Here is a 144,179-nt window from a genome sequence, read left to right as displayed (position 1 = left end):
ATATCTCTATCCGGAGGCATACCAGACAAATCATTAGGAAACACGTCACTAAATTCAGACACCACAAGAATAGACTCAATGGATGGAGCCTCAATCTCAACATCTCTAATATGATCCAAATAAGCCAAACAACCCTGCTCTACTAGTTTACTAGCCCGAATGGAGGATATAATCTTAGCTTGCTTAGGCTTGTACACCCCTTCCCACTCTAATTTTTCTATTCCCAAAATTTCTAGAGTTACATACTTAGTATTACAATTAACCACAACATAATAGGGGGACAACCAAGTCATGCCTAAGATTATGTCAAAGTCAATCATATCCAAAATCACTAAATAAGCCCAAGTATGAAATCCCATAAACAAAATAGAACAAGCACGATAGATATGGTAATTATGACTAACTTTCCAACTGGGGTAGAAACATGGATATGGGCATCAAGTATATCACAAATCATATCAAACTTTGAAGTAAATCACACAGATACACAAGAATAAGTAGAACCCGGATCAAATAACACATTAGCCATTCGGTTACAGATAAAAATAGTACATGTGATCACCGCGTCAGACGCCTCTGCATCATTCTTGCTCGGAAAGGCATAACACTGAGCCCTATCATCTTGACGAACCACTTCGCTACCTGGTTGCACATTACCTCTGCCTACATTACCATTTCCTCTACCTCCACGACCTCGTTGATTACCTCCTCACCCACCTTGTTAACGTCCTCTACCATTATTACCATTCCCTGCGGGTATACCGCTCTAGATTGCTACTGCGCAGACTCTAACACACGTGGGTGGGGACAATCTCTCCTCATATGCCCAGGTTCACCATAGTTGTAACAAGTACGATTAAAAGATGGTCTGTCGTCCGTCGAAGGCGCGATTCCCTAGCTATCCTAAAAATTATAAGATGGAGTTTTCGAGTAACAACATGCAGAGGCGGGCATAGCAGACTAAATTGGCTTGGCTGCAAGCGTTGGCCTTCCGGACCCCTTGGAATAAGAACCTTGAAAGTTACATGAGTTCTTGGCCCTTTTTGTCCATGCCTTAGCTTGACCGTCTCGCCTCACCCCCTCCACTTTCTTAACATAGTCTGTCACATCATTAAAGTTTCTCCCTGTAGAGGTCATATGAACAAATAATACTTGCAACTCAGAATTTAATCCCCTAATAAATAACCCGATTCTCTCTTCCTCAGTAGTCACCAATTGAGTAGCATATCTAGACAAAGCATGGAACTTGACCTCATAAGCAGCCATAGTCATACCACCTTGCTCCAAAGCCATGAACTCATCCCTCTTGCGATCCGTCAAATAACTAGTCAAATATTTCTCTAAAAACAGAGCATGAAATTGGGTCCAAGTAAGTGGAGGTAAAGTAGAAGATTCACATTCTATATAAGCTCTCCACCACTGCTTTGCCTCACCTTGAAATTGGAAAGACGCAAACTCAACCCCATACTGATGAACAATACCCAATTTCTGAAGCCTCTCATAGCAATCCAGAATGAACTCATAAGCATCTTCAGTCTCAGAACCAAGAAACACAGGAGGCTTTAGCTTCAGAAACTTAGTTAATATTTCATGCTCATTACCAGTCATAACAGAACCCAACAAAGGACGGAAGAAGGCATCATTACCTCTAGTCCCACCCACCTTGGGTGCAGTGCTAGCGACAGGAGGATTAGTAGGAGCTTGAGTTGCTTGAGTAGAAGGAAGCACTCCAGGACCAAACAATCCCTTTAAGAACGACATTATTTGTTGAGCTAACACTGGATCCAAAGAAGGAACACATGTAGTCCCAGCCTGCACCTCTTCATCGTGACCCACATCTTCAACATCTTCAACATCAACGTTCTCCTCTTCAATCTCTTCATGATGCGCATGAGGGTTCTCATTCAAATGAGCATTCGCAACAGGAGCTCCATTTCCAGAAGGTGCTACTCTTCTACAGCCTCTACCCCTAGCTCTTCCTCTACCCCTGACTCTACCACGACCTCTCGCTGCATATTCCTCAGCTGGAGCATTGACGGGAGCTACGGGCCTAACGCCATTGAATCTAGTATTAACCATCTGCGGACATAAAAGTGAACGAGGTTAGATACTAATTTGAATCGCCAGATACCAATTGGAATCTAGTCATAGCACGAAAGGAGACAAGAGAAAACAGAGAGATTTCCTAAAGTCCTATAGCCTCTCGAAGAAAAGTAAAGACGTCCATGTACCGTTTCGCGAGACTCTACTAGACTCGTTTTGGTACATCAAGATCAACGAACCTAGGCTCTGATACCAACTTTGTCACGACCCAGACCTTCGTGATTGGCACCCATACTAACCCTCCGGTGGGAGAACCACTACTACAACTCAAACCAAGTAACTAAAACAAAACTAAGGCATTTAAGTATATGAAAGCAGAAATAATAGCTAAAACTGAAATTCCCATAAACTTCAACCTAAGATCTAATAACTAACAATGCGTAAGAATTAACCTAGAACCTGAAAGTCAATGTACCAAAATATTTAAAAATGAACCAAGTCTAAACGAGAAGGGATGCAACCCCATTCTAATGAACTAATCAACAAAATAGAACAAATATCTAAGTCCAAAAATGGTAGACATAGACGAAAGAGAATTCCATGGCAGCTCAGAATAATTGGCTCACACTTGAATTCGAAGATACGATCATTGATCTCCTAAACAAGGTCTGTCAGTAGCCACTCAAAAATGCCTTGTACTCAACAAAATAAGAGCAAGTGCAGTATCAGTACATAACCACAGTGTACTGGTAGGATCACGCAGCTATCACACTAAGTGCAACATAAGCAAGTCAAGACAACATTATATCACATGCATATATATTAACATCTACAATACTATCAATATTTACGAACAATGAACAACTGCACATTTATATCAAATCATTGGTCCTCTCATGAAACCCAAACCCAAACAGTTAGCATACCGGAACGTGGTATCCGATCCCATAATTATGCCGAAACGTGGCAACCGATCCCATAGTTATGCCGGAACGTGGCAACCGATCCAAGTTAGTTATGTCAGAACATGGCAACCGATCCATTCAACACACTACAATCACAATCACAAGTAGATCATCAAGATCATACATTTAAGTCATGATTTCATGGCAATCATCATTCATCTATCTCATTTAAAAACAAGTGTGATCAATATTGCATCATTCATACATATACAAGTATCACAATAAAGCAAGAACAAACATACATCACACAATCATAGAATCACAACCATAACCTACCTCGAAACAAGCTTGAAACCCTAATAAACTTGATCCTTCCCTTTCCGGATTCGTTCCGCTTTTTCTTGGTCTACAAACAATCAATCTAATATGGAAATCAATAAACAATCACTAATTACCCAAATCTATAACAATTCTATGAATCCTAGATCATACCCATGATCCCAATTATCCAATTTAGGGTTTTTTTCACCATAGAATCTATAACAAAACCCTCATTCATCAATATTCACCCATTCTATTACACTCTACGGATCGAAAAAAGGATTCAGGGAGTGAAAAACTTACTTTTTGCCTCAAGAACGATGAAAAATGAGTAGGAGTCGCTTGGGGTTCGTTCCTTAGCTATAAAAGTCAAAATGTGCATAATGAGGTCGTTTGGGGGTTTATTAACGACTTTAATTCGCGTCTAGTCTGCCACAACGACCATCACCCCGCTGTAGCGGCAAAAAGCGGCGCCAATGCGGGTTACGCGAGACAGAGAGCTAATTCAAGAATTCCAAAATTTCCATTTCACAACACACCTCTGACCAACGACGCTCAGAAAATACCCTTTACGCCAAGATCTATTTTGGGAGTTCTACTCACTCAAATTCAATTTCGTAAAGTCGTATAGATTCTTTAAGGAGTTACCTAACCACTCATGTAATCAAAATCATAAATGATTCACCCGATTGTTACCAGATTTCCCACACCTCAAAGACTCCGATTTCGTCCAAATCTGGACAAGGTTGGGAAAATCCCAATACTACGAAAAAAGTTTTTCGGCCCCAAATTTTTTCCCCGTTGGCATTTTTATAACGACGGAAACAAGTCATTACACTACTAGATGAAAGAGATCTCATTGATAGATAAAATGGCTAGAAATAAGACTAAAAATATGTTAATCGCAATATCAAACCACCATGAAGTGTCCAAATTAACTTGACAAGTCTTCAACATCTCAAATAGCATGTTTGACAGTTTCCAATGTAAACACACCTATAAAAAGGCTAATCATGTTGCAACCGTATTATCCAAATATAATCATACATTACACTCTACTTGGCATTTCGACCATCAATATCATTGTTGACCCAGTCGGTCAATTTTTGAAAAATTTCGTGAATTCACTATTTTTCCCCTCCTGATATTGACCCCAAGTCTTTTATGATTGAGTTTTGAAATGTTGGTTTTGAACTTTGAGTTAGAAGTTGAGAATTTGGTGAGTTTGTGCTTTTATAAGGCTAAGTTGCTTAAAAGTGGTTTTTGGAGTCTTTTGAACTTTCGAGTGTCGGAATGGAATTTCGTTGATTCCATCCGTCTCAAAATGTGAAATCTAAGTTGTGATAGTAGTTGATTTCCGATTCTGAATCTTTTTGAGGATTTGAGGTCCTAAGTTGTGAAATGGTGGAAATTTATCCTTTGGTTGACTTTGGTCAACATTTGAAGTTCGGATGCATCAGAATTTTGAGAGTTCAATTGGATTTCGGGGATGATTTTAGGCCTAGGTGAGATCTTGGTTGATTTTTGAGAGGTCCCGAGCTTGTTTTAGCCTTTTTTTTTGTGTGAGTTAGTTTCTCATGATTTTCATGGATGACAGGTCAGGGAGACCTCAAATTCATGTTTTGATGTTTCCATTGAGTCTACAACATCGAGTATAATTGATTTGCATATGTGGTTTGTTTGTACGGATTTCCGAACGAATCCCGAGAGTCTCTTCAATGTTTTGAGAGTTGATTGAGTTGCTGGTGTCTGCAAGCCTCGCTTTTGTGAAGGCCAATTGCTTAAGCGACCTTCGCAGAAGAGAGAGTCTCTTCTCTTAACCGAGCTTCGCAAAAGTGAAACCACTTCGCTTTCGCAAACCCAAAGTCGCTTTTGAGATATAAGAGGAGGTTTTTGTCTGCCATTTTCGAAGTTTAATCTCCATTTTCCATTTTGAGTTTGGGAAACCCTTGGTGGAGATTTTTGAAAGGATTTCTTGTGCTAAATCATTTGGGTAATCTTTTATGATCCTAAAATTTCATTTCCCTTTAATTATTTATGGATATCAACATTATAACTTGGGATTTGATTTGAAAAATGGCAAGATTTTGCAAGAACTTGAGTTTTGATCTAAAATGGTGATTTTAAAGTTATTTTTATCCATTTTTCGAAATGATTTTAATTAATGAGTTCCTAAAGCCTTGAGTAATATTTTCAAGTATAAAATTTTGGATTCAAACATTATTTTCAGAATTGAGTTTTGTGTTGATTGACCCACTTTTCAAGAGAATTAATGTGGGCATTGTTGTTTCGAGAAAGTGATTGTGAATACTTGATTATTATAGATTGTATGGCTTTGAACGTGATTCGGAAGGGGAAGACTCAACTCTTGGAGTGATTATTGATTGATTTAAGACAAGTGGTCGCTTAATCTTTGTAATCTAGTAGAATTGTCTACTTCTCTTCATTGTATGTGTGTTGGGGAGTAATCGGGAATGAGTTGAAGGGTCTTATTGCTCCACTTTATTAATGTTAATAAACAAAGAAGGGGTAAATGAAAAGGCTTCACGATGATAGCGACAATTTGTGAATTGCCTTATTGTGACCCTATTTGATTGATTTGATGAAATGTCTTAATGGCTTGAATGTGGAGTTGAATTACATAACTTGTTGTCTCTTCGTGTGGTGTGATATAGCTTGTGTGCATTGATTGTTGAATAGTGTGATGAGACATATGATTATTATAATGCCGAGGTCTTTGCCGGTAATTGTTATAACTCCGATGATAAATGGTTCCAACTAGTAATTTGATATAAAGTCAATCGGAAATGGTTTCGGCTAGTGATTTGAATAAAGACGATGGGAAATGATTTCGGCTAGTGATTTTATATAAAGCCAATGCTAAATGATTCCGGCTAGTGATAGTGTGCCGATGGAAAAAGGTTCCGGCGAGATTGATTCTTGTGATTTGATGCATTTCTATACTTATGTATGACTTACTTGTTACTTGTGAATGATGCACTTGTTTTGTGTAATCGATCTACTTGACATTGAGTTTGACTGAGGTGATACGTGTTGGTTATTGACTTGTGACTTTGAATTGTGAATATTGAGCCTTGTGAACTGTTTATTATAGAACTGCTAGGTCGTGCTGGTTTCTGTGTAGGTTGTAGTTTGAGGAGGTTCGGTTGGGATGGAAAGGAGTAGTCAAATTCTAGCTAGATTTCGTTGTTTATTAGGTTGTTGGGTACCGTGTTGTTGGGTACCGTGTTGTTGGTACTCACTTCTTGCTTCACACTTGTGTAGGTCCGAGCCCGGATCCGTGTGATCTCCTCCGCTTCTTCTTTTATTTTGAGACTCGTTGAAGGACTTGAGAGGTAGTTGCTTGTCATCTCGCCGGATCCTCTTTTTCTTTTATTATGCTTTATTCTATTTGAGAAGCAAAGACATTTGAGACTTGTATTTGTCTTTCGAATTATGTATGTACTTTAGTGGTTTGACAATCATATTTTGTTGTATTGTTTAGAATGAATAAGTTTTTCACTTTTGTTTTGTTCTTGCTTTACATTTCTGCATTTCTTTCGTTTTCGTTGGGTTGAGGATGACTTGTGTTGGTGGAAATAGACAAGTACCATTAGGTCATTTTTGAATCGTAATAATCATCTCCTGAAACAAGCAAGAGGACACTACACAATGGACAAGCTAGGTATGCCTAATTTCAGAAGGAAGAAATTGAAAATGATTAAAAAGCCACATAGATTTATAATGAGCCTTTCTTAGGTTGTGTACAGGCTACCACATGTACTTCTTTTTTGCTAATCATCTTCAGTTAGGTTATCTTTTATTCTAATTACAGCTTAATTGAAGATGCTCTTAGTTAGTTTATTATTATTTTTTACCATCTAATGGGAGAGCCTCCTTTATTTTTGCATTCCCTAAATGCTATGTATTTGAGAGGAGTTCTCTTTTCTTAGGTATTTAGTACCCTTCATTTCTAGTATTGGGATGAGTGAGTCGTCCTTAGTAGGATAATCGATTTATGAACCATTATAAGAGCACAGTTATGATTTATGTCACCGTTTATATATTTTATTATTTTCCTTATATATGTTAAGGTCTGCGGGTGTTGCTCAGCCCATGACTCACTTAAGCATCGTTAAAATAAAGAAAAAAAATATGTTAATTAAAAAATACACTTTTAAATTGGAAAAATAGCTAATAAATGAATAGTGCAGTAGCTAATTATATAATTATTTAAATTATAGCCACTTATAGTACATATTTTTCATACTATATAATTTTCCTAATATATGTGCTCTATTTTTTCAACAACGACAAAAAAAAAGGTTTTGACTAAATGTTTCTAAGCTTTGAATACTATGAACATAACGTAGTAAGTATCATTTGACCTAGTACTAGTACTCAACTTCTTTACAACTACTAGTCTACTAATTCGAAAGAAATAGAAGTTCTTCTATTATATTGCAACTTAAAATTCAAATACTTTACGGTTAGTTAAGTTTTGGATTACCTATGAGTCTTTCTATCCTTTTATTTATATTTTCGTTTACAATAATACCAATACCAAAATTAGATAAATTCCTAACTTAATTTGAAAAGTCAAAATTAGATAAATGTCTCTAGTTAAGAAGAATCTAAGTAAATAAACTAAAATCCCAAGTATTTTGTGTCTTCTGCAATTAAAATAAATATTGACATTTTGAAAATTTTCCCTAAAATAAAATAAATAAATAAATATATAGAGAGAGAGAAATCGAAACCTCATAACGCTTCAAAGTGAATCTTCAAGAAAATCTTTTGCAACAAATCCATCCTCACCCCTTACCTACTACACTCCATTTGTGAAATCAAAAAATATATCTATACAATTTTTAGTTTATGAGTTTTAAATCATGATTTATTTACTTACTAGATTTTGAAAGATTATTTCTATATTTAAATAATTTTTTAACACAATATACATGATTTGAATCAAAGATATTCTGCTGAATTTGTTATCACAACTCTGTCCCTATATTTATCCGAAACTAACAATAATAATTATATTTCAGGCCTAAACAAATTAGGTTCAATTATATAATAATAGTTTCTTCTCATAGGTATTTTTACCGTTATGTCACATTTAGATTGTCATTATAATGTGAAGAGACAAGACTTTAAATTTAGGGAAAGAAGAGGAAAATTATTGAAGAAATTAAAGACGTAGTAGAAGAATTCAAATAAAATAAGGCAAGGAGTTTTAGCCATTCAAGGTGAGCATCTCTGTCTTAGAAATTTTCTTTCAGACTTTTAAGTGTAGCTTTTAATGATATCCAATGGTTGTCATATTTTATTGATGATATATAGACACAAGGAAGAGATAGAGCCAATTGGAATTTCCTTTAACTCAATGGTCCTCCACTACGCACCCCCCCATGAACAAGTAGGCCAAAAGAGACATGAAAAATAAAACAATGAGAAAGAGCCAAAATAAATGGAATGTTTAAATAAGAATTAATAAGCTCAGTGAATTTCAAATATCAGATAATTTTAAATCTTATGTTTTTTCTAATGTAACATATTTTTAAAGTTTGAAAAAGTGTTTCAAATTTTTTTGTGGGTCCCATTTGATTAAAGTGTAATATTTTTTGAGGTTTGGAACATCCCATATGTTGAGATGACTAATCTAGTAATTAATTAATATAAATTATGGACCCCAATGAAATTGTGGGTAGGTTGTAATTGGTATATTATCACATGAACATTTTTATTCAACAATTGGGAGGGGTAGTTTGATCATTTCCTATGTTATGGTGAGCTATACTGGTGTAACAGTGCCCTAGTGGAGGAGTATGCCCCATGTATTATTGTTGCACAATTCATATAACTCAAGTGGCCATACATTCTTATTAATTATTTTTCACTTAATTTTCATTGTAACATTTTACATATTACTCAAATTATATATTTTATAAATACTATCAAGGCGGATCCTAAAAGGACCAAGGAAATTCAGGTAAACCTCTTGGCAATATATATATATATATATATATATATATATATATACGGCAGATTCAGAGAGGATCAAGGAAATTCAGGTGAACCTCCTAGGCAAAATGTTAGTATATATATAGAGAGGGAGTGGGGGGGGGGGGGGGGGTTGAATCTCTGAATACAAGAATAGAGATTGTCTTAGTAATTTAGAAGTTCAAAAATCATTTTGAGGTTCAAGTTAAAATTTCAAAACATATATTATCCTTATTTATAAAACATTCTTAATGAAAATTTTAAATAACTTTTTTTTGCTGTATTTCAGAGTAATTGTAACATGTGATGTGATGTTCATACTTTTCTATGGTAGAAGCTACATAATAGACTAGTAGTGTAGGTATAAAACAATTATTAATTATGTAAATAATCATTGAATGTGGAGAATAATTGGCGCCATAGAGAGTGGGAAACTTGTCTCCAATAATTTAGGGCTAAGATGAATGTGAAACAAAATTCAATCCCAAGTTTCTTATCCTTAGTTAATCACCTCTCTAATCCATTTCTTAATTTTCCTTTTAACCAATAGGAATGTTTGTTGAACAATATATAATTAACCTTGACCCTCTTAATTCCAACATCTCTATCTTAACCAATTATTAAGGCCTCATTAGCTCCGGACCAAAATCGCACACTTCAAATATTTGAAGGTTAAATGTGCATGGTCATAACACAAGGATTAAAACTGAAGTTATGCAATAATATAGAGACAAAAATTGTTGTTTCCCCTATTAAAAATTATAATCTGTGTGTTTTTAACAGATAAAATCAAGGGATAATTTCAGAAATCTCCCTCCAGGTTTAGCTCTATAACACTCTCCTCCCTTGTGGTTTACAATATTACGTCTACCTCCCTTATTTTCATTTTCTTGTAACCATTCTTTAAACCTATTTACAATAAATATAAATTAATTTAAATTTGACATTTTTACCCATCTTTATATTAATTTCTTCATATTAATAAATATTACTATATAAAAAAAAAAACTCATTTAACAAATACTTTAAAATGTAAATCAGCACAAATACATTAATACTATATATATATATATATATACACACATGTATTTTTTTTTAATCAAACAAAGATCAAAGTCTTCATTCAAGCTGACCCACCATTTTCACCAAATATTAACTCTTCATCTTCATTTCACCTTTACCAATTCACTGATGATTTTTTCCCCACAATAACCCATCATTTTCTGGCAACAATTTCTTCAAATCGAAGATAACCCCAAGAGAGAAATCCGATAAGAACGATCAGATTTTGTTCTAGATAAACATTTCCACAAGCTAAGAAGAAAAATGATCCAAGAAATAGAGATCGTTGAAAATTAGATCTAAGCTTGCATGAGTGGTCAATAATGGAGGAAGTTGTTAGTTTCTCAAAGCAATTGAATTTGTAATTTCTAAAGTGACGACATAATCGTTGATTGCAACAGTGATGATATGAGATTTGCAGAAGAATACCTAATTTGCTTGCTTTTGCAGGGAAGATAGCTGAAAATTTGAACAAGACTGATAAAGTGGAAGTTGAAAAAGAAGAGGACTTTTAATTCTTAAGAAAATTTATTTGTGATGATTTATTTTTTAAAGTATTTGTTAAATGAGTATTTTTTATATAATATTTATTAATATGAAGAAATTAATACATTGAAGGGTAGTAATGTCAAATCTAAATTAATTTATATTTATTTTAAATAGGTTTAAAGAAAATGAAAATAAGGGAGGTAGACGTAATATCGTAAACCACAGGGGAGGTGAGTGTTATAGAGCGAAACCTGGAGGGAGGTCTCTGAAATTATCCCTAAAATCATTTTTTACTCCAACTTTACTTTTAAAAACCAAACACTTCTATCAATTTTGAACGACATTTTCACCGCTTTATTTCAATAGAACATTTTAAGTATCTATTTTACCCTCTAATTATCAATCATTAATATTATAATTGTTTTACTCTATATTATGGACTTACCTATAGAATATACTAAGTTTATATATAAAGTGAAATAATTTCAAATATATATAGTGTTGAAATAATAATAAAAATATTAGAATAATTGTTCATATAAATATTTTGGATTATTACTACCAAAATTCAAAAAGTTATTTATACAATTGAGGATGAAAGAGAACAAAAAAAAAAGATTTAAAATACATTCAACGCACAAAATATATTTATTTTATTATATTTTTTTAAAGAAAGACAATTGTTGAATATATTTATAATAAACTCCTTCTAGATAATATATTGAATAATTATGTGTGAATATTTGTGTGTATTGTAGACATTGAAATTTTGTGGACTCTACAAGACGTGTTCAATTCGAATTGGGACTCTAGAAGGAGTCTTCAGTTTCAATTAGAATTCTTGGAGGCTACTCAACCCTAAACCCTAGTTTATGCCCATATAAAGGGTACTAAATTCCCTTAAAAGACATCTCAAAATATCCCATAAACTCTTGGGTATTTTTAAAGATCAAGATCTCGAATATTCCACAAAAGTCATGGAATATTCATATAGAGGTCATATATAAATCATCATAGTTCGAGAAATACATCAATAACGGCCCTCGAATCATGGATAAATCTTAAGAAAGTAGAATCAAGGGAGGAACATAATTGTACCCACAATCTTTATCAATAAAGTTCTGTTTTTTCTTATTTTATTGTGGTTGCAATTTATTTTCTGTCACTTTAAAATTTGTTGCAAACAAATTACAATTTGTAGACAATAAAATTCGCGTCAACATAACAATAATCAAGAACGAAAAATTATGCAACATCGTTTTACAAATTTAAAGTGCGAGTGTTACAATCTCTATGATTCCTCTGAATTTGCCTTTTTGGATATAATTCAAGGGCTCTTGAGCTTGATCTTGAATTTATCTTGAACTTGATCTTGATCTTTGATCTTGAACTTGAACTTTATCTTGATCTTGAACTTAAACTTTATCTTGATCTTGACTTCTAGTTGATTTCAAGGGATTTGAGCTTGATCTTGAAGTTGGTGGTCTTGATCTTGATCGTTCTTGAACTTGAACTTTATCTTGATCTTGACTTTAGTTGAATCCAAAGGATTCGAGCTTGATCTTGAATATGGCGGTCTTGATCTTGATTGTTCTTGAATTGAACGTTCTTGAACTTGAACTTTATCTTGATCTTGACTTCTAGTTGAATCCAAGGGCTTCGAGCTTGATATTGAATCCAGTGGTCTTGAACTTGAACTTTATCTTGATCTTGACTTCTAGTTGAATCCAAGGGCTTCGAGCTTGATCTTGAATCTGGCGGTCTTGATCTTGATCGTTCTTGAAACTTGAACGCTTCAATTCTTGAACTCTTGAACTTGTAGAGAAATTTGCAACTTTTGATCCACAAAATTTCTCTAGCTTCTTGTTAGAAGTCTTGGTTTGTAGAGAAATCTATGGCTTTTAATCCACGAGCTTTCTCTAGCTTTTTGTTAGAATTCTTGATTTTCTATTCTGAAATATGAGGACCCTTATTTATAGTTTTAGAATAGAGGAGTTGTGATAGGAATAGGATTCCCTTCGACCAATCAGATTTTAAGTGATATGACATATGGGTTTTATGGAACGGGCTTTAATTAAATCCATATTTATTGAATTTAAATAATTAACTCAATTATATTAATTCATAATATTTATTTAGACTAATATATTCATAAATTTAATATAATCTGAATCATTTAATAAATTTATATTTAATAAATTTTAAATGATTACAATTGCCCCCTTCTTCAAGTCTTGTCGATGTATTTTATCTTTCAAAGACTAGGCTTGAAGAATTTGAAGACTTCAACTTGAAGACATGGAATACTTGAAGACTTCAACTTGCATAATTAGAGATTTTGGAGAACTCAAGTTTTCATATGGGTTTGCCCCCATCAAGTCACCATCATTTGGTGCAAGTCTGAAGTTTGATGAAAGATTACTCATAGTTTTAACTTTCATGAGACAGATCAAGCGGGAATATTGGTTTTTTGACACTCATGCAATTTAACTTAGAATATGGTTCTAAGTGCCTACGTACCTCAATGAAGAGGATCAAGTCACAACATTGTTCTGGGAGAATGATTGATTTTTTTTTGTTTTTTTTGTTGTGGTTGTGCCATACACAATTTATACTCTTGCGGGTCAGGAGTGACATGCAGTTTAGGCTCATACCTTAAGGATCATTTTAACTTGGAGGTTTATCTCAAATTTGAAGAGTTTTACAACTTATAGATTTAGCTCAAATTTGAAGATCTTTGCGACATACAGTTTAAGTTCGTGTTTCAAGGAGCATTTCAATGTGAAGATTTAATTCAAATTTGAAGAGCTTTCAAACTTAAAGATTTAGCTCAAATTTGAAGAGATTTAAAAAACTTAGATATTTAGCTCAAATTTGAAGAGCTTTGTGATATACAGTTTAGGCTCGTGTGTCTAAGAGCATTATAACTTGCAGTTTAGGCTCATGCGATGAGGAGCATTGTAACTTGCAGTTTAACCTCATGCATTAAGGAGCATTTATATATATATATATATATATATATATATATATTGACTTTTCAAAGTCATCTTGAGATACAGACTTGCCCCCACTTTGGAGTTCTTCTATATATTCATCTTCATGAGGTCCATAGACAGGAGATCGTGCATCTTCTCTTAAAGTCATTCTTAATTCCATGTCATGTGTGCGAGTTGCCACTTTTCAAATGTATTTGTCTTTATTCCTTGCAAGATGTAGTGAAGACCCCAATTCATGCCTTGGATGCACATTTCAATGCTAGAAGTTTCACTAAGGCGATCTTTGCAGTTGAGGTTCAAATTTCTCCATCGATGATAAAGTCAACAAGAGATCATCTTCACCTTGACGAGCCTTTGTAAGTTCAATCATACAAACGCCACATCTTGTGCTATAGAAATGATTAAAGAACTTTTGCTCTAACTTCTCCCAACAATCTATAGAATTAGGTTCGAGATATGTGTACCAATCAAAGGCATTTTCTTTGAGGGATCGAACAAACTCTTTAACGAGATAATCACAATATGTCCCAGCATCATTGCAAGTCTCGATAAATTAAAATGTGCTATATGTTGTTTGGAATTTCCCTTGCCATCAAATTGTTAAAGCTTAGGAGGTTGATAGCCCTCAGACATTTTCAAGTTATCAATTCTTTGTGTATATGGATTTGCATATGTGGAAGAAAATTTGGATGAAGACTCAGATTTATCTTCAATTGCCTCTATGATAAAGTCTTTCAATTGATCAATGGGAATCAAACCTCCAGTGGGAAGATGAATCTCTTTGATCTTTGTTTGCTTTATGCAGGACTCTCTTTCGTCTCTAATTCTAGGAAGCTTCAATGATTCTCGACTCAATCTTCTTTCGATCATATTATCCATCTTATTTGTTAGCTTGGAAAGTTTAGTATCTTGTTCGTCAGCACACTTTGTCAAGTCTTCAATTGCTTTAGTCAAGCTTGCTAGTTGTTCTTCTATAGTGCAAGTCATTTTGATATTCTTTGATGCTTGAAAAATTGAGATAAGAGGTAGAGATTGTCCCACTAGGCGTGCCAAAATTTGTAGACAATAAAATTCACGTCGAGATAACAATAATCAAGAACAAAAAATTATGCAACAATCATTTTACTGATTAAAAGTGTGAGTGTTACAATCTCTATGATTCCTCTGAATTCGCCTTTTCAGGCTTGATCTTGAATTTATCTTGAACTTGAACTTTATCTTGATCTTGAACTTAAACTTTATCTTGATCTTGACTTCTAGTTGATTTAAAGGCCTTTGAGCTTGATCTTGAACCTGGTGGTCTTAATCTTGATCGTTCTTGAACTTGAACTTTATCTTGATCTTGACTTTTAGTTGAATCCAAGGGATTCGAGCTTGATCTTGAATATGGCGGTCTTGATCTTGATCGTTCTTGAACTTGAACTTTATCTTGATCTTGACTTCTAGTTGAATCCAAGGGCTTCGAGCTTGATCTTAAATCTGGCGGTCTTGATCTTGATCGTTCTTGAACTTGAACTCTATCTTGATCTTGACTTCTAGTTGAATCCAAGGGCTTCGAGCTTTATCTTGAATCCGGCGGTCTTGATCTTGATCGTTCTTGAAACTTGAACGCTTCAATTCTTGAACTTGTAGAGAAATCTGTGGCTTTTGATCCACGAGCTTTCTCTAGCTTCTTGTTAGAAGTCTTGGTTTGTAGAGAAATCTATGGCTTTTAATCCACGAGATTTCTCTAGCTTCTTGTTAGAATTCTTGATTTTCTATTCTGAATTATGAGGACCCTATTTATAGTTTTAGAATAGAGGAGTTGTGATAGGAATAGGATATCCTTCGGCCAATCAGATTTAAGTGACATGATATATGAGTTTTATGGAGCGGGCTTTAATTAAATCCATATTTATTGGATTTAAATAATTAACTCAATTATATTAATTCATAATATTTATTTGGAATAATATATTCATGAATTTAATATAATCCGAATCATTTAATAAATTTATATTTAATAAATTTTAAATGATTACATGTATATATAATAGTAATATAGTATAATATATATATATATATATATATATATATATATATATATAGTAAATGGGACTGAAAATACAAGATTAAAATAAATATTGCATAAAATAAAAGGAGAAGAATACATATTCCTAAAGTTGGGAGAGATGATTGATCTTTAGAGCATATGTGCCTATCTTACTTGCATTTAGAACCCGTTTGTCTTTTAACTCTTAGTAGTTTTTAAAAAGTCAAATTTTAGTAACTTTTAAGTTAAAAATGAAAAGTAGAGGAGTATCTATTGTTAACTTTTTTAAAGTAATTTTAAACTTGTTTTAAGTTATATTTAATTTTGTCAAACACTCCCAAAAATTAAAAATGTCTTATAACAGGTTTAACCAACTTTTGAGTCAATCCAAACAGGTTCTTAGTAGTGCAACATATCCCACCTTACCTAGCAATCTCAACACCGCGTGACTTGCCTCTAATTCGACTATCACGCTTCAAGCTTACACTCTAAATGTGTTCGACACTCAGAATTACTTTTAGTCCTAAATGATTTTTTTACCTAGCTTACTGTTATATTGAAAACTGCAACAATTATGCGGAAACTTAAAACATGAGCATGCAAATGATTTAGGGAATGAGTCATAATTTTATGGATAAGAAGTCATAATGATAATAAAGAAGATTTGTGCAAGTAATTGAAACTGTAACTCCACTGACTCGTCTATGAATCCTTTAATGTACTGAAGATAGGTGTCGCAACACGATCCACAACTATCTAAATACCTTACTAGTAATGTCTAATAATTACTAATTAAACTAGATAAACTGAAGCCCTCCGAACGAAAGAAGGTCTCACAATGCTGAAGGGAAGAGATCATAATGAAGCATCTGATGTCGAATATCTGAATCTACAATATTTAAAAATACAGCGACAAATGGCGTCAGTATATGAAATAAGTGGTATATAAAATAGCTAAATGAAATAACTGTCTACAACTTAAAATACTGAGTTGAAAGAGTCAAATCAATTAATAGACTTTAGGTTAGTCAGCTAAATAGTAAAGCATGCAGATGAAATTTAAAATCACAACTTTACAACTAAATATATGCATGTCGCGCCCATTTTTCTCAAAAATGGATTGCAATAACATAACTCTTTTTAAGATTTTTAAATGAGAGGAGTCACCACCTAACTAAGTAAAAGCGCGTTAGAGCATCATCTTATATTAACATACCAAATAAAATTAATTAGAAGAGTCTGTGAAACCAAAAATCAGATAAGGGTTCGAGTTACCTCAAAAAGAAGATGTTAGACACATTTAGAAGTTCACAAATATGGGTCCGAGATGAATCTTATAAATAATGTGGGCGAAGATGTGACAAATAAATTCTCTAATTTATTTATTAATTAAAAAAAGAATTAATGATAGGAAATATGAAATATTAAATTAAATTTTACTTCAAAATAAGTAACAAGTAAAAAGTTAAATATTAACTAACATGAAACATGAATATAATAGACAAGCGAGAAGATAGAATTGACACAAATAGATATAGAAGAAATAATTTTTTGGTTGATTAAGCTACCCCAAAACAATTGAAAAAAAAGATTATAAGGAGAATTAAAAGTTCAAAAATGAATTGAGATAAAATTAAATTTGTCATTTTCTGTTCGGGTCAACTTTCATCATCTTTAATTTTCTAACCCTTCTAGGTTCATTTATTATTAACCTAAAAACGATCTAAAAAAAAAACTAACGCCCTAAAAGATGTCTATTTGTACCAACTCAATGCCCAAGAGGCATTGAACTTACTATTAGGATAAGTCTAGACTAAAAGAAATTCTAAAGTTTAATTAAACGCATCATCAAACAAAACAAATAGAAAAAATAATTAGTACATAAAGATCTTAAATATGCCTCTAAATTAATTATTGGCATGCTTAAAAGCATATACAAATTGTGAAGGTCAATGAAGCATCATAGATGTTATGCACATATATAATGAGATTTGCGCACAAAAGAAATAGACATATTGATCCAGAAGCTGAAATACATATTGAAAAAATAATTGCAAACTTACAGATTTTTCCTAGCATGCTTATGTTTAAATGTCATATAGACCTGGTATCTGTACAAAATGCTTAAACAAATTATTATAGGCAGGATATCTACGTGAAACAAATATGCTGAAATTAGTATACCTTAGACTTGATTTTCTAAGATATATGTTCTCATGAAAAATGATAACACTAATATTCTAATAGGCATATGTAACGACTTAAATCATCGTTACTTAAAGGCATCTCATGCCGAATCAAAAGTTCAAAAATACAGTGTCAAATTCGTAGTATTACTTGTGCAATGTATATGAATTAGAAACTAAAGGCTAATGTGAAATGACCTATGTTGATAACCTCATACAATGAACATGTTATTTACTGGCTGGTGTGTTCAAGTGTGATTATTCTTTGTAATTGTGGTTGTGTATGCTATTTGTGACTTATTTACTGGCTAGTGTGTTCAAGTGTGATTATTCTTTGTAATTGTGGTTGTGTATGCTATTTGTGACTGATGATTGACTCGGATACCATGTCGATACGAAATCTTAACAGTTGCCTCAAATACCACACCTGATATTAATCATGGTTGACTTGGATATCCCATTGATACACTGACAGTTTGTGTATGGATTCCATGAGAGGACCGAATTTACATGTTGGTTCCATGAGTGAATCGAATTTATGTTTAAATATTGGGTTGATTTTTGTGTGGACCAGATTTGCATGTTAAATATTGTGGATAATGTTTTACCGATTCTTGATGGTCCGAGTTACTTAAAAAGTGTGATGAATTAGGTACGACTTGTTGTGCTGAGGTAGTTCATAATTTCATATTTAGGTGTGTATTAACTCAAGGTAAGGACTGAGAGACTGGACTATATTCTACTTGTGATTATAATTGTATGTTATTTATTTTCTTGAGTTGTGGTTTCTAGGTCAGGCTGATGAACCGATGTATGGTGCATAGTTTAAATGCTGAAAATGATTATGTTTATTCAGGGTTTAGAACAAATCCGATAAGAAAAAATTTGAGTCAAAATGATTTAATAAGAGTTTTGTAGGTGTTTTACTAAACGGAATCAAGGGCCAAGGTGTTGACATGAGAGTTTAAGGGAGAGTAGTAGATTGCTTAGTAGACTTAGTAGTGGTCTTGTATTCGAAAAATCTCAATGTGATAATAGGACTAGATTATGATCTAATATGAGAGTGGTATAATAGATAGGCTTGAGAAGCCTTCAAGTGGTAAGAGGGTCGATTGAATATCAGAGTTGGCAGCAAAATGAGGTAGAAAGTTTGGACCAAATGTACTAGTTCATGAGCGTTAGACATGAGATGGTAAAAGCAGGTGAATAAAGACTTGAGATAGAATATATGTGTTTCAAGGAGGGTTGTCATTTTACGCCTCGTAAATGGGTGGTTTGGGCTCTTTTATATTTAAGTTTCATGTTTCCTAATCATTTGCATAATATTATATGGTAGGTTCGGGTCAATCAATGATGCCTACTAGTACGTGTTGTTTGTAATAATACTACTTTTGCTATGCCACTTTACATAGAGTGACTACAGGATTCAGTGATGTTTCGTAGGTGAAGACGATGATGATCTGTCACGACCCAAGAGCATCCCCAAGTCGTAACATGCGTATTCGACCTCTCGAAGGTCTCATACAAGCCCTAAGCATTCATCACATTAGATATGTAAATAGTGCGGAATTAAAAACTCTTTAAATAAAATCCCATAAGACTCAAAGGTCACTTTTAAAAACATCATTCAAAAGTACACAAGCGGAATACTAAGTCTCTTAGCCATCTTAGACGTAAACTTGAAAACATACTAGGGACACGGCCCTTTACAATCAAAAGAAGTCTATTAAGTCTATTACAAGAACCTTATCATAAAACTAGAATAGAAAAGTCTTGTCCTCGACATATGAGGACATACCACAAGATCTTGGAAGAACTTCAAGTTCCAAGCTTACTATAGAACCCGCTCACTTTCCGGAACCTACACTTGTAGAAAATAGAGAAATATGGAATTAGCACAATTAAGTACCAAGTATGATGACCATGCAAGAAAACGTGCACCACAGACATTTACAAGGAATAAAAATGTTTTTAACACCTTCTTTAACAAACCTTTACAACCACAAGCATAAACCCCCATTTCAAGTCTCCATTCACAAATAAGACCATATTCACATCACTTACAACTCAATTAACACAAGCGTATAATACTTAAACAAGATAGCAAAGTAATTCCTTCCTTACCATCTAAGTCTCTATCTCAAGTCACCCTAAGCCACACTTAAGTGAATAATGAAGTGACCGCCCATGCAACCTCTTCATATACACCTAAGTGTTCCTAAGAGTTACCATAGACAAGGTTTTTTTTTTTTTCATTACATTATAACATACTAAGTCAACATTCTTTATAAAACCATTTAAGAGACACACAAGCATATAGGGGACAATCACATAATAGCCCTAAGACTTAGGGAACTCACTTTAGCATCTTTTAAGCCTACTCGTGCCATGTGTAGATAGCATCGCATACTACTACCTACACGTTGTAGAACCTATCCAATAATAGAGTGCACATCCCATATGATGGAAATAGGCCTTAACCGACATAGACCACACTAGCAAGGTATGGAATCCGGAGTCTATCCTACTCCGTGGAGGTTGTTCTACTTGCCAAGGGTAGAACTAAAAGCAACCCATGTTGGCACATGGTTTAAGAGATGTCCAAGGATGTTCATTGTGCCTAATCTCATGCTCAACTAGGCCACCATCCTAACAACATCCACTCGGTGCTTAGCCTTGGTTTCCATAGAGTATTCAATCACATATGTACTAGAGAGGGTTCCTTTTCTAGTTCAACCAACTCATAGTATCTCTTCCCAAGAAAGACCCCATTTCTTAGTCATAGCCAATCTAGGTTCATAGGGATAGCTCATTTGACTTTCTTAAATAAGGATTCTCATGCCATTCCGGCTCCATCCATCTCTAAGTCTATCATTTCACTCAAGAAGGAAACATCACCCTAAGGCCCATCTTTCAAGGTTATACATTTACTTAGGAAAACTAGACTCATGAAAAGGCACTATGCTTAAGTCTACCAATTCAAGTCTTTGCCTAGAATTCCTCTTTTAGCATTTATAGGAAGAGCTCCATTACTAAGTCATAGCCCAACCAAACATTCATATATAAAATCAAGCTTTCATGACACAAGACAAGATACTCAAGTCTAGCATATGAGCTACAACATCATCTTACAAAGACTCATCATAGTCCATCATCACCACATATCATTATTTCAAGAGAAACATGCTTTCTCATTAGCATATAACACTTTATACAATATCACATTAATACCATTAGAACATCTTCACATTATAGCTTCACACAAACTTTACATATAGCTTCATATGTGTATAATAATACAACACTACAATAGCACTCATATAATGCCCTTCATGGCCTCAATTTACAATACGATATTCCAATATTATACAACAACTTCATCAATGCCTTCATGGCTACAATTCACAATAATACCACACAAGAATACGATATAACACTTCCACCAAAGGTGGATTCAACCTACCTACAACAATCAATTTAATAAAGAGAGTTCAAGCTTTCTTACCATAATCCAAAGCCATAGCCAAAATCACCAAAATCCAAACAATCACCAATATTTCACCCATAAGGCTTACCACCCTTAATAAAAATTAATCATGAATAAACATTAAACAACCCAAGATATATCAATACAATTCACTTTACACCTAATTCCATCAAATTTGAATTTATAGAAAAAGACCCACTTCATAAGCAAATTTAGGAGTTTAGGGAAATCATGGGTTCTTCAAGGAATTCCATATGAAATCATCTTAAAAACATTAATCAAACATTAATTCATCAATATAATGGCTTAGAAAACGTTTTGCCAATGAACCCATGCTTAGATTAGAATTTGAGATTTTTGTTCTTTGAAACATTTTTTTTTTTTTTGAAACTCTTTTGATTGGACTCCTTGAAAGAAAGATTGATCAAGGATCAAGGGTCACCATACCTCTAAGTTGAAAACCCACGAAAATTGAAGAAGAAAGAACTCGAAATCTTCAACCCTAACTCCAACTTGACCTTGACCTTCAATGGTTTCTAGAGAGAACCCTTTTTTTTTTAAAGATGAATTAGAACAATACCTTTTTAAAAGTTTTAATACCATATATAGTTATTAGAAATAAAATAAAATATACCCACTTCTTAATTTAACTAAAATTAATTTTACGAAAACGCCCCTTGCCTACATGGACCTACCAAATATAACTAAGGCAAAGTCCAATTTTTTTTTTGGAAAATTTCATAACTCCAATTTATGCTTAAACTTTAAAAATTCATACGTTAGGCTCTAGTTTCACCTATCTATTTTTAGGGTCGCTACATGATCTCCAAAAACTTTTACTCTTCTTTCCTTATGGTGGGATATGTGTCGTGTTTTATTTTATGGCTTGTATGTTCTTAGTAGCTCTTCTACATGTTTAGACTAGTTTCTTGAGAGGATTTTTCAATAAATTGTAAAAGATGATTCTTGTTCTTGAGTTTTCATGTTTATTCCAACGCATTAAAGAATTTGTTTTATATTTTATCATATCTGCATAGTCCATTTTAAAATTGGGTGTTAAGGATTCTCCTATCTAAGTGTTAGAGTAGGAGCCTACACGACCCGACGGATTGAATCGCGATAGCATGCTCTATATTATTGATTAACAAGATGAATGTAAATAACCTATAGTCATGATTTTTTAGCAGAGAACATATTAAAAATACTATTAAATTATATAAACATGGTTTCTATATAAATTAACATGTTGTAATAATTATTTAATTCTATAGACATGATTTTTATAAAAAAAAATAGCAAGTCAATATCCTTAGAGGTAGTCCAACTACATAAGAATTGAAATACACAAGAATTTTAACATAGTTTCTCAGACTGCATGGTTTAATTTTTTACCCAAGCAAAGGGTCTGTCAAGAAGCTAATACATGCTTTTATTGAGCCCATGTGTCTGATAGTTCTAACCGGGTATGAGGCGCCCTACTTATCAAACTCAATTTCGTGCTAAAAACCACGGCTCATCAAACGGAATCACAAAGACAAAGCCAATAAAAGTAGTACTAGATCCGACTATACCTCAATCTCAGAACCAAGTCGAGAAGTCATACTAAAATTCTTCTATATTTAAATAAAGCTTAGATCCGTTCATGGTCTATATAAAAGAGAAGTTAGTTATCCAGCATAGATATAATATTTTAACCGGACATAGTCACAGCCTCTAGATCGGAGATATAAAAAGATTTACAAATAAAAGTAGAGAATTAAATTACCTTGTATCAACAAATTTATTTACTTCCGGCGAACCTCTGGCAAACCGAGAGCTTTACAAACTAAGAGAAACAAACAACTTAAAAAAAAAACTTTTGAAGAAAGACTGTTTTTCGACGACCCTCCTTCAAACTACAAAAGACCTTATTTATAGAAGAAAAAAGGATCTATCTACAGTGATCTACAATGACCGATCTACAGTGATCTACAGTGATCGATCTACAGTGATTTACAGTGACCACGAGTCCCTTATCAATGGGTCCCAAATGTACAGTAACAATTTTTCTACTGTGGTTTAACAGTATATCTACTGTTAATCAATAGTGATCTTCTTGTCTTTCTTTTTCAACTCCCTAAGTAAACCTTCTGCTTTAGACAGCATATCTTCTGTCACGGGTTTCGCCGATTCACAAGGCTGGGCCTCTTAAGCATCATCTGCGATATCATCACTTGTTTCACTTCTCATTGAAGTGTCTGATTTTTCATAGTGAGTGATATTGAGGAGTAGATTCCTCCTAATTTCATCCAAATACTCCTTTATCATTTATTCTTTATTTCCATCTTGAATGGAAATTCTTCTGGCAATATGTTTGACGGAGTTGTCAGCAATTATTCCTTTGTGAGGAATAGTACCATAATCTTGGATTCTTTGAGAAATAGAGTCTAATAATTATTGGCCATATAATAATTTAGTCATGGGATCTTTCTTCATTAATTTATCCCAAAAATTATTATAATAAATCTGATATAAGCATGGAATTTGTTCTTCAGTAAAACCTACTTTCGGGGTCCATTTATGGATCCATGAAATCGAGAATTCTATGAAGAAATAAATTTGTTCAATTTGTTCTATATAACAAACATGATCTGAGCGGTATAAATCATTAAGGTCTGGTGAAATCTTAACCAAGTTTTTGTATAACTTTAAAAAGGGATCAGGTAAAATCTGTATCGTCGGTCCGTGGTATGACCACCAGTTCAAGAACCAGTTAGGAATTGGGTCAACAAATATCTTTGCACACACCTTTATAAACCAAGTATGTTTATGCCTTTCATTGTTATAGTAAAGGACTTTGCTGAAAGCGTTAATATAATCCCAATAAGTGAAATTGGTAGGGATTTTATTGAGGCTGATCTGCCTTTCTTTCATCGAGGATATACCCCAATCTTCAATTGATATAATATGCTTTATGATCATTTTGGAGAAGTTATAAACGTTCTCGCTGGTGTTATAACCTGAGAAGTGCTGAAATTCAACACTACTTGTATTCGTTAAAATGGTCTCGTAATACAAGCGGGTTTTGTATGACTCTCCTGGGAAGTATAATCCGTTAAGTAAATATCGCTGGAATATCTTCGAAGGTTCTTCTTTTCTCTGTATCTCAGAGTTTTCGATAAGAAATATCATTTCTTTCTTTACTACCCTTTCATAGGATCTAATATCATCAACCTCTTCTTTCGCCACTGATGCAAAAGTATCACTTTGCTTTTGAGATAAATATGCTCTCAGTTGGGCGTATAATGGATTATTTTCTGGAATATCATCCAGTTGTATCGAAGAAATAGCTTTTTTTTGAAGAGCTTGTTAGTTTTACCAAGCTCATTCCTCCCCTTTGTATAATTGGAAAGCTGAATAAGGATCCGTATGACGATCCTGATGTTTTTGAGGAGGATGATCTTCCCCTTCCGCGAGTATAACTGCCCCTTCCTCTAGCCTTGGTTACCCAAGGAGGATCCATCCTGCAAACATAACATTTAGTTTTAATCATCTAAAAGGTCATAAACTTCAAAACAATAAAATCTTTCATAAAGTTCTTGTTCAATCATGTAATTAGCGACGATATCCATCACCATTCCGTCTATAATTCTCCAATAAATACGTTCCCGTAAATCTCTATTAAGAGGAACTGCCTTTAAAATTGTAACCAAAGTAATATCAGTAAAGAAGTCAAGAAAACCCATTTTTTTAAGAAAAAAGATATTATCTAGATAAGAAGTCTGGGAGGGAATTATCACTTCCCTTTTTATAATGAATTTCAAAATCAAAAGGGGCAAATTGTGCCTGCCACCTAGCAAATATTAATTTTGATGCATCATGTTTAAAATCTTTATCAAACATATATTTGAATGATTGAGCATATGTTTTTATCACAAATTTCTGATTGTAAAGATCATCCTGAAATTGTAAAACACATTTAACGATAGTTAACATTTCATGAGCTACCGTTGCATATTTTGTTTGAGCATCGCTCCATTTTCCTGAATGAAATCGAATAAGGTATTCATTTTTATCATGCTGGTTAATCTGTTTTAATATTCCACCATAACCCATATTGGACGCATCTGTCTCAACAATCTTTGGCCAAGCAGGATTAGCAAGGGCTAAACAAGGCAAAGATTGAACTCTTTCTTTAATAGTCTTTACAAGATTTGTGAGACTATTAGTCCAAGGTTTGTTATGATCTGTTTTTAGCCTGTCGTATAACGGAGTTAAATCTCGAGACAATTTTTTGAAAAAGGGGGAAATGTAATTTAAACTTCCCAAAAATCGTTGCAATTGCGTCCTATCTGTAATAATATCAGGAAATTTTGATGCGAATTCAATAGATCGCTGAATAGGAGTCATTTTTCCTTGACAAATCAAATGACCCAAAAATCTAACTTTTGTTTGAAAAAGACTCATTTTAGGTTTAGATATGACCAAACCATTTTGAATAACTATTTTCTTAAAAATGTCTAGATGCTTAATATGCATTTCAAGAGTCTTTGAGTATACCAAAATATCATCAATATAAACTATGATGAAATCCAAATAAGGATTAAAAATACCATTCATAATCTTTTGAAATTTCGAGGGAGCATTTTTTAAACCAAAGGGCATTACATTCCATTCGTATTGTCCAAACGGAACATTAAATGCCGTTTTATAAGAATGGTCTTTAAATATTTGGATTTGCCAATATCCAGATTTTAGATCAAATTTTGAAAAGATATTAGCATCATATAATCTTGATAATAAATCCCTTTTGTTTGGAATAGGATACCTAATCCATTTTAAAAATTTATTTAAAGGTTTATAGTACACGACCATGGTGATTTGGAAGGCTTTATCAAACCTTTTTGTAATAAATTATCAATTTCTTTTTTGCAGAATTCAACCAATTTGGTATTCATCTGACAAGGATGTGATTTGGTAGGGATATTTTCCTCAGAGAAATCATCTTCATATGGAAGAGTTACAATATGCTTTTTCCGATTCCAAAAGGCACTAGGATGATCAGCACAAATATCAATGGCCATTTTTTCAGAAATGAGTTTAATCTTTTCATGTACTTTAGCAGATTTTAAAGTATCGAATATATTCATACTAAATATCTCAAGTTATAAATAATCAACATGTTTTTGTTTCATTTCAATTAGAGCATTAATATCTCTAGAAATAGGCTCGGTGATAAAAGTATAACTAATATCTTGATTTTTATAAGTAGCAGAAAATCCTTTAGCATTTATATTAGTAAAAGGATAAATTGCATTTATAAAAGGAGTTCCTAGAATAATAGGAGGGTATAACTGATTTTTTACTAAGAAAAAGAAGTGAGGAATACAAACTTTATTCTGGCAAATACGAATATTAGATAATTTATACTTTATATCTAAAGCATGACCAGATGCAGATTTAACCATGTGAGTTGTTTTTTTCAAAATATTTAGTAGGTACTAGACCTTCTTGAATGCAACTCACATCAGCACCACTATCAATCATAGCAATGTTAGTTATAGAAAAAGTATTATCAATTAATATAGTACATTTAACATACCATTTATGAGCTGTAACAATTTGCATCATTCCTAAAAACATATTTTGTTTCGGTTCAATATTCAAAGTGTTGGCAAGAGTATTTTCTTCAGCAGTAGAATCATCAACCTTATTTTTTTCTTTGCTATTAGCAGACTCAATCTGAGTAAGACGGTGATCACAAATAATATAATTTTGTTTAAGAAATTTAATTTCTTCCTTCAAATGTTCAATTTCTCCTTTTAAATCATCAAAAGAGGTATCGCGAATAATCATGGTTTGTTTAGAAGAAAGTCTATTATGAACTTCAGACAAGGAGTAAGGAGCAGAATAATTAAACTCATCTTTAACCTTTTTATCATTAGGAATATTAGATGAAGAGCTAGTTTTACCAACAGCCAATTGAATGATCTTTTCATGAAAAGTATTATCGGTAACTTTTTTTAAAAGTTCTATCACATTGTCTGCAGTGATAGTGAATGTATTCATGTCTTCGAACTGAGATTGTAGCTTGTAGAATTCATCGTGTTCGCAGTGACAACTATCACCATGACATTTGCAAGCATCATTCGAATCTTGTTGAACCTTACTAGATGACTCAAGTTGCTCATCCTCTGTTGCATAACTTGCTTCAGAATCATCATAATCTGATTCGGAACCAGAAGTATATAGAAAACTATAAATCTTCTCTTGAATATCATCATCAAGTTCTAGAGTCTTAAGCTTTCTAGCTTACAATTTGGATCTATATGCCCAAATTTTCCACATTTATAACACTTAATCTTATCAAGATTTCACCTTGACCTATTCCTAGTAAATCTATGAGATTTACGATGAGCCTTACGCTCATCTCTTTCTTCTCTAGTCCTTCTTCTAGATCTTCTTTTCTTATGATGAGATCTATGAGATTCTGATTTAGAAGTTTCTCGGTTGGTGCTTTTTGAAGCATCCGCTAAACCGAATTGAGTACAAAAATCTCCTAATTGATACTTTTCTCTAAGCTTATCCATTTTAAGTTGTCTTGAGAGTTTTAACTCATTGCACAAATTTATGTCTTCTTGCGTACAAGCCCCAATAAGCTTTCCATAAGTAAAATCATTATAGGGAATAATTCCTTGTGGATTTCTAAGAGTCTTCTTTACTCTTTCTGCAAATAAAGAAGGTAAGCCATCAATAAATTTGGCTTTCCAGAATTCTAAACCATTTTCAGGAAGTTCCATTACCCGACATAAATAAGTGTCTTTATACCATCTAAATTCACCTAAATGTCTACATCTAAGACCATTTAGTAGAGATCTAATGGTTTCATATTGATTGGTAAATCTACCACTAAAATGTTCAAGAATAGTCAAAATAAGTGTATACACAGCGTTTTCTCTATTTTGAACAAGGGCAAAGCCTAAATTATCAACTCCTTCATTTACTGCCTTAGCATTAATTATTGCTGCTCTCGCATCAGAGGGCATATAATTATCCCACCATCCTCTTAGTTGACCGGTAAATCCTGCAATAATCATCTTGCAAATGGTCTTGTCAGTGTTACTAACACTTTTGCAAATAATAGCATACATAAGCATCCTATGAACCATAATCGTCAACTGCCTATCAGTTAGCCCATCGAGATTCCATTCATAAATCTCACTTCCACTATAAGAAGTGTTAGTTTGATTCCAATCTCTTTCTTCTATTAAAACATCTTGAGGAGTAGGCCTGGGATAGTAATATGTTTGCATGCTAGGTTTTCTAGCATAAGCAGTATTACCACTATTCTTCTTTGGATACCCATGAAGTTTATTAACTTCCATTTCCATTTGAGTTTTGAAATCAAAAGTGGCTTCCATCTCATCTGTAAAATTTTCAGCGAGACTTATCGGTTTCGCACTTGCACCAAATTGAGAAAACTTTTTATCAAGAAGATTTTCAAGGTTGTGTAAAGGTCTAAGAATAAAATCTTGAATCTCAGGAGGCCTTTGAATATGAACATCAGGCTGTTTTGATGAAGAAGCCTGTTCCGAAACTTGTTTCACAGATTTTAGCTTATTATCAATTTAAACAATCATATTAGACAGGCTATCTAATTTTTTGTCTAGAGAACAAATATGTTCACCAATAACTTTAACATATAGACCCAAATAATTATTTTGAGAAATAAGACGATTAATTTCATTTATACTTACTACGGCGACTTCATTATCAATAAATTTATGAAAAGCAATAAAAGTAATACCAGTATTATTTGGTAAAATAAACGGAGCTTGAGGAGGATAAATGGATTGAATAATATTACCTGATTCATCTTTGTAAGATCGTTTAAGAATGTTGATGAATAAAGGCAAATAAGAAGTTATAAACGTTCTCGCTGGTGTTATAACCTGAGAAGTGCTGAAATTCAACACTACCTGTATTCGTTAAAATGGTCTCGTAATACAAGCGGGTTTTGTATGACTCTCCTGGAAAGTATAATCCGTTAAGTAAATATCGTTGGAATATCTTCCAGGATTCTTCTTTTCTCTGTATCTCAGAGTTTTCAATAAGAAATATAATTTCTTTCTTTTATTTTAGTAAATCCAATAACATGCTGAAAATATTTAATAGGCCTATGAATATATATCTACATGGTTAAAATACTGAAATTATTACATAGTACTTATACACATTATTTCTAAATGATGAACATGTTCGAGTATAAAATTTATTATTAAAACATTATTTTTATTAATATAGGTTGGTGATTTGATTTAAACAAGACAAAATATAAATGTATAAAAATTAGGCAGATTATTTGATATATATATATATATATATATATATATATATATATATATATATATATACTAATAAGTGTTTAGAATGTTAAAGTTAGATGATATATTTTAAATGCATAATGATGATAGACGATTAGGACAATACTTAGATTAGGTTATTAACATACTAACATTAGGTCATTTTCTGTTTAATTAGGCAAATATCTACCAAGGACATATTTGAATCATAATTAAAATTAAGTTTAAGCATGATGTATAGCATAAATTTTGATGGAAATGATTAAATAAACAAATACTATATGCATGATTTCTAACAAATAACACATGATAATAATAACTCAAATAACATATAAATTCCCCCTCCTCCTCCCTCCTTAGACGATTTCTCAAAGTTATTTTAATTATCTGAATAGTGTTAAAATACAGTGTTATTACAAATCACATAAAAAGAGAATCATAAATATAATAATACATATTTAAATAAAATCTTAAATGAACTAGCCTTTGCCTAAATATTATCTCAGACAATTCATCTCGTCTCAAACTTTTGTTCAAAACCTGTTAAAACAGTAAAGGAAATACAGAACAAGATGCAAAGTGCAATATGGTATGTAAAAATATAATTTTCAGTAGGCAATACAATATAGTAGGCCAAATACAAATTTCAGTAGTCAATGCAACTTAGTAGATAACGCAATATAGTAGGTCAAATACAATTTAGTAGACAATACAAATTTCAGTTGGCAATGCAACATAGTAGACAAAAATGTAATTTTCAGTAGGAAATACAATATAGTAGGCGATTCAAATGCAATTTAGTAGGCCAAATATAATTTCAGTAGGCAATGCAATATAGTAGGTAAAAAATAATTTAGTAGGCAATGCTATATAGTAGTCCAAATGCAATTAGTAGACAATGCAATTTTCGACATGCAATGCAACTTTAGTAGGCCAAATGCAGTTAAGTAGGTAATTCAAATGCAATTTACAGGTCATGCAATTTCAGTAGGCAAATGCAAAATTTGGTTAGACATTGCAACTTTAGTAGGCAAAATGCAATTTTTTTTATAAGCAGATGCAAAATAGTAAGAAACGCAATATAGTAAACAAGAATGTAAATTGTCTCTCTTCAGCGGGGGAGAGAGACAAGGAAACCACGACGATCTTGGTTTTTACTTACCGGAGCTGGTGAAAAGAGGATGAGGGGTGAAGGAGATAAGAAGTGAAGGGAAGAAAGGAAATAAGGAAGAGGGAGAGGTGGTTTTCGGAGGTTCCCTTGTTGGAACAAATATGCGGGGAGAGAGGAAAGGGAAGAGGAGAGGACGGCGATGGAGAGAGGAAAAGGGAGAAGTGTGGTAGTCTTTTTGTCATGCCCCAAGACTATCTCCAACACGCGACATGGTGCTTAAAGCCACAAGTGATCCCAATCTAACCTCATGACATAGCATGATACTAAGATTAACATAAATCAATAGAAACTGAAATGAAAATGCGAAAGTGTCACGACTCGAGCCTACATCCTAGACATGGCCGACACTCGAGAACCATTGTTGGTCCCCAAGTGAACCTTCATCCTGACTGACTACAAGCGGAAGACTAACTCAAGCATATATAAGCTTAAAACTGAATTAAATCTGTTAAACTCAATTACTCAACTCATAAGGTCTGGAAAATACTCAATAGAAATACTTATAGTTTGTAAAACAACTTTTAAGAAAGTAAATACTAAAAGACTCCTCAACTATAACTATTTATGAAGCCTCTACTATTAAAGAGGGATATCGGGAAAAGACCCACGACATCTCAAAGATACTAAACTGAAAGTAAATGTGAAGTCCTCCAGAATACAAAGAGGCTCACCAAAAGCCAACTAAAGTGTAAAGTGATCTCAACGAAGCGTCTGTTGATAATCCTGAACACCTGTATCTGCATCATAAAAGGATGCAAGTCGAATGACATCAGTACATTGAATGTACAAGTATGCAAGGAGAACTGAAAACGTAAATAACTGAACTGACAAGACTGGAAAAGTACTCACATTAACTCAACTCATTACAAAAGCAGTAACAAAAGATTTACATGTTTAAAGCTTATTAAATGACAAAATATCAACTCAAGAATGTATATAAAAACACAATATAGTACTTTTTACTACTCTTATTAGGGAGATTTTCTAACCGATAATCATCATTATGAGCAATGTGATGATATAGCGTCTCGCCCAAGCTGCCAGAACTGTCATATACCTTGTCGAGGTATAGAACACCTCAATTAAGTGGATCCACTAAGCTCTGAACGAAGGCACTAAGGATTCATCTAAAAAGTATGATATTTTACCCATGTTGGCATGCATGGTTTATGACGATTTTGAGTTGTCTAAACTCATCCCCATATCGGTGCTCCATACTACTCCCAATAATATATATACTCATGCTCAAATGTATAAAATATACTCTTTCTCTGGTTTGAGATAATTTCTCAAACTATCCTCTTAAAAGAGGTAATTGCTCTGAAATATCTCTGAACTCATAAACTCGTTTAGAAATCAAAGTTTCTATGTTCTCAAAATAATACTCTTTCTTTATATAAAAATGAAACATTTGGGAATACTTAGTTCCCTTAAAGTCTTAAACTTTACTAAACTTTCCTCAAAACTCGGTTTAAAATGCAAATATTGGCTTTAAAAGATTCTCAAGATTTATAACTCGAAATAGGATTCATGCTGAAATATAGACATAAATAAATTAACTCAAGGATCTCAATAACAATATAGGAACTCAATACTCAGAACTCAAGGACTCAAGAACTCAGAACTTAGAACTCAGCGGCACTACTCATCTCAAGAATACTCAACTCATAGGTTTCATGTTGAAATGTAGACATGATTGAATCAATTCAAGAACCTCAATGCATAATATGTAGCAATTCAAAAATTAGGAATAAAGTTTCAAAAAGGATCAGTAACTCAAGAACTAAAAATCAACTCGATAAAAGCTCTTGAACTTTTCTCTTAAACTCACTTTAATTCATAACGTAAATTAAGACATGTGATTAGGACATGTAGGATCTCTCAAGAATTAATGGAGCCTTTAGGAGCTAATACAAAGAGGAGAATGTAGTCACAATTCAAAGGATCACCTTCGGAAAGAAAAAGGACCAGGTGACCCTGGCGTACTAAGTATTGCGTTGTCCCAGGGCCTGAACTTCAGAAGTCAGGCCTTGGCGTACTGCTGGCACATCGCGCCAGGGCATGAACTATTGAAGTCAGGTTTTGGCGCTATGGCGCGCTGCCCCAGGCTTCTACCCAGAAAATCCGATGATTTTTTCTACTCAATTTTGGGTCCTAACCCATCTATAATTGAGTGATTTCTTCTAAACTCTTTTTGATTCACAAGCCCAACAAGAATTCATCGAAATTTCATATAAACCCTATCAAGATTCGCAACTCATACTCAAGATCCTCAACTCAAGAAACTCAAAATTCCCATTGTTAAAGAATGAAGTTAAACTCAAGAACTACTCAAGAATCATCTTAATAAACGATTTCATGGATGAATTGTAGATGATAGGCGTGCAGACGAATGAGTCCATCACTATGAGAAACCTCACATATCTGGAAAGAAGATTTTTCTTGGCGAATCCCACAAATCTTGAAGAACGCTTGAACTTAGCCCTTTTTTCTCTTCTTGAATCTTCGCTCTAAAATCCTAAGTGTTTAGGAACGTGAATAGGTGATTTAGAATCCGATTAAAACCTTCATTGGGTTAGTAAAAACGTGCTAAGACAAGTGGGGAAAAATAAAAGACCAAAATACCCTTTCCTAAAACGGATATAATGCCTTAAATGGAGAGGCTTCACTCAAATGGCCATAACTTCTTACTCAGAGCTCGAAATTTAGCAAACTTTGTGGCGTTGGAGAGGGGACTCAAACACCTTCGATATGATAGCTCATGGGTCACCTAATTATCTGTGTGGTAAAAGAAATGGTCGTTTGAAGTTGATCCAAGAAAAATATCATAGTGAAACTCAATTGGAAAGAAAGCTTTCAACTCAACTTTATGCTAGGAACTCTAGTGATCTTAACACCTAATAAAATTTAGAATCACTTGGTACAATCTTACTCACAATGAAGAATGGTTCAAGTCTTCACTTAGAAATTTTTGGGATGTTATAGAAAACTAAATGTAAAATGTCTTAATAAAGCCCATAATATTGAAATAAGCCAATATCTGAAAGAGACAAATATCTGAGTACACAAGGGCGAAAAGTAAATGATTGTTTGAAAAGCCTCTATTAATATAAGTTGCTAGGACAAACCCCTAGATAACTTTAATTATCTAAAACTAAAGGTGAAATACTAAAATCAAAGTTAAAGGGGTCGTTCTCAGATAATGAGGACTCACCAAAATTGTTTCAACATTAAGTGGATCTGTACTAACCATGGACTAGATATTGAGCGTCGGAACCTATATTATCAAATAATATAGACAGAAAGTATGCGTTCAGTACTTTGAATGTACTGAGTATGAGAAATATTTATAATAAACATGATATTTGAACATACTGAATCTGCAAAACATGTTGATGCAATGACCAAGTAAAATAACATGAAGGTGAAATATACTGATCTGAAATACATAAATACAAGGTCATGCAATAACTGAAAAATTGATTATGGGAGATACTAAAACTGACATGAACCATGTGATACATGAACTTCAGTGTACTACCCCCACACCAAAAATAGGGGTGTCAAATTCTTGCTATCGTAAGAGACCTTATAACTGAGCTAAAGTGGATCCACTAGGTAATGTCTATTTGAGACAAAATCCTACGGTGACACGTAGTTCTTGGACTTAAAAATTGATACTAAAGGTCCATGAACGTTGATCGGAAACCTTCATCCCTTAGAAAGCTCAATGTTAAGTATACTCCCAACAAAAATATGCATAATCTGGAAAAAGTAATATCTTCCATGTATATCCATCTATTTCTTGTATATTCATATAAAAATGTGTTTGTGATGTAATTTTTTTTTATTTCCATCAAGTGTTCAGTATCCACATTGGAGCTTGATTAAATTTGAATTCACGTCTGAAAGTTCCATATTGGAGTGGGGGGTGTTAAGGTGTTATGAAATAAAGGTGACTCTATATTTAGGGAAATTTGAACCCGATACTTCTAATTAACGACGAAAGGATGATAAATTAATTTCAACTTTGACTTTTATTCCAAACAAATTCAAATCACCACTCTTCTTAAAAAATTGTGTATAGCTTATCCAAGTTAAAAAAAAAAAACAACTTAAAATATCTAGATTTCAAATAATTCTTTAATTGCAATGTTAGTGAGTGGAAACCATGGGAAAGATTATGAAGAAGGAAGAGGATGGTGGTGCTGAAAAAGGTGTCAATTTCTTGGTAGTTTTTGCAGTGAAAATGTGTAGCAGTGGTGCTGTATTATTTGTTCTTTACTGCCAATTGTCAAATTGAATTGTTACCTAACCCTTGTTTTGTTTTGTAACGTAATAGTCACTCAGTTTTATTTTGTAACAGAACAGAAAAATCACTTATTTGTTATTTTGTTGATGTGATTAATTTATCTATTGCATCGTTTATAATATGTTTTGTTAAATATTTAAAATTGTATTTTAAAGAAGAGTGATATGTGCATAATTTAAAACAATATATAGTTAGATCGTAAATACTTTAAATAGAAGAAAATTACTATTCGATTGAAAGAACAATTTAAATCTAAACTTATATAATAATAAGCGCTACTTGAATTCTACAAATGTTTCACAATTATTTTTATTGAATGAACAAAGAGGATGTTAAATTTTTTATGTTTCGAGCTCTCTAAATATATAGTAATATATATGTGTATTTTTTTTATTTAAAAGAATGATAGAAATTAAATAATATATTTAAAAATAGAGGAGATCCAAAAAAGTTGTACAAAATTATAAGAGCAAGTACATTAGTTGATACACTTTATCGACATGTGACTTTTATATACTAAAAAATAGCACATAAATCATAAAAAATATTTTTGAAAAGTTAATTAAATATATTATTTTTTTGGATTTATGCAAAAAGAATTACTAAAAGGAGAAAACCAAACTAGCTTAAATTAATTTAAGGAAGGGTAATGATAATTACTGATATTATTTTTGGAGGGATTGAATTGAATAAACAAAAGTAAATAAATGAACAAATGAATAGGTAAAGGGAAGTAAAAATATAATTTTAGGATCAATATAAATATAAACAAGGATAAAATTACATAAGAAAATTTTTAAAATAGAAAATAATACAAAAAAGAAAAGAAAAAAGATAATAGATAATCAATAAAACTAAAAACTAAAAACAAAAAGAAATCAAAAAGATTTTAAAAAATGTTAAGAAGGTAACGAGAATATGATCAAATATAAATATTTTATCATGTTTTTGCCTTTTCTTATTAAATTAAAAATAATAAATCTTTCAATTTATGAGAGGATTAAAATTTTGTGCACTTACCATATAAGGCATGATTCTTTTGAATTTTGATATATGAGATGGGAGAGTCAAAATTGAGGTAATTAGTTTGTTATTATATTTTCATTTGCTATTTGTTATCAAACATGAAAATATAATTTAAAAAACAGCGGTGTTACAATTTTTTTTTAAAAATACATAAAAAACAAAATTAATTGATGAGTAAAAGTTGATGTTTTAATTAAAAAAATAATTATTTAATTTTATTTTGTGAACAAATTCATTAGTTTGATTATAATCGATATGACTCTCCAGTCTCCCCTTCTTGGATAAAAACACAAAACCTAATAATATGAGATTTTGAATTCAACTATTACTATACAGAAAAGGAAATTGAATTATCCTCAAAGATGAATAAATAAATTACTTATAATATTACGATCGATAAAAATGAATAAATTAATGCAACAAATAATATTCCATTAGAGAAGTCAATAATCAAATCTCTCTATCAATATTTTTTCAATCGAGTTTACCACATTGAACTAGTGTAATATAAATTATATCTCCTATATAATCTATGAGTTTATTTAGTATATACCCAAAAAAATAGCGAATTGAGAATCTTTATGGGGTAATTGGTAATAAAAAAAAAAGGAAAATAATAATATAAATATAAGCAAGATAAGAGGCTAAATAAGTGCCCCAAAATGATGCAATTCTTGGACAGAGCTAACAGTCAGTCATCCATAAATAACGCAAACGGAAGTTGACAGGTTGAGTAAACTATCCGGAGGGGTATTTTAGTCCACTACTTTATTATATGGCCCACCACACTAGCTACCCAAATTGGACGACGTTTCAGGGCAGTTAACACAACTATCATACTTGAGATGAAGAAAAATAAATAAATATATTATATGCGTGTTTACTATATGGTACCATCAAGTATATATATATTAAACATATGGAAACTAAATAAACCACACAAATAAAATTGAAAGAAACATAAATATTTTATTGATAATCAATGTGTATAATTCTATTCCTCCCTTAATTCTTCTCTAATAAGATGTATACATGATTCGAGTGTCGTTAGTGACATATTTTTTGAACTTGGATGATTTGGATTTGATTTCTATAATTTGAGGGCCGTTAGTGGCGTATGATGATTTGGACTTGATCGTTATAACACGAGGGCCGTTAGTAGCTATTTCTCAAATTAGGCCGATTTGAATTTAATCTCTTTATGAATATTCCATGAATTTGTGGTAGAATTGTTTAGATTTCGATCTATTTAGGGTTGAGTAGCCTCCAAGAATCCTAATTGGAATTGAACACACCTTGTAAAGTCTCAACTCGAATTGAACGCTTCTTGTAGAGTCCACAAAATTTAATTGTCTACAAGTACATACTCTAATGGTATCAAAGAGGAAGACACATTGTTTCAGTGAAAACATTATTCAATTGCTCGTTGATACCATTAAAGTACATATATACTCTGATGACATTAAAAAGGAACATGTAGTGTTTCGGTGAAAACACAATTCAATAACTGTTTGATATCATCAAAGTATATATATATATATATATAAATAAAGAAATAGATAGTCGCATTGGGCCGTGGATCCAATAAGGATAAATATATGGAAAAATTACTTAAATACACAACACCTTTTTTTTTACCTATTCTCAATATTTCCCTACTCTTTTACTAAAATACAAAAATCCTTTATTTTTCCCCAATTCAACTTAACCGGATACTTTATTAGTTTAAGTATTCGCCCGTTATTAATTAAAGTATTTGTGTTGCTATATTATGCATCCGCCCGTTAATTAAGTATCCGTGCTACTAACAACTTAATAATTTAAGTATTCGCCCGTTATTAATTAAAGTATTTGCGCTGCTATATTATGCATCCGTCCGTTAATTAAGTATCCATGTTGCTAACAACTTAATAATTTAAGTATCCGCGCTGCTATATTAAGTATCCACACTGCTATATTATGTATCCGAAAAACACTAAAAAAAGGGATTTTTGGTAATTAATGAAAGAGTAGGGAAATGAAGTAATTTCTTTCTTATACTATGTCATTTGAATATATTAGTTTGGGTCAAATTTGAATAATATTTATGTAATTTTCCTTAAAATCATTTCATTTGAATCACATTGTCGTTCGGATGATTAACCTATCACATTCTTATTTCAATTTTAGTTCCAATCTATAACATAGTTTAACTTGCTAATAACAAATTAATTTATTTATTTATAAATAAAAAATTTATACTTGTATACATTCAGAGTATACTAATAAATGTATTTGGCTAAAGTTTGTAAATTAATATAAAGTATTTGTAGTTAAAGTTAAAAATGAGAAAGACCCGTATTGGTATGAAATAAAAAGGCATAGTCAGCCCAATAATTTTAAAAGAAAACCCTAATTTAATCCAGACTGGGACAATTCACAATACTTTACTAAAAAAAAAAGAAAATACTCATTTAATCCAACCATAACTCTTTTTCCTTTTCCTTTTTTTTTTTTTTATAAATAAAATGAAAAGTCAGAGAAAGCAAAGGCAAATAGAAATAGCTGAGGGGGGTGGCTTACACTGTCTCAGTATAAAAAGAGGGCAATCCCCCAAAATCTTATACCTCACAATTTCTCTCATCACAAAGAGGGCTAAAAAAACCTCTGTTCATTCCCTTCCGCCGTTCTCAATTTTGGGATCTCTCTGTTCGATGAGTCTCATCATTCATTATACTTACTGAAATCAACCTTTTTTCTGCTTAGTTTTTGACTTGTTACTGCTGGTTTTCGTTTGATTTTACCGAGATGGCGAAAGCTATAAGCCTCGAAGAGATAAAAAATGAGACTGTTGATCTGGTGAGACTCTCTTCTGACTTCATCCTATTTTTTATTTGATTCAATCTGGTTAATTGCTAGAGATCTCAATTCTCCATTGAAATCGAGGTTTTCTCTCTGATTTGTTTGTGTGATTAGAGTCCTGTTTTAGTTTGATTTTCTGGATTTTTTAAAATACAAATTGAATAGTATGAGAAACGAGATGCTTTGCTTTCAAGTATAGCATGCTTGTTTTGAAATTTGCTAAACTTTTTCACTTTTTTACTTTGTTATTTTTCATGAATTTGGTATTCCGTTGAGTTTATATACTGTATGTCTTTTGTGTGTATTCTATATGAATTTACAGAATATAATTTGTCATATGTGTAGACACACTTTCACATGTCGATGATTCAAAATTAGCAAATATGAACTGTACAATAAGAAGACGAGGAAATTCAATATTTTATTATTTATAGAAAAAATATCAATTTTAATTTTGTATCTAGCTTTTTCCCTCCTAACTTCTACCTGTGTTTATGGATCTGTGTATTTCATCAGCATATGTATCATCTGCTTTGTTTGCATGTTGTTTGTATGTACCAGTTTTTTTTTTTCTAAAAAAAATTTATATAGTAATAACTTTTCATATAATGCTAATTATCGAATATTATTATTTATTTTAAGTCACAAATGCTAGTTTTTATGATTTTGCTTTTTATTCTGAATTTAAACATATGGATAGTTGAATTTTAGATATTGAGAATAAAGTATTTGATTTTGGCTTAATTAATTTATATAAACTTAAAAGCGAAAAAGGTAACGAAAAATACAAAATATTTAAATGTATTCGGGAAGATTGTTAATTAATTTATATAAACTTAAAAGCGAAAAAAGTGGAAAAAAAAAATACAAAATATTTAAATGTATTCGGGAAGATTGTTAATTTGCCTTTTTCCTTGTTTATTAATTAGGTTCACAAAAAGAGTCTTGTTCCTTCAAAAAAAATAAAAAATTCACGTGTTTGTTGGTTAAGATGATCTGTCATAGCACGATAAAGACAGAAGAAATATACTCAGTCCAATAATAGTTTTTTACTATATTATTTTGAAATATCTACAATACTTTACTCTTAGTTCCTAATTTATCCTCATCATTAATTATTATCATTTTCCTATTTCTAGACGTTATATTTATTATATTCAAAATTTGGTATAGTAAAATAAAGTGTATAAAATAAAATAGTAGATAACTATGGTTGGACAGAGAATACTAAGCAAGAAGTAATACCCAAATAAGTTGAGAAATCAGATTCGGTTTTTATGCCCAAAAAAGTCGTAATCATTCAATTCGAGCATCTGATTCTACAACTTCATTTTTCCTCAAAGGAGGCTGGCTAAACAGTCATTATCATACTCTGTTAATGGAACACTTTTGCAAGTAAATGGACAAAATCAATTTTAATACACTTTTCTCAACATTTGAAAATGATTTCCAATTTTTTTTTAACTATTATTACTTTTGAAAATCTGTTTTTGTTTTTTATATGTAAAATCAATTCAACTGAAAGCATGAGATTTGTGTATTTTATTTTTTCTAGATTCTATTTGATGAAATTTCACTAAATATTCTAATTTATAGAAGTTAAATCATGTCTTTTAGTGAAAGGTTCTGTGTGATTAATATTCGCTGGAATTTTATTGTACTTTTTCCGTGGTACCCTGCACTTGGTATGGTGTGGATTATAGTGATTTGGGAATTTTAACCTTATTAACGGCTCTGACTCATTTGTCCAATTTTTTCTGCCTAACCTTTTCCCTTAAATAATGGCTCTGACTATTGACTGCTCACACCTTTTCTTGGATTCCACAATTAGTTACTATTCAAATTAAATTAACCCCCAAGTTGGTCTAAATTTCAAAGATGCCCTCCTTTAGAGTAGGCGGAGACAACGGTGTGAGCGCGTACGCACGCGAAGATGCTCCATGTGAATTGGCGAGTTGACCCTTATCCCTTGTTTTTGTGCTTCTGTGATTGGTTGTCAATTCAAGGCCATTGTTTGAGGGTTGGAAACTCCACTTTTTGGGGTCCACTTTTGTATGGGACCCATAAAGTAGAAAGTCAACTTAAATGACTCACACTTCCATATGACTTTTTTGTTTATTCATGTGAATTACAGGTATAGAAAAGGATACTTTAACAATTTTATAAAATAAAATAAATATGAACCATTGAATCTATCTACACAATAATTATTGTCAATACCTACTTGAGTAATGACTTTGTGTTCTTAGGATTAATGATGATAATGGTGTATAGTTTTTATGGAAGTGTTTAGACCTGTCCCCATTTCCTATATTATAAAGATAGAACCTTCCACTTTTATTTTTGTAACATATACAACACATACCCACACTGATGGGCTCTAGGGAGGGTAAAATGTACGCAGACCTTTCCCCTACCTTGTGGAGATGAAAACATGTTTTTAAAAGAACTCGGCTCAAGTAACTCATAAAAAAATTAGGTCATATCACATCATGAAATGGACCTAGTTCAGGACTTGATCACTTGAAGTACACGAATTTCAATAATGCTCTTGAATGTGTTCTAGCCCACTCTGCTTCATTCAGTTTAACTTTCAAAACTAAGTTACAGATGAAGTTGTCTAGCTAATGTTTGCACAAACAGTGTAATAGTTGTAACATATTGGCCTTTTTCATTTTATATGGGTTGAACTTAAAATATGGACTAGGTTTATAATTGTGGTGTAAAAACAATTTGAAGATGAATGATTAGGCTAATTTAGCTATTCCGCTGTTGAAATTGCAGGAGAAAATCCCCATTGAAGAAGTGTTTGAACAACTGAAATGTTCGCGAGAGGGTCTGACTTCGGACGAAGGAGCCAACAGGCTTCAAATCTTTGGACCGAACAAGTTGGAAGAGAAAAAAGAAAGCAAAATACTGAAGTTCCTGGGGTTTATGTGGAATCCTTTGTCATGGGTTATGGAGGCTGCAGCTATCATGGCCATTGCACTGGCTAATGGAAATGGAAAGCCCCCAGATTGGCAAGATTTTGTTGGTATTGTTTGCTTGCTGGTGATCAATTCAACTATCAGTTTTATTGAAGAAAACAATGCTGGAAATGCTGCCGCAGCTCTTATGGCTGGGCTTGCTCCCAAAACCAAGGTTCTTAGAGATGGGCGCTGGAGTGAACAGGAAGCTGCTATTCTGGTGCCTGGTGATATTATAAGTGTCAAGTTGGGAGACATTGTTCCTGCTGATGCTCGTCTTCTTGAAGGTGATCCTTTAAAGATTGATCAATCTGCCCTTACAGGAGAATCTCTTCCCGTGACAAAGAATCCTGGAGATGAAGTTTTCTCTGGATCAACCTGCAAACAAGGTGAACTTGAAGCTGTAGTCATTGCCACTGGAGTTCACACTTTCTTTGGCAAGGCAGCACACCTTGTTGACAGCACAAACAATGTTGGTCATTTCCAGAAAGTGCTAACAGCCATAGGAAACTTCTGTATCTGCTCCATTGCTATTGGTATGCTGGTTGAGATTATTGTCATGTATCCAATCCAGCACAGGAAGTACAGGGATGGAATTGACAATCTCTTGGTGCTCCTTATTGGTGGTATTCCCATTGCTATGCCTACTGTGTTGTCAGTCACTATGGCTATTGGATCCCATAGGCTCTCCCAACAGGGTGCCATCACCAAGAGAATGACTGCTATTGAAGAAATGGCTGGAATGGATGTGCTGTGCAGTGACAAGACAGGTACCTTGACTCTTAACAAGTTGAGTGTCGACAAAACCTTGGTCGAGGTGTTCGTTAAGGGAGTAGATAAAGAATACGTGCTCCTCCTTGCCGCAAGGGCCTCTAGAGTTGAAAATCAGGATGCAATTGATGCTTGCATGGTTGGCATGCTTGCCGATCCAAAAGAGGCACGAGCTGGTATCAGGGAGGTGCATTTCTTGCCCTTCAATCCAGTGGACAAGAGAACTGCTTTAACATATATTGACAACAATGGCAACTGGCACCGTGCCAGCAAGGGAGCTCCTGAGCAGGTACCTAGGTTTTCAGTTACAATTACATTTGCTTCCTTTATATTACAATGTCTGCAACTTGTTACTAATATTACAATTTGCATCAGATTTTGGACCTATGTAACTGTAAGGAAGATGTCAGGAGAAAGGTTCATGCAATGATTGATAAATATGCTGAGCGTGGGTTGAGGTCACTGGCTGTAGCTAGACAGGTCTGTAATACTGAATTTAAGGTTGCAGATTTTGGTCTGGAATACATGTACAGCTGTCTCATCGTTATTTAACTTGTTTGCAGGAAGTGCCAGAGAAATCAAAGGAGAGCGCTGGAGGTCCATGGCAATTTGTTGGATTGCTACCCCTCTTTGATCCCCCCAGACATGATAGTGCTGAGACCATCCGTAGAGCTCTCAACCTTGGTGTAAATGTTAAGATGATCACTGGGGATCAATTGGCTATTGCCAAGGAGACTGGCCGTAGGCTTGGAATGGGAACAAACATGTACCCGTCAGCATCTTTACTTGGTCAAGACAAGGATTCATCTATTGCTTCACTTCCTGTAGAAGAGTTGATTGAGAAGGCAGATGGATTTGCTGGAGTATTTCCTGGTCAGTGTCAATTTATCTTGTTGGAAGTATTTACAATTACCAAACCTTAATCTAGATGATGACCGTTTTCTTTTCTTGTTTCACAGAGCACAAATATGAGATTGTGAAGAAGTTGCAGGAGAGAAAGCACATTGTGGGAATGACTGGTGATGGTGTGAACGATGCTCCTGCTTTGAAGAAGGCAGATATCGGAATCGCTGTTGCAGATGCTACTGATGCAGCACGAGGTGCTTCTGATATCGTGCTCACTGAGCCAGGTCTAAGTGTTATCATCAGTGCTGTGTTGACCAGTAGAGCTATTTTCCAGAGGATGAAGAATTACACAGTTAGTAAATCTTAGATTAATATATTCCAGTTGAGACCCCTAATTTTTTTAAATATCAAGCCCCATTAATTTCGTTCAACTCTTGTTTTGGCAGATATATGCAGTTTCCATCACAATCCGTATTGTGGTATGTCCCAAGTTGATATTAAATGTGATTAGCCAAATATCTCATTATATTATTTGAAGCTTGAGTTTCATTGCTCGTGTTTTCCTCTCTGCAGTTTGGTTTCATGCTTATTGCTCTGATATGGAAGTACGACTTCTCTGCATTTATGGTTTTGATCATTGCCATCCTAAATGACGGTAATGCCATTTATACGAATCACAAAATCATGCAATCAAATTGTACCTCATTTGAAAGAGACTAACACACTTTTCTGGTCCAGGAACCATTATGACAATCTCAAAGGATAGAGTGAAACCATCTCCAATGCCTGATAGCTGGAAGTTGAATGAAATCTTTGCAACTGGTGTTGTTCTTGGAGGTTACCAAGCATTGATGACTGTTCTTTTCTTCTGGGCGATGCATGACACTAATTTCTTCTCGGTAAGTTTCTTGATGCAGAGAGTATGATTCTTTTACTTCCAAATATTTTGTATAATCATTTCTAATGGTGTTGTTCCATTATAGGACAAATTTGGTGTGAAGGATATTAGGGGAAGTGATGAAGAAATGATGTCTGCCTTGTACCTGCAAGTGAGTATTATCAGCCAGGCTTTGATTTTCGTGACCCGTTCACGAAGCTGGTCCTTCGTTGAACGCCCAGGAGCTCTGTTAATGATTGCTTTCTTGATCGCCCAACTGGTAAGTTGTTGTACTTGCTTCTTCTTGGACTAATATTATAGATATGTTCTTCACTAAACTTATGAATGGATTGTGCAGGTTGCCACTTTAATTGCTGTCTATGCCGACTGGACTTTTGCAAGAGTCAAAGGATGTGGGTGGGGATGGGCTGGTGTCATCTGGATTTTCAGCATTGTTACCTACTTCCCACTCGACATAATGAAATTTGCCATCCGCTACATCTTAAGTGGAAAGGCTTGGAATAACTTGCTTGACAACAAGGTAAACTTTACTCGCCACATCAACTTATATTCAATTATTTCCTTGGAACACTAACTAACTAACTAATGACTTGGCCTAAAAACAGACTGCTTTCACCACCAAGAAAGACTACGGAAAAGAAGAGAGGGAAGCTCAATGGGCCCTTGCTCAGAGAACTTTACATGGACTTCAACCACCAGAAGCCTCAAACCTGTTCAACGAAAAGAACAGCTACCGAGAACTGTCTGAAATTGCTGAACAAGCAAAGAGGAGAGCAGAGATGGCCAGGCTTCGTGAGCTGCACACACTCAAGGGTCATGTTGAATCAGTGGTGAAGCTGAAAGGTCTGGATATCGAAACGATCCAGCAGCATTATACAGTTTAAGAAACATAATCATCATATCTACACAAGAAAGGGCTGAGATATCTCATGTTAATTACTGTATTAATTAGAGAAGAAGAGACACACAAGCTTTTGGCCTTTAACCACCACATATTAAAAAAAAAAATTGTCTTAAGATAAAAGGGGGAAAACTTTCGTCTTCTGTGATCTTTCCCCCCTCCTCTCATCTATTTTCTTTAACTTCGTTATGTATTTTGAAGCACCACCCATTGAAAGGGATCGTGTCCATGTTTTTTCCAAATTTTTAATGGTGAAGTGACATTTCCTTGTAACAACAGTTTTTCCTTCTTCTTCATTTGATGTTGACGATAACGTCTCTCTCTCTGCTTTTTTGCACATTCACTGTTGTATGAAAATAATATTTACTCCTACACTGGATTTTCTTTTACTCTCTTCTAACTTGTTTGTTGTTAAAACATTGAGAAATACAACTGTTTGGAAATTTCATATATCTGATGCATTTCATCCTTTAACATCTTCAGAATTTATTCAAGCTAAGCAATTCTTCTATCTTTTATATTCACAGTATCCTTCCTAAATTTCATCACTTTGCATAGTTGTTATTATTTCTTTGAAACAACTATTATTCAGGCTAAGCAATTCAAAAGTTTAAGATTTCAATGTCGCCCTAAATATTATTACTACATTTGTATTGTTTGAAAACAAATAATTTAAAACCACTATTATTCAGACTCAGCAATCCACAAGTTATGATATCATAGCATCATAATATTCATACTACCCTAATATCATCCTTTCGAGCGGTTATTAATTATTACATATGTATTTGTTTGAAATATTCTTTGAAACGATTATTATTCAAATGGAGCAATCTAAAAGTTACGATTTCAACTTATTCTAGTATTTACAGTATCCTAAATTTCATTCCTTTGCATGGTTATTATTATATTTAATTACTAGTAAAATTATCCGTGTTTCGCGCGGTAATTTAATTTCATGGAATTTTTAAATAATACTTAAAATCTATTAGTCATTAAAACTAAAACATTATATTATCTTACATACAAGATTACGTAGTAACAAACATTAATAATGTAAAGGAAAATGAAAATTATTACATCTTATCATTTATTCTTAATAACATAAGCATAAATTAATAACTGTAAAAACACATATCAGGATCTGTAACATAAGCAATGGTGTTAGTGAGCCACTCAACAGGAGCAAAATACACAAATATTTAATTGTGAAGAAGAAGAAGAAGTTCAGAATTTTCGTTGTTTTAAAATGAGAAGAAATTCATCTATTTATAGACAATAAAGGGTAGTGTGAACAAATGTTTATTGTGTCTTATCGGAAATGTTACAACTATTTGAAAAAGTTGCAACCCTTCGGAAATGTTACAACCTTTCATAAAAGTCACAACTTTTCATAAAAGTCACAACTCTTCATTAAAGTCGCAACTTTTCATAAAAATCACAACCTTTCATAAATGTTACAACCTTTCATAGAAGTCGTAAATCTTCATAAAAGTTGCAACTTTTCATAAAAGACAAAAATTTTCATAAATGTCGCAACTTTTAATGAAAGGAAAAGACTAGTTTTGAAAATAAATAAATTAAAAAGGAATTCTTATTTGTGGTGGCGCCACATAGCGGGCCTAAGGTTCTCTTTTATATATATATATATATATGATTTATTCTGTTTTATATGATATTATTTATTTATTTTAGATTATTCCAGAATGATGATAACCACCTTTTTATATTCCACAATCACAAGTTCCAAACTGACTTTTTTCTTTTCTTTCTTAAATTTATTGATGGATTAATTTAAGGAAAAATTCTTTTGGCTAGAAAATTTGATTAGAATGGTATTTTATCTATATTATTTTTATTTTTTTTTGAATATTTTTACCATTTTAACTTTAATACCTTTTAACTAAAAAAAAAAAAAGATCAATTTATTTTAAAATAAAAAAGATATTATCGATTTTTTAAATTTTTTGGCCAAATTCTGGCTAAATATTTTGGTCATTTAACATTACCTTTAATTTAAATTATAAAGCAAAAAGCGGAGTCTTACCAAATGAGCAAATCATTGTTAATAAATGAGATATTAAAACATTCTAATGTGTCGTAGTGCTAAATCAAATATCTCCTTATTTCTTTTACAAATAAATGTTTGTTTTTACAATTTATTTATTTTAAACCACATAATAGTACTAACTAGTTATTCTTTGATATAATCCTTTCACATGATACAAATAATCTCTTCATGCTGAACATGCAATTTTATTTTTTAATAAAATTTAAAACAATGAGTCCTTTTTATAAGATATAAACTTACAGTCAAATTTTACATTTGAAAAACTTAGAAATCACGATTTGAAATTTCAAATCATAATTTTTGAAGAATTTAAAATTAAAAATTTACATATTCAAACGTTTGATTTGAAATTATGACTCCATATATATCATAGGTTCTAATACAAACTTAATTGGAGTTGTAATTGGCTCTTGGTCAGTTAATGGGTTTACACAATAAGTTTGTGATTTCACTTTTGGCCTACAATAACATGACCAAGTTGAGTAATTGACTCCTTGGTCTGGACAAGAGACAATTATTTTTTAATAGTAAAGTAGGTGCACAAATATATAACTTTATCAAACCTAAATTGTTATTTTGAATGAAATCATGAACAAGTAGATAGGAAATAATCCATAGAAATAATTTTTTAAAATTAATAAAATTTAAAGGCTCTTTTCTATTTTATCTTCATATCCTTTTCAGATATCCTAAAATCCCGAAGGCCAATGTAATTCTGCCAACTATATTATATAATATATAAGTGCTACATGATCTCATTTTTTTCAGAATTCACTTTTCCTACATTTCATTTACTTAAAAAATGCACGCCCATAATAATTATTACTCTTTTTTTTTTTCATTTTTTATCAATATCCTCTTCTTCTTTTTTTAAATATGGTAAACATCAGATGACAAATAAAAACTGAAAAATCGTAAATTCTTTGCATGAAGTTCTATGTGCAGACAAAATTTAATTTTGTTGGACTCTACAAGATATGTTCAATTCAAGTTGGGACTCTGTAAGACGTGTTCAATTTCAATTAGGATTCTTGCACGCTACTCTACCCTAAATCCTAGTTCATGTCTATATAAAGGATACTATATTCCCTTAAAGGCATCTCGAATATTTTGCAAATTATGAAATATACAGAGATCAAAATCATTCATGTTTGAGATTGTAATTTATTTTTTAGCCATTTTAAAATTTGTTGCAAACACTATGGTATTGGAACTAGGAGAGTGTTCATGGTTCAGTTTGAGACAATTTTCTCAATTAAGTTGGTTTTTTTAATATTAGAATCAAATCAAATTAATTAAATTGGTTTTTTATTGCATTGATCTTTCTGTATTTTCTCGAGGGGTAAGGGGGTGGGGGTGGGGGGGTTCAATTAACTCATTTTGGAATTTATTTTTAAATATGTATAATCAAATACTTTCAAGCACATATTAAATTGACTAATCTAGCAAAATACTACAAATTTAATTATCGAGTTATATATGTAGCTTCTTAAAAAAAATGTATGCATTAGCAAACACTTTACCTATCTTCTAGAAACATAATAAAATTTCTTACAATGAAATTAATTTTGTGCAAAATATTAAAGATTTATTAGTTGTGATGTATATCAAAACATTTTGACAATAATTAATTACAATGATGATAATTAAAGGACTCAAAGATAAGTTAAATAATGTGAAGAGGAGACGAGCGATGTCCTTGTGTGGAGGTGTGAGAAGTTGGACTTTTTGAGTTGTAAGAGAGGTAGAGATAGGTCAAAGAAGTATTGAGAAGATGTGATTAGACAAGACAAGTCATAACTTCAGCTTAGAAGGCTATGGAGGGCACAAGTTATAGTAGAAGGTTAATAGATAGATGTGTGTCGCCTAACTTCTCCTTTCATACAGTAGTAGTAGTATGTTTTCTCGCATGCTCTTGTCCTTTAGTTTTTGTTACTGGTTGTTTTTTATTTTGTACTTTGATTATCTTACTATTTATTGTAATTATTTTTAGTTTCTTTTCAACATACTTTGCCATTTTTTAAAAATTTGTTGCCATCGCTTATTTGCTTTGCGTTTATTTTTCTGAGTTGCTTTTCTTTTAAATTCGGGTGTCTATTGAAAACCTCTCTATCTTTCAAAGTAGGATAAGGGCTGCATATACTTTATCTTTTTCATATCTGTAATGAACTCATATTGTATTGAAATGAATAATTGGAATTACACGTACAATTAGAAGAGTTCATCATTCTCAAACTAGTAACCAATCCTTCCAAAGGAAGAAGTAGAAATAAAAAGGAAGAATGGGGAGGTTCCAGATTAACCTAACAAATTAAGAAATAAGAGACAAGTTCACGGCATAACCCTAATTGAGTATTTCCCTCTTATTTATATAGGAATCTTCCTAGGGTCCCAAATGTAATTTGACATCTTCTCACATAGGTCCTCCAGCTAAGTTATATTCATAACAATTCTCCCCTCCTCAATAATAACCTTGTCCTCAAGGTTTGAGTATAGTCGTAATGAGACCACAGTGTTGTCATGTTCCTCTTTATAAGTGTTAACAACCCATAGGAATTCTTTAAACACTTCATTATCCAAAGCAACTTGCAACAACGATCCATCATTTTACTTTTTTAAACCAGAGGATGCATCCATGTCTAACAAGATTAACATCAAAGAGTTGCTTGAGAGATGAAGATGGCAGAACTAAAGGACCTACATTGAACACTTTATGGAGCATTGAGAATTGTTGGATCCAACTCCACTAAAATATTATGAAATGATGGCACTGGCACTTGTAAGATCTCTGTAGTCTGAAAAGCACTCCTAGGGACAACCACTTTCTCAACCAACTTGAACCAAATCCTTCCAGCACCCACAAAACCAACTTCCAGTAGCTTACATTCATTAAGGGATAACTTTTCTAAAAATGTAACCAACACTATATATCTCTTCCCAATTTCAAAAACATCCAATAAACACTTGATCTTGTATTGAGCTATTGGGAGCCACACCAACTAGCAACAGATCCAACATTATAGAACAAGATGTCAGTAATAAACTCGTGAACAAGAGCATTGGCAGACTGTGGTGGTGTAAGAGCACGACAATGGTGAGGTGACTCAAAGCATTTGGTACACATCCCAATTTTGTCATGTCTCTAAGTAGTGAACTAGCAGAGTCTACCTCATTGACTACATATTTTGCTTGTATCACTTGAGCAAAAGTGAATGCACAAGGAGAATTACCTTTACCTAGCAATTCATAGAAGCCAACATAATTTTCAATATGTTATGTGTGCCTTCCTTTTTGTTATTTGATGCCCGCAACTCACTATCGACAAAATCAGCAGCCGCACAATCATGCGAAGAGAATGCTTTGTGTAGCATTTTCATAATTTCCATCAGCTCACTGATTGCAACAATTATTTTGTCAATATCCTCAATAGGTAGTGACTTCCCTCGCAGCTGTTGTAGTTCCCAAAGCATCAATAATTGTGTTTGCCCCTTCTAACAGTAACATTTGATCACGAAGAGGCAAATGGAAATTTTCAAGCTGGTCGACTTGCTTTGCTTGCGCAAATATGGTATTGGAGCTTTTTTGTTTTGTTCACCAAGAAAATCTTTCGCTCTTTCAACCTCAGGAGCAATATTTTTAAATAAAACTGCCATTTTTACGAGCACCTCAAGCATCATTCCATCTTGGATCCAACAGTGATCAAACTTGCGAATTTGAAGTTTGAGATTAAATTGCTCAAACCGATCAGGTGTCTAGCTAAACTTGGCATCAGAAAAGATGTGGCTGCTCATTTTTAAAATGGTTGTAACGGAATATCCTAATGACATAAAAGAGTCGAATACAACTCGCAAAGATGATCCATAAGATTACAACTGAGCAGTCATCACCCCATTCAACAATTGAGTGACCATTAGACAACTGAAGGTGGTTAAGACCAGTAGGTGGAGCTGGTCCAAAGACACTGATGTACCATTTCTCAGATTGGGGGTCATCATTTAGAACATCACAGACAAATATTACACCAGCTCTCTGATTTATATCATTGCTGCAAGACCATTCGGGGTTCCCCAAACGTCCAAATACTGTTCTTGCATATTGGTTTGTCACAAAAATATGCAATACTTGGTCAGCAGAGAAGAGTAAAAGGCCAGGCCAATTGCCACTTTGCAAAACACCTGTTGTTTGAATGATTGCGACATCAGATTTATACCACAAATCAACAGGCACGTCACCTATGGTATTTAGCTGCTCCAACAACCCAAGCACAATACAATTATTGTCTCCATGGTTGCCAGGACAAGTTGAAGTTGCAAACATAGAAGTACTGGATGAAGTCATATGCATCAATATACTTGTCTAATGCACCGGAAGAAACAACCCGGTTAGCAGTTATGGAAGGATATTCAATATGCATAAGACTTTGAAGATCATTACACATGTCACAGAGGAAAATGTCACGTATACACCGGAGATCAAATGGAAGTTGTAAGCATTTAATCATATGGACCAATGTGATTCAGAATGTCACTCTCAGATTCAATGTACGGTCTAGTTGAGTCAAGATTAAAAGAGTAAGCATATTCATACCTGTCCACTTGTGTGCAGTGGTAAGTGAGGATACTTCACCTACATCTGAAGTATCGTCAACACTCAGAAGTGCGAACAACCAAAAAGCAGAACTCGGTTGAGTGAATGTTTACCTTATCAAAGCAAGGGCCAAAAGCGTGCCCAGTATCAAACCAATCGCAAATGTGTAAACGTATGAGGGCCAAGAAATTCTGCAAAAATATCTCTCTTCCGCATTATATCGAAAATTCAAGGTCGGTAGTGTCAATAGAAGCACTAAACAGAAGAGAGGGAGAAATGGTCTTTTGTATCGTATATCCAACATCATGAATAGGAAGTTGAGAATCCAAATGTGATTTCACGGTATCGCAAGCTAAATCTAGCACAGAGGTGATAGTTTTATCATCTGAAATCTCTGGGGTATCAGTGAAAGTGGAGTCCAATCGCATCTCCTCCTGCAGCACATGACAAATAGAAGAGAGCATACACTTGTTGTTTGCCTGTAGCTCCTTCAACGATTCAGTTAGGGTGTTGAATTGATCATCATGAATGGAAGAAGGGTAAAGAGGCATGGAGTACCAACAACATATTTTATTGAAATGGATACGTACAATTACAATTAGAAGAAGAGTTCATCATTCTCAAACTAGTAACCAATCCTTCCAAAGGAACAAGTAGAAATAAAAAGGAAGAATGGGGGAGGTTCCACAGAGAAAAGTTCACGGCATAACTCTAATTGAGTATTTCCCTCTTATATATATAGGAATCTTTTTATGATCTCAAATGTAATTTGACATCTTCTCACATAGGTCCTCCAGCTAAGTTATATTCATAACAATATCCCATTTATGAAATTACACTTAGTATGTTATTGCGATTCTTTTTCTGAGTTACTTTTTTTCTAGTCGAGTGTCTATCGAAAACCTCTCTATCTCTCAAAGTAGGGGTAAGTGTTGCATATACTCTACCTTCTCCATATCTCATTTATAGAATTACACTCACTATGTTATTCTTGTTATGAAGACAAGTTATTTTGAACATAAAAATGATTATCAAAATAAAAAGTACAAATCAAACTTAAAAGTAATAAATGCAAGAAAATAAATTACTATAAATTCAAGCACCTAAATACGAATTAAAGAGTGTGAAGAATAAATATATATATCATACGTGTGCAATTATAACTTTTAAAAATAGATATTTATATAGTCAATTTAATTAGGTTATTTTTTTTTACTTAAATCAAATCAAATTTCGTCAGTTTCTATAACTAAATACCAAAGCCAAAACCAAACTATACAAACAAGTCATTTTTCTCTTCTACTTGGAGTCAATTTTTCTTGAACACCTCCAAATGAAAGTCCGTAAGAATAGTACTAAATATTTCTCATAAAAAAGTATCATAGTAATTAGAGAAAAATGTAGCAATTTAATAATTAACTAACTATAAATCATAAAGGCCATTTGGGACCACCACAATATTAGGCATGTTGATAGATATGTATAATGTCATTCTGCAAACACACGTCTAACTATTAATAAAGACGTTAAGAACTTTAATATGTTGTTTGGTTCAAGAATAAAAGTTGAACATGTCCAATGCCACTAGAGTATACTCCCTCCATTCCATATTACTGAGGGAGGGAAAATCACATCACATTTAAATTTAAGAGATAATTGTTTAAAAGTATAATTGATCCGAATATATTACTAAAATGGGTGAAAGTTGAAAGTTAAGAAGGAGGGGGGGGGGGGGTGGGGGGGTGGGGGGGGGACTCTTCCTGCATGTTAGTTTCACAGAATGTCAAAGATACAAAATATAAAAGAAGACACAATGTTTTTATAATGGTTCGGATCACCGATATTGTACCTAATCTAGTTTCCTTGGATTTCAAGGGTTTCCTTAGAGCTTGATATATGAGAACTTTTAGTTTGAACAATAGTGTAATCCTAGAATCCCGTCGATGTGCAAATCAAAGTTTACTATCTTGACACAATCTCTACCTATATAATCTACGCTCAGAGGCGTATCTAAGGGGGGGTCACCGGGTTCACGTGAACCCATGGTCCCCTCCCAAGATTATATATAGCAGTGTTATATTTTTAAAAAATATTGAAATATAGATGTGTGAACCTACACTCGGAGTATCACATAACGCGATTATGACTGGGTGCACCTCTCTCCGAGAGGTTAGAAATTTGAATTTTATATTTATCTTGTTTTATTTTTCTTTCTAAAATTAGATAACACTTCTCTAAGTGGTTATTGATAGCATTTTTGGCATTTTAATTAATTTAATATATATATATATATATATATATATATATATATATATATTAATTTTAGACCTATAATTTTAAAATTTTAACAATTTTCAGTAGTAAGAACCTAAATGTCGAACCGATCAAATTTATATCATAGATCAACTTTTTTATAATAGTGCACCCATCATCTCAAAATCCTGGATAAGCCTCTGTGACTACGCTCAGATTTTTTTTTTCAATTGTACACTCAAGGGAATACAAAGCTTTATGAAAGATGAAAGAAGACAACAGTACAAGTTCAAGTGAAGTGCGCAAGTAAAATTAATGAAGTAGGACTGATTTAATATGTTGTTTGGTTCAAGAAAGTTTGTAAAGTTTCAATGTGAACCATATGACAAATTATCATGGTAATATAACTACTAATTTATATGATATAATTTGACTTAATACGAAATTTAAGAAATATAAAAAGATTTTGATTAAACAAACACTATATTTCCAATAATATATTATTATTTTGGCGGACCAATTTGATTAAACAAGCACTAATTAAAAATAATCGCCAAATATAATTTCAAAAGTTGAAACAAAACTAAATCTCTGAATAAACGAGTAGCTTCATTAATTCAAATTAACAGTGTTGACACCAAATGGGATGTCAACAAACAATATTATTTTATTCGAAAATTGAATTCTCTATTTGACTAGTTTTGAAATAGTTAAGGGATAAGGAGATTGCTATTAAAAACCCGGTCTCTACTAACGGGAGAGCTTCCATCTCAATATCCTCGCAGTGCTAAGAGAATCCCACTGAATGGTCATTATTACATACTTGTCTTTATTATCCATGGAAGGGCACGTCATATTTCCAATCCAAGCTAAGTCATATATATATCATCCATGGAAAGGTACAATTAAGCAACCAATTCAAGCTAGGTTTCATTAGAATAGCTCCTTAAATCTTGATTCAAAATTTAGTTGAGAAAACCTTTCAACCCTAAGAATCCTTTATGTGAGAAAGTCCTTTCACAATCATGTTTTCATGTATATATGAGAATTCTTTTCACAACACAACAACAACAACATTGATACTTCACTCTCAAAGCATCCTTAAAACATTTACATCAATTTCATAAGAACACGCATAATTTCATAAACTCATCTTTCATAGTTCAAAACTCACATTATATCATCATAGCTTGAAAAATATGGGGTATGCATGGGTTCATAGGGATTCATCTTAAAATCATGGAATACAACTCAATTCATGCATAATAGTTCATAAAACAATCAAATAAATCAACATTGAAAGGAACTCATGACATGGAAGAAAACCCTTATTCAATTAGGGATTTCTAACTTTGTAAATTGAAGAATTTAGAAACTCCATGGAGGGAAGGGCTCCATGGATGAAGACTATCATACCTTAATGTCAAAAACTTGGAAGCAATGGAGGATTAGGAGGCTTGATCTTGAAACCCTAGATTTCTTTTTCAACTTCTAGAGAGAGAAATATTTGGAAAGGAAGATTTATTCTTCTTTTGAGAATTTGAGAGAATGAATTGATTTTTGGGGGTTAAAGCGTTTATATAGGGTTCCTAATAGAGGGTAAAACAACATAGTATTAGGCTAGAATAATTAGGAAAAGACCTAAAAGTCCTCATAAAAATAACTGTCGACTCCCGTTGACGGCACGACCTACGGTCCGTTGGTCAAACCAGGACCGTATTGGTTGGTCATCAATGGAGTTCAAAGATCATGACTTTGGGACCCCCAACGATGGATCCATGTACGGTCCGTGGGTCCACCTACGGTTCATACATACCCCGTCGTGGGTCTCAATTTTGACTTATAAAATTTCTCGAAGTCTGGGACTCACCTACGAAACCTACCTACGATTCGTACATAGGTCGACAGACCATCCTGGTATACCGTCGAAAAAGTATTGGAACTTGACATTTTAGAAAACCTTTGGACTGCCACCCACGAAGCAACTCATGGACCATATGTCAAACCACGGGCCGTGGGTGGCTTCGTCGTGACTAGCACCAGATCCTTCAAAAAGCTACAATAATACCCTTTTTGGAATCCGAGGTGTTACACGTTTGAACTTGAAAATGCGGACATTTGCCCCTCGGTACCAACTCACGCCATAAATCATGTCTTAATGGACGCCTACAAAATATTTCGGCCAAAAACCCATCGAGATCGCGTATCAACAAAAATTCATGGACTATAGCATATGTAAAAGGGTAAATTTCGTCATGCCCGCTTTGGACCTCATTTGAACTTGAAAATACGGACGTTTGCCCCTCAGGACTAACTCACGCCATTAATAAGGTCTTAACAAACTCCCACAAACAATTTCAGCCAAAAACCTATCGGGATCACGTATCACCAAAAATCAATGGACTATAGCACACATAAAATGGTAAATTTGATCACTCCCACTCTAGGCCTCGTTTGAATTTGAAAATGCAGACATTTACCCCTCGGCACTAACTCACACCATGAATAAGGTCGTAACGGACGCCCATAAAAAAATTCGGTGAAAAACCCATCTGAATCACGTATTACCAAAAATCCATGGACTATAGCACACGTAAAATGATAAATTTGGTCATTCCCGCTCTGGGCCTCGTTTGAACTTGAAAATGCAGACGTTTTCCCCTCTGGACCAACTCACGCCATTAATAAGGTTTGAACGGACGCCCACAAAAAATTCGGCCAAAAACCCGTGGGGATCACGTATCACCAAAAATCCATGGAATATAGCACACATAAAATAATAAATTTGGTTATTCCCGCTCTGAGCCTCGTTTGAACTTGAAAATGCAGAAGTTTGCCCCTCGTGACCAATTCACGCCATTAATAAGGTCTTAACGGACACAAAAAAAAATTCAGTCAAAAACCCATCAGGATCATATATCACCAAAAATCCATAGACTATTGCACACATAGAACGGTTAATTTGATCTCTCCGCTCTGGGGCTCGTTTAAACCTGAAAATGTAGATGTTTGCCCCTCGGGAACAACTCACGCAATTAATAAGGTATTAACGGACACCAACAAAATGTTTTGGCCAAAAACCCGTCGAGATCACATATCACCAAAAATTCATGGACTATAGCACAAATAAAATGCTAAATTTGGTCATTCCCGCTCTGGGCCTTGTTTGAACTTGAAAATGTGGATGTTTGCCTCTCAGGACCAACTCATACCATTAATAAGGTCTTAATGAACGCTTACACATAATTTCAGCCATAAATCCATCGGGATCACGTGTCACCAAAAATACATCAACTATTGCACACGTAAAATGGTTAATTTGGTCATTCCCTCTCTGGGTCTCGTTTGAACTTGAAAATATGTATGTTTACCCTCGGGACCAACTCACACCATTAATCAGGTCTAAAATTTTTGGCTAAAAACCCGTCGGGATCAGGTATCACCAAATATCCATGGACTATAGCACACGTAGAATGGTAAATTTGGTCATTCCCGTTCTCGGCCTTGTTTGAACTTGAAAAAGCGGACACTACTAAAAAAACAGTGAATACCGACCTAAAAATTTCTGACCTCAAATGGAGGTCGGTAATTTTCGACCTCCGGAGGTCGGTATTTACAAGTAGTCGGTTTTTATGCAAAATAAAGCGGGAAAACCAAATTCTGACCTCTGGAGGTCGGAATTTTTCCCGAAAAAATGAATTACAATAAAAACCGATGATTTCCCGAAAAAAATGAATTACAATACAAAATGAAACTCCTTCAATTGAGGTGTTTAAGTGAAAGATTGTACCAAGTTTAGGGGTCAGCGATGACTTCTACCTTTTATGTTTGCTATGGAGCATCAAATCTGTATAAAAATCGCAGACAACTTTGATTTGTATAAAATTGCAGGCATCTGATTTGTATAAATCACAGTGATTTGTATAAATCAAGCGTCTGTGTCTATGAAAATTGTGTTTCTATATGTATATGTTCTTTGTGTTTGTATATCTACATAAAGTTTGAATTCATATACAATTGAATATAGTTAAAATAGTTGTATTTGTATATCAAATCTCTCTCTCGCTTTATACAAACACAAATTATACATTGTATTTTGTATAATCTGTGTTTGAATAAAGCGAGAAAGAAAGAAAGGCAAAAGAGAACTGGGAAGGGAAAGATTTGTAATGTATAATTATAAGTGTATAGTAAGAAGATATATGTATTTGTATATACAGTTTTCTCTCGCTTTATACAAACACAAACACAATTTATACATTTGTGTTTGTATAAAGTGAGAGAGGCGAGCGAGATATCTGGGAGAGAAACGAATGGCAAAGTGTTTGCTACAGATTAGAATTAAATGAAACTATGGTTATAGCATTTTAATTTAAATTAATAGTTTGCTATTTTATATAATTTTCCCTTAAAATATTGCTAGTGTAAACTTCTTCCATGAATCTATTGATTGGTGAATGGTGATAAGTTGACACCCAAAGAACAACATCCATTCTTTGAAACTGAAAATATAGCAAGTCCTATCCGTGAAATTATACTATTCGAGTAGAAGAAACATGATATTGTACTAAATTGAGATCGAGGTTAAATGGGTGAGTTTCTAACTAATTGGGTGTTTAAAATTGAGGACTGATTATTTGATTCTAAACTTAATATGTGTTACTTCGTTAAAATTAAGGACAAATTTGTATCAATTTATAATGCGAGGGTTATATTTGAAACTAAAGTACAACTGCGAGATATATTTAACCCGAAAATATAACAAGGGGTATATTAAACTATTTCTAATAATACATGGGTATATTTGGCCCTTTTCCATTTTGTATGATACTGTAATATCAAGTTTCAAAACATTTTTGTAAGAAATAAAATAAAGAAAATTGTATATTACTGTATATCAAATGTATAATATTGTATAACGAATTGTGTCATGGGCTAAAAGTTTGTAATGCAAGTTCTGGGCTATATTTTTACAAAAAATGTAAATTAAGTAATTGTATATTTCTAAAATTTTCTCTATATTTAAGGCCTCATATTACAATATATAAATAATATTAGGACAAATTACTTAAGTACACAACATTACTTTACCTATTCTCAATATTTCCCTACTTTTTTGTTAAAATACAAAAATCCATTATTTTCCCCCAATTCAATTTAACCGGATACTTTATTTTTTGGAAGCCAAATTGACCTTTCCCATTCCCTAATTTTCGCCCTCAATCTCTCCTCAGATTTTCCCACAACCCACGATTCCATCTCCAAATTTTCTCCCCCATTATTCTCAACAGATTCATTATTCCAATTTTGAATTTCAAACTAATTTTCTCTCCATTCAATCAATTTCAGAGTTTGAAATAGGTAGTCTCTTCATCTTCAACTTTTTTTAAAAAAAAAAATATTTTCTTATACTTTATGGATCATCCTTCTTTTAGTATTGGGATTATCCAAATAGTCACAACCAACACTAATCGAATCTTTGATTATGAAGATCCTATAACAATGACTAAGCAAAGTTCTAAGAAGTCAAAAGCTAAAATGGAGGCACATGCAAAAACACCCAAGAAAAGTGGTAGAAAGGTTGCCCCGGCCATATCCAGATCTGCAATACCAACAATATGTATTTTTTTTTCCTGTAATTTTATGTATTCACATAGTAACATTCGTTTGAGGTGGAATTTGTTCAAGATATTATGCAACAAGAAAGCGACAGTCTGTAACTATTGAATCATTTTTTCTTTACTTACACATTTGATCTTTTTTTATAATGTATCTTCTTCTTTTTTATAGTAACTGCGGAATGTTTTTTGTTGTTTTTGTTGAATTTCTGAGCAGTGAAATCAACACCCATCTAATGATTTTCAAAGTGACTATCTTCACACAAGATATGCAACATTGTTATGAAAGTATGGTCTCAACAAGGACAAGACGGAATATGTTAGCGAGAATGATGATCTACAATGCCGAAGTGACTACACTCCACCAACAGAAGATGATCTTGTTAATGTAGAATAGATTTTTATATATCGATTCACCGACAATTGTTGATGATCTATTGTTTTAAGATACATTACGTGTTTTTATACAATTATCAAGTACATAATACAAAATTGTTTTCACAAATAACAAAATTTTATTCTTCACACAACATGATACAAATTATATCTTATAAGATTGGTACAAATCACAACAGATGATACTAAATCATTATCATTTACATAATATTATGTATATCATACTTAGGTGCTTTAAACATCTCAAATTGATACGCTTTTATTATTTCATGCCAAAGTTACAAAGATATTAAGTTTCAAATACACGAAATTGATACCAAAACTACTCTAACTTTTTTTAAGCCGATATTAAATTTTCAAAAAATTATTATGTACATGAAACACAATTGCGTCCACAAATATCAAAATTGTATGTATATGATATATAATATTGGTAAAAAATACAACATCCGATACCTTATTAGTAGTAGATACAAAATTTAGAAGAAGATATTATGTATATGATATGTCATTGCTTCAAATGATACCTTTTTTACATGTTGTCTCTTTTAACTTTGGCACACATCGTTACAAAGATATTAAGTATCAAATACACAAAATTGATACTAAAATAACTCTAACTTTTTTTAAGCTGATATTAAATTTTCAGAAAATTATTATGTACATGAAATACAATTGCGTCCATAAATATCAAAATTGTATGTATATGATTAGGGGTGTTCATGGTTTGGATAAAAACCGATCCAAACCAAAAAATCAAACCAAACCGATTAAATGAACCGATTTAATTTGGGTTTTGGTTTGGTTTGGTTTTAGATTATTAAGAACCGATAGTCATTGGTTTGGTTATGGTTTTGTTCGAAAAAAATCGAAGAAATAACCGAACTGAACCAACAAGTTATATACATAAATTTTATTATTATACATACATAATATATTATATTCATAAACAATTTTAAAGATTTTATATATGTTTCATCAAAATTTATTTATAATTTACTTATGAAAGAAAAAATGTCCAAGGTGAGAACATTTTTCTTATTGGTTTCATGTATATGAGTGTCTATGAAAATTCATTGTGGAACTGAAAATGTCATTGTCTCTTCTTTCTATGCCAAAATAGTGAATTTTGAAGTTTTATTCAGTAAATTCAATGATCCAAAGTTCTGTAATGCCAGTCATTCTAACTATTTTTTCGTTGATTGTTGTCACTTTTTCACGTTTTGAATGAATTGTTTCTTTTATTTTTATGTATGGTTAATAACCGAATCACCGAACCAAACCAAACCAAAATCGAAAACAACCAAACCGATAAATGTATATTATATTTGGTTTGGTTTGATTTTGATAATTTTAAAACCGATTAAGTTGGTTTGGTTTTGGTTTAGACCAATAACCGACCAAAACCAACTCGTGAACACCCTAGTATATGATATATAATATTGGTAAAAAATACAACTTTCGATACTCTATTATTAGTAGATACAAAATTTAGAAGATGATCTTATATATATGATATATCATTGATTCAAATGATACCTTTTTTACATGTTGTCTCTTTTAACTTTGGCACACATCGTTACAAAGATATTAAGTATCAGATACACAAAATTAGTTCTAAAATTACTCTAACATTTTTTAAGCTGATATCAAATTTTCAGAAAATTATTATGTACATGAAACACAATTGCATCCACAAATATTAAAATTGTATGTATATGATATATAATATTGGTAAAAAAAAAAAAAACTTTTGATACTCTATTATTAGTAGATACAAAATTTAGAAGAAGATATTTTGTATATGATATATAATTGATTCAATTGATACCTTTTTTATATGTTGTCTCTTTTAACTTTGGCACACATCACAACTATTGATACTATTATTCTATCCCATACAAAATTTACAAACAATTAAGTATGAGAAACACATCAGTGTATACCAAACTAACTCTATCAGAAATTAACAATCAAAAAATGTTGCCAGAATTCAAAACATAACATTTTTTCATTTATTGCTTCACAAAATAGTAACCTAAAAGTACTTAATTAAGTATTAAATTTGAGAATTATTAGACATGAAGCATAAAAGTACTTCTAAAAAGTAAGTATCAAGAATCTTTCCACCCTCAACACACATTATTGCACCTGTTGTTGCATCGAAGTTTTGTATCTCTTCATCACTTTTTTTCGACGTATCAATGCATAGAGGATACATACTAAATCTCACCTCATGTTTCTTAATTTCTATGTACAATTTCACCCCATATCATTCCGAATACACTATGGAGACGAATTACCTTCAATAATGTATCTGATCTCGATGTTTTTTTTCAATTCATCGATATCCAATTCAGCTGCAATTGCTGAAATAAGATTAATGAACGAAATATTTTCAGATACCACTATCACATCACTTCTGTATCGCTCGTATCTAACATCACTTTTCCATAATCCAGAATATATTAACAAGATCGAAATGTTCATTACGAAACTTCACAAAATTGCGTTCCAAAATTTTTTGAATCAAACTTCTACTGAATTTTCGAAGAACAGGGAGAAGGTTTCACAATTTGAAATTTAAAATTCACAAAATTGAGTTCCAAATTTTTTTTTGAATCAAACTTCTACTGAATTTTCAAAGAACATGGAGAAAGTTTCACAATTTGAAATTGAAAATTTCTAATTCAGTTAGAGGTTTATGAACGACTAATTGGTTGAAGGAAGAAACGTACGCGTTAATAGTGGGAGTCAATTATAATTTCTGTTTTTAATCCCTTATTTAACGCATTAAACTGATAAGAACAACTTATTAATTTAAGTATCCACCTGTTATTAATTAAAGTATCCGCCTGCAATATTATGTATCCGAAAGACACTAAAAATAGGAAATTTTTGGTAATTTATGAAAGAGTAGGGATAGGAAGTAATTTCTTTCTTATACTATGTGATTTGCATAATTTTTACTAAATATTAAGTATAACGCATATACAACTCCTTTAACTTGTCTTAAAATTTCATTTTGACACTTCAACTCAGTCTTGTTTCATTTTAAATCTCCAACTTCATTTTTTCATGTACCATATAAACATATGGTAAAATAAGTAGAGTTCCAATATCACTTGGACAGTTTCAAATAATAGATAATTTTAATTTTGGTAAGCACGAACATAAGGTTAATTATATACTCTATGGCTAGATGACACTGCCAGTCACTTGTATAAAACTATATTGGGATGAACATGTACTAGTACTCATCTTCATCTCTTGATTTCCCAAGCACCCTCCTAAGAAAAGAAGCAACAGCACCAAGAACCAAGAAGAGCACCAGTGTATCGAATCCACCTCCAATGCCAACGGCAACACCAGGCCCTGGTGCGAAGAACGAGAAAGGTGACCATCCCCATCCACCATAGAATGGAATACCATAGCCATATCCATATCCACCAACTAGAGGAGGAGCAACTGGTGGATTGACATATATATTTGTTCTGCAAAAACAATGTCATCATCTAAATTAGTCTATTTAAGCATCCATCGGGATATCAAATACATGTAAGTAGAAAAACAAGCTGAACCAAGTGGTCTTTAAACTGGAGGAAGTATGATAATTCAGTATTTTATTATGGCACTACAACTCTAAGCATACTCAACAAAATTACGTCTCCGTCAGCAAGATTTTGTTCACATCATTTGGCTATGTGTTACGTAAGTATATTGGGGTTTCAGTTAACTCCCTCAACTTTGGAGCCACACAAGAAGTAGAAATAAATAAATACATGAAAGGAACAAGCGGCTGAACAGATACATGAATCTATCAAATACAACCACAATTCAGAAAGCTGTCCACATCCACTTACCGGCTTTCATACACACCGATACAAAGATATTGACTACAAGAAAACTTTTCCATTCTACCAAACTAAGAGGAAAGAGGAAGGGTGAAATTAAGACAGTAGTGTTCGACTACTGCAGTGTGCAGTTAAAGCTGTTCTACAATAACAAAAACTACATGAGGAACTTTCTCAATGACAAATCAACTATTGGAGAACTTCAGAGCTTCTGGTACTATAATTATGATTTCAATAATAAGGAAAAAGGAAACTAGAAGCAACATGCTTCACTGTGCAATAGAACAAAGCTGGATTAGGGGCCATTCAACAGGCTTAAAGGGTCAAGATGGACTTGCAAGTTCTCACATCCTTTATGCAGAAGGATCACTGCTTTTAAGTGAAGCTGAAGAAGAATAGATGCATTATCTTTAGACTTATTCTGTTACTTTTCGGGGCAGTCACTGGACTCCACATAAATATGCACAAGAGCCAGCTCTTTCCAGTAAATGAGGTTCACAATCTTCAACTGTTAGCAGGTATTCTGGGGTGCACTATTGGGACGCTATCTTCTACTTATTTGGGACTACCTTTCGTGCATAAATACACATCAATTTCCATATGGGATGGTATTTTTGAATAATGTGAAAGGAAGTTGTCTAAAAGGAAAAGGCAACATCTCTCCATTGGTGGAATATTAGTCCTCATAAACAGCGTGCTACACTTGCACTTAACACTATGTTATTCCCTATACCTGCTTCTATTTCAAAGAGTATTGACAACATTCAAAGACACTTCCAATACAAGGAATTAGAGACAAGAAATTTTTCATTCTTGTTAATTTAGATACAGTGTTGAAGGGGAAAAGATATGGAGGCCTTGGGGTTAGGGATTTGAAATGGTACATTGTGGAGAAATGTCATTGAAAGCAAAGATGGCAAGCACGATTAATGGAATAACAAAGTTGCTTTGCTTCCCTACAGATTCTCTATATGGAAAAGCATCAGGACTTTTTGGGATGACTATAGGCAAATCATATTTCAAGCTGGGAGATGGAAGGAAGATTAGCTTTTGGCATGACTCTTGGCTGGGCCACACACCTCTCAAATGGAGTCATCCCATTCTTTTTACTTTGGCCGCCAACGAGGAAGCCTGTGTATCATATTACTACTCAAGTTACAGCTAGCACATAATTATAAGAAGAAACTGCAATGATTGAGAATTGGAAAGAACCTGCAGTTTGATTCAACAATTAGGAGCCTACCATACATGCTTAGATAAGAAGGACATCCTATGTTAGAAGGGAAAAACGGATGGAATCTTTACAGTAAACTCGTGTTACACTCTATAGTATAATACACAGAACAACACACTTAAGTGGCCTTGGAAACAAATTTAGCAAAGCAATACCCCCTATAAGTTTTGGTGTTTCACTTGGTTAGTCAGCAAGGCTGCTTGGAAATTATCTAAATGTTGTTGTCCTTCAGTCAAACTTAAACTTTCGGGTCACTAATGAGCACTACCACTTGGAAGGGTGAAACTTCAGGAATGGCTAAGTAAATACAATACAAGGCGTAACCGCTAGTTGTAAAGCATGAGTTTGATAACTGACTAGTGTCAGTGAAACACACTTGAGGAATAATCTGACACACATATTTCTAGTTCTGTTAAGATTGGAAATGGAGACTATCAGATTCCTACAATTTGATTCCTTTTATAGGGTACATTGTATCACAAATAACAAGAGCACGAACTCATCTTTGTAGTTCTTATGAGAACCCACAAATACAGGATACTATTTGGATTTTGAAAGTTAATGAAAAGTGATCTTCAGTAGCTAGTTTGTTTTTTAATTTATCTTTTTGCAGTCAACCCCCCCCCCCCCTCCCCCCCTATTTTCTAATCAAGTAACTACGGAAAGCAGTCGGTGTCTGGTGAGACTCAACCTCCCTGTCTGACTCTGTTAACTGTTAAGGCCTCCTTTACCCCTTTCTAAAGATTAAGTAGATTCTACTTATTCAAACATATTTGAGTTTGATACTTTCATGATTTCTGTTTTCCACCAATTAGTAGGAACTAGGATTAATATTGAATTGAGCTTAATAACAAATGTTACCGCTTGATAGGTTCGATCTTTTAAGTTCTTAGCATTTAACTCATTGTTTTCTTAAAACAAAATTATGGGTGTAGATCTAATATCTGTTGAAAATTGGGTGGTTTTCATACAAAAAGCTTTACTCCTTGTTGGTGGCGAAGCACTGATATGCTTCTAGTAATTGCCACATCAAAGTTAAAGATAATGATGTCCCCGCCACTTCCAAATCCTAGGTCCGCCTCTACATGCACATGAGTCGTGAATCCATATATAATACTGGTGTCTCCATATTTGACTATATTCCATTAATATATTAACTTTTTGACCTGTCTAGAATGTTGATGTTGTCACCACTTTAAACTCACAGTTAGTCTTAGCCCAACTCTGCCTGGGGGTTGGCCTTTTAAGGCTTATTTCACTTCTTTTTTTCTATTTCTCTTATTGCTAATTGGAACTCCAGCTCCGGTAACCTCCTGAACCTTATCCATTACCCTGCTTCAACAAGGGGAAGATATGAGGTAATTCCCTTTTTCAAGGCCCCTAACCTAGTCCTAGTTTGGTTCTCCAGTGGAAAGATTTGAGATACCTTCTCCTACCCTATAAAGTACTGTCCTATTTCGATAATAAGAACAAAATTATGGCCATAAAGATTTTTGCAAAGTAGTTTCGTAGCCAATAGAAAGAACATATGAATCACATTCAATGGGAAATTTAACCATGTCTTGTCGTGTAGAACGAAGGTTTTAGGTTCAACATGAATATTTGCTTTAGTATTGCTTGCACTATATACTGAAGTAATGTATGTGCGACCAATTACTAACAGTGCCTATTTCAATTACTTCCCCAACCATGCTACATTCATGAGAGCTTACTGCATTTGATAAGTTAATTATCTATAGGAGGCAAGGAACTTGAAATGCCTGAGAGGAAATCATAACCTTAAGATGATGGAATTGTTTCCACTAGAACCTGATCGTTCCATAGTAATATAAAACACATAGTTATCCTTATGGCTATGAATCCAAATAATATAGGCTCTATCTGGAGATTTTGTTTTAGGAATATAAGATATACCTTGTTCTGCTCCTCCTAGTTTAATTAGGTACTCACAAAATAACAGGAGCTAAAGTGCTAAAAGGTATAGTGAGTAAATAAATATATAAGACAAGAATCTGAACATTAAAATGAAGGCATAAATATGAGATTAGCTAATTTAGAACAAGCATAAAGAGAAGGAAGATTATAGTGCTTTCATTATCCATCCAAGGTGACTTCTAATACGGCGAACTCCAGTTAATTTTCAAGTTCAGTAAGGTAATATCCAAAAATATTTCCCCATATAAAATGAATAGCTTGCTAAGGTCTCAAATAATAGCATTAAAAAGTTAGAAATCAGCTCAAAACATACTTTTGCAATACCTATGTTCCTCAGTGGCTCAAAGCAAAATTTGCTGCCTTAAATTGTCTCGCCCCCAGTGACTGAAATCTCTAGCATCATTTTCCAGTCACTGTTTGTCCTTGCATTATGGGAAACATTCTAGTTGTAACAGATTTACACTGCCGTTTTCTTTTACCCTGCCAAGCTATCATTTCTATTCAAACATCTTTACATGTACGAAACATTGAAACCTTCTCTCCACGTCCAAATTTCAGCAAAACTAGAAGCATTCACCATATCTAGATACAATCATTCAACAGAAAGCCAAGGCAAATACAACTATTGGTGTTGTACCTTTTGGCGTCGAGAGTACTATACTTGTAACTACTACTACTACTACTACTAAATTAACATGTTCCCTTACTACAAAGTTCAAAATTCTGATCACATATTGTATGTCTGAGACGATCAAATTACTCTCCTTTGCAATAATAAGATTCAATAACAAACTATTCATCATTTTCAAATGGGCTTATATATTTGCAGCTTGTAAACAGTTCTATAAACTTTTATAACCAATACAACTTTGATCAATCTTCAACAATCAGTCAAATCAATCCTCGATGAACAAAGTAGGACCTCCATTCGAAACGAAGTAAAGCATTAAAAACTCTTAAGTTATTTCTACATAAACAGTAAATTTACATGTTTCAAGGCTGTTGATTATTAAATTGTATGACAATATCATTTAAAAGCATCATCTAGTTTAGTGAATGTCTTTTATTTACTTAAGTATGTTTTCAACAAACTCCCATTAGGTGTTGGGCATGATTATCTTTCTTAGGACAAGACGTGGAAATTTATTTGGTAATCGGTGGAGGCAAGGGGCTAAACACAGGAAAAAAAACAAAAGGAGTTCAACATCTACAATATAAACATGTATAAATAGTATAATTCTTAGCCGAAGGGGGTTAGCATGAACCCCTTGACCGCTACCTGGCTCCGCCCCTACGTGGAGGTGAGACTTGAACCTAGGATCTCTAAGGACCATATTTAATTTTGTGACCATCTCATCTAACAGCCTAGTAAATTGTTAGTCAGGATACACTTTTATTTACTTAAACATATCTTCAACATAAACAAATACATCTTTTGCTCAAAAAAGTGTGGAATTAACCTTGAATTATTGATCCTTGGTGAGGAAGAGCGAGGAGCTGACGGTCGAAAAGCCTGACCACCAATTCTACCACCAGTCTTAGCAGCTGATGCTGAATCCACTGAGCCCAGTGTCAAAAACCCAGCTGCCACTGCAACTAACGCTAACTTTTCAAATTTATTTTCACTTTTCCTGGAAAAAAAAAACGAGAACTCCATCAAGAACCCAGAAAATGAGAGATAAAGAATGAAACTTTTTCCCCATTATATTCAACTTTTACCTCAAAGAGTCTTGTGGGTCATCTGGGCTGTGCTTGCACAAGATTTTAGTGCTATGTACAGGGAAGAAAGTGAAGTATTTTCTGGGTTTGTATGTTGAAGAAAGAGGACTAATTAAGAAACTTTGCTGTAGAATAGCTACTGACATTTTTATTTTTTGCACTTCAAGTGGAAGCTCAAGAGTAGAGAAATTAAGTTTTGTGCGATTTGTAAGTGAGTCAATGCTGTGATGATATTTGCCAAAGGTTCATCCAGTTGATGACTGTCAAGTCTCCACGTGGGGATGCAATAGTGGCTGATTTTGGAACATTCAAGAATATCAGGACATAACATGTGATTGGAAGAAACATGGTCGTTTGGAAGAATGTATTACTGATAAGATCTGTATACACTTTATCCTTTACAGATTAGTGGCGGAGCTAGGACTTTTAACAAGGGGTTCAAAATCTAAAGAACTAAACAAACGAACTCACTGAAGGGGTTCAACATTTACTATATATACATAAAAAATAATTTTAACCATGTATAAATAGTACTCCTTCCGTCCATTTTGATGTGGCACTTTTTAGATTTCGAGATTCAAACAAGTCTAACTTTGACCGTAAATTTTTCATAAATCTTTTAAACATTTTGAATTATCAATTGTTGTGACTTATAGTACTTTTTACGTAGTTTACAAATATATAAATTTCATTTAAAATAATTGAAGATTTCATGCGCAAATTTTCGATCAAACTTTAACTGTTTGACTCTCGAAAAATGAAAAGTGCCACATAAATTGGGACAGAGGGAGTCATATTTTCCGCCGAAGGGGGTTCGGATGAATCCCCTAATAGAAGGCTGGCTCCACCTCTGCTTCAGACCTCATTTATTGAATTTTACGGGGTATGTTGTTGTTGTTATTGATAGAGTATATTAGCAAAATTAATGCATGCATTATCTATGTGTATTAGTAATACTTTATTTGATACACTTTTTTATGTTCATGTATAATTAACATTAGTTATACATTCTATTGTGTATTAATGTGTATATTACTAATACCATGAATTTCTAGGTATTAGTAATGCATGCATTAGCATGATTAAAGTCTCGATTATTCTTCAAAAACCTTTTTTACATCTCCACATCTTTCCACCATAATTGTAAAGAATATTTTTGTAAACAAATCTTTTTTATGCAATGCATGTTGTTTTTATTAAACCAAATCAAATAATATATGTATAATTAATACAAGCATAACTAATACAAATATTACTAATGTAAGAATTACTAATACACTCTATTTTGCATTATTTTTATAAAATTTACCAAATGACCTCTAACATAATCAAACGATTCTACAAGTTGCAACCATTGATCTCTAGGTATGCAATATTGATCAGCTTAAAAAAAATAGGGTTAAAATGGTCTAAAATGCAAATCATGATTCAGTTTGCTTAATTCTTATTAAATCTACCCCTAGACATGACAAGGCGAATAGAGTCTTGAGAGACCCGAAACAATCCACTTAACATAAGAATAACACTATGATAACAACCAAACGAAAATAAAGCACGAAGCGGAATATAAGTCTCAATCAACAATCTTAAATGATACCAAATTAGAGTATAAGACTTCCTAAAGCCGAAACAATATTATGTCTGACATAAGCCTCTACTAATATATGTGGCTAGGATAGGCCCTAGCTCACGAAAAAATTGGAAACTGAAATGACATAAAGCGATAAAGACATATATGGTACGGTCCCCAAGACATACATGTTTCGGGGACTCACCAAAATTTTAAATACAATTGATCAATCCAACTAGCCACTAATGGCTAGAAGAACGTCAGAACCTATATTATGAAAATAATATAGGCACAAGAGAATGTATGCATCAATATATGAAACGTACCGAGTATGAGAGAAGATGCATAAGTAATTATATGATACGTAATAAGTTTGAAACATGATAATACATGACCAAGTAAAACATATCAATCGGATAAGCTTATTTCATAAATCATAACGAGGCCAATGCAATACGCTAAATATTATATCTAGGTAGAAGTCATGAAATATGTATCAACATAAGCTAATTGAGGAAAACATGTTCTTTTGTGGGAGATTTACCATTAACCGACATAAATCATGTGAGTTATAACATGGAGTTTTGTGTACTGCTCCCACAATGAGAAGAGAGTGTCCTACTTGTCAAGGTACGAACCATATTTTTAAGTTTAAGTGGATCCACTAGCTAATGTTTATTATGAAAAATCCTATGGGGGCACATAGTTCTGGGATTTGGGTAATCCCCACTAGTCCAACTTGGTGCTAAGTAAACTCCCAACAAAAATCATATAAAATCATATCAATTAATAGTCATACATTTTTGTAATGGTAATAATCTAATAATACTGAGTCAATCGCATATTCATATCAAAGCAAAAGAAGAGTTCCTTTTAAAATATCACGATTCACGAATTTCATAACGTAATCAATGCATAAGAGATCCTTAATCGAAAGCATCAATATTATGATAATCTTTCATAGTGAGAATACTTCAATCGAAAGTAACCTAATTTCATAAAAACATGAGATACTTTATTCGAAAGCACCTTAGAATCATAGTCTCATAATTCTTCGTACATGCATAACTCAAAACTTTATTTAGTTCATGATCATGAAGTATTCATATAGCATGGGTTCATATGAAATTCGTTGAAAACATGCAATAAAGATCAAATCATTCTTAATAAGATCAAATAGAATGATATCGGCCCCAAGTCATTTTTTATTGAGTTTGAAAAATTGGTTTTGAAATTTGAGTTACAAGTTGAGATTTTTGATAAGTTTTGAGTTTGAAAGGCTAAGTTGTTAATAAAGTAGCTTTTGGTGTCGTTTGGAGTTTTGAGCATCAAAATGGGATTTCGTCGATTCCATCAGTCCCAAAATGTGAAATCAAATACGTGAGAGTCGTCGGTTTCAGTTTCTAAGTCATTTTGAGGATTTGAGGTCCTAAGTTATGAAATTGTGGAATTAGCCTTTGGGTTGACTTTGGTCAATATTTGGGGTTTGGATGCTAGAATCGAAATTTTGAGAGTTCTATTGGATTCGAGGATGATTTTAGGCCTAGGTGAGGTCTTGATTGATTTTTGAGAGGTCCCAAGTTTGTTTTAGCCTTTTTAGGTGTTGAGTTAGTTTCGTGTGGTTTTCACGGATGTCGGGTCAAGGAGACCTCAGATTCATGTTTTGACGATTCTATTGAGTTGAACGTCGAGTGTAATCGATTTGCATATGTGGTTTGTGTTTACGAGGTTCCAAACAAATCTCGAGAGTCATTTTGATGATTTTGAGCTGGCTAGTTTTTCTGTGTTCTGGTGCAACCCTTTGCGTTCGCAGAGCTTTCAGTGCGTTCGCAAAGGGCAGGGGGTGAGAACCCAATGTTTGTGGAGTCTCGATCGCGTTCGCGGGAGACCTGTTGCATTCGCGGAGGTCCAATCATTAAAAACTTGTGTTTGTAGGTATGGGTCCGCGTTCGCGAGGAGGTCCCTGCAGTGTTAAGCCCAAATTTTGGGGTTTCTTTTCCATTTTCATTTTTGGAGCTTTGAGAACTCGGTAGAGGCGATTTGAAGTGGTTTTTTCAAGATAAAATTGTTGGGTAACATTTCTTAACTCTAAAACTTCGATTATCCAATATTATTATTATTATTGAATTTATGAGTTTAAATCAAGATTTTGGGTTGATAAATTGGGAGTTCTTCATGAACTTGAGTTTTGAAGTAAAAGTGAGTTATGAACTGATTTTCAAGTCCATTTTCCAAATAATTTTTTCCTAATGAGTTCCTAAAGTCTTGAGTAATGTTTTAAAAGTATTATTTTTTTGGATTCAAACCTTATTTTTAGAATTGGGTTTTGTGTTGATTGACCCACTTTTCAAGAGAAATTGATGTCGGTATTATTATTTCAACGAATTTATTGTGAATACTCTCTTGTGCATAGATTGTGTGTCTTTGGGAGTGATCCGGAGGGGGAGACTTAACTATTTGAGTGATTGTTGATTGATTTTAGGCAAGTGACTTCCTAAACCTTGTATTCTAGTTGAATTTGTATGCTTCCTTCTTTGCTTGGGTGTACTGGGGATGAGGTGAAGGTTAAATTGTACACTTGCTATATCTAAATGAATAAAAAAAGGTTGAAATGAAAAAGACTATGTGTTGAACATGATGATGTGAATTACCTTAATAAAACCCTTATTGATTGGTTGATGAAATGCTTGAAAACATGATTGTGGACTTGAATTGTGCAAATTGTTGTCTCTTCTATTTGGTATGATATTGCTTGTGTGCTTTGATCGTTGAACATTGTGATGATTATTATACTGAGGTCTTTGTCGGTGAGTGTTAAGATGATGACTCTTTACCGGCGAGTGTTATGATGTCAAGGTCTTTGCCAACGAGTGTTATGATGCTAAGGTCTTTGTCGGCGAGTGTTATGATGTCAAGGTCTTTGCCAACGAGTGTTATGATGCTAAGGTCTTTGTCGGCGAGTGTTATGATGTCGAGGTCTTTGTCGGCGAGTATTATAAGCCGATGAGAAATGGTTTCGATTAGTGATGATCATTCTGACTTGATACATTTCATGTTTATGCGTGACTTACTTGTGAATTGTAAATGATGTACTTGTTATGTGTTATTAAACTACTTGTCATTCAGATTGACTTATTTGATTTGTTTGATTATTAATTGTGAAGATTGAACTGCAAATATTGGGCTTGTGAGCCATTTATTGTAAAAGTGCAAGGTTGAGTTGATTTCTGTGCAAGTTGTAGTTTGAGGAGGTTTAGTTGGAGTGTAAGGGGTATTCGATTTCTATCTAGTTGCTTTGTTTAGTAGGTTGGTAGTTGGGTACCATGTTGTTGGTACTCACCCTTGCTTCTACACTTGTATAGGTTTCGAGTCCAGACTCGTGTGATCTGTTTCTCCTTCTATTGATCTCGAGACTCGTCAAGGACTTGAAGAGGTAGCTGATTGTCATTCGATAGACCCTCTTTTTTCTTTTCTTATACTTTGTTCTATTTGAGAAACAAAGATTGAGACTTGTATTTATTTCTTAATTCTACACTTATGTATTTAGTGGTTTGTACACGTGACAACTAGATTTTGGGGGCTTTAATAGAAGAATTAGTTTTTCGCTTTATCTTGTTCTTGTTTTTACTGCTTTCCGCTTTTTCTTTCGTTTTCGTTTGGGTTGAGGCTGACTTGTCTTGGTGGAAAAAGACAGGGGCCATCACATCCAATTTTTTATCGTGACACGATCTTATTTATTACGAGTCAACAACTTTGAATAAGTTGTAGATAAGTATACAATTGTTGAATCTATTACAAAAAGGGAAGTCATTGAAGCACCATTATCTCCTCTAATGAAGTTGAATACACTTCCTTTTTCGCATCTTGAACACCAACTTCAAGATATTGAATTTGGTGAGTCTTCTTATTATATCTTTAATACTACCTGAAACATTTTAGATTTTTTGAGGGTGATCAATAACACTAAATCGTTGAGAACGTTAAGTGTAGATTTTTCGAGAGTGATCAATAACACCAAAATCGTTGAGAAAGTTAAATGAAAAAATAAATGGACAATGAAAAAATACCATGGAGTTCTCATTATATTTTAATGCATCCAGTTAAAATGATATTTTTCTATTAATGCGTATATATAAAGTGATATTTAGGAAAGAGGTGTATTAGATATTTCAAGTCCAACTGAATAACGACTTTTCACTGCTCGTACCAACAGATTTGCTAGCAGTAGTAGCAAATTACAGTGCAATGCAATATATTGCTGACCAAACCAAGCGATATCGAGAGACCGTTATTATGGATAACAAGTAAGTCCTTCAATTTTCGACGAAAATGAGAACAACAATTACGTTCTACCTTTTACTCGCTTTGCCATTTTGTGAAGCTAAAATTGTTCTCAATTCCTCTCATATTATTTAGAAAGAAACCTTTCATGTTTACTATGTGGGACGATTTAGTGGGCAATGAAGGAATTAAACTATTACAATAGCTGCACGAGCACCCTGTTATTCTTGCAAAATCGATAGCTACTACAAAATACTATCGCAATAAGATCATCTTCCTTTTCTTTATTTGATCCGCCTAAGAATAATTTATTCACTTTACTTGTCAATATATTTTGTGCCCACAGATCTAAGGTTGACAATCAGATACAACTCAATAATTTTAATTAATCTTCTATATGTGCAAGCTACTACATTAATGAATTGGTACGAGTCATTCTGTGTTAGGGTTTTGCCCTGATTTTTTACCTTATTTGAAATTTATTTTTTCTTAAAAGAAAAGACAAAACATTACCATAAATGTTTTTACTTTTAATGAAAGGAAAATATATTTTTCTTCTATATTTGGTTTATTATTTCCTTAGAGGAAAACTTAGGAGATCTATAAATTGAAGACCCCTCTTCTCATATAAAAAACACAATAAAATCCACAATGTAGTTGTTTAGAGAGTTTTGTTTATGGGAGATTTTCTCTCTACAGTTTTTATACTTTTTATTAGTTTTTAATTATGTAGACCAATGGTCATATCAAATAATAATATTATATCCTTTAGTATAGTTTTATGTGTCGTCTAATTTATCAACCATATTATTTGCAATTGTAAGCTTCCGCATGACGCCCTAATCACCCTTCATAACCCAACAAGTGGTATCAGAGCACATGGTTCAATGATTCAATGGTTCAACAAGATTGAAGAAATGTTCAAGTGGTTTCAAATCAATTTGCAACAAATTTGATGATAATGAAGATTTGTTTTTGCTACTACATGTGGAGAAAAAAAATTTCAAATATATTTTCAACAATATCCTGCTGCTCAATCCTTTAAAACAAAATCAATTTTCAACTCATGCATATTTTATAGCATGAGCTCCAACTTTCAACCCCTGCAAACTTTAATGCTCGGGCTCCACTTTTAACTCATGTATCTTTACTTTTAACGCATGAGCTCCACTTTTAACTCATGCATCTTACTTTTAACGCATGAGCTCCACTTTCAACTCATGCATCTTACTTTTAACGCATGAGCTCCACTGTCAACCCTGTTCATCACTTTTAACACAGGACTCCAATTTTTAACTCATATAAATTTTTAAATCATGGTAAGCAGCAGTGATACATGAAAAATTTGTGAAGAACAAGATTATCAAGCATATGAAGAAGGCGAATCAAGTTTTGTCAAGAAAATCTAGCCAAAATGGGAGATTTGTTAGGGTTTTACCCTGATTTTTTTACCTTATTTGAAATTTATTTTTTCTTAAAAGAAAAAAACAAAACATTACCATAAATGTTTTTACTTTTCATGAAAGGAAAATATATTTTTCTTCTATATTTGGTTTATTATTTCTTTAGAGGAAAACTTAGGAGATCTATAAATTGAAGACCCCTCTTCTCATATCAAAAACACAATAGAATCCACAATGTAGTTGTTTAGAGAGTTTTGTTTATGGAGAGATTTTCTCTCTACAGTTTTTATGTTTTTTATTAGTTTTTAATTATGTAGACCAATGGTCATATCAAATAATAATATTATATCCTTTAGTATAGTTTTATGTGTAGTCTAATTTATCAATTATATTATTTGCAATTGTAAGCTTCCGCATGACGCCCTAATCATCCTTCACAACCCAACATTCTGATCCATTGTCCTTCAAGTTATATATTAGGGGAAAAAAGACGAAAAGTTAGTAATATTTATTGTGGCCTTTTGCAGGTCAAAAGACAACGAACAAATTCTCTTAGCTTATACTTTAAAAAGCTCATGTTAGTAATCTTCATCCCTCAATCTTGCATCTGTTAACGATGAAATAGTATCTATCTTGGTCATTCCCTCATTGTGTCTACAATGAGTTTAAAACATGGCTTCACTCTCTTTGTCAATACTGATTAACTGCTCCATAGTGAGATTTTTCAACCAAGAAAATCGACTAATATTACTTTGTACGACTGTCGCAGGTGCAAACTTTTCATGTTGAAGGTCAAATATAATTGCCCAATTATTTTCAGACATTTTACATGCTTGAGTGCTTGAACTACAATCATTTACTCTTCCTAGCGAAGGAACTAAGAAGCAAAAATTGGGATCACCCACTCCGACGAAATAACAGTAATAAGCACTCCACATTTTAAAATAAAATATTCGCCTAATTTATTTATTCCTTTACAATATATAGTTTCTCTGTGTAAGTAGCAGGAGAAGAAAATTTGAGTGTAGTGAAGCTCAATCATGTGACTTATAGCTGGATTTTGATTGCCTTCACATCACTAGGCATGTATAGATGAATTTTGATTGCCTATACTAACGTCAAAAAATCAGTTGCCTCAACAAAGTTTCTCCCTTTTGGATGCATATAACAGCTTACATCAACCACATCTAGCTATTTATAATTTTTGTGTACATAGAGGTAAAATTGTGGTAGCCATTGTTTTGCCTGCTCAAAATATTTGTTCCAACTAAGTAAGTATATAGTGTGTGTGTGTGTGTTAACTAAGTATATAGTGTATATGTGTGTGTTCATACACTCTTGACTTGTTTATCTTAAGTTCCCCTTGAGCCTGTGTTGAGACTGAAATTTATATCTAGTATTTGTAGACGAATTTGCACATATTGTTCATTCAATTAAACACTGCACTAATCTAGAATCTACATCATAACTGACACTCTTGGTCAATGTCTTTATTCTCTATTTATTAACACTATTTTACTTTGAATTTAACTTATATACATATATATTAAAATAATGTATATTAATGTATTATTGGAGGCAGTCCATCATTATTATTATTCCTTATCAGAAAAAATTATATAACAAGAAAAATATATGATATGTATTTATAATAAGTCATTATAGTTTAAAATATTACAATTTATAACTATATGTTTTATATAAAAAATTTGTCTTCTCTCTCCCTTCCTCCCTTGCATCTCTCCTCCACCCCCCCCCCCCCCCTCCCCCTTCCTCTCTCTCTCACCCCTTGTTCTCTTCAGCCCAAAAAGTTGTACTCCAAAAATTACTCCACATAAATGTGATAGTTGTATTATATATCAAACGTATTTGTATTTCATATCAACTATATTGTGTATTATATATCAATTGTATGTGTATGTAGTATTAATTGTATTATGACAATTTACATTCTGTCAATTGTATCCGTCGACACAGATTGTGTTCATTAATATAAATGATATATTATATTCTATATACGATACAAATCAATTGTATTCAAACAATTATATTTTTATTTGTATATATTGTATTTGTATATCTGTATCAATTGTACGAATACAACAAGTATTCATCCTCTCTCCTCCCTCTCTCGATCTCACTCATCTCTCTCCTTCATCTCTCGCTCCTCCCCTAACATATAGCTATAATTTGCAATTAAGCAAACTATAGCTATATACAGTAAAACATCACAAAATTAATATAGGTGGGACCATGAAATATTATTATTTTATAGAGGTATTATTTAATCGATAATTAAATTAATATTTATTAATTTAAAGAGTGTTTTAACACCGCAAAATTTGTTCAGGGATGAAATCTCAGAGAATTTAAATGAACCCACTTGTGAAAACGTCATTCATGAACTTGAGGTCATGATTAATGATATTGGTTACCGAAATAAATGGACGTTAATAACATGTTGAAAGGTGAAAATGATACATGTTCAAAGGTCCAGAGCTTTGAAGAAATTTTGGATACAATTGAAAAAAATAATGTTGATGATAAAGTTGAAGATGATACAATACATTTGGAACTAGTTACGAGTAAGGAATCACTTATCGCATTTAGAACTCTTCACAATTTTATGGTGCAGTTCGAAAAGACAACACCGAAACTTTTGGATGCAATAAGAAAAGTTAGAGATGAGCTTCAACAATATTTAAATTTTAACAAAAAACACAACACAATAGAATCATATTTCACTAAATTGTCTTAGATATATTTGTACTTTTAAAGAATTATTAATTTATAATATTAATGGGACCATATATTTATATAGGGGGTCTTCTGAAAACATATTATCTTATTATCTTATCGAAATGAGTGATTTTTTCTATTGGCCCAAGTCGAGACCGGATGAAAATATTACTTTAGAGAAGTTATTAATTAATCGAGTATTAATTTAGTGAGATTTTACTGTATCTCTAATTAAGCCTTAAACTATAGTCATTTTAAAAAAAATTCTAAATTATTTATCATATTTTATTAAGAGACAATACATAAGTTACCTGCCAAAGATTTATTTTTTCGTTCAAAGCAAACAACAAAAGGTGGAAAAAAAAAAAGCAAATTACAAAATATTTTTCTTTCGTACCAAACACACTCAACAAATATCCGGTGAAGGAGGCCGAAATCTTTTTGGCAAAGTGGATGGACTTGGTGGGAAATTAAGATGATATTAATAATGATTTGTTTTTTTTAGAGGAAGAAAGCATCCATATATGTTTGCTTTTGAACTACGAATTATAAAAAAATAAGAAGAGAAAATTAAAGAGAAGGTCCACTAATTAAAAATTAAGTATAGTTAATTGATAACTTCTATTAAAAGATGCTGCAGGCAGCAGGTACAGCTAATTTTTTTTAAAAAATAATTATTCGTTTGTCACCTCTTTCTTTTCAACACCTCTAAGGGAATATTAATTTCATTTCGAATAGGAATAAGTAAAGGATATTATAATAATAATTTAAAGTTGAAATAAGAAATTAAATTTATTTAGAATTTGATATTTATATAATTTATATCTTAATAGGATACGTAGTCTAAATAATATATGAATAAATTTTCTAATCCTAGTTAAATAAGATTTTGCACTTAATCTGAATAATATAAAAATAATTTTTCCAATGCATAGTTAAATAAGATTTTGCACTATTATAAAAAGAGGTATTGGTAAATCTTTTCTATTGTGAAATATTGTAGAGAATTGTTTGAACTTAATAAATAAAATATTTTACTGAAAAAAAGTTAAGAGTGTTTAACTTGATATAAAAGTTAATTTATTTTTATATACTTTGTTATAAGACCCATAAAGATTTGGGACATTTTCACATCGAGTTTTAGTCCGTTAGACCCTTATGGATGGTTGACCATTAAACTCCGGGATATGTTTTAAATTTGTGCAGGCACATATATATAGAAATTCACGATATAACGACAATATATATTTTTCAATTTGAACTCATATTGCAAGATTAAAGGTGTATTAAGTTCAGTTAATTAAGTAAGAAATATTTTTAAGATTGTCAATACTTTAAAAATGAAATGAATAATTTGTATTGAGTTTAGAGGTGTTTTCAATACTTCTCTTTAATATTATGATATTAATTAATGAACAAAACTCTATGAACTATATCATCATAATTGATAATAAGTATAATACATAAATATGCCCTTTAGTTGACCTCATTTCACATTCATGCTCTCCAACTATGGAAACTTGTATAAAATTGAATAAGTAGACACATGAGTCATATGTGGCATAATACATATAGGATATCAGGTAGGACACAAATTGTCATGTAGAATGTCACGTAGGACATGTGTGTCTATTTGTTCAATTTTATACAAATTTAAGTATTTACTTGTGCACGTCTAAAATTGAAGGACATAAATGTGAAATAAAACCAAGTTAAAGGACATATTTATGTATTATGCCTCGATGATATGATGTTTTCTTCTTTAATTTTTTTTTGCAACTTTTTGAAGTTTATACAATGTACGCAAACCGATAAGGGGATTTTTTTTAAAATTGTATATCTGTTCTTTTAAATCTTGCTTGTTATGAATTTAATAGACTGTGCCAAAAATCGAGCAAATACAATTAACTTTAGGAAGTGATCATGAATAATGAATGAAATAAATATAAAACAGAGGCATTTAAGTAGTATTTTATTAAGGGGAAAATAATATTTGTGGAGATGTATTTTCAAAGATTTTGTTTCCATATCGTGCAAAAGACTAGCCAGCTCTTTAATTACGTAGTTCATGTCTTCGATGAAGTTATTTTTTTTTTAAAAAAATTAGATCTCTATTTTGAATTCAGATACCAATTTTTTTTGGTAAAAATAATTTTTTCAAATAAATCAAAGACAATATAAATTCAAATTATTTAAACTATAAAGATGAAAAAATTATAATGCACACCAAACGATGTTGTTTTATATGATTGACTTGCTCAAAAATTAATACTCATTGGTGTCATAAATAAATGTATTATTATATTTTTAGGGATGGCAGATTTGACCGGTATCCCTTTTAATTAAATAAATAAAAGTAGTAGCATCATGTATTGAAGAGTGAATAGCATAGCAATTAAGGATCAGAATAGAATTCAGATCGGAAGAGAGCAGAATTAGAGGCAAGTGGGTGAAGATGAAATTAATTCCTCCTTGTATGGAATTCAATTCTTCAGCAAATAACAATAGTATCGTTCTTGGGGAAGCTCTTGCATCTGAGGAAGTTAATTTTGTGTTCCCCAGTCAGGAATTCTCCAAACAAGCTCATGTTTCTTCTATACAAAAGGTTAGTTTTCTTCACCCATCCATCATCTAACATTACAGATTTGATTAATTTGTGAGTTTTGATGTTAATCTATGAGTGCAGTATGCGGAGATGTATGGTAGGTCGGTGGAGGATCCCGCCGGATTCTGGTCTGACATTGCATCGGAATTTTATTGGAAACAGAAATGGGGGCAACCTGTTTACACCGACAATCTTGACATTCGCAACGGCAAAATTGATATTCAGGTTCCTATTTTCATCTCCAATTAACTATATTCATACAAATTCGGCATACAACCGCTTGGTTAAACCTTCATTCATCCATTTGCTGATGTAATAATTACTTTTTACTTTTAAATTAAAATTTAGTATCTATTACTCTAATTATAATTAGGTTAGTAAAATGCCCATCCCATTTTTTTGTCACACGTTTCAAATTTCGAGGTTGACCGTAAATTTTTCATAAATATTTTGAATTGTCAATTATTATTTTTTATAGTACTTTTTACATAGTTTACAAATATATAAATTTCATTTTCATTTTAAAAAAATTGAAGATTTTATGAGTGAATTCTCCATCATACTTAGATGGTTTGACTTTCGAAAAATGAAATGTGTCAGATGAATTGAGATAGAGGGAGTAATTATTTATAGTTTTTATAATTAATTTGATGCAATCAATTTTTGTAATAGATATTGTTACATAAGATACTTTTAGACATGTTATAAAATGTAATTAGTATTTAAAATTTCAGAAATCAAAGAAATTTAGGTCTGTGCTTCTTTTTTTTTTTTTTTTGAATTTATTGTTACTTTTTTTTTTTTTTTGCCGGCTATTGATTAAGTTAATGTTATTTAGAAAAAAAGAAGTTAATGTTATTTGAATAATTCAATTATCAATTTTACTTAATAATGATTAATTTCTTAAAATCAAATTACCATGAATTTGATTTTCTAATCACGTAACACTAGACAAAATTAAATATTTGATCCAACTCGACTCAATATTATTTTTTTTAAGAATGGTTTTACTCGGCTTGATGCCTTAAATGTCTCCGTATTTCTAAGACTAGCTAAAATAGTGGCAGGGATAAATTGGTCTTTTTCTTATGTCAACATTTTCATCTTTTAACCATCTTCCATATTTTCTCATTATTTTTCACTATAGTAATTGTTTCTCCTAAAATTTAATTTGGGTAACACAACACTTATGTAAAATTAAAAAGTTTCTCATGTCTTACGTAATTTTCAACAGTGGTTCAAAGGTGGTAAAACAAACATATGTTACAATTGCTTGGATAGAAATATTGATACTGGAAATGGTGACAAAGTTGCAATTTTATGGGAAGGAAATGACCTTGGTCGTGATGCCACTTTAACGTACACTCAACTTTTGGCCAGAGTTTGTCAGGTTTTTTTCGTCACTCTTATTTCATCACTTCTCTATTAATATTCTACGAAATACAAAAAAAAAAAAAAAAAAAAAGAAATTTTATATGTTCAACATCTTACATTTATTATCCTCAACTTTCCTCCTAACTCTCTAAATTTAGTAAGAATCACAATTTTAGTAAATGTAAACGGTTGAAATTTGCTTCAAGTCAGCATTTGCGACTTATTTTAAGTTAAAATCACGAAATATCAATGAAAATAATATAGGTTCCAACATACTATATACATTGATAAATTTTAAAATTATTTATGTTATTAGTGTAATTTACTTTTGTGACAGTTGGCAAATTACTTGAAAAGTATTGGAGTTGGGAAGGGTGATGCAGTTATCATCTACTTGCCTATGCTAATGGAACTTCCGATTGCTATGCTTGCCTGTGCTCGCATTGGTGCCATTCACTCGGTAATATATTTCTCTTGCGTAAATTGTAGCTATCTGATCTTCTTCTAATTTATCGATATCTCGTTCAATTATTTATGCAAAAATATTTATAAAAATTTACTCATGCTCGATGTTTATGATAGGAATTAGTTATTTGAAACATAATGATTGAAGTTGTACAGGTAGTATTTGCGGGGTTCTCAGCAGAATCACTTGCACAGAGAATTGTGGATTGCAAACCAAAAATTGTGATAACATGCAGTGCAGTTAAGAGAGGAGCAAAGACTATTTTTCTCAAAGACATTGTTGATGATGCCTTAACACAATCTGCCCAAAATTCAGTCAAAATAGGTCACTAAATTACTACTAATTAATATCCAAAAATATTACTAATGCGCTACATATATATAATTTCTTTTACTTCTTTGCAGATGTGTGTTTGACTTTTGAGAATGAATCAGCATTACAAAAACAAATGACTAAATGGGTTGAAGGAAGAGATATTTGGTGGCAGGTTAGTTCAAACTTCAAACCAACTTTGAAATTCGAAAGATGTCACATAAATTGAGACTGACGGAGTACTACTTTTCGTTTTTCACTTGTAGTTTAGGTATATTATATTTACAAAATTTTATTTCAGGATGTTGTTCCAAAATATCCAGTTACATGTGATGTAGAATGGGTTGATGCAGAAGATCCACTTTTCCTACTTTACACTAGTGGCAGTACTGGAAAGCCTAAGGTAAAATTTCATGTTTGTATCGATTATTATTATATATATATGTTACAATATTTTGATGGGTTTTAGTTGATGTTAATATATTAAGGGTGTTCTTCATACAACTGGAGGCTATATGGTATACACTGCAACAACATTCAAGTATGCATTTGACTACAAACCAAAAGACATTTATTGGTATGTCCTTCAACACATTTAGTTTCTTTCCTCAATATCTTTACCAAATGGATTTATGTTATATATATATATAATATAATGTCCAAAAGTATGACGGAGGGTATCTGCATACCATTTACATGATAGTTTGGGGGTATATTTGTCCTTTTTCCCTTTATTTATTAATTAAAATACTTTTTTTGTTGTTGTGTTTTGTAGGTGTACAGCTGACTGCGGTTGGATTACTGGTCATAGTTATGTTACATATGGACCTTTACTGAATGGAGCAACCAATGTGGTTTTTGAAGGGGTAATATGTTACTTCATTTTAACATTTTTCTTAAAGAAATATGTTTGAGTTTCATTATAGATATGAATAACCCCCAAAAAAAATATGTCTAGTGATTTTTACCTTATATATGACTCATATGTTGCAGGCTCCGAATTTTCCAGATGCAGGACGTTGTTGGGATATTGTTGATAAGTATAAAATTTCAATTTTTTACACCGCTCCCACATTAGTAAGATCTCTCATGCGCGAGGGAGACGAGGTAAGCCTACACCTTACTCTATTATCTAATTCTCTTAATCAATTACTTTCAAGTAACTTGTGTTCCACATGAGGGTAGCTCAATATACATTTTTACAAAATAAATTTTAATATTATTTATGTAAAAATAAAATCATAAAAAATAGTTCACTTAAATTTTATTTTGGCTCCAAGAGTAAAAATTCTTCTGATTCGAGAAGTTTATGTATGTACCTAAATATAATTTTCTTATTATTTGATCATAAAATGTTTCTTGTTATTATGGAAATATTTTTGATTTGTTAATAAATTTATTTATAGCATGTGACTCGATATTCAAGAAAATCTTTGAGGGTGCTGGGAAGTGTTGGCGAGCCAATCAATCCTAGTGCATGGAGGTTTCTATCTTATACCTATATATGCATCTTTTAATTTATTTTTCTTTAATATGACAACTTTCTGAAAAACAAATACTAATCTTTTTTAAAAAATGTTTTCGGGCAGATGGTTTTTCAATGTTGTAGGAGATGGAAAGTGCCCTATATCTGATACATGGTGGCAAACAGAAACTGGAGGTTTCATGGTATTTCCTCTTTTCTCTATATAATAATAATGAAATGAAATGAAGCATATCAAATTCTTAGTTTCTTCCAATACATCCGTCTAGTTACTGACAGCTTAAGCTTTTTAGATGAGATGGTCACACACTATAATGCATTTGTAAGTTGTTGAATAAACACTACAGTGTACGTACGTACATACCCTCTTAGAGTTGAGTTCATTATTATTACTTTTTGTCTTGCAGATTACTCCAATGCCAGGAGCTTGGCCCCAGAAGCCTGGTTCTGCTACATTACCATTTTTTGGTGTCCAGGTAACCTATAACAGGACACATGCTACATTTTATGGCGATTACAATACGTCCACTATGATGTAATAAATATTTATTAATTATTGTAGCCTGTAATAGTGGACGAGAAGGGTGTGGAGCTAGAAGGTGAGTGTAGTGGATATTTATGCGTGAAAAATTCATGGCCTTCTGCATTCAGAACACTTTACGGAGATCATGAAAGATATGAAACTACATACTTTAGTGCCTTTCCTGGATATTACTTTACGGGTGATGGTTGCAACAGGTACATACCTGGTTAACTAATTTTCATGATCATAATACATACGTATGTACGTGTATATATAAGCTCTTGGTTGCATGTATAGGGACAAAGATGGTTACTACTGGCTCACTGGCAGAGTAGATGATGTTATTAACGTCAGGTAAATATATACACGCGTTCTAATTCATCTAATTTACTTGCTTTTGTTATTTGAACTATATGGTGCATATGTACAGTGGACACCGCATTGGCACAGCTGAAGTAGAGTCAGCTTTAGTTTCACATCCTCAATGTGTTGAAGCTGCTGTTGTTGGCGTGGAGCATGATGTTAAAGGACAAGGGATATACGCGTTTGTTACTTTGGCTGAAGGTGTTTCATATAGTGAGGAACTCAGAAAAAGTCTTATCAAAGTTGTTAGAGATAAGGTATGATTTTGATTTGTCTTTGTTAGAAAGATATGAAAACTGGCCTATGTCGAAAAGTAATAAAATTATTTGACATTAATGCTAGATTGGAGGTTTTGCTGCACCAGACAAGATCCATTGGGCACCAGGTCTACCAAAGACAAGAAGTGGCAAAATAATGAGAAGAATATTGAGAAAAATTGCTTCAAACAGCTTAGATGAGCTTGGGGACACAAGTACTTTGGCTGATCCTACTGTTGTTGATCAACTTATTGCACTTGCTCATTCTTGATGCCACTTTAATTTTACCTTATTCTTAATTAATTCCGCGATTGTTTGTTTTTTTGACATCAAAATCTTGTCTCGACTTCGATTCGAGACGCAACGCCTTCTAAAAGATGCAATCCTTGGAGTCCAGATTATGTTGCCTTTATTGGTGGACGCAGTAGCATGTCTTACTGTCTACTTATATTTGACATGACACCTCATATATATGAGCCTGCACTTTTTGAGATAATATGGGTGTATATTATTCATAAAAAGTGGTGGTTTTTCATTTTGAAAATGACAAAACTGCAATAGTTCCAGCTTGTCTTTAACTTCCTTTTGTGTTAGGTTATTATTCAACTATATTAATAATGTATATGTTTATTCAAGTATTTATTTGATAAGTAATCATTGTTCAACTATCTATGTTGTGGCATTTTATTTGAATGGGCAATGAGACAAATTTCATTCACTTTTGAAGTAAATTATGTTTATTTGCAAAGTTATTCTGAAATGATGAACTATACCTCATTGCTTTCATATATGATCCAAGTGCAAATGAAAATAAGTTGGACTTCGATCCATATTGTTGCATAATGATGTATCAAGTATCATTTAATAGCTAATTTTGCTTCACTTAGTCTAAATTTGCTTGGAAAAAGAAGAAGTCTAAATTTGCTTATGAGTGAGTTTCCTTCTGTACACTCTAGTTTGACCTAATTTACAGACAATTTTCTTTTAGCTTCCAACTTCAAAGCTTGATTTCATCTGTCTTCTCTAATTTTAGAAATTTAGTACTATTATTGACATGGAAGAAGTTCATTTTGAATTGCCAATACAGTGATCGGAGATCTTCCTCAAACAACTTTCAACCACTTGCGACAAAATATTCAAACCTATCTACTATGAAAATATTGACACAAAAAGTGAAAATATACAAGTATGAAAGTTGATAAATAAGCACATTGAAGATTTTGAAGGAATTACAAACTAGCCTTCCATATATTAAGTACAAAAGAATGAAGTTGAAGTTAATACAACCTATGATCTCCTATTTAAACTAAGATCTTGGGAAAACCAATAAGCTTGAGTGGCACTTTCTTTGTTGAATATAGCACTTGAAGTAGCATCACCACACTCTTCAAACTTGGTTGAAGTAGAAAAACTTATCTCCTTTTCTTTATTATGACTTTTCAACCTTTTTTTACTATTGCTAGGTCCAATACTTAGTGTTAGCTCCACATTTGTTTCCTCATCATTTCTCATCTTCTCATCCTCATAATTACTAGTTGAACTTCTTTCTTCCATTTCAATATTCAATCCTCTAATTGGTATTAATATTGTTTTTGAGTTCTCACCTGAGCAACTACCACTTGTTTCTCTTTGTTGATCATCTCCTAAACCATAAACATTAACACCATTAAACTCTATTTCTCTTCTAGGCTGTTGCCAAGTAGACATGTTGTTGATCATAGACTTGTGTCTTGGATCCTCTATCCTTGACATCTCATTCTTCACATCCAACATCAGTTTCCTTTGAAGATTGTATAGTTTGTGGAGCTCTTTTACCTGTCGCAGTTTAAGTTATATGCACTGACCGGTATTAGACAATCATACTACTTCATTGACAATAATTGTAGGTAACTTCCTATAATAAGTCATTAACTAAATGGCAACCTAAAAGAAAAAAACATGTTATAACAAGTTGAATTACATAGATAATGTAAAGATCACTATACTATTTGTCACTATAACAAAAGCAACTTTTAGCAGCAATAAATATATATATTAACAAAGAGTGCTAAAGCATTTACAAACATTAGTTAATTGTCATTGAATCCAATGTCGCTATAGGCTTTAGAAACACTTAATTACAAAAAATGCTAATTGCTGTTGAAGTACATATTAGCGATAATTAAATGTCACTAAAGATTATTTTTGGTGTAGCGCGTATATAATATAAATCCATTTGTTTTTACTTGGTCAAACTTTTCCTTCTTTATTTCTATAGATCCATGCGCAGTTAAGCTAATCATAAAAAAGTGAAATTAATTAGGGTGTCATTGACTAGACAAATTGTGAAGCATGTGATTTTGATCTGTCACAAACTGGATGACAATAATTAAATACTCAAGACTACCTTTTATCTCCTTAATCTTAGGGGTACACTAATGGACCAATTAACTAATGACTATAAAAAGAAGTACATCAATTTAAATAAATACTCCCTCCGCTTAATTTTGTTTGGCTGTTTCAGAAAATGATACATTTCTATATCTTTCTAATGAGAATATTTTATAACGGTACAAATGTTATGCTGATTTACGATTATAATTTTCCGTAGTCACACGAATATTATGACTTGTTTAACATAACAAATTTTAAAGATTCTTTCATTCTCTCTTAAACGTCAAGGCAAAATCAAACCGTATCAAACAAATTGAATGAAAAGGAAGTATATACATAAATATGTGTACCTGCTGCTTGAAAATATCCTCATGCATGATCATTGTCCTCTTGATGGATTCTGTACTACTCTTCAATTCAATAATTCTATCCATTTTGAATTGCCAATTTTGTATGAATTGTTTGGGGAATTACTAGCTATTGGATTTTTGGCATATAAGAGTCTTGTTCCCATTCCTACAACATTCAATATTATTGAAATTAAGAGAGATGAATGTCAATAAGAGTTTTGTTTCAAAAAGAGTATTTCGAAAATTACAAATGATATTAAGGCTAAAATAGTAATAAGACCACCATACATTTTCATATATTATAGCGATATGAGTATCGGAGTAGAAACCTTATTTGTATATGATGATGGTCTTTTCCTTGTATCTCAAGCCACCACACCACCCATGGTAAACTTGTTTGTATATATGGATAATAATAATGTGGAGAGCAATATGGAACACTTATAGTAAGAGACTTTTAGAATGAATGCAATCAGTTACCTGATACAGGTTATCGATATACGGTGAGAAGTGAAGAATATTTCATGAAATTAGCATGAAAGTTAAATCAGACACAACGATTACTATTTATTAAGAAAAAAATCTAATTAAAAAATGTATGTAGTTGTAGAATATCTTAAATACTCCACTGGGCCGAATATTGTTCCACCATTGTCACTTCTAATTTTATTTATTTATTATCATGTTTACTTTCATTTCGGCATTATTAATAAATAAAAAAAACAAGGTTCCTTTAGCTTGCCTTTGAAATTTATACCACATCAAGTGGTTCAAAGATTAATTACTTTATGTGGTAAACAATATGTGTGTGTTTCAAAAGATCAAGTCAAAAATTGCTGCAAGAATCTCATCTAAAGGAACACCAATTAATTAGTATTCAATATAAAGTTAATCATCTTTTTTTTAGTGCATGCTTAGATGCCTTTTCTAATTCCACTTGTTTGAATATGGCTTTTTCCACTTGATGTTTGATATCTTCTTGAGGCTCAATCAATTATAAATTTATCGAAAAATCTTACTTTTAAAGGTAATTAAGGATTGAATATTAAAGAAGACATTATTTTTCAAAATTAGAAATCAAAATCTTTAATTAAGAATATAAAAATACTCAAAAGTTTTTATTAGTAACTTTAAACTTTGGGTGGTGTTTCATTAATCATTTTGTGTTTGCCCTTAATTGGCATCAATCACGTTATAATAAATTTGAAATAATGGGGAAACTATTGATATAGAAACTTAAAAAGCTTTTATTAGTCTTCTTGAAAGTCAAAATAAAGGCATTGGATAAAACTTGTATATGACGCAAAAGATGCCAAAATATATCAAAAAAATAAAAATAACACACACTCATACACTGTGCCATAACATCCAAAGCTAAAAATTCATTGTTTTCTTTTTGTGCAACAATTTCATCAATTCATATTAAAATGATTTGCAAGACTTTTTATCTTCATATAGTTATAAAACTGAAATTGCAAGACAATTTCAAATTATTCAAAATGTATACTGAAAATAATAAAAAGAATATAAGATTCATGAGATGACAAACAAAAATGTAGAAATAATTGCATTGAAAAAACAAAAAGAGGAACAATATTTCACATCAATAGGAAGCTAATGAGAATATATTATATATTCTCATTAATTTGTGGAGAAATCAATTATTTATATTAAATAAAAAAGAAGAGGAATTAAGTTACCTGAAATTTGAAGTATGATGGGATCCAAGGAATTCTTTCATTGAAAGATAGATTGTCTTTAATTTTTTGTTATCAATTGATGATTTGCACCTCTACTTTTTTTTTTTGTGACAAAAAAATTAGGAGAGAATTGAGAAAATTAAAGAAGCAAAGAATGGGTTGAGCTTGAATGAAACAATAGATGATATTTTACATCTTAATTAGAATATCATCTTTTACACCTTTTTCTTGGAGAAACAACAAAACAATCTTCCACTAATTAATTGATTAATTACATTAAAACGTTTAATTATTCATCTTGACAGCCTGTACTGTGTATGTCCAATGTGTGTGTATGTGTGTGAGAGAGGGAGGGAGATTAATAGAAAGAAAACGTTAATACTCTCTTTAATAAATGTACAAAAATTTGTTGGAAGAATACAAATATATTATGGAAGGAAAGATCAAACGTTTTGAGATTAGAAGGGGGATTAGGACGAATTTAAAGTTTATGAGTCGAAGATTCTAGTTTTTTTAATTTATTGAATAATCAGTTGATAATTGTATCGACAACTAATTATAACAATCCACAGTAATGGGGGTGGGAGATGACACCTATGGATGGCTATGATGGTGGTTGATATTGGTGGCTGATGGTGATAATGGTAAATAAATGAAATTGGTGAATCATCATTTTTGTAGAAATCTTATAATAAATATCTTAATGATATTAAAATTTTGTTACAAATTTTAATAAGTCTGCAGACTCATTAAGTGATTGTAACATGAATAAAAACAAGCACACTTAGGAGTCGTTTGGTAGGCAGTATTAATACGAATACTTCATGTATTATGTATGGTATTATTTAGTACTATGTTTGATAGGATTTTAGGCAAATGCATTACTAATCCATGAATTAGTTATACATCCTACTATTATAAGATGTATAACTAATATCTTCCATTTGGGAAAGGTCATATTAGTAATACATAGGATTTGGTACCATGGGATTGATCTTTGTAAATACAAAAATAGCCCTCAAATCTTTTTAATCATTTTGTTTATTTTCTTAATTTTATGTTTTATATTTGTACTTGTAAATTTATTGAGATAAATTATCTTACAAATTTTATTATTTAGAGAGAAAGTTGTTTGTTGGTAAATAAATCCAATGTAAATCAATACAATAATTGAATGTAAATAAATCCATGAGGTTGGCCCAAAATCTTATCCAAGCGAACAAAAAAAAACAAAAAATATCAGACTTTCCAAATCCATAGTACCCTTCAAGAGTAGATCGAAATGAAGAAGGAGACGATGACTCAACTCAATCACCATCACAGAAAATCAATAAAAATAGATGAATTTTGGATATATACACTTTAGGCATTTAAACATAGGGATTTTTCTATAAATAATATTAATTATTGTTTTTATTTTGTTCATTATACCCTAGGCCACATACACATACTTACAATGGATTTCTAGTTTTAACTCCACTGCCCATTCACAATATATTACAATTACACAACTTAATTAATTTCATGCCCACCACCCTGTACATATTTCCTCAAATTTAATTCTCTTTCTTTTCTTACTGAGAAGATTATAAATGCAAAATATTTGGTGTCTTCCATCGATGTGGTACGAAAAGTACCATTGACACAATCAATTTTTGGTGTCTTTCCCTAATTTGATCAATTTTTAAATTTAATCATATGACTGTTTATTTCACCCTCCTTTGTTGATTGTGAGTGAGTTTCCTATTGAAAATTTCTAATTCTTAGATTTGAGACTTGGTTTCTGTCCATGTTTAAAATTATTCTTGCATCTATTGATAACTCTTGAATATTATTGTATGATATACTATCAACACCTGCAAAAATTTAGTTAAAAAAAATTCACAATTTAATTATTTTCCTCTTTATACACATGCTCCACCACTATTGAAACGCCTTCCATCAATCTCAAAATCCTCCTTACTTTTAAAGGAATCTCCTATATATCATCTACGATTTTTTTAACAAAAAAAAAAGAATCCATTTTCATAGAAAGGCAGAATATTTTGAGTGATAAAATATTCCAATTCAAGCCTAAATGCTTTAACTTTAAGAGTTCTGTCTTCATCTAGAGAATTTGAATACATCACCTTACATCATATCCTAGGGTAATAATGATTCAATCAATAAATTAAATCAAATCAGACCATGAAGAAGACATGTTTATTAACATAGTTTTGGCCATTAAATATAGATTATTCCTATTAATACCCATCTTCATGCTACTTGTAGACATCTTTTCTTCATGAGATGCATGTAGCCTTTCTCCTTCTCCATATTTTTTACACAATAATAAACATAGGTATAACTTTAAACAAAGGCTTCAATCTAGGAGCCACATCTTTTGTTTCCACTTATTAAATATGTCTCTAAACTGGACAAAGCAATATAATTGCTGCAATTTTTTTCCACATTATCTCATAATCAAGGCATATAATGAAAAGGTGTTCAATAGTTTCTTGATCATAGCAACAAAATAAAAAAATTCTGCTATTAATGAGAACTTCTTCAATTGACAGTTTTTTCCGAGTTAATATCTTAAAAAGTCATTGAATTTATCTAGCAAAGTCATTAAACTTTGTTTTATATCAATAAAATCACTCAACTTAAGACATTTATCTACAAAAATCACTCAACTACATTTATCATTAAAATAAATTTAATATAACAAAATAAATTATTTTTTATGCTATATAAACATGAACCCCCTAAAAAATAATGTTCTTAAAAACCATTTTATCAATGATTCAGTTCCTTGTCTAACCACAAACGAAAATAATTAAATTTTGGGTGTAAAATACATATTCATAAGAGATCCACAATCATATTACAACCAGCTAGCGCGTAGCAACATAAATGTAATGAAATTTTATAAATCACATCAAGGAATTGAAAAGAAAAATCGCACGTTATTACTCATTAATTGTTTTGGTTTATACACTATTAGTCATTTATTTATATTAATATATTTGTATATGGAGACTGGACTCTGGAGTATCTAACCATTAGGTAATAATTATTTCAGCAAACAACAAAAAAAACCTTTTACGAATAGTGGCACAAAATCTAGAAAATGAAAATTGAAGCAACGTGGGAAATGCGGGTTTGAATATAAAATTTTGACTTCTGAAATTCATATTTATGTGATATGTAAAATAATTTATTTGTCATGTTAAATTTATCTTTTTTTTAAAAGAAAAAAGAAGAAGAGTAAAAGCATAATATGATCAGTTGATCAAGCCGGAGAGGAAAAGTGGAGCATGATCTAGATAAATGTGCCACCTCAACTACCCCAAAGCTACTAAGCATTGACCAAATATCTTAAAAATACACTATAAGGACTTTCTTTAAAATTGATATACAAAAGATCACAAGAGTTCTTATAAAAATTTCATATTCCTGAATCTTTTACTCCTCATGCAATATCACATTAAAATATATATCAATCAATTGAGGAACTGAGAGCCTCTCGATCGTGTGAATCACACTTTGCATACGTACACTGCAGTGGTTTAACAGCCAGCCAGTCTCCTGAAAGTGTAATTGTAATGATATATATTTACAGCTCCCCAACATGTACATAGCCTTGAAATAATATCCACATCTTTCCATTTTGATTGTGATTGACACATGCACTACATCATATCCCAAACATACATTCTCTTAAATTTCTGACATTCAGGCAATAACAACAAATTTATGATATCCGTGAAGCATTTGAATTCTCTCAAATTAATTTTTTAAGTCCTTACCAACTTTACATTTCGCTTTGAAATTATTTAAAATATTTGTTTTTACTCCTACTAGGATTAACCCTAATAAATTGTTGTTCAACATTTCTACCTTTGGATTTTTGCTTATGGGTCATGATAATCCAGCAACTTACATGATTTTGTATTCAGTGTTCTGATTCTTTATCTATTTATTCTTTTTGACCTTTGTTGTGATTTATCAAACTATTACTCATCATTTTCTCTATCTTCTCATTCTGATGAGTGACAACACCTGAACTAGAGATGCATTCTTGCTGACTACTAAAGAGTTCTCTTGTAACAACCCTTCATCTCATTTTTTTAAAGACTTTTTTGGCGTTTACAGCTTTTCTGTAATGAAATCAAATAATATGTGATTAATTTGTTAGGACTAACAGTTCGGTTGTGTGGTTATTCGTTTGAATTTTGTGCATGTTCCTGTCTTTTGGATTTTAAATATTTGAATGGTTGATTTTGATTAAAACTTCAGGTAGACGGCCTGAAAATAAAATTCGGAACATCGAGTTTGGTCTAGAAGGTCCTTCAATGCAGATTCGAGGCTTTTGGGCTCATACCGGACCCTTTTGTGGGTTTTTGTTGGGTTTAGCAAGGTGTGAATGAGAAATAAAAAGAGAAAATGGAAAGTGGAAGAACCAATGAAAGTGGGGGAGCCAATTTTGGAGGGAAAATGAAAAGTCATCATTGCAAAAGTGCAAATGAAAGGTCATTTTTACCATATCGGTAGAAGAAAGGAAATTGTTGTCCTTATATTAGGAAACACTTCCTTTAGTTCTTAAAGGGTTAAGAAGAAGGTGCCCCTCGCGCTGTCGTCGTCGTCGGCCTCGGCTTTGGATTCAATAATATTTTTGGACAAAATTTATTTAATCAATCTTGTTAAATCATTTCCTTTCTCTTATAAATTAATTCAGAATGTTAATTAAATAGCAGAATTAATTTGGCGCAACTGAATTTATTTGAAATTCACGTGTAACGGTAATCCTTCCGAAAAGTCGTTACTTTTCCCAAAGGACACAATGTTCTGAAAAAAATAGGTCTGAACAGACGTGTTCCTTGCTGCAAATGGCTATAAATAAGAGGTCTTTTTCATTTTTTCAAATACTGAAATTTTTCCTCTCTGCACACATTTTCTTACATAAATAAAATTGTCAATCGACTGAGTCTGTGTGTGCTCTTGTTGTTGTTCTTGCGTTCGCTGAAGTTATTGAAGTTTGAGGTACCGTTACTTCTTTAACAGGTTAATCCATTTTATCTTGGGAGGAATTAATCTGCAACCTCGGGTACAGTGAGGGGATTAAATTTCTTAAGGAAACACAGTGGTTTCTGTGGACTCGGATTAAAAATCATTCTGTCAATTTCATCTTTTTCTGTTTCTGTATTTTTGACTAACCTGAATACAGGAGATAACAGTTTTGTCTTTAAATGGAGGTTGGGTCCATTTTTTTTTTAATCAAAAATTCCAAAATTTTGAATTTTGTGGGGTAACATATCTCATTTACATGCACGAGGTTTGAAACGAATCTTGAGCACCCCATAAGAGATTTTGAGCCTTGTTGCATCATCTGATGTTGAACCAGCTGGCGCAATATTCGCATGCCTTAGGCCGCGTTCACGGAGGACATTGATTTCGGTCTCCGCATTTGCAAGGCAGATGTCGTGATCACGAAGGCATGTTGCCTTGTTCACCGCATCCTTCAAAGAGAAATCGCCTCCACATTCGCGATGAAGGACCAGGGTTGATCCGGTCCTTTTTTATCATGTCCTGGGGCCCGCATTCGCGGAAGGTAATTTCCTGGTTTTTTATATAAAGATCAAGATCGATTTCACCAGTTGAGCTAATATTGAAAATTCAATTTCTCGAGCTAGGGAGATAGATCCAATTCTGGTGATTTCAAGTGTGTTGAGTCTAGATTACATACACTTGTTGCCTTGCTCATAGTATAGTTGGTGTCTTTATCCTCCTTAGGACCGATACTTTTGGCCTTAGTCTAGCTGCGACTTAGATGCATGCTTTAGTGATTCTTATACTTATATGTTGCCCCTGTAAGTAATTATTGGTATCTTCCATTATTTCTCAGGACTTAGTTGCTTGTCACAACCGTAGGTTGACTTTAGCTAGACTTAGTTACGTTGTCAATCATTGAATTTGATTTTTTGAACTCTTCATTATTTCCTTTGTGTCTTGAGTACCGGTGAACCTGTTATGCTATTACTATTGAGGATGTTGGTATATTGTTGGGCCCGAGGCCTTGGTTGAGGATCAACTGGAGTTCAGTTCAGTTTTCTTTGTTCCGAGTGTGTGATAGTATTGGTAGTGTTTATCTAGTTGTTTGACTACTATTGATTGGATGTTGGTGATGACATGCATTGTATTTGTCACTTAATTTCACTTATATTGCGGTACGATCCTGGTTCATGCTTTGGATCATCATTACTATTTTTGAGAAAATTGTTTTCACACTCTTGCTCTTTTAAAATTGATTTTAATGGGAGTACGTCGTACCACCTGGATCTCTTTGATAAACTAATTTTTTAGACATTAGAGACACTAAAAATAAGTAAGTAATTATTGATTGGAAACGAATTATTAGAAGAATCAATTATAGAATAAAATAAAGTATTACAACAACTTAAGATCTCAATTACTTAAGAATATAGTAGTTATGTCCAAAATTATTTGATTGGACTATGTCCTATTAAAAAATGGACCCCACAGTATAATGAGAAGAATAAAGAATGGTGCAAGATTAGAAAACAGAGCTATGTAGACATAGTAGTAACAGGGGCGGCTCAACGTGATTAGGGGCCTATAGCGAAATTTCAATTCGGGGTCTAAAATATAATCAAACCTCATATACATATTTATTCAAAATTTATTTTTCTTACACTACTTAGAAGAAAATTATTAGTATTTTAATATTATTTTTTAGTTATTAGTTTCAAGTAAGATTTTATCAACTCAACATTGAAAAACATCATTTTAGTGAGACAATTATTATATGAATTGCTAACATAATTATACAAGTAATAAGTTGATAAATATTAAATAGAGATAAGATTTAGAACCATAGAATTTGACGCAAGAAGTTGATGACTTGGTATACCCCATTTTAATATGATTGTAGTAATGCTTGAGACTAAAATTTAAAACAAAATAAAAAAAAATTGTAATTCACTTTGTTCAACACTTTTCACTATTAATTCTTATTTTTAACAAAGTACAAAAGATGTTAAAGTGGGTAAATTAATATATTTTTTAAAAAATATATACATTTTATCATAAATAATCAATTTTTTCCATAAAAATTTTAACACATAATTTATTCTTGATAAAAATTTGGGGCCCCCGAAATTTGGGGGCCTAAGGCAAAAGCCTTATTTCCCAAAGCATAGAGCCGGCACTGAGTAGTAATATAATCCAACGTAGACTGTTAACAAGATATTCCAGACAGCTCTTTCTTAGGTACATACAAATCTCCAACGCATGAGCTTTATTATATTGTGTTGTGATAGTACAAATCTCAACTAATATCGTACTACAATAGTATAAATCTTTTGATAAATATTACATAAGCTTGATTTAGTATGAATTATATTATATTATTATATTAAAAGTATGTTTAAATTGACGTAATTCAATACATTGATGATATAACTAGTTCAGAAGTGTGAAGAAATAATGTTAGGGTAACCAAGATATGATGTTATTATGCTCACAATTCAATGAAGGGATAAAAGGAACCTAATCCTTTTTTTAATCCTTATAAGAATCAATCATTGTACTCTGCCTTAGCTTGTTTAATAATTATTATAGTTAACAGGAGGTGAAAGAAAAAAAAAGATAAAACAAGTGTAACTAGAACATGTTTCAAAATGTTTTCCGATCCAAAGACATGTAAATGTTAATTATATTTCAAATAATTTTTCATAAAAATATAAACTAAATTTGAGTTTGGTTTTTCTACAACCACTCACATGGAAAAATAAAGAAATTGGAAGACCATTTTAAAAAAAAAAAATCAACCGGTATTTGATTCTCACATTTGGACTTGATAAAATTCTAATTGAGGTGCAAATCGTTTTCTAACAAAAACAACTCTATACTCAAAAGAGACTCAAACTTTCCACCACATTATTAATTTGCGTTGGTTAAAAAAGACTTGCTACTATTACCCACTGTAATCTATATGTGTACAGAAACAAATTCAAGATTTAAAATTTATCAATTTTTACAACAATCTTAAATTAATATATAATATTAATTGAGCTCACAACTGAATATTCATCATAAATATTCAATATGTATCTTAATACAATTTATATATACTGATACAGGCACGAGGTCAACATGCTTATCTGTCCACCTAAGGATATTTTTGGTACTATTGATATTTTATGATTTGATGTTATTGTGCTTTAATGCTTGTGTAAATTATAGGAACCACATATTATAAGTACTAAATAACATCTTATCCCTTCTAGTTTTCTATTTATCAAAAATTCCTTAAAAATGATGTTTGCGGGATACATAGCGATGTGCACGGGATACATTAGGTTTGATACATTCCACATAGCGGGATACATAGCGTTGTGCACGGGATACATTTCACATAACGGGATACATAGTATTGTGCACGGGATACATGTGGGATACATAGCGTTGTGCACGGGATACATGCGGGATACATAGGTAAATAAGGGATTTTTGAAAATTTTGAAATAAGTAGGGATAAATGGATATTAAGGTAAGTAAAGGAGTGTAGTTAAGTAATTTGTCCTTAATGCTTTATGCTTATACTATTTCTACTTTGGCCAAAAATATCCTCTCAATATGCCCTTTTTTTAAACATAAAAGTGGGGCCCATTAATTTTCATTTGATAACATCATCGATGTATTGAAGGATGCTTTGGTAATTTTCATGTGATAAATTCGTTTTAATTTTTAATAATTTACTATTAAATAAACTTTATACAATATTATAAATCAGGATAATTAATAACTTAAAATATTCAAAAAATATAAAACATATAAAAAATTTGATTGACTCTTCAAATTTTATTGTTGACGCATAAATCGGGACAAATGGAGTAATACATATTATTTGAAAATTACATAAAAATACTATAAATTACAATATTTAACAACTAAAAAATTTCCAAAGACATGAATCTCGAAATTTTATTAGTGCCACATAAATTGAGAAAGAAGAAATAACCTTTATTATTTGAAAATTGCGTAAAACGTATTACAAATCATAGAGTAATAATTAGCAATTTAAAATTTCAAAAGACGTAAAAAGTTACAATAATTAATAATTTAAAATATTCAAAATTAATAATAAAATTTGATTAACTTTCTTAATTTTATGTCACATAAATTAAAATAAAAAAATAACACATATTGAGCCCATGCTAATTTTATGCCAAATAAATTGAAATAAAAAAATAAAACATATTGAGCCCGTATTAGCAGAGACTCTTGATCTAATATTATAAGAATAAAAAGATACTAAATTCCTGTGATGTACTGTGGATCCCAGTATGTGCAAGCATGTGAATAAGTTGACTATATATTTGCATTTCTTATAAGCTAATTATAAAAGCATCATTATAATTATCGAAAAATTGGGTTTATTAATGTCATCAAATCGATCTATGCATAATTTAGTACCCTCTATAAAATTGGATTTCTTTTTACCATTAATCTCCACGCAATCCTTTTCCAATCAATCAAGATTTGCTTGACTTTACGTCTGATAATTATGATTGGAGTTTAGAGGTGCATGATTATTCTAATTGGAGGGCTGTCTTGTGATATATATATATGATATAGTTTTTCTGTTTTAATTTGTCTGTCTAATTTTGACTTGATAAGAAATTAAATAAACTAAAAAGAACATATTTTTGAATCTTATCATCTTAAAGTAAAGATATGTTGAATATATCGAAATGTTTTTTAATCTTGTGATTTTAAACGGTTCCTGTTGAAAATAGAAGAGTTGCCAAAAAGGGAAAAAGATAATTTTTTAACCGGACTACAATGAAAAGTAAAACAAACAAATTGAAACGGAGAAAATATGTCTATGTGATCATGTCTTTCCATTTTCTTGCACATTAATGCAAATAAAGTTCCACAGATTTGAACTTTATGAATTCATCTTTGAAATAGTAATTTCAAGTAATAATAATCAAATTAAAAATTATCAATACCTATACTAGGGTAGCTCACATTGTACACATCGTCCCTATATTAACAAACAATTTGCTTTTTGTCAATATTTTCAAACTTGAGAACAAGATTCTTGTAAGTTGGATACAAGAATCATTAGCATTAAGCAATAGTAAAACTAAACAAATCTTCCCTCCATCTTCATTTTTGAAGAAAATAAATAAAATGTAAGTATATTAATATTCATTCCAAACCTAAAATCTCAACTTTTACCGTGTTATATATAGTCATACTAATGTCCTCAAAGAACTACTCATCATGTGTTAAATTGTATTATTTTATAATTTAATTTCAATTGATATATTTTTGGGAACACAATTCATAATACATGACAAGTTTCAATATGTTGTGTTATCTTTGCTTCTCTCCTTTACTGAGAGAAACAAAATTAACTATTTCATCTGTCATATTTTATGTAACATTATTTGACTTTTAAGATATTATTAGTTTTAAGTAACTAATAATATATTGAAAATGTAGCTGGTAGAAGCTTTTATATTTATAGCATTAATCTATCGATGTTTCGTTGGAAGTTATTAGTAAAGAGAGATTAGTTCTTCTCCAAAATTAAAATATAAAAATTGAACTAAGCCAGGTGTCAAATAATAAAAAATTTAGATAAATTCAATATAGATGTATATCAAAGTTGAGGTGAATAATTAATTCCAATAGTTAATTTTTAATAATAAGGCCCCTCAAGATTTAGAAGGGACATTAGAAATTATCCCCACTCCCAAAAGCTAAATGTCTTCCAAATATACGACAAAGTGATGTGCTCTAAAATATTCAGTTCAAATTTGGGATATGGTCGGTCCACATGGTGCAATTATTTTATAAATAAATTCCATTCATATAATAAATTTAAAGCATGACTTCTTTATATTTGTCTTCTTCTTGTTTACCTTTAATTCGATTGTCTTATGTACACTCTACAAATTGCAAGAAATTATTGACAAAATTAGCCTCAAATATTCGTTTCATCTCAACCATTAATTTTTTCTGTGTAAGAAAAGATAGGTAGGTATACAATATTATTGTATATACAAACAAATTATTGTTGCGGATGATTTAAAAGTGTCAATATATAAAATAAAGAGGTTCAATCCAATTCACTCATCGAAGAGAATTAAGTGAGAACCTATAAAAGTGTTTCATCCAACGTTTATCAGTTCACTATTGATGAATTTATGAAGAAATGAAGAATGAAGAAGGTTAGAAGAAATAGAAGAGATAGATTTTATTGATAATCTAGTGTATACAAAGGGAAAAATTAATATCCTTATATATATTGTAATCTAAGTAGATAAGATGAGTTGTATTTGTAACTAAATAACTAATTCAAAAAAACAAATAACTAACTAATGGAAACTTAACTTCTTAACTGACTACTTTGAGATGTTGCATCTATGAACAAATTGTGGTTATAACCATAATTTCATAGATAACATATCTTCAATATCATCTGATGAGGGGTGTTCATGGTTCGGTTTGGATCGATTATTAATTAAAATCAAAACCAAATCAACTTAATCGGTTTTTAAATTTCTAAAACCAAACCAAAAAAATAACCGTTGGTTTGGTTCGATTTTTCGGTTTTTTTTTTCCGGTTAGAAAGTAATAAGTTTGTTGAGGACATATGCATCTCGATAGACACAAACACTTAATACATGAATAACTCACGAAAAACTATTGCACGAACAAAGTGATTCATCCAGTGTACCAAATTTCAGAAACTAAAAAACTTATTGTCAATAGCATAAAGTTGGTTCAATATTCTGGAGATCTCAACATCTTATCAATAGACTTTTTAATAAAATTACACCTTAAAATATTGAGAAATTACTTCTAAAAAAACAACCAATATTTCATAGTCAAAACTAATCAATTACCATCTTCTTTAGCTTGAGCTTTAAATTATTCAATGCTATGTTAGAAAATTTATAAAGAACAGAGAAAAAGTGTGATCCTTAAAGTAATGAATATTGAGGGATTTAGACTTAAAGTTTTAATAGTTGGGCTAAAATTTAAGTTAATTAAACTTTCAAAATACATATATTTTATTTATAAATAATTATAAAATTTATACATATAACTTCTCGGTTTGGTTTGGTTATTTTTTCAGTTAAATTTTAGTAAAATCAAAACCAAACCAAATAGTATCGGTGTTGACACCCAATTTTGACCCTCCCCGATAACGATTAATTTTCGAGCTTCTTAGATTTCAAATGATTTAAAATATTACTTTTATAAAAATTTCAAAAAAAATGGGTTGCAAGTTAATTCAAGTAGTTTTGTTACTTTCTTATAACTTTTAAATAATATAATTAGTATATTTAATGAATATTTGAAAACCGTCTAAAAAGATTTTAGTTTTAGTCAAAATTTTGTTAATTAATTTGGTTCAAGTAATAAGTTTATATTTTTAAATTAATTAGTTTATAATTAAGTTAATTATTTTATGTTGTTAAAATTAAGAAGCTTGTTAACTAATTAATATCAATTCATATTATTTAATTACTAGCTGAATCTATCCTAATTAAGTTCAAATCGGCTAGGTTTTGTAATGCAATTGTTTGGGCCTTAATATTTTGCATTTTCAGCAGCCCAAATTCAATACTCACTAAACCCAATACACATACATACCAACAACCTATTACAACTATACATCAGCAATACCAAAACATACCCAGATGACCCAGCCCACTCAATTCCACTCCAATTCCCAGCCGACCCGATCCAGCACACAACTCCAATTCTCAAAAGAACCCAGAATAGCGTAGAATTCCCAGCAAAACGACAACAACCCCAACGTTCACAACGCAACACACATAACAACAAATGAAAAGCAACGCCAAGAACACGACATCTCCACGGAATATTCTAACAATCAATTCAACACAATAGCGAGAAATCGATTTCATCTCACGGCGATAGATGGAAAAACATCGAGGAACGCAGAAAACAGTACACTGCAAATTTTGTCTCCTTCCTCCCGTCCCTCTCAATTCGTAGTCGCAGCAGTAAAGCAGTCCAAGCTTTCGTCCTTGTGACCTTAAGATGGAGCCACCTTGCTTGCCAAGGACATTGGAGTTTATCTGTGTCTTCAATTCGCCCTTTCCTCTTTCGAAATTGGTTGAAATTTTCAGAGAAAGGGTGTTTCCCTTTAATGGTGAAAGGATTGGGAGTTTTGAATTTTGAATGGGCCTCCATCCTATTAGAATTCTCACCTTTGCCCCCAGATTGCGAACACTAGTTTCCCCCTACAAATTCCCCATCTTCTTCATTGTGTGGGGTTGGAGAAAAATATTGGAAAAAAGTTAGGGAAAAAAAGTTGGAGTTTTTTCTTGAGCAATTGATTTTATACCTGAGAAATTCAAAATACATTCTAGTTTTTTTTTTTGGTTCTGAAAGAGTCTTTATTCGAAGTCGATTCGGATATTTTGGTTTATTGCTCAAGTTTTTCAAGATTGTATGAGAAGTCGTTGTTCTTCCGAGCTCGCTACTGTCCCGTTTGCTACCCGACAAAGGTAATATTTCGTTTCTGATTTTAGCTTCTTTCTTCGTGAGCTAATAGTTGCATATTTTATGGTGTGGTGTTGTAATATTTCTGATCAACTGATTTGAGGACTGTTTGTTGCTTGATTGTTGCGAGTCATTCGAATGTTAGAATTTTGAAAATATTCTGACTTATTGTTGGCTACAAATCAGTAGTGTAAACTTGTTTGTCTCTTCAAATGATCTTTTGGTCTTGGTGATTCCATTTGGTGTCGAGTCAACTCCTATCCGCTAATGTCTTTTATTTCTCTGTTAATCTCATTATGTCGCCTGCGGTTCGTAGTTCAATTTTGAGTTTTCGATTCTACTTTATTTGCTTCTCTTTTGCGTTTCAATTCTTGCTTAAGATTGAATAGCAGCGTTGGGTTTATATTGTTGGTTGTTATTTTATAAAGCCGAACTTATTGAATTATCAAGTTTCTTTTTAGTTGTCAGTGAGCCATCTCAAAAATTGTCAGTACTTGTTGCAAAATCGATTCAATACCTTGGTGTATCTCAATGCTTATTGTATCATCTCTTGCAATCTAATCTTTGAGTAGTCTTTTATTCTTGAGTTCTTCATAATGCTGATGTAGCTTGTCCATAGCGATTCTTATTTAGCTTTGGATGAAATTTTGGCAATATGATATTGAAACCGAATCTAAAAACTATTGCCTGACATATGCATGATTTGGTTCGATAGTATGTAACCTCCTTAGATTTCAAGCTCATTAACTCGTTGTAGTATCTGTTCTTATTAAGACCAGTCCATGGAAATTGATGGCTTTAATGCTCTCTGTTAACTTTCATTTTTATGTTTAAATAAATAAATATGCTTGGCAGTGCATTTTTATTCTTCCATAAACTTGATGTTCCTTCTATTATTACTTCATTTCAATTGTTACTTGTGTATTTCATATAAGTATATGTTGTGCGCTAATCTTGTTTTCCTTTCTTTTCTCACAAGGAATTCGGATCGAGTTCATCTTGGACTCCAGCACTCCTCTCTTTGCATTTTCCAAATTGAGTCATGGAGGCTCAATTTTCTTATAGAGTCAACCCTATCAACAGAATACTGAAATACAGGTTCCGAAAGATGAATACAGGTTCCGGAAAGATGAAAATAGGTTGTGATATACCTGTTTATACACTGGTATACAATCGTACATATGATTTACAGGTGGAAAAAAAATACAAGAATACAAGTCTGATGATAAAATACAGGTTAAAAGCCCATGTGCGTGAGTAATGCAAAAATATGGACCCAAAATACGATCCTTATACGAGGGTATACATAAAACGTATACACGAATTTTCTAAAGGCAAATAGGCCCAAAAGCCTTAAGCCATTTCCAGCAGGCCTAGATGACAGGAAAATGGGCCAAAGCCCAATGAGACAAATAAAAAAAATTGAAGTGAGAATAAATGGGACAAAACCCATCATTCTGGCAACTTTAGACTTAGGACAGGTTCAAGATTTGGGAATTTGGGCCAAAGGCCCAAATTTGATATTTCCTTCATTTGCTCTTTATTTGTTATTGACTAACACTTTTGGTTTAACTTAATTAATTTTTCGAAGATAGTCGTTTCTCTTTATATTCAAAGTTGAAATATATTTTTTTATATATATATTTTATTTGTTACTCAGCTCTAGTTTAGCTTTAGTCTTGTCAACACTTAAGTTACTTCCCTTTTGAATGATTCCCTTTAGTTTATTTCCCCTCAAAAATAATTAATTAGAAAAAATAATAGTAATAATTAAATAAATAAAAAAATTAGTCAAAGTCATTTTTAGTCAAATCGGCGGTCAATCGCAAGTTAGCGGACATTCTGAGGGCCTAACACCTTCTCGGAATGTACATTGAACTCGAACCATTTTTGAATTGATTTTATCTGTTTGATTCTTTTAAAAACCTTAAGTTTTTCTTGATTTTACTAAAAAATTAAGTGGCGACTCTGTTTATTTTGGAAATTCGATTTCTCTTAAATCATAAGTTTAATCGATTTTTTGAAACTTAGTCATTTCTTTTATTTATATTTTCGATTAAAATAGAAATGACGACTCTTCTAGGGCCTTAATTAAGTTCTAACCATAAGATTTGACTTATTGGATTAATTGTTGAATTGTTTATTCGTGCTTAATGTGTTTAAACTGCTATAACTACATTGCATTTCATGGCATATTCTATTGTATGTATAGTATATTAAGAACAGTTTCTACATAATCACAGCCGAACTTTTTATACTCGCCTCTTTTCCGAAATGATCGGCAATTTATTGGTACGTCATGCGTTCAATGATTGTCGTGAGTTCCAGCCTAAGTTGTTTGCTTGGCTTCCCGGTCTTTCAAAAGCCACTCTTAGTCAACTAGCATAGAGCGAAATCCAAATCCCGAATTAGAGCATTTTGAACTAAGTTTGACCCAACACCCAAAGCGTGTTGGGATCATTAAAAGTCCACTTTGTGTCTATTTGGCCCATTTGCCAATAAAAAGACAATCATGTTTATGTGTTTAATTGAAGGATGTATATGTCTTTTTAAAACAAATCAATTATCTATGGGGTGGGGGTACTTACCTTTGTCTGTTTTTTTTTCTTGTAGGATGAATCCAACACATGAGCCCTTGAGGACCCGAATAATGGCCATACCCCATCCTTACCTCCAAGTTTGGTGGAAATTTATGAACGCGAAAGACAAGAAGAAAGTTCAAAAACACATAGGTCATCTCCCGCCATTAATGGAAATGGTAGCTTATCCAGATCTGATCGGGACAATGGTGAAATTTTGGGACAGCGATAACATGATGTTCCGATTCGGGGAAGTAGAGTTGACTCCGACTATCGATGAAGTTCTTGCAAGTTACGAGAGTGTCAGCATGTGCAACAAGAGGAAACACCAACCCGATACTAATCTTCTTTTTCCAAAGGTATGAGATTTTGACGAAATTAAAGAAAAACTTTCATTTGTCAAAGCTGAATGGATGGACAGGCTTCCCAGGTCAAATATTCCACTTCAGAAGTTGTATTATCGATTTGGACGTGCAAGAGCTTACGAGAAGTTCAAAGGAGAGTTTGTCTCTGAAGAAAAATAGAAGGAAACACGCCCCCTCGCTTTTGCGATATGCTTACTTGGGACAATGGTGTTTCCCCAAGGACCGAACTACACCATCCATCCAAGGGTAGTAGTGGCCACTCATGCTATTTTTAATGGAGTAGGCTATGGGTCTGCAAGAAAATACTACAATTTGGTTCCCATGATCTTTGCTGACATTTACAGGGCATTGGATAGATGTAAAAACGACACTCGTTTATTTCAAGGGTGCAACCTAATACTTCAATGGTGGATGATGAGACACTTGATTAAAGCTCATAATCCGAAAGAACCAGATCCCTTGGAAATATCGAACAAACTCGAAAGTCACGATTGGTGGGTGCAACGTAATCATTTCAACAGGACTGGAGGCCAAGAATTTTGGTACCCGAGACTTCAGGGTTTGAGAGAGGAAAATGTGCAGTGGGCGCTCCAATGCTTGGTAGTAACAAAACAAATGGTGATCTGAAGCGGAAAGGTCCCCCTACTTGATATTTGCTGGGTTGAGAGGAACTCGGCCATATGCTCCTTCTCGAGTACTTAGACAACTATGAGGGAAACATGAGCTTCCTCAAATCGAAGACATGACAAGATTTGTGACGGATCATGAAAATGGCGAAGTCGCTTTTGCTAAAAAGATGCTTCAATTATGGAAAACTCGAAGGGTATTAGGTGAGTCGATGCCAAATAGGTTTTGTCCTGAATGTTCAAAGGATTACAAGGAATGGTTAAAGAAGAGCCTTGTCGGAACTATCGAACCTGGTCCAAACGTTCCCCATATTATTGCAGATGTTGGAGCCAAACATAAAATTTGACTTCATTGACTCCAAGAGAAGTTTGATAGGAATGAGTTAGAGCATCAATGTAGGCATTCAGAAGACGCTGAAGTCATAACTCAGTTAAAGCAAGAGCTACAAAGAGCCAGACAATGCATGTCTGAATTGGATGATAGCATGGAGCAACATATTTAGTCGGTAGAGATGTTCAGACATCAGGAAGGAGTTCGGTTGGCTAGAGATCACCTATGGGCGAACATATATGCTATGTAGGAAGAGGTCAACATTGCTAAAAGGACCAGACTTGGTGAAGGATCAGGATGGGCCTGAAGTTTGTTATCATCCCCTACGTGTGATTGTTTTATTTGTACTTTGTTCGTAATTTACTTTCTGAACTCTTTTCCCTGATTTTATGCTTGTCAAACATTTTTGAATGATACTAATGAAATATTTTGGCTATAATGAATTGCTTAAAAAGACATATACATCCTTCAATTCGCTAGGCCTACACTTGGCACAAAATGGTCACACGTATGTTTAGGACGCGATATTTGTCTGTTTATTTGTGTGCTTTAACTGTTTATGTGGTATGTTGCTTTGAATGAGGACATTTTTAGCCCACTTTTTGTCAAAAAATTTCTGAAAAATCTCTACAATGCCAAATACAAGTCACTAACAAAATGTCCGACCAAATTCCATGAGTCTTGAGTTTCTCAGTAAGAAATAAAATCCTACTACCAAATCCTAAAACATTACTCTATAATCTCAGGAAAGGTAAAATTATTGCTAAGATGGAAAAAGGAAAGAATGTCAAGGTGAAGACGACTGAAGAGAATTTAAGGATGAAAATGCATCAATTCAAACAAGAGATTCAAGAAATGGGAGAAAGAAGAATTGAAGTAGAACTAGCCACTGCAGCTGCGCAAGCCAATAGTGCAGCACTAGACGCAGAGTTGGCGGCTAAGATGGCAAGATATGCTATCATGAACGAAGAGACGGCTGCTATGCGGAATGAACACGATGTCTTCAACAATGATATAACCATGAGACTTCAAAAGCTATGTGGAAAGTACTTTTTCTTCAACCAAGAGGCCAACGTCAGTGGTCCCGAAGGCATTGAACCTGAAGCTGTTGAAAAAAAACCCGAGGAAGAAATCGCCTACAGGCCTTCTTTCCAGGGACGTTGGAAAGAAGGGAATGAGAAAATCACCCTCGAGGCATATCTGCAGGAATATAGTGTGGGAGCGAAAGTCGTTCCATGTGCTCTCATTTACGACCGTCTTCAGATTGAACACATCCTAAAACCCCTCATGGGAACCACTTCCGAGGGTGAATTGGAGGACGTACATAAGACATGTGCGTACCATCCGGACCGAAATGGGCATACAACAGAAAAATGTGTGTAGCTTAAGGCCAAGATCCACAACCTAATCTGGATTGGGAAAATCCCCCATATGTGGGGTGACAACACTCTCCTTACTTGTGACCAACAGGAGCCTAGTGTATCGGTCACAGAACATACTGTGTTTTACTGTCACTTCTTCACGCATATTAAGAGATCGTTGTTGGATATCAATTGTGAGTTGGTTCGAAAGGGGGTCTTAACCCCTATCAAAATGGATGATGAAACATTTGATCTCGTTGGGATTGAAATTTGGAAACCGTATGCTTATCACGACACCATAGATCATAACGTTGGAATGTGCCTCGGGTTCCGCTATGATCTGGAGTCCCTAATCAACAAGGGAAGGATCCAAGTTGAGTTTCTCCCCTGATCGGCCATGCAATAGCCAGAGTACTTTGACAAGTCAGAAGAAGCCTTTCTGAAGGCACAATCTTTGTTTTAGGGGCGTTATCACATGTTTGTTTTCACTTTCCTTGTAATCAATCAAATGAATGAATGAAAATGAGAATTTCCTTTTGTATTCGAACTACGTAGGGACTGAAATCTCCTTGAGAGATACGTAGGTTGCCTTTCAAGTCCCGACACCTATCTTTTTAAAATTTTCTTTTCCCCCTTTCATTCTACAAGGAAACATTGAATTCACATCAACAGATGCCAAGAGATGCATCAAGAAGACCTTAGCTCAACGCAATTTAACTTTTCTGAGTCACTAGCCTCAAAATAAAACGAGCAAATTCCCGCTTGTTCAAAAAATCAGTCCCCATTACTCGTGGGTTAACATGTTCCTCAAACGAAGTAACTTTTATGTGTTTACATGCTTTCTATTTGCTATTTTGCATTATTTGTCCTGAATCAAAACTAACAGATTTGCCTTTGAGTTGTTTTCTTCTACAGGTACTTAGAATTGGTTTGTGTCGGTAAGCTAGCTGATCATCATCCCTACTTCACAACATCTAAGGCTCTTAAAGATTTCTTCCCCGGTCAAAACTCACAAAAGGGAAAAGCAGTAATGAGTGAAAACAATGAAGAGATTGGCCTTACCGATGTTATCGTGGCTCAATCCGTCATTTTTTATCATAACGAACTAATCATGCAATTGATGCAACAGATCACCGAGATGAGGGTCGAAATGCAAAGAAGGCAAGATTCGCCTAATGTGGGTTTTACTTTTAATGCTCTAGCAGACGGAAGGCCTCCACTTCACTTTCCTCCTTCAAACATGGAACAAGCTCAAAACCCTCCCTCCAGTCTTACTCATAATCCCTCAATTATCGACCTAACCACCCAAAATCCCCATTATGCCTCCGCCTCTTATAAGACACCACCCCATCCTCAAAATACCAACCTCCAAGCGCCACTTCCTCCCCACAATGCCAACCACCAAACTGGTCCACCCCCTTAAAACCAAAACGTTAACAACCCGCAAACTTCCCTCCTTCACCAAAATCCGTATACCAGCCCCCAGACTTTCCCCAAAAACTATCAAGCCCATCAAAATGCCAAGAGTCCATCCATTGCCCCACCCTTACCTCAAAAAACCACTTTCCAAATCTCAGTCCCTAATGAGCCTTACGCCAATTGTTCTGAGCTAAACCATTATGAGGAATGGGAGAGAGAGTGGAGGTCAAATGAAGAGGTCACCAAGCTAGACATGAAGGAAGAGATTTGAAAGGCCATGAAAGAGTTGCACTGCATTCTTGAAGTCGCCTGGTTGAGTTATGATGATTTATGCATTCATCCGAATGTGGACCTCCCGAAAGGGTTCAAGGTGCCAAAATTTGACGTTTTCGGAGGAAGAGGGAATCCTTTAGCGCACCTGAGGGCCTACTGTGACCAAATCGTGGGAGTTGGGAGAGATGAAGCTTTATTAATACGGGTTTTTAGCCGAAGTCTGAGTGGAGAGGCTCTGGAATGGTTTGCATCTCAAGAAACAAGACAGTGGCCCAGTTGGAATGCTCTGGCTAAGGACTTTATCGAACGATTGGCCTACAATGTGGAGATCGTTCCTGATTGTTATTCCTTAGAAAAAATGAAATAGAAATCAAATGAAAGTTACAGAGAATTTACATACAGATGGAGAAAGGAGGCAGCTAGAGTTCGGCATCCCATGTCTGAGAAGGAAATTGTCGAAGTATTTGTGCGGGTTCAGGAGCCCGAATATTATGATAGAATTATGTTGCTCGTTGGAGCAAAGTTTGTTGAGATAGTCAAAGTAGGTGAGACTATTGAAGACGAATTAAGAACAGAGAAGATTGCCCGTGTTGCTGCCTCGCCCGGATCCTCGGGTTTGTTGAAGAAGAAAAAAGAAGATGTGTCTTCTATCTCTTATGAGGGGAAGAAGACCCCAAGGAAATCCTTATCATACCAAGGTCGTTCTCGACCTTCACAGAGTTCGTACCCAGCTTGTTATGCACAGACTGATTACCAAATACCCCTCCCCACAGTTATCAAAATACTCCCCCTCCAATTTACGAGACTCCACCTCATCACTATCGGAACGTCACCCCCAAATGTGCCAACGTTCAAGCAAATTACCAAACGCCTCTCCCAATGTACCAAACCCCAGCTTCACTTTACCAATATCCCCTCTCCCCCCAAACTACTAGGCTTCACAGCCAAATTACCAAACCAACTCATATCCAAGATATCAAATCCCCCGTCCAAACGCCCTAAATTATCGTCAAATGCCTCCTCCTCAACAAGGCAATTACGACCCCCCCCCCATCCTAGATTTGAGAAGAAGCTTGCTAAAATTTTCACTACGCTCATTGAAAGCTGAACAAAGTTGTTTGAACGATTAAATGCGGCAGGATATATTCATCTAGTGGGGCCCAAGCCAGTTGACACTAGCTCAAGGTTTTACAGACCTGATCAGAGGTCCGCATATCACTCCAACGGTGTTGGACATGATACCGAAGACTGTATCAACCTGAAGCATAAGATCCAAGACTTGATTGACCAAATCGTGGTCTCTCTTCAGACAGTTGCGCCCAATGTCAATAGTAATCTTTTGCCAAATCATGAAGGCATCACTGTCAATATGATAGAGACATATGATGATTGGTGCGTGACAAAGGCAATAGTTACGATCACTTCTGATGAACTGGAAAGGGTTGTAGCCTCGTTGAGCATTAGAGAGAAGAAATAGTTTGTGATTTTGACACCCGATAAGGCTGTTGACTTGGTACCAAGAGAAACTTTTGCCCGACCAAAGTTTGTGATTGAAACGGCTGCCACTCAAGGCATGACCAGATCTGGTATATGTTACACACCGGAAGAGTTGGCTCAAGGAGGGCAGAAGAGGGACCAAATAAAAAGGCCGATCAGTGAAGCTGAGGCCGAGCAGTTCTGGAGAAAAATACAGCCGAAAGATTATTCGATTTTGAAGCATTTGGAGAAGACGTCGGGTCAGATTTCTGTATGGGCTTTGTTGATGATTTCGCAAATGCATAGGCAGGCTTTGGTGAGGTCTTTGGATGATACTTATGTTCATGTGGGTACTAACAGTGACTACCTAGCAGCCATGATAAACCAGGTCATTCGAGGACACCGAATCAGTTTTGCCCTTTGAAGGCAGGATGCACAACAAAGCTCTAAACGTCACCATCAAATGTCGGGACAAAATTATAAATCATTTTTGGTCGACGATGGTTCCGGTCTCAACATCTGATTTGGGTAAGGTTCAACAAAACCAAGTCAATGTGAGAGCTTTCGATAAAGTGCAAAGAGACACGATATGGGCAGTAAGCTTGAGAATTCAGATGGGTCCTGCAGAGTTTAACGTGGAGTTCCAGGTGTTGGATATCAACACTAATTACAACCTGCTTCTGGGAAGACCGTTTATCCATATGTTCGGAGTTGTGTCGTCTACGCTTCACTATCTGATAAAATTTATTTGGAAGGACCAGGAATTGGTCATTCATTGTGAGGGGAGTCATTCCGATAGGTATGTGCCAATCGTTGATGAGGTTTCCTGAGGTTGCGATTTTTACACGGTGGAGCTGGTAAATGCCACCGGTGATGACTTGGCTCCATAGCCTCATATGCCTTCTGTGTACAAGATGATTGCTATTGTCATGCTCCAGAATGGTTTCGAACCAAGTCTCGAATTGGGGAAACGTGGCCAAGGAATTACCAAGCCCATTCAAGTTCCTGCCAGAGGGGCAAAGTTTGGTTTAGGGTATGTCCCCACATATACTGATGAACAAGAGTGTTGATCGGATGCTTGCCAGACCAATGCCTTACTTGTACCAGTCATTCCCGGTGCGGAAACATGCCATCAAAAATAGTCTGGGGGAAGGAATCTGGGGCATGTTTAAAGAAGTTGACACAGTCATGGATGATGAATCTGGGACCTCAGGAATCCGCGATGCCGAGCCAGAGGAGCAATTACAGAATTGGACCTCCATGCCGCTCCTGATTCCCCGTGCATCTTGGTCGAAAAAACATGTGTTTATGTTTGTTTTTAAAATTGGTGGTAGTCTAGAAGAGGCCCGAGACCCACCATTTATGTTGTTTTTACTTGTTTGAGTTTTTTAATTCCCCCGTGATGTTTAAAAAGGTGAAATGGCCCTTAGCCATGACAAAAGTTTGTGCTTGTTTTTCAATATAAATGAAAGCCTCTTTTATAAAAAATTTGCTTACTTATCTGTTTATATTTTACTTTTCTAACTTTGTTTGTTTATGATTTCAGTAATATTAGTTTAAAATCTGCCAATGTCATGTCATGTGATGAATCGAATGAACGAAATGAGACAGGTGATAACGAATATGAGGAATACGAAGAGGAAAATGAGGTACCCGAACATGTTGCTGAAGAGTTTTGACAATTCGAGAATCAACACTAGCCGAATTTAGAGGAAATCAAAACTGTGAATCTCAGAGATGAGGAATGTGCTAAAGAAGTAAAAATCAGCGTCCATCTGACTGAAGCTCAAAAAAGGGACATGGTTCGTTTGCTTAGAGAATACATTGATGTATTTGCCTAGTCTTACAGAGATATGCCAGGGTTGAGTACGAATATGGTGTCCCACAAATTGTCGATTAATCCAAAATTCAGTCCAATAAAACTAAAGACTCGGAAGTTTAAGCATGAGTTGAGTTTAAAGATAAAAAAAGAGATTACCAAACAAATCGAGTATCAGGTAGTGGAAGTGACGCAGTATCCGACTTGGTTAGCTAGTGTTGTTCCGGTTGCCAAGAAAGATGGGAAGATCAGAATTTGTGTCGATTAAAGAGATCTCAACAAAGGTATCCCGAAAGACAACTTTACATTGCCAAACATTCACATTCTCATTGATAATTATGCTAAGCATGAGATGCAGTCGTTTGTGGATTGTTATGTGGGCTATCACCAGATCCTGATGGATGAAGAAGATGTAGAAAATACAACATTCATTACGCCATGGGGTGTATATCACTATCGGGTGATGCCTTTTGGTCTCAATAATGTCGGTGCTACTTATATGAGGGCTATGACAACCATTTTTCATGATATGATTCATAAGGAGATTGAGGTGTATGTAGATGATGTCATAATCAAGTCCCGCGAGAGTTTGGATCACTGGACTCACTTAAGGATATTCTTTGATCGCCTGTGTCGATACAATTTGAAGTTAAATCCCGCTAAATGTGATTTTGGAGTGCCAGCTGCCAAGTTGTTAGGATTTATAGTCAGCAGAAAAGGAATTGAGCTTGACCCTTCCAAAATCAAGGCGATCCAAGAATTACATCCTCCGAAGACCAAGAAGAAGGTGATGAGTTTTCTAGGAAGGTTGAACCACATCAGCCTATTCATTGCCCAATCCACTATGGTGTGTGAACCCCTCTTCAAGTTATTGAAAAAAAATCTCCTGACCAAGTTGACCGGAGAATGTCAAACTGCCTTTGATGCCATCAAAAACTATTTGTTCAATCCACCGGTGTTGGTTCCTCCACGGGAAGGAAGTCCACTGTTACTGTATTTGTCTGTCTCGGATACGTATCCGGATGCGTGCTTGGTTAACATGACAAAACTAGGTAGAAGCAGCAAGCCATCTATTACCTGAGCAAGAAATTCACTCCATATGACGCTCGTTACACGCTTTTGGAGAGGACATGTTGTGCTTTGACCTGGATTGCTCAGAAGTTGAGACATTATTTGTCTTCTTACACCACATACCTTATTTCCAGAATGGATCAATTGAAGTATATTTTCCAGAAAACAATGCCGATCGAAAATGTTTTTGACTGAGTTTGACATTGTGTATGTGACACAAAAGGCGATAAAAGCACATGCCTTGGCTAATTATCTCGCGGAGATTCCAATTGATAAAGAGTATGAACCGCTCAAGACTTATTTTCCCGATGAAGAACTTGCATTTTTGGTTGAAGATATTTCTGAAGCATACCCTGGTTGGAGAGTGTTATTTGATGGAGCGGCAACCCACCAATAGAAAGGTATCGGAGCGGTCTTAATATCAGAATCTGGTCAACATTATCCTATGGCAGCTAAACTCCGATTTAATTGCATGAACAATATGGCAGGATACGAAGCTTGTATCCTCTGTTTGTATAGGGCCATCGACTTGAATGTTCATGAGCTTCTGGTTATTGGAGATTCAGATTTGTTGATTCATCAGGTTCAAGGAGAATGGGTTGTGAAGAACCCAAAGATCACGCCGTACGTGTAGTATATACAGAAGTTGTGTAAGAGATTTCACAAGATTGAATTCAGACACACTCCCAGGATACAAAATGAGTTATCTGATGCTCTTGCCACCATCACATCAATGATTAAACATCCAGATAGAAGTTATATTGATCCCTTGGATATAGAGGTAAAATTGCAACATGTCCATTGTTCACACGTTGAAGCAGAACCAGATGGTTTGCCTTGGTATTTTGACATAAAGAGATATTTGAAGATCGGGACTTATCCTGAGAATGCAATGTTCAACCAGAAGAAATCAATTCGCCGTATGGCTAACAATTTCTTTCCAAGTGGGGAAATCTTTTATAGGAGGACTCCAGATTTAGGTCTTCTCAGATGTGTTGATGCTAGAGAAGCTGCAAAGCTTCTCGAACAAATACATGTCGGAGTTTGTGGTACTCACATGAATGAGCTCACTTTGGCTAGGAAGGTCCTTCGGGGTGGTTATTTTTGGATGACTATTGCAAGTTTATGAAGAAATGTCATAAATGTCAAGTACATAATGATTTGATCCGAGTGCCACCTCACGAACTCAATGCTATGAGTTCACCTTGGCCATTTGTGGCTTGGGGAATGGATGTCATTGGCCCAATAGAGCCAGCCGCCTCTAACAGACACAAATTCATTTTGGTTGCTATTAGATACTTCACCAAGTGGGTGGAAGCAGCTTCGTATAAGTCGGTAACAAAAAAAGTTGTAGCTGATTTTATTTGCAATAATTTGATATATAGATTTAGAGTACCGGAATCTATCATTACTAATAATGGAGCAAATCTCAACAATCATTTGATGAGAGAGATATGTGAACAATTCAAGATTACTCACCGAAACTCAACCGCTTATCATCCCCAAATGAATGGGGTTGTAGAAGTTGCTAACAAGAACATCAAGAAAATTCTGAGGAAAATGATTGAAAATCAAAGAGGTTGGCATGAGATGTTGTTATATGCTTTATTGGGTTATAAAACGACCGTCAGAACGTCAATCGGAGCTACTCCATACTTGTTAGTATGTGGAACACAAGCAGTTATACCTGTCGAAGTTGAAATACCTTAATTGAGAATCATCCAGGAAGCTGAGTTGAATGATGCTGAATGGGTTCGCAAGTAGATTGACCAGCTAAGATTGATTGATGAAAAGAGAATGGTTGCTGTTTGTCATGGTCAACTTTATCGACCGAGAATGATTCGTACTTTCCACGAGAGAGTAAGAGCTAGAATGTTCGAAATTGGCCAGTTGGTTCTCAAACGCATTTTCCTTCATCAGGATGAATATAAAGGGAAATTTGCACCAAATTGGCAAGGACCCTACATGGTTCGCAAAGTGTTATCTGGAGGTGCCTTGGTCCTGTCGGAGATTTATGGCATCGAATGGCTGAAACCGATTAACTTAAATGTTGTCAAGAGATATTATGTGTGAAGTTTCAGTTTGTATTTCTATTATTTCCTTGTGATCATTCTATTTGCTTGTAATCGCTTTGTTTGATATTTTATCCCTCTTGTAATGAACTATGTCTGACCTGAATTCTCAAGAATGAGATATGTAGACAGCCTATGTCGGCCTCGATCGCCCTATTTATCCTTTTTATTTGAACTACGTTCGACCTGAATTCTCAAGAATGAGATATGTAGGTTGTCTATGTCGGCCTCGATCGGTTTCTTTGTAAATTTCCTATTTCTGTTAATTCTCGAGAAGGGGAAACTACGTTTGACCTGATTCCTATCTCAACGGGATATATATGCGCGCCATAACGGCTTGGGCATATCTGCCGAAAGATTTCAATTTTTTCCTTACAATAGAAATCGGACATAATTTTTGAGAGGGACTCAAAAATTCTCAAGAAGAAGATCTTTTCAACAAAACCAAGACTGAAGTTACGTTGAAAATTGCAAATGGGACATAATATTTGAGAGGATCTCAACAATTCAATGGTTTGTTCATCAACAGTTCAGTATGCGCCAAGACAGTTAACTGGGACAGAAATTTTTTAGGACAACTTCAAAAATTTCAATAAGGTTTATCGGGAGCTTAGAACAACTTTGAATACTTCTCGGCAAATAATCAGACCTCGAGGCATCAACCTCAAAGACGTTCACTAAGCGTGATGTGACATGACACTTGGTAGTGACATTTCCTAAATACTGCTTTTGAAAATCTATTTTCCTTAAAACTTTCCCTTCGTGTTTTAATTACTTTTTGCATAAATTTTTTTGTCTTATCTATCAAGAGGCGGGAGATCGGAAAAATCAATCGGACATAGTCAGACAAGGAGCAGACAACCGAAGAGATCAACACAGAGCGGTTCATTTTTTAAACTAACAATTTTTCTGTGGATGCATGTCTATAAATTTGCCTCAAGATCAACATATTCCTCCATTCAATGAATATGGAGAACTCAAAAGGGTGAGGAGCTCTCCAAAATTAACAACTTTTCTGTGGATGCAGGAAATATTTTATGTTTCTTATACCAAAGAATTGGGATTATGAGTAGCATTATTTCATTCAAATTCTTAGCAAAGCGAGGTTCGTCATGAACATTGCAACTATGTTCGGAGATGGAACAAACGAAAACCACGAGAAAAGCAATATTATTATTTTTTAGCAACTAAAGATACCTGAAAGACGTTTATCTGCATTATATTATCAGATATGGTAATATTTCTCACCTTGAAGGTTATTTATATTGTATTGTCAAATGAGATGATACCACTATCTAGAGAGTCACTTATGTCGTATTGTCGAATGAGATGATACCATTACCTGGAGAGTCATTTATATTGTATTGTCGAATGAGATGATACCATTACTCCAATGGTCATTTTTATTGTATTGTCAATTGAGACGATACCACCACCCAGAAGATCACATGTGTTGTCCGGTGAAGCATTATCTTCGTTCGGTATCGGGGATGACATCATCAGAAAGAAGTCATGCATTGCAAAGGAAGAAAATCATGCATAGCAAGAGAAAGATTCATGCATAGCAAGAGAAAGAAGTCATGCATAGCAAGAAAAATTCATGCATAGCAAGAGAAAGGAGTCATGCATCGCAATATGAAGATTTGTGCATAGCAAGAGGAAGAAGTTATGCACCGCGAAAGAAATAAGTCATACATTGCAAGAGAAAAGAGTCATGCATTGCAAGAGAAAAAGTCATGCATCGCAAGAGGAAGAAGTCATGCATAGCAAGAGCAAGTCATGCACCGCGAGAGAAAGAAGGCATACATTGCAAGAGAAAAGAGTCATGCATTGCAAGAGAAAGAGTCATGCATCGCAAGAGGAAGATTCATGCATAGCAAGAGGAAGAAGTCATGCATAGCAAGAGAAAGTCATGCACCGTGAGAGAAATGAGTTATACATCACAAGAGAAAAGAGTCACGCATCGCAAGAGAATCATGCATCGCAAGAGAAAATAGTCATGCATTGCAAGATAAAAGAGTCATACGTTAAGAGAAAAGAGTCGTGCATCGCAAGAGAAAGATTAACCCATCACAAGAAGATCAACATCGGTTGCATCATTTTCTCTGCAAAAACAGTATCAACAGAACCATCAACAACGACGTCAAGAGGAACTATCAACATATTACATAAGCTTATTTTATTACTTCGACATCAAAGAAAGAGTACATTGAAGATTATATTGCAAATATAATATACAAGCTTTATTTGCTTTACGTCAAATTAAAGGAAGCTGACGTCAAACGTCCAAAGAGAACAATTGAGTGTCAACACGGTAAAAGACACTATCTCCCCATTTGAGTTGCATGTTATGCTAATGAGTCTTTCTCAATCTTTTCCGAGAGCATTCCAAGAGGATGAATTCTCAAAGCAAACCATAGGTGCGGATGACATCAAAAGGGATGCATCACAACGTGATACTTTTTCTTAGCAGCGAACTAGGACATAGTCCAAAGAGGAATACCAAACTCTTAGGACGCGAGCTGAGGAGCAACTTCCACCACAATCAAACCACACCCTTATCAGAAGGCATGTGGGTTTTTTCTTAGGTTTGTCGGTACCAATTTCGCATTCGAAATTTTTTGGGGGTTTACCGAAAGCAACTTTCCAATCTGAGTGACAATACGCCAAGAGTTTTAAAAAATTATGTTCGTGTAAGTTCTTGGTTATGGGTGTGAAGCGCGCCACATTCATGGCTAAGAGGTTGCAAGTCTCATTTTCATACTCGACTTACTTTGTCATTTTCCAGAACCAAAGGTTATCTCGCATAATAGATTTTATTTTCAACCGATTGAGTCGAACTACAAGTAGCCTGATTTCCTAAGTTTAGAGATATGTAGGCGAGCTCAATGTTGAAAACTCGGCTGTATTTCGACATTCTGTCTTAAATCTTACTGCTTAGCGTTCTGGTATCTTCATAATTCGATATCGAAATGACTTTTGAATTTTTTTCAACATCAAGTGTATCGAACTACAAGTGGTCTGAATTCTCATATAGTCTGAGATATGTCGAAAACCCATTTCCGGGGTTCGGCCATAATTTCTAATGTCCATACCAAAACCCTTCTTTTAGAAAAGATGAAGATGTGGTCGGTCAAAACTGGATTCGTCAATTTCATTTTCCTCAGATTTCTTTCATCAATCCAAGTAAACTGAGGGACAATTGTTTACACCCAATTTTGGCCCTCCCCGATAACGATCAATTTTCGAGCTTCTTAGATTTCAAACGATTTAAAATATTAGTTTTATAAAAATTTCAAAAAAATGGGTTGCAAGTTATTTCAAGTAGTTTTGTCACTTTTTTATAACTTTTAAATAATATAATTAGTATATTTTATGAATATTTGAAAACTGTCTATAAAGATTTTAGTTTTAGTCAAAATTTTGTTAATTAATTTGGTTCAAGTAATAAGTTTATATTTTTAAATTAATTAGCTTATAATTAAGTTAATTATTTTATGTTGTTAAAATTAAGAAGCTTGTTAACGAATTAATATCAATTTATATTATTTAATTACTTGCCGAATCTATCCTAATTAAGTTCAAATCGGCAAGGTTTTGTAATGCAATTGTTTGGGCCTTATTATTTTGCATTTCCAGTAGCCCAAATTCAATACTCACTAAACCCAATACCCATACATACCAGCAATCCATTACAACTATACATCAGCAATACCAAAACATACCCAGACGACGCAGCCCACTCTATTCCACTCCAATTCCCAGCCCACCCAATCCAGCCCACCACTCCAATTCTCAAAAGAACCTAGAATAGCGTACAATTCCCAGCAAATTGACAACAACTCCAACGTTCACAACGTAACACAAACAACAACAAAGGGAAAGCAACGCCAAGAACACGACATATCCATGGAATATTCCAACAATCATTTCAACATAATAGCGAGTAAATGATTTCATCTCACGACGATAGACGGAAAAGCAGCGAGGAACGCAGAAAATAGTACATTGCAAATTTTGTCTCCTTCCTCCCGTCCCTCCCAATTCACAGTTGCAGTAGTAAAGCAGTCTAAGCTTTCGTCCTTATGACCTTGAGATTGAGCCACATTGCTCGCCAAGGACATTGGAGTTGATCTGAGGCGTCGATTCACCCTTTCCTCTTTTGAAATTGGGCAAAATTTTTAGAGAAAGGGTGTTTCCCTTTAAAGGTGAAAGGATTGGGAGTTTTGAATGGGCCTCCATCCTATCCGAATTCTCACCTTTTCCCCCAGATTTCGAACCCTAGTTTTCCCCTATAAATTCCCCATCTTCTTCATTGTGTGTGTTGGAGAAAAATATTGGACAAAAGTTAGGGAAAAAAAAGTTGGAGATTTTTCTTGAGCAATTGATTTTACACATGAGAAATTCAGAATACATTCTAGTTTTTTTTATTGGTTCCGAAAGAGTCTTTGTTCGAAGTCGGTTCGAATATTCTGGTTTATTGCTTGAGTTTTTCAAGATTGTGTGAGAAGTCATTGTTCTTTCGAGCTCGCTACTGTCCCGTTTGCTGCCCTGAAAAGGTAATATTTCGTTTCTGATTTTAGCTTCTTTTGTCGTGAGCTAATAGTTGGATAGTTTATGGTGTGGTGTTGTAATATTTCTGATCAACTGATTTCAAGACTGTTTGTTGCTTGATTGTTGCGAGTAATTCGAATGTTAGAATTTTGAGAATATTCTTCCTTATTGTTGGCTGCAAATTAGTAGTGTAAGCTTGTTTGTGTATTCAAATGATCTTTTGGTCTTGTGTTCCATTTGGTGTCGAGTCAACTCTTATCCGCTAATGTCTTTTATTTCTCTGTTAATATCATTATGTCACCTGCGGTTCGTAGTTCAATTTTGAGTTTCGATTCAACTTTATTTGCTTCTCTTTTGCGTTTCAATTCTTGCTTAAGGTTGAATAGCATTGTTTGGGTTTATGTTGTTGGTTGCTATTTTAGAAAGCCGAACTTATTGAATTATCAAGTTTCTTTTTAGCAGTCAGTGAGCCATCTCAAATATTGTCAGTACTTGTTGCAAAATCGATTCAATATTTTGGTGTATCTCGATGCTTATCGTATCATCTCTTGCAATCTGATCTTTGAGTAGTCTTTTATTCTTGAGTTCTTCATAATGTTGATGTAGCTTGTTCGTAGCGATTCTTATTTAGCTTTGGATGAAATTTTGGCAATATGATATTGGAACCGAATCTAAAAACTATTGTCTGATAGATGCATGATTTGGATTGATAGTATGTAACCTCCTTAGATTTCAAGCTCGTTAACTTGTTGTAGTATCTGTTCTTATTAAGACCAGTCCATGGGAATTGATGGCTTTAATGCTCTCTGTTAACTTTCATTTTTATGTTTATTTTTTTTAAAAAAAAATGCTTGGCAGTGCATTTTTATTCTTCCATAAACTTGATGTTCCTTCTATTATTACTTCATTTCAATTGTTACTTGTGTATTTCGTATAAGTATATGTTGTGCGCTAATCTTGTTTTCCTTTCTTTTCTCACATGGAATTCGGATCGAGTTCATCTTGGACTCCATCACTCCTCTCTTTGAATTTTCCAAATTGAGCCATGGAGGCTCAATTTTCTTATAGAGTCAACCCTATCAACAAAATACTGAAATACAGGTTCCGTAAGCAGAAATACAGGTCCCGAAAAGCTGAAAATAGGTTGTGATATACCTGCTATATACATTGGTATACAACCGAAAATATGATTTACAGGTGGCAAAAAATACAAGAATACAAGTCTAATGATAAAATACAGGTTAAAAGCTCATATGTGGGAGTAATGCAGAAATATGAACCCAAAATACGGTCCTTATACGAGGGTATACATAAAACGTATACGCAGATTTTCTAAAAGCAAATAGGCCCAAAAGCTTTATGCCATTTCTAGCAGGCCTAGATGGCAGGAAAATGGGTCAAAGCCCAATGAGATAAATCAGAAAAATTGAAATGAGAAAAAATTGACCAAAACCCATCATTCTGGCAACTTTAGACTTAGGACAGGTTCAAGATTTGGGAATTTGGGCCTTCCAAATTTGATATTTCCTTCCTTTTCTCTTTATTTGTTATTGTCTAACACTTTGAGTTTAACTTAATTAATTTCCCGAAGATAGTCGTTTCTCTTTAAATTCAAAGTTAAAATATTTATTTTTCTTATATATATATTTTTACTCAGCTCTATTTTAGCTTTAGTCTTGTCAACATTTAAGTTACTTCCCTTTCGAATGATTCCCTTTAGTTTATTTCCCCTCAAAAATAATTAATTAGAAAAAATAATAGCAATAAGTAAATAAATAAAAAAAAATGAGTTTTTTTACTTAGTTAAAGTTTTAAAAATTAGTCAAAGTCATTTTTAGTCAAATCGGCGATCAACAGCAAGTTATCGGACATTCCGAGGGCTTAACACCTTCTCGGAATGTACATTGAACTCGAACCATTTTTCAATTGATTTTATCTGTTTGAGTCTTTTGAAAACCTTAAGCTTCTCTTGATTTTACTAAAAAATTAAGTGGCGACTCTGTTTCTTTTGGAAATTCGATTTCTCTTAAATCATAAGTTTAATCGATTTTTCAAAACTTAGTCATTTCTTTTATTTTTTTTCGATTAAAACAATCGGTTTTTCAAAATTTAAAAACAAACCTAACCAAATTAAAACAAATATCAATTTTTTATTCGGTTTTGTTCGAATTGCGGTTCGATTTGATTTCATAACCATAACCATGAACAACCCTACTAGTGATCTAATAAAGAGAAGATTTAGAAGAGTTCATCTTCACTTAACCATCTAAAATTATCTAATAAAATCAAATTTTGTATTTGTAATAATAATAAAAAGAAGTCACTAATTTATGCATATAAAACTCAGAAAGTCACTCAATCGACCAAAGAATTGTTTTATTATGTAAGCACAAAGTAAGCACTTGAGTGACATGGTTAAAGCGCTGTAATGTCTGACTTGTTATGGAGTAGTGTGAATCCCCTTGAAATTGCCACATGTGGACATGTCAATGGTTTAAGGGGTCGTTTGATTGAGTGTATTAGGAGAAATAGTTTATGTATTATGTATGATATTATTTAGTATTATGTTTGGTAGGAATTTTGGGCCTATGTATATCTAATACATGTATTAGTTATACACTCTACATGGTTTATAGGCAGGGGCGAATCCGTAAGGGGGGGGGGGGTCACCGGATTCACGTGAGCCCATGCTCCCCTCCCGAGATCATATGTAGTAGTGTTATATTTTTAAAAGTATATTAAAATATAGATGTGTGAACTCACACTCAGAGTATCATATAATGCAATGATGATTGGGTGCGTCTCTCTACGTGAGGTTAGAAATTTAAATTATATATGTATCTTGTTTTATTTTTCTTTCTAAAATTAGATAACACCTCTCCAAGTGGTTATTGGTAGCACTTTTGGCATTTAATTAATTCACACACACACACATATATATAAGAATTAATTTTGACCTATAATATTAAAGTTTTAACGGCTTTCAGTAATAAAAACCTAAATCTCGTACTGGTCAAGTTTATATCTTAGATCGATATTTTTGTAATAGTGCAACCATCATCTCAAGATTCTGGATACACCTCTGATTATAGAGTGTATAACTAATACCTTCCATTTGGTGGTATTATTGGCACCAAATTTTAGTCCTCCACAATATAAATTAATTATTGAGTTTCTTCAATTTAAAAAAAATGAAACAATTAATTTTATGATAATTTAAAGTTTTCAAGTTATTTAAGTAATTTTGTCATTTTTATAATTTTTAAATAATACATGTAGTTCTATATAATTATGTATTTAATTACTACCTCTTACAAATATTCGAAAATCATCTCAAAAAAAATTATTTTTAGTTAAATATATATTAATTAGTTTAGTTTAATTAATAGTTTATATTTTGAGTTAATTAGTTTATAGTTAGGCTAATTATTTCATTTTGTTAAGATTAAGAAGCTTGTTAGTTAATTAATATTAATTCATCTTATTTAATTTTTAGCCGAATTTACTAATTAGATCAATTTAGCTACTCTTTAAAATCCTCTGGTTAAAGTTGTAATGCAATAAGCCATTTAATTCGGTTAAAATTGCAATCGGTTGGCCAAAATCTAAACACAAATTGGCTATATAATAAATCCATCTTTTGAACCCTTATAACAGCCCAATACAACAAGGATGAATTCCTCCTTTATATCAACTTCTTATATGATTTGTAACATCCTAGTGATATTTTAATTTCTCATGTTGATACTTATTTGCTTAGTTATATATTGTTTTAGTAGCATGTTAGGATGAAAATATATTGTTGATTTTTTCTTATTTCATGTCTGTCTCTATTAGATATATTAGAATTGAGAACTTGTATTCCGAATGAACTATTGTTACTGATAGAATCTTCTATTCTCCTTTATGTTTAGTCGAAGAATGTTTGTTTGTGGCCTCGAGCTTTAGTTTCATCTCGATTATTGCCTTGATTAAGATCTTATTGATTTTATATGAGTAATTAATCACTTAATGTGTATGGGTCCGTTCATGACTTCTTCTCCTGAAAATAATTTATAATTAGCTATATTGATTATGTTCGAAGAATTTTGGTACTTACCTCAAAATAGTTGTGTCATGTTGCTCCTCTTTTGTGCATTACTATTTTTTTTTTGTATGAGTGCTAATTATATTCTTCCTTTCAAAAATCTATACAGTAGCATACATATCCATCTAATTATTTGATTTCATTTTAGATTTATGACTTTACATTGTTTGGGTATATAAGTTCATATATATATATTTTTTCATGATACATGTGATGTCAATCTGAGTCCACATTGGACTTCACCTTTGCATTTTTTCGAGTTGATATTACTTTCCGAGTCACCCTAGTGGATGTCAGAAAAATAAAGATCTTGGAAGGCTAAATATATGTGGAAAGAGACTGGTATACAACAGTATACTATTGATATACAACAATTGTATACAATCAATATACAAGGTAGAAAATGGGCTAAAAGCCCAACGTTTCGACAGCAGCCCAAAAAGGCTAATCTGGGTCCAAATCCAAGTTTCTTTTGCCTAAACATTCTTATGCCTTTATTTGTTATAATTTATTTGGATTTTAACTTTAGCTTTATTTTAGCTTAGTTGAATTCCCCAAAAGATGGACCAATTTCCTTGTGTTGATTTACTTCATTAATGAAATCAGGTTATCTACTCTTGTCCAATTGATCACTTAACTAATTATTTTGGCTAAGTTTTTCCCTTATTTTCAAACATTTAAAATGTTTCAAGTTACTTGTTATCCTTAAATAACCTTAGAAAGGTTTTATTTTCAAAGTAAGTCAAATAGTCGGATAACTGCATGGTAGAGGTTGCTTTAAGTGATAATACATTCTTAAAGTAGAACTAGGAATTTTTTCTCATTTTTCACTAAATTTTTTTTAAAGATTTATCTGTTAAGATTTTTTAAAATTACGTTTTCTTAATTTCTTTATAAAAATTAAGTGACGACTCTTTCTAAGTACTTTTTTTTAAAATTATTTATAATTAGAATATTTCAGAATGTGATTTTTCTAAAAGATTGTAAAATCGCGACATAATAGAAATGACGACTCTGTTGAAGATTTTAAATAGGTTATAACCTTAAGATTTGATTTTATTTGACTATAATGTGTATTTTCTTTTACTTGTTAAAATTTCTTTTATACTATAATTGTTGCATCTCATGGCATTGAATTTCGTCACACGACAAATAGAATGCATTAGAAAAAGGGTGGTTACGTGGTTATCTGTGATTGTCCGTTTAGAAAAGAACACTTTGCTTTTTGAAGTAATAATCGGATAGTTGATTCGTGGTCATCCAATTTCGCTAATTATTTTCACGCCACAATTTTTCCAACTCTGATACTCAATCATTTTTCAAAGTCCACTCATAGTCAACTAGAGTAGTGTAAAGCCAACGTTGATTTAGTGCATTGGCCTAAAATGACCCACCACCCAAGGCATATTGGGCCCATTAGAAAGACTAAATTGAGTCCAAAACTCCCCCTGCCTAAATGAACGTTCATACTTATGTGTTTAAATTTTAAGAATGCATACGTCGTTTGGCAAACCATTGTTCCTTAGGGTTGAAATTTATTTAAATAGTTTGTTCGAGTAGACGAATAATCATGAGCTACTACTTCATCGAAAAGGCATTAGGGATTGTCAAAATCTCCAAGAAGGAAAGATCTTTCACAAAGGCTTTGGTTTAGAATTATACCTTTGTGTGGGACTTGTTATTTATATCTCTTTCCCTATATTATGTATCCCCGTTCAATTTGTTCACGAGGCTTGTATAAATATATTTCTGGAGGCAATAGAATGTTTTCAATGACGTGATATACCTTTCAAATCGTTAGGCCTACTCTTGGCACAAAGGGGTGACATATATATTTAGGATGCGCAATAATTGTTTATGTGCCATGTGATATAATTATTTTTATGTGATTATGTTACTTCGTTTGGATACATACTAGTCCATTCCTTTTTTTCGAGAATTTTTGTAGAGCCTCACAAGCACAAATAATCAAGTCATTATCAAAAGTTCGTCCAAATACTCTTTGAGTCTTAAGTATCCCAACAAAATTCGAACAACACTCTCAGAATCCTAAAATCTTACTCTTTCATCTCAAAAAATGTTGAAATTGCGGCTAAGATGAAAAGATACTTGAGTACTGAGATCGAGGAAGCTGAAAAGGCTCTCTTGAGGAGAATAGAGGATATGGACCGAGAGGTGACGAAAGTCAAGAGACGGACCAAGAGAGTCCAAGAGGCCATCTTGGTCAAAGTTGTTGAGGTGTAAGCAGAGATCACTTCCAATAAGGATGTGTTGGCTAAGGTTAGCAATATGTTGGATCATCCCTTAAGAAAATAAGGCCCCAAAATCTCAAAAGATTATGTTCAGGAACTTAGCGAAGTGCTTCAAAACTTCACTTCCATCATTAAGGACATGAAAGCGATTTATGTCAACTATTAAACAGATTGTCTCATCGAAAAAAAGGAAATCTAACTCAAAGAAGAAGATTGAATCAACCTATCTTGGTGGCCTTGAAGTCACTTTATGATCTACCATATACCGCACTTTGCAGGCTATAGGTACTCTTCACCTCCATTAAGGGAACATGTTTCAAGGTTGACCCCGAAAACAATCACAAGAAGTGTACTTACCAAACTGACCATCGGGGTTATACTATTGACAAATGTCAAGAATTGAGGACTACCATTCATGGATCGGTCAACAGTGGTAAAATTAGCCACATATGTGGCCCATCCATCCTTGCATATGATCAGGTTAAATTAGGAACTCCTATTATTAAAGATGTTCTAATCCACCACTACAATTTCACCATCTCCACGGAGTCTTCCTTGGAGGTCTACAAAAAATCTAGTGGATGAAAAGATTTTACCCTATGAAAGGGAAAGAAAATAAGACTTCCTTTGCATGACGTAAAAATGGTGAGATGTGTCTCTATCACGGCACAACAGGACATGACATTAAGAAATGTCGCATTTTCAGGATTGACTTGGAGCACCTCATTAATATAGGGAAGATTGAAATAGAGTTTCCACCATATCATCCATAGAGGGAGAAAGATCAAATAAAAAAATGTTCGAAAGAAAGCCTCTGAAAAGGCGAAGTGTCATTTATGAAGTTTGTTGTTGTTTTCCTTGTTCCATGTAATGAATCAAGAATAAAAAAAAAATATCTTTGTACAAAGTCAAACTACGTAGGGCTTGAATTCTACTCTATGAGATACGTAGATAGTCTTTTAGGGGTCGTCCCCCTATCTTTGTAAACTTTTATGTCCTCTCACTCTTACTAGGAGATTGAAAATTTCACATCTATTTACACCAACGGATATCCAGAGCACAACGATGGGAAATGAAAGAAAATCTTGACATAACGCAAATGAACCTTCATGATACCTGATCCCAAGTGTGATATCTCATGCTTACTAGAAACATCATTTAATTAGGAGTTGAAAGTTTTCAATTCATTGTCAGTCTGAATATTCTTATTTTCTTAATCTACCTCTCAATCATTGTTTTTCATGTAACAAATGTAAAAAATATCCCCTCTTTTATATTTAGAAACTACATTAACATTATTCTTGAGTATTTGTCAATCAAAAGAACAAAATATCCAGGTTTTCTTTTTTGAAAAAAATCTATTTTGACCCCGCAAGTCTAAATGTGTGTAATATAACTTGTTGCTTGTCTTGTGCTTTGTTTTCTTGTTGAACTTCACCCTTGTCTACTTAAACAATACACAATAGTCAAAAAAAATTAACTTGATCTTTGTATTCATTAAATTCTTCTTGATGAACAAAGATAATTATTTTTTCACTTGTATGATTAAGTCACAAGTGTCACAACTAAATTTGATTCAAATCAACCTTTTCAGAAGCTACTGCAACTTCTTCTTCAACTGCAGTATCCTAATAATTATGAAGTAGAATCACTAAAAAAATTATCTTTAATATGTCGCTAAATTGCTCATAGCTAATAGATTTGTTTTTGCAATTTATCGTTAATGCATCCCAAAATAAAATTAACTACAATTTTTGTTTTTTAGTAATAGGATTTGTCTATCACTAAATTCTGTTTTTGATAGTAAATAAATTTGCCTTTATGAATACCATAAAGAATTTATACACTTTTATACATTTTAAGCGTGTCATTCTCTGAGTTGAACTTAAACCCTTGATTATACAATGTTAAACGAGAAACCAATTTTCTCTTCATTTTAAGTGTGTCATTCTCTTCATGTATTATCTAGTGAAATAATGTATTTTTCATGTAGCAACGTATCAACAAAAGTATAGTAAGATAGAGGTAAAGAAAATAACACAATCAAATGATTTATTTTCACTCTTAATTTTTATATTTGTTTTTTGGTCCATAATAATTAAATTAATCATCAAAGTGGATTTTAATGGGTACGTCCTAGTTTATACTAAAATTGTACAATATATCTCTGATTTAGATAGAGATGACTTGGCAATGATTACCTGGAATATATATATCTCTTCTACCTTTATCCGTACTATTGTTGTAAAATTTTATGCAAAATAATTTCACGAAAAGCGTTATTTATAAGCTCATGAAAAGCATACTCAAATTTCTCTCCTTCATAAAAATTTATTTTTTACTTTCTCATCACTTCAAGAAAATTCTTATAAATTTTTTTGCAACTCTTGTAACACCTAGGATGATGTCATCCTAGTCTTTCAAAGATTGCAATGAGATTTCTTTTCAAATTTTCCTACTTCTTACTTTGTTGAAAAGGCAAAAAGGAGCCGTTTTCTCGAGTAAGAGTTCTTTTGTGGGGTTAGTCTGATTGTCCTTATTCAATTTTGTAGGTGTGCGACTAAGAGGGTAGTAGACGAAATTTTATGAATTGAATGGGACTTCAGCTTCGACAATCGTATTCTCTTTTCAACAAATAAGGTGGAGTGCGCAAGGGAGAGAAGACACAAACAAGAAGTATTAATCAAGCATTTTACTTTATCCATCACTCGAGTCACATCACACCACTATACTTTTCAAGCCACTACCAATTAACATAAGTTCAAATTCCAATAATCAAATTGCACTTAACTAATAGTGAGTATGCATAACATCAATTAGAGAAATTGGAAAAATAAATTGAAGAAAACAAAAACAAAACAATTTTATTCATGAATTTTAATATAGCATAACCAAGATGAAAAGAGCTAATTATCTAGCGATTGGTTACACATATCCCAAAAGTGATAAAAATGATTACAAAAAATAGGTAAATCATACTATTACTTTATTAGTAAATTAGTAATAAACTCAAAACAAACGAAAATAATAATTACTAATTTGGTCTAGTGCAATCGAATCGGATCTCACCCTGGTTTCCGGTCAAAACCCCGACCCGACCCAAATTTGTCATGGCAGTTGCAAATGCTTGTTTGAATGCATCATTATTAGAAGCAAAAAAGTTAACAGTATTTCTTGATCTTGAATCAGTGAAAAGAATTTGATCAGAGACAAATAGACCTTTTCCTTGTTGGAGGTTCTTATAATAAGCATTATCAAAAGTATTTGGTGTAGTTGGATCCATGTTAATAGCAATTCTCGGGTCGACCCGTAATGGACACATTTGCTTCAATTGTGCCACGTAAGCTTTGTTTAGGGTCGGGTCAACACTGCTCTTTGGGTTGAAATTGTAGAGCCTCTTGGAAACACGGTTGCAATGAGAGAAACCAAGGGTATGTGCACCTATATATCAAAAAAATAAATACTTACTTTAGCAATCCGTCTCAATTTAATTTAATATGAAGTTTGAAAAATAGAGGTAAGATTTTTGAATCTTAAGATCTTAAATTAAATTAAAGAAATGTGTGATCTTTGAAATTTTGTGGTGTGAGGTAGAATGTAAGAATATATATTAGAAAAGGTATAATACATAAAATTGTCATTTAACTTGACTTCGTTTCACATTTATGTCCTCCAACTTTGAGTGTGCATAAGTAAATACTTAAACTTGTATAAAGTTGAATAAGTAGACACATCAGTCATATGTGGCATTAGGACACCACGTAACATGCAAATTATCATGTTGGATGTCACCTAGGACGTGTGTGTCTGTTTGTCCAACTTTATATACTTGTGCATATCCAAAATTGGAGAACATAAATGTGAGCGAAAAGTAAGTTAAAGAACATATTTATGTATTATATCAATAGAAAAACTTACTAAATAGTATACAGAGAGATCAGTCCAAAAAAAGAAAGTAAAACAGTTAAATTAGAACATGAGAACGAGTACCTGATAATGCAATCATATCAGTTTGGCTAAGGCCACGTCTGGCAAACATGGTATTGAGCTGATCTAGGTTGAATCCTTCACCTGGAAGTTGATGTTGGACTGAGGTTAAGGTTGAAACTTTCCCATCACGACGGCCCAACTCCACTGGATAAAATGGGCCTCCAGTCTACAATTATATAGGGAATATTCATACAACTTAAATAAGGTAAAAAAAAAAAAAAAAAAAAAAAGAAGGGGAAAACTATCTATATACAAAATCAAGCAGTGTTTTTACTGAAACACGGTATGTTCCTCCTTGATGTCATCACAATATATATAATGGTATCAAGGAGTATTGAAGCAGTGTTTTTTCTTCTTTGATACCATCAAAATATATATATATTAATGATATCAAGTAATAAACGCACATTAGTAGGAATAATTTACCATAGCAACGACTTCTCTAGTGGCCAAAGCTAAAATATCAGCACAAGATACTTTGTTACGGCATTTAGAGTCACTGTCCACAGCTGCTTTGGCTTTGACAACAGTGTCAAACCCATCACCTGCTAATGAAAGATTATCTGGATGGTCCTTCTCTGCTTTTCCATTTGGTGATGCCAATAGCATTGATGCATCACAACCCTAAAATCATTCATCACACAATAATAAACGTTTGGTTTTTCGATACGCAAAGAGGCAGGGGAAGGGGAAGGGGAAATTGTTGTAATTGAGACAATTCGAATGGATAATATAAATTTGGAAACATACCCTAACAAAGCAATCATGAAAAAAGAGTCGGAGAGTTGCTGGAGCCGTAACAAAAGTCTGTTGAAATTTCAGTCTAACTGCAGAACGAACCAATGACTCAACATTTGGGCATGTATTTTTGTAGAAGTCTGTTTTCAATTGACCAAATGCAATACTACTAACACTTAGAATCAAAAACAGAACAAACAACAAAATACTACTCTTTTTTTGATTCTCCATTTTTTTTTTCCTCTTGAGATATTAATCTGATGATTTTATGGGTTGTATTTATACTAAGTATATATAGAAATATATCCAAGTGGGAAGTTAAATTAAAGTTGGACTTTGGCTAAATACACCCTGGCCATTTGTTCAATGAGATTGTGCTTGAGTTATGGTGAGTTTTTTTTTCATTATCATTCTTTTATCACTAAAGTTAATTATGAGTAGCACAATATTTTTTATATGGTGGATTAGAGAATGGCAGATAATTAGAAATAGAATAAAATAATACTGCTCCTTAATTGCAGGTATTACATTGTTTTGTATTTTATTTTTTTTATAAAATAAGAAAAGAGATCTAAGTGTGTTTGGTAGGAAAGAAAAATGTTTTCCTAAGAAATAATTGAGCTCTTTTTTAAAAACTTATTTTCTAGTATTTGATAAGTAAGTAAAAAATTAATATTTCAAGAACAATTATATATAAGCTAACAAAATATTATGAGGTTGGGATGTGGTGGGGGAGTGGGTTGGAGGTGGAGGGCTAGAATGTTCAAGAGTTCAGGATTTCGATAAGATGAGTGCATGATTACGAAAAAATGCATTTTAAATATAAATTTTATCAGTTTGACTTTTAGGTTCTTAATATCAACCATTAAATTTTAAAATTTATAGGTCAAAAATATATAATACTACTAGTTTTAAATTCTAATATACACATTTAATTTAATTATATAAAAAATTTATCATGCTAAAAAATTTAGGAATTTTTTATGTAACACACTTAAATTTTTTGAAAGATTAAAGAAAAAAAACAAAACAAAAAATAATTGAAATCCAAAAGTGTAACTAATAACCACTTGGGAGGTGTTATTCAAAAAGACAAGATAGATATAAGTACGTATTTATTCAAATTTTATTTTTCTTACACTATTTAGATGAAAATTATTAGTATTTAATATTGTAGTTTTAGGTAAGATTTTATCAACTCAACATTGAAAAACATCATTTCAGTGAGGTAATTATTATAAGAATTGTTAACATAATTTTATAAGTAATAAGTTGACAAATATTAAATAAAGATAAGAGTTAGAACCATAAAATCTCAAGAAGTTGATGACTTGGTATACCCCATTTTAATATGCTTGTTGTAATGCTTGAAACTAAAATTTAAAAACAAATACTTTTCACTATTAATTCTTATTTTTAACAAAGTACAAAAGATGTTAAAGTGGTAAAATAATATATATTTTTAAAATATTATACTTTTTATCATAAATAATCCATTTTTTCTATTAAAAAAATGTAACACATAATTTTTGGGGGCCCCAAAATTTGGGGGCATAAGGCATAAGTTGTATTTTACAAAGCATAGAATCGCCCTGCACACATCTATATTTAAATATTTAAAAAATATATATAACATTACTATATATGATCTAGAGAGGGGAGTATGTGTTCATGTGAATCCGCGGCACCCCTCTAGATGTGCCCCTGGGTGGAGGTGGAGGGGTGGAATGTTTTAGAGATGGGGGTTGGGGACATTGATTGAATAGGGAGGAGACAATGAACTTGAAAATTATTTACCGTATTTATTTTTCTTATTTTCATTAGGAAATCATTTTAAGAAAATTATTTTTCTAAAAATATTTTGAACAATCAAACATGAAAATTAGAGACATTTTTATTTTCCCGGTACCAAATCACAAAAGGTAATACCAAAGACGTGTCCTAGAATAATTTGTTTTACAAATATATTACCAATATATTATTTTATTTTAAACTATTAGGTGGTACATTTATTTATTTTTGTGTATATCAAAATTAAAACAATGTCATTCACCATTAGAAATAACTTAACTTGAGATTTCCTTTTTATCTTTAGTAAAATAATTTACAATCACATAACTATCTAAAATTTACTTTAAATCATAAAATGTCATTCACCATTAGAAATAACTTATCTTGAGATTTTCCTTTTTATCTTTGATAAAATAATTTACAATCACATAACTATCTAAAATTTACTTTAAATCATAAATTTTGATAATCTTTCATTTTTTTTCTTAAAATTTTATACCAAGTAAAATGGTGACGCATGAATTAGGACGGAGTACTTAATTAGAATAATTCAAATGAACGTTATAACATCTTCCGGCAATAATAGTAAAATATATATACCCTCTATCTCAAATTATAGTGGCTTGATTTGAAGTATAAAGGTCAAATTAATTAATTTAATATAAATTCGGATATAACATCTTCAAGTTTCTTTAAAATAATTTTAAATATATAGAAATTAAATAAAACATACCATAAGTAACAATAATTAGTAACTAAAATTTTAATAAATATGTTACAATAATTAATAACTAAAAGTATTTCTAATAATTATGATTAAAGAAAATATTTTTTAATTAATAAAATAATGATATAAAATAAAACAAAGAGAGTAGTACCGTTACTTGTCTTGACCTTACGCACCAATCACCATGCCTTGAGCGCACCAAGAAGAAACTTTAAATGACAGTTTTCTGGAAATACTAAATAGTACTCCCTCTGTCCTTAAATACTTGTCCACTTTTGACTTGACACACCTATTAAGAAATCAATTAGTGACATAGTAAGTTTATCATTTTATCCCTATTAATTATGAAGTGGATGAAAAGTTTTGCATTTTTCAAAGTAATTAATTATTTAATTGAGGGTATAATAGGTAAAAAAAAAATTGTCTTTTCTTGATTTGTCAAAATAGACAAGTAATTAGGGACAGAGGGAGTAATACCGTCTATTTGTACTTGTCCACTCTACTATTTAGGGTTGTCCAATAATAATTGTCTAGTTTATAAAATTAATAAATAATTTATCATATTAAGTCTATTTTATATATACTATTTAATATTATTCAATTTTCAACGTTTAGATGACTTATACTCCCTCAGTCCCTAATTACTTGTCCACTTTTAAATTGGCACACTATTAAGAAAATAATTAATGACATAATGACTTTACCATTTTATCCCTATTAATTATGAAATGGATGAAAAATTCTATATTTTTCAAAATAATTAGTCATTTAATTGAGGGAATAATAGGTAAAAAGAATTTGTCCTTTCTTGATTTGTCAAAATGGACAAGTAATTAGGGACAACTATAAAAGAAAAAGTGGTCAAGTAATTAGGGACAAAGGGAGTATTTAATAGGTGTGATTTGATAAAATTAACCTTTTCATATGTTGCTTCTTAATCTATATGTCAAATCAATAGTTGACAATTATTGTTCAATAGAGAGGATTATTTTATATACACTTCTAAGTTAAAATACATGTAACATATTGACTTAAACTTTGATGTAACATATACCTTTTACATCACACCAAATGTTCTACTACTGCCTACTTTAGTTTATTTTCTTTCTTCCCATTAGTATTGATTTATAAGAATACTACTAGCCAAATTAAGTTTAATTAAATACCTCCCCTATAAAATGTTAAGGTGAAACAAGTACTCTTTGTGTTTTCTATTAATCCTGTGGAGTTCATTCTATATCAAAATAATGGACTATCTTTGTTGAATATATTGTCTGGAGATGGACACAGTCGATTTTTCACAATTTGAATTTTATTATATCAAATTAAGAATTCGTTTCAGTCTTATAATCATAATCACTTACTCGTTGCTTGTTTCAGCAAAACTCTTTACTTAACACTCACTCTTGTTTTTTCTCCCACTTTCTTTCTTGCTTTCTTACTTAGTTACTTACTTCAATGAACTACCTCTATTTATAGGTAATGATGGAACAATCTAGTTGTAACATCTCGTATCCTAGATAGATCAAAATGCATATTTTGAGTAGTTGCAGGTGCAACCCACGGTTGTCATCCACGGACAGTAGGTCAGACCACGACCAGTGCTGGTGGTCCGTGGTTCATCACTGCAACCCCTCCCCAAACCCAGCTTAGAAATCGGCTAAGTCTCGACCCACGGACATACCACGGTCTGTGGTCTGTGTCCGTGGATCGAGGCCTCCTTTACCCAGCCTTTGATGCAAACGACGACCGACCAGCACGGACCGTCATTCGATCCACGACCTGTAGGTCCCGTCCGTTGATCACTCCGACATCAATTAAGTCAGGGGTCTTTTGGTCTTTTCCTATTTCGTTGGACCCCTAACCTACGTCGTTTAAATCCTAAATTATGAGGTTTTAGTCAGTTTAAGCCTAGAAACATAACTAGAACTTACCTAAGTCAAATCATTAATCAAAACTTAGAAAAAACGCTAAGAGGAGAAAGAAGTCAAGAACCCTAGTTCAAGAACGCAATAAGTTTTCTTCAGTTCCAGCCCAGAAATCAAAGGATTTCTCCGTGAAATTCGTCACTAGTCACTAGTGGGCTCCTTTCACCCATTAGGTCCCTAGTTTTCAGTCAGTTTCTTGATTCCCTTATTATGACTAGACCTAGGGTTTCTTGAATGTTAGAATTATTGGGTTCCTAGCTGTTAGAATGATCCAAATTAGATTAGTATGTTAATATTCAGTTTATTGCATGAATTCCAGAACCCTAGCTATGTATTTCTTTAGTTCTTGAATTACACATGCTAGATTAGATATTTCAGTTATACATGCCTCAGTTATTAATGCATTAATATCAATTTAATTGTTGCATTCTCAGTTTATATGTTCAGTTTGAGCTATCCAGTAACTTACAGAAATTTAGTCATAATGTGTTCATTACTTAATCCATTGGGAGTAGCATAATATCGAGTTGGACTAGGGTTCAGCGTACCCAAATAGTCCCAGAACTATTAGCCATGTAGGTTGTAAGTCCCCTCTGTGGGCATCATTTCAGTGATCACGCCAGCATGCCTCTATACCTCTGGCAGAGTATATTGGGTCCTCTCGATGAGGTGTATACATCGGACTCCACATTTAGCTGATGTGGTTTTATTATTGGTTATTAGTAGCTCCCACAGTTCAGTCAGACCCTATTGCATTGACCATTTATCAATATATCCAGTATTCAGTTTTAATATGTTATAAATTGGTCACTGTATCTAGTTATCTCAGCATTCAATATCTATATCATGTTCAGATTATGTCATTGCTTATTTGCTTTGTTCAGTTATATGTTTTTCAGTTGTATTCTATCATGCATGCTCAGTACCTTTCAAATACTGACACATACGTGCACTACATCTTCTCGTGATGTAGGTTCAGGTTCTCAGCATCCAGATCACGCTTAGATCGGTTTCCGATCTCCAGTTCAACAGAATCAGTGGTGAGTCCTCATTCTCTGAGGACAATAGCCATGAGTTTCTTTTCAGTATTTTTAGTCCTTTAGTTTCAGTTTTGCTAGACTTAGTTGGGGAATGTCCCAGTATATCTAGTCAGTTAAAGGCTATTTTCAGATATAGTTAGATTCAGCTTAGTATTGAGTTAATATCATCTTTGTATTAAACTCATCATTTATCATTTATCTCAGTTATAGTATATGGGTATTCCCCATCTTTTCATTTTTATTTATGATTTAGCTTCCACATCAGTTTATTATCTTTAGTATGCTCATGATCAGGCCAGCAGGGTTAGCTTGGGATCACTTGTAGTCCTAGGTCCCCTGTCCGCGTCTCGGGGGTAGTCTCGGGGGGTGACAAACTTGGTATCAGAGCCTTAGGTTTAAGTGTCCTAGGATGTCTGAAAAGCCGCACAAAGTAGATTCATTTTCGTAAGTGTGAAGTGTACCACATCTAATGAAGGGGAGGCTACAAAGTGTTTTAGGAAATCTTCATTTTCTTATTACTCTTATCGTGAGTAAGGTATGATCTAAGTTCCATTATAACTCAATGTTTTACGTTTCAGTGATCATGCCTCCTCGTACAACTAATGCCAGGAACGCAAATGCAGCTCATCTAGTTCCTGATCAAGAAATGTCGAATGCAGAGTTCAGGAATGCCATTCAGATGTTGGCTCAGAGTGTGGCCAACCAGAACAATCAGCAGGCACCAGTTCCGGTAAATGCCAATGTTGGGTCAGCTGCAGCCAGGGTGCGAGACTTTGTTAGGATGAATCCGTTAGAGTTCTTAGGATCGCAAGTTGGAGAAGATCCCCAAAACTTCATTGATGAGGTCAAAAAGATCTTTGAAGTGATGCAGGTAACTGTGAATGATCGGGCTGAGTTAGCATCTTACCAACTTAAGGATGTGGCTCATATCTGGTATACTCAGTGGAATGAGAACAGGGGTACATATGCAACTCATATTACTTGGGATTGTTTCAGCGAAACCTTTCTGGATAGGTTTTTCCCCATAGAGTTGAGAGAAGCAAGGGCCCAGGAATTTATGAACTTAAGGCAGGGTAACATGACTGTCCAAGAGTATGGGCTCAAGTTTAACCCAACTCTCCAGGTATGCTCCTCACATGGTTGTTGATTCTAGGGCTCAGATGAATAAGTTTTTGTATGGGGTGTCAGACTTAGTGAAAACAGAGTGCAGGAATGCTATGTTGGTGGGAGACATGAACATCTCTAGGCTCATGACTCATGCTCAGCAAGTTGAGGGTGATAAGCTTAGGGAACAGGCTAAGGAGACTAAGAAAGCAAGAACAGGTAACTATGAGTATTCCCAACAGAAATCGGGTGGTGGAAATCGCTCACAGTTTCAGCAAAAGTCTTCAACTCTAGCCCCTTCATCAGCTAGTGTTTCATCCCCCAGGTTCCGTAACGATTCAAAGTAGTGTTTCAGGCACCAAAACTTACCCAACTTACCCGAAATGTAACAAGAACCATCCGGGCGAGTGCCTTGCAGGTAAGGAAGGATGTTTTGGGTGTGGTCAGTTTGGTCATAGATTGAAAGATTGTCCTTCTAGACAGGGTCAAAGAGTAAATAATGGTAGAGCTCAGTCTACAACTTCAGCAGCACTAGCAGGTCGCCCAACTCAGTAGGGTAACTCATCTAGTACAAGTGGCGGACAACGCCAAAACAGGCTCGTCAAGATCAGGAAGATTCTCCTGATGTAGTCACCGGTACGTTACGAGTCTTTGATCTTGATGTTTATGCATTGTTAGATCCAGGGGCTACTTTGTCTTTTGTAACTCCTTACATAACAGTCCAATTCAGTGTTAGCCCAGAAGCTCTTTCAGAACTCTTCTCAGTCTCTACTCCAGTCGGTGACCCAGTTATAGTTTGACGGGTATACAAAAACTTCCCTGTCACAGTCTCTCAGAAGGTCACCTCAGCAGATCTTGTAGAGTTACAAATAGTAGACTTCGATGTCATGCTAGGCATGGATTGGTTACATTCATGTTATGCCTCAGTCAATTATAGAACTAGGATTGTTCATTTTCAGTTTCCAGACGAACCAATCTTAGAATGCAAGGGTAGTAGCTTAGCGCCTATGAGTCGATTCATTTCTTACCTTGAGGCCAGAAAGATGATCTCTAAGGGTTATCTTTATCATCTAGTTTGGGTTAAGGATTCTAGCTCTGAAACTCCAACTCTTGAGTCAGTTCTAGTGGTTAATGAGTTTCCAGAAGTGTTTCCAGATGATCTTCCCGGAGTTCTTCCCGAAAGGGAAATTGACTTTGGGATTGATCTCCTTCCAGATACCCAACCTATCTTTATTCCTCCTTACATAATGGCTCTAGCTGAGCTTAAGGAATTGAAAGAGCAGCTGAAAGACCTTCTAGATAAAGGCTTCATCAGACCTAGTATTTCGCAATGGGTTACATCAGTGCTGTTCGTAAAGAAGAAAGATGGTTCTCTCAGAATGTGCATTGACTATATAGGCAGTTGAACAAAGTCACAATCAAGAATAAGTATCCCATCCCCAGGATTGATGACTTGTTCGACCAACTTCAGGGTGTTAGTCATTTCTCAAAGATAGACCTCATATCAGGTTATCATCAGCTCAGAGTCATAGATAGTGACATTCCGAAGATAGCCTTCAGAACTCGGTATGGTCATTACGAATTTGTAGTTATGTCATTTGGACTAACCAATGCTCCTGCAGCTTTCATGGATTTGATTAACATAGTGTTCAAGCAGTACTTAGACTTGTTCATTATCGTCTTTATTGATGATATCCTCATTTACTCTAGGAATGAGAAAGAACATGTGAGTCATTAGAGAGTTGTTCTGCAAACTCTCAAAGATCGCTAGTTATTTGCAAAATTTAACAAGTGCGAGTTTTGGTTACAATCAGTTGCTTTCCTTGGGCATATTGTGTCTAGTAAAGGAATTCGAGTAGATTCCCAGAAGATAGAAGCAGTGAAACAATGGCCCAGACCTACCTCTGCTACATATATCAAAAGTTTCTTAGGTCTAGCAGGCTATTACAAATGGTTTGTGGAGGGATTATCATCCATAGCCTCACCATTGACTAGGTTGACTCAGAAAAAGGTTAAGTTCCAGTGGTAGATGATTGTGAGAAAAGCTTTGCAGAACTGAAAACTAGGTTGACTACAACTCATGTCTTGACTCTACCAGAGGGTTCAGATGGTTATGTGATCTATTGTGATGCATCCAGGGTCGGCCTAGGTTGTGTATTGATGTAGCGAGGTAAGGTTATAGCTTATGCTTTCAGACAGCTTAAGGTGCATGAGAAGAATTATCCGACACATGACCTCGAGCTTGCAGCAGTGGTGTTTGCACTCAAGATTTGGAGACACTACTTGTATGGTGTTCATATAGATGTGTTCACAGACCATAAGAGCCTCCAGTATATATTCACCCAGAAAGAGTTGAATCTTCGCCAGAGAAGGTGGCTTGAGTTCCTAAAAGATTATGATATGAGTGTGCATTACAATCCAGGTAAGACAAATGTAGTAGCAGATGCTCTTAGCAGATTATCCATGGGTAGTGTAGCACATGTAGAGGAAGAAAGAAGAGAGCTAGCAAAGGATGTTCACAGACTTGCTCGCCTATGAGTTCTTCTTATGAGCATATCAGATGGTGGTGTAACGGTTCAAAATGGGGCACAATTTTCTTTGGTAGTAGAGGTTAAGGAAAAACAAGGCAGTGATCCAGTCTTGCTTGAGCTTAGGGGTGTAGTCCACAATCAAAGAGTGGAGGTTTTCTCCCAAGGGGGAGATGGTGTGCTTCGCTACCAGGGTCGATTATGTGTTTCTAATGTGAGCGAGTTGAGACAGCATATCCTTGCAGAGGCCCATAACTCCAGATATTCTATCCATCCATGTGCCACTAAGATGTACCGTGATCTGCGGGAAGTCTATTGGTGGAATGGTATGAAAAGAGATATAGCAGACTTTGTGGCTAAGTGCCCCAATTGCCAGCAAGTCAAAGTAGAACATTAGAAACTAGGAGGCATGACTCAAGAGATTGACATTCCTACTTAGAAGTGGGAAGTGATAAACATGAACTTTATCACAGGTTTACCTCGTACTCGCAGACAGCACGACTCTATTTGGGTGATTATTGATAGGGTTACTAAGTCTTCTCGCTTTTTGGCGGTCAAAACTACAGATTCGGTGGAGGATTACACCAAGCTTTACATTAATGAGATTGTGAGGTTGCATGGGGTTCCTTTGTCTATCACCTCATATAGAGGTCCTCAGTTTACCTCTCATTTGTGGAAGTCATTTCAGAAGGGTCTTGGTACTCAGGTTAACCTTAGCACAACATTTCATCCACAGACGGATGGTCAGGCAGAACGTACCATTCAGACCTTCGAGGACATGTTGAGAGCTTGTGTGATCGACTTCAAGGGTAGTGAGGATGATCACCTTCCTCTTATTGAGTTCGCCTACAACAATAGTTACCATTCAAGCATTCAGATGGCCCCTTATGAGGCATTGAATGGGCGTAGATGTAGAGACCCAATTGGTTGGTTTGAAGTAGGTGAAGCAACCTTGATAAGACCATATTCAGTCCTTGATGTTATGGAGAAAGTGCAACTCATTAGAGATAGACTTAAGACTGCCCAGAGTCGCCAGAAGTCTTATGCAGATGTGAGAAGAAGGGAACTAGAGTTCCAAGTTGATGATTGGGTTTTCCTGAAAGTGTCACCTATGAAGGGGGTGATGAGATTTAGCAAGAAAAGGAAGCTCAGTCCCAGATATGTAGGCCCTTACCGGATCTTGAAAAGGATTGGTAAAGTTGCTTATGAGTTAGAGTTGCCAGCAGATTTGGCAGCAGTGCATCCAGTCTTTCACATTTCACTTTTGAAGAAGTTTGTGGGTGATCTAGCATCCGTAGTACCATTAGAGACTGTGGCTGTAAAAGATAGCCTTTCTTATGAGGATGTACCAGTTGAGATTCTTGATCGTCAAGTTAGAAAGTTGAGAAACAAAGAAGTTGCTTCAGTCAAGGTTTGGTGGA

The 144,179-nt window shown here is 33.3% G+C and overlaps 6 protein-coding genes across 6 annotated transcripts; 3 read left to right on the top strand and 3 right to left on the bottom strand.

Annotated features, from left to right (window-relative positions):
- The first annotated feature begins 38,960 nt into the window (after positions 1–38,960).
- LOC125823288 (plasma membrane ATPase 4) lies at positions 38,961–45,889 on the top strand. Its single transcript, XM_049502679.1, has 11 exons — positions 38,961–39,216; positions 42,004–43,245; positions 43,332–43,436; positions 43,520–43,829; positions 43,916–44,154; positions 44,249–44,281; positions 44,376–44,457; positions 44,541–44,701; positions 44,786–44,959; positions 45,038–45,220; positions 45,306–45,889. The coding sequence occupies exons 1-11, from the start codon at positions 39,166–39,168 to the stop codon at positions 45,582–45,584; spliced, it is 2,859 nt and encodes a 952-aa protein (XP_049358636.1). The 5' UTR covers positions 38,961–39,165; the 3' UTR covers positions 45,585–45,889.
- A 17,681-nt stretch (positions 45,890–63,570) lies between these two features.
- Positions 63,571–69,526, bottom strand: LOC125823313 (uncharacterized). The gene is made up of 3 exons (XM_049502705.1): positions 69,269–69,526; positions 69,010–69,180; positions 63,571–64,020 (listed from the first exon to the last, which is right to left on the bottom strand). The coding sequence occupies exons 1-3, from the start codon at positions 69,412–69,414 to the stop codon at positions 63,777–63,779; spliced, it is 561 nt and encodes a 186-aa protein (XP_049358662.1). The 5' UTR covers positions 69,415–69,526; the 3' UTR covers positions 63,571–63,776.
- Positions 69,527–81,719: 12,193 nt separating this feature from the next.
- On the top strand, positions 81,720–87,222 carry LOC125823292 (acetyl-coenzyme A synthetase, chloroplastic/glyoxysomal-like). The gene is made up of 17 exons (XM_049502685.1): positions 81,720–81,866; positions 81,948–82,091; positions 83,101–83,256; positions 83,578–83,700; positions 83,862–84,030; positions 84,111–84,193; positions 84,320–84,421; positions 84,507–84,595; positions 84,794–84,884; positions 85,012–85,125; positions 85,425–85,501; positions 85,608–85,686; positions 85,909–85,977; positions 86,064–86,239; positions 86,322–86,378; positions 86,455–86,644; positions 86,730–87,222. Exons 1-17 carry the CDS (start codon positions 81,738–81,740, stop codon positions 86,913–86,915), a joined length of 2,034 nt encoding a protein of 677 aa, XP_049358642.1. The 5' UTR covers positions 81,720–81,737; the 3' UTR covers positions 86,916–87,222.
- A 709-nt stretch (positions 87,223–87,931) lies between these two features.
- On the bottom strand, positions 87,932–89,535 carry LOC125823310 (uncharacterized). The gene is made up of 2 exons (XM_049502703.1): positions 89,368–89,535; positions 87,932–88,459 (listed from the first exon to the last, which is right to left on the bottom strand). Exons 1-2 carry the CDS (start codon positions 89,449–89,451, stop codon positions 87,932–87,934), a joined length of 612 nt encoding a protein of 203 aa, XP_049358660.1. The 5' UTR covers positions 89,452–89,535.
- A 27,606-nt stretch (positions 89,536–117,141) lies between these two features.
- Positions 117,142–118,020, top strand: LOC125823279 (uncharacterized). Its single transcript, XM_049502669.1, has 2 exons — positions 117,142–117,609; positions 117,712–118,020. Exons 1-2 carry the CDS (start codon positions 117,142–117,144, stop codon positions 118,018–118,020), a joined length of 777 nt encoding a protein of 258 aa, XP_049358626.1.
- Positions 118,021–131,752: 13,732 nt separating this feature from the next.
- LOC125823307 (peroxidase 16) lies at positions 131,753–133,888 on the bottom strand. Its single transcript, XM_049502700.1, has 4 exons — positions 133,653–133,888; positions 133,329–133,526; positions 132,903–133,068; positions 131,753–132,353 (listed from the first exon to the last, which is right to left on the bottom strand). The coding sequence occupies exons 1-4, from the start codon at positions 133,869–133,871 to the stop codon at positions 131,947–131,949; spliced, it is 990 nt and encodes a 329-aa protein (XP_049358657.1). The 5' UTR covers positions 133,872–133,888; the 3' UTR covers positions 131,753–131,946.
- Positions 133,889–144,179: the final 10,291 nt, after the last annotated feature.

This window comes from Solanum verrucosum, unplaced genomic scaffold (genome assembly GCF_900185275.1).
Source record: "Solanum verrucosum unplaced genomic scaffold, falcon-dt-bn FXZP01000214.1, whole genome shotgun sequence".
In the NCBI taxonomy this organism is placed as follows: domain Eukaryota; kingdom Viridiplantae; phylum Streptophyta; class Magnoliopsida; order Solanales; family Solanaceae; genus Solanum; species Solanum verrucosum.
Note: the sequence above shows the minus strand (reverse complement) of the source record. Positions and strands in the feature narration are given on the sequence as shown.

Coding starts and splice junctions, on each gene's coding strand:
- LOC125823288 (XM_049502679.1), top strand. CDS start 39,166: ATGGCGAAAGCTATAAGCCTCGAAGAGATAAAAAATGAGACTGTTGAT. Junction 44,155..44,248: donor AGAGGATGAAGAATTACACA/GTTAGTAAATCT, acceptor TTGTTTTGGCAG/ATATATGCAGTTTCCATCAC. Junction 45,221..45,305: donor ATAACTTGCTTGACAACAAG/GTAAACTTTACT, acceptor GCCTAAAAACAG/ACTGCTTTCACCACCAAGAA.
- LOC125823313 (XM_049502705.1), bottom strand. CDS start 69,414: ATGTCAGTAGCTATTCTACAGCAAAGTTTCTTAATTAGTCCTCTTTCT. Junction 69,181..69,268: donor GACCCACAAGACTCTTTGAG/GTAAAAGTTGAA, acceptor TTTTTTTTCCAG/GAAAAGTGAAAATAAATTTG. Junction 64,021..69,009: donor CCAAGGATCAATAATTCAAG/GTTAATTCCACA, acceptor TTGTTTTTGCAG/AACAAATATATATGTCAATC.
- LOC125823292 (XM_049502685.1), top strand. CDS start 81,738: ATGGAATTCAATTCTTCAGCAAATAACAATAGTATCGTTCTTGGGGAA. Junction 84,885..85,011: donor CCAATGTGGTTTTTGAAGGG/GTAATATGTTAC, acceptor CATATGTTGCAG/GCTCCGAATTTTCCAGATGC. Junction 86,645..86,729: donor TCAAAGTTGTTAGAGATAAG/GTATGATTTTGA, acceptor CATTAATGCTAG/ATTGGAGGTTTTGCTGCACC.
- LOC125823310 (XM_049502703.1), bottom strand. CDS start 89,451: ATGGATAGAATTATTGAATTGAAGAGTAGTACAGAATCCATCAAGAGG. Junction 88,460..89,367: donor AGGATATTTTCAAGCAGCAG/GTACACATATTT, acceptor AAACTGCGACAG/GTAAAAGAGCTCCACAAACT.
- LOC125823279 (XM_049502669.1), top strand. CDS start 117,142: ATGAGTTCACCTTGGCCATTTGTGGCTTGGGGAATGGATGTCATTGGC. Junction 117,610..117,711: donor GAGCTACTCCATACTTGTTA/GTATGTGGAACA, acceptor GTTCGCAAGTAG/ATTGACCAGCTAAGATTGAT.
- LOC125823307 (XM_049502700.1), bottom strand. CDS start 133,871: ATGGAGAATCAAAAAAAGAGTAGTATTTTGTTGTTTGTTCTGTTTTTG. Junction 133,527..133,652: donor TTCATGATTGCTTTGTTAGG/GTATGTTTCCAA, acceptor GAATGATTTTAG/GGTTGTGATGCATCAATGCT. Junction 133,069..133,328: donor CTAGAGAAGTCGTTGCTATG/GTAAATTATTCC, acceptor ATATAATTGTAG/ACTGGAGGCCCATTTTATCC.